Below are 144179 nucleotides of genomic sequence, written 5' to 3'. Positions count from 1 at the left end.
CTTGCATGAATTCACAATTCTTTTCATCTGCCTTGAGTTTATGAGAGAATAGTCATTTTTGAGTTTACGAGCTCTTACAATATATTCTATTCCATATGTAGTGAGTTGATACTTATTTTCAACTCTATAGAAAATGGCTTTCCTATCATACAAGTAAGGACTTCCCAAAACAATACCACATATATCCAAGGGAACCATATCTAACTCAACCTCATCTACAAATGTTGACCCAATAGCAAACCTAAGTTTACATTGTGTTGTTACTTGTAGCTTTGCTTTATCACATACCTAACCTAATGGATATGGCTTCTTGTGAGGTATTGTTAGTAATCCCAACTTCTTTACAATTGTTTCAGAAATCAAGTTTACTTGTGATCCACTATCAAATAAAGTATCAATATTTTTGTGCTTGGAAATGAATATAATATGAAAAATCTCATTTCTTTTCCTCTCATTATCTTCATTATCAATAGATTGTGCATAATTACTTATGGATGCTTCAGAATTTTTACCTTTTATACCTATGGCTGTGACTGTTGTTTCATTGCCTGAGTTTAACCCCAAGTCTTTCTGAATAGCAGCAGCAGTCTTCTTCTTCTTACAACCGAATTTCTTAGGTCTCAGCTCCAGATGTAAAGACCAGCAGTGTGCATCATTGTATCCATCCTTCCTGCAATGAGTGCATGAAGGTTTGTCCTTGTTATAGACAATTTTGTGCCTTACAGCAACAGACATGAATTGTCAATAATCCAAGGGATCCAAAGTTCCCTAAACATGATGTTCCTACCCCTAGAGGAACAAGGTCAGCAAACCAACAACTCTCAGATCAGTTCTCCACCTGAAAATACTCAAAAACAAGCAATCCTGAAATCAAAGCAGGTGCTCCACTAGGTTTCTGCGCTGAAACTCAGTTGCTCCATGGTGTACCTGCGTTGCAAAGCAAGTGGGACAAAGGCCACCTGCGCTGAGCGAGATGGGACAAGTGGCACACTGAGTCATTGCTCTGGAATCTTCCAAAAATGACACTTGGATCAGGTATTTCGCCTTGTGATGAGTCAGAGGCTCTGTTTCTCCAAGTGGAAGCAAGGTTCTCCAAGTGGACTCAAGAACTGAAGATCAACTAAAGATTAACTGAAGAGAGAGAGGACACAAGGCAGCTACACATCAGTTGCAAGCTGACTCATCCTTTCTCAATTCATCTATATATTGAGCTCTCTCCTATGAGCTCAAGAGGCTGGAATTTGGTGCAAAGTAATGATATGCTGTTGGTTTCACTATAGAGCTATTGGGTGATTGTTTGAGAGAGGTGAAGAGGAGAAATTCTTTCTGCTGGGAGGTGTTGCTGGATTGGAGCCTTCAATGGTTGTAATACTCTCAGAACCTTTACTTCTTCATTAATAAAAGCTATTGAGGTTCTTCTATGTGCTCTTGTTTCAATAATATATTGTGATAATGGCATGTTTGGTTTACACTAATCCTTGAACCAGTTATGATTGCATGCTTCTTGTAGTTTCCTTCTTTGTTATTTTGCAGGATCTCATTGTAGCTGGGCCAGAAAAAGAGCAAGGAGCTGGGAGCAAGCAGCCAAAGAGAAGAGTTTGGATTCGACATTAAGCGCAAGGCAACGGTTAGTGCATTTCTCCATTCTCTTTTGCTTTCATAAAGAAGTAAACCTTAAGTATTTTGTTTTACAGTTGTTGCTAAGGTACTATCACCCTTAGAGTGGGATAGGGTCATCCGAGTCGGATACTTTTCCCTACAACAAACTGGCGACTCCGCTGGGGAAAAGTATCCATAAACCACCATGCCAGTTTATTCCTCTATTCATCTTTTTCATATTTTAATGTGAGGGTCATGAAGTGGATGAAGGATAAACTGTGAAAACGCAAGTTTCGTTTTCCAAAGCAGGTAGTACACAGGCTACCTGCTTTGCAACGCAGGTCCCGAAGGGGCTACCTGCGCTGAGAACCAGACTGGCTGTGCAGCACCTGCGTTGGCCCAATTTTGCCTAGTGCTGTTGGGGTTTCCTCCTTTTCTCTTGCCTGTTTTCACTATTGATTTGGCTGCCAGTTACCAGTCTTGCACCTGTTCTGAAACCAATATTACTTGCCATCATTCTGCCTCTGTTATATAACGAAATTGTACTTGTTCTTTGTATTTCTTACTCATTTACAATTTCCCATAACGAAGAGTAAACTAGTCTTGCTTTTGGCCTCTTAGATCTGAACCTGTGTTAGGCATTTTGCTGGTCTAAAGAGTTATTTCACTTAGGAACAGCTGCGAAGAGTGATTTCACTTAGCCATCCTTGTGACACTGCCGTGATTGGAAAATTCCAACCTATACCTGGAATCTGCTGCTATCCCCGTTTATCACTCGTTCCTCAAAAGACGAGTCTTCTTTGAGCTCTTTTCACTGACTCGTAAAATATGAAAAGTTTGCCGAGTTTTGGCCTTCTAGCTCGTTAAAAGGACCGGAAGAGCTATCCCTCCTCCAGATTTTAATCTTTTTGGACCTAAGGGATTATTGCACAAAAAGACCGAGCGCTTGTTTTGTTCGGCTCGTTAAAGAAATCGAAAATTCATCCCTTTTGTATTGTTTTATACTTTTTCGGACTTAAGGGATTAGATGACGAAAAAGGAATTTTGGAGTTAACTTTCTGTACCTTTTCAGACTCTCTAAAAATGAAAAGGACCGAGTTTTCCTTGTCGTTAGACTCGTTAAAATGATTAAATAGCGACAAACTTGTCTTTAGACGAGAACGAGTTTCCCTATCGCTAGACTCGTTAAAACATAGCGATGGGCTTGCCCGAAGGGCAGGTTATAGAACAAGCATATGTTATCCTCCTCAAGCTTGACAAAAATAAAGAGGTACTGGTCAGCAATGACTGGGGAAAAATTAGGAGAACCTCACAGCTTTAATGGTAGCAAGTCGCTCTTGAACATGACACTTTGTCCTCCGTATCACATCGGGTTGGGCTGTTTCATTCACCGGTCTCATAACCATGGTCCTCGCCACACCATCCACAATTGGGGTAATGCTACCAATCCATCACATCAGTGTCGTTATATGTTCAAGAGATGTGGTTCTGCAAAGAGTCAACCATGTCCCATCCACTGCCATACATTATCCTTCATCCACTTCATGACCGCCACCCTGAATCATACATCACAGTTTGTTTTCACCTCATCACAATCACTAGCTCCGTTCCGTGTCACTGATGTGGGATTCATTAAGGCCCTCCTTTGACGGATCGCTCCTTGTCGACATCAGCTCATTATCCAAGGAGTTGATCTAGGAACACCCCCTTCAGTACTTTGAAGCTTGCATGCCTCAATGGCAAGTTTCTCACTTCCGGCGACAGGTATACATCAATGACCTTCGACCAGAAGATTTTGCATGGTGGTCGACGCCAAGTCCTTTATTCCAGCCATGTGAATTGTACTGCCGTACCTTGAGGGTCATCATCCTTATCGGTGATTCCTCTCGCGCTTGTTAACGGTTTACATCATTGACCGGTAATCAAGCGATGTCTTTCCATGTTCGACTTCAAAAAATTCTCACATGGATCGACTTGTACATCGAGTGAAGATCGGAAGAGATTGAAGACCCCGGATCTAGTTTCACCCATCCGGGTTGCGATATATATTCAGGACATAAAGACATTTGATATGTACATCATTACAGCAGATGATCATCCTTCTCAAAGGATGATAATTTCAGCAGAGAATTATCAGTCTACAATCAGACGATCGTCTGTTCTATGTACCAAAATGTATTTATAAAGCTGAGCATGGGAATGCCCACCTCAGCTAGATCATGAAAATGTATGAAAAATAATGTATTGTATTGTATCTTATTACAGGACACTTCTCAGCAGATTGAATGAACTTCAGATCCTCTCAATAAAGCATTTCACCCGATAAACGACCTCATACTTTAGGGGGCATCTGTTATAGACAATTTTGTGCCTTACAGCAACAAACATGAATTGTCAATAATCCAAGGGATCCAAAGTTCCCTAAACATGATGTTCCTACCCCTGGAGGAACAAGGTCAGCAAACCAACAGCTCTCAGATCAGTTCTCCACCTGAAAATACTCAAAAACAAGCAATCCTGAAATCAAAGCAGGTGCTCCACTAGGTTTCTGCGCTGAAACTCAGTTGCTCCATGGTGTACCTGCGTTGCAAAGCAAGTGGGACAAAGGCCACCTGCGCTGAGCGAGATGGGACAAGTGGCACGCTGAGTCATTGCTCTGGAATCTTCCAAAAATGACACTTGGATCAGGTATTTCGCCTTGTGATGAGTCAGAGGCTCTGTTTCTCCAAGTGGAAGCAAGGTTCTCCAAGTGGACTCAAGAACTGAAGATCAACTAAAGATTAACTGAAGAGAGAGAGGACACAAGGCAGCTACACATCAGTTGCAAGCTGACTCATCCTTTCTCAATTCATCTATATATTGAGCTCTCTCCTATGAGCTCAAGAGGCTGGAATTTGGTGCAAAGTAATGATATGCTGTTGGTTTCACTATAGAGCTATTGGGTGATTGTTTGAGAGAGGTGAAGAGGAGAAATTCTTTCTGCTGGGAGGTGTTGCTGGATTGGAGCCTTCAATGGTTGTAATACTCTCAGAACCTTTACTTCTTCATTAATAAAAGCTATTGAGGTTCTTCTATGTGCTCTTGTTTCAATAATATATTGTGATAATGGCATGTTTGGTTTACACTAATCCTTGAACCATTTATGATTGCATGCTTCTTGTAGCTTCCTTCTTTGTTATTTTGCAGGATCTCATTGTAGCTGGGCCAGCAAAAGAGCAAGGAGCTGGGAGCAAGCAGCCAAAGAGAAGAGTTTGGATTCGACATTAAGCGCAAGGCAACGGTTAGTGCATTTCTCCATTCTCTTTTGCTTTCATAAAGAAGTAAACCTTAAGTAGTTTGTTTTACAGTTGTTGCTAAGGTACTATCACCCTTAGAGTGGGATAGGGTCATCCGAGTCGGATACTTTTCCCCAGCGGAGTCGCCAGTTTGTTGTAGGGAAAAGTATCCGACTCGGATGACCCTATCCCACTCTAAGGGTGATAGTACCTTAGCAACAACTGTAAAACAAACTACTTAAGGTTTACTTCTTTATGAAAGCAAAAGAGAATGGAGAAATGCACTAACCGTTGCCTTGCGCTTAATGTCGAATCCAAACTCTTCTCTTTGGCTGCTTGCTCCCAGCTCCTTGCTCTTTTGCTAGCCCAGCTACAATGAGATCCTGCAAAATAACAAAGAAGGGAACTACAAGAAGCTTGCAATCATAACTGGTTCAAGGATTAGTGTAAACCAAACAAGCAATTATCACAATATATTATTGAAACAAGAGCACATAGAAGAACCTCAATAGCTTTTATTAATGAAGAAGTAAAGGTTCTGAGAGTATTACAACCATTGAAGATGACTCATAACTGGTTGCAAGATGACTCATCCTTTCTCAATTCATCTATATATTGAGCTCTCTCCTATGAGCTCTAGAGGCTGGAATTTGGTGCAAAGTAATGATATGCTGTTGGTTTCACTATAGAGCTATTGGGTGATTTCTTGAGGGAGGTGAAGAGGAGAAATTCTTTCTGCTGGGAGGTGTTGCTGGATTAGGACCTTCAATGGTTGTAACACTCTCAGAACCTTTACTTCTTCATTAATAAAAGTTGTTGAGGTTCTTCTATATGCATTTGTTCCAATGATGTTTTGTGATAATTGTATATTTGGTTTATGCTAATCCATGAATCAGTTATGATTGCATGCCTCTTGTAGTCTCCTTCTTTGTCAATTTGCAGGATCTCATTGTAGCTGGGCCGGCAAAAGAGCAAAGAGCTGGGAGCAAGCGGCCATAGAGAAGAGTTTTGGATTCGACATTAAGCGCAAGGCAACGGTTAGTGCATTTATCCACTCTCTTTTGCTTTCATAAAGAAGTAAACCTTAAGTAGTTTTCTTTACAGTTGTTGCTGAGGTACTATCACCCTTAGAGTGGGATAGGGTCATCCGAGTCGGATACTTTTCCCTACAACAAACTGGCGACTCCGCTGGGGATCGTATCTGTTTGATTGTTTGTAGTATTTTGCTATTCATTTCCTGAACAAAAGAGTACCAAATCGAAAAGCTTTTGACTATATCAAAAGCGAAGTAGAGGGCAGCTACTCTAGCTCATTTCTGAGCATGTTCATGATTTGAAGAGCTGATCTACAAGGATACTTGTAAGCTCTTAGTGATAGTTTTTCATCCTCCTTGTCATCCCTTACTGTGTACTTGACTGATAGCTTCTGATTTGACCGAAAACCGTGAATTTTTGAGAAATCTGTGACCCGAAAACTGAGAAAACGTAAGTCTCGTTTTCCAAAGCAGGTTGTACACAGGCTACCTGCTTTGCAACGCAGGTAGCCCCTTCGGGACCTGCGCTGAATGTCAAACAGGCAGTGTACTACCTGCTTTGATCCAGTTTTGCCTAGTGCTACTGGGGTTTCCTCCTGTTTCTTGCCCTGTTTTCACCATTGTTTTGCAGCCAGTTACAAGTCCATGTACCTATCTGAAACCAACTTTACTTGCCATTATTCCGCCTCAGTTATATAAAGAAACTGTACTTGTTCTTTTGTATTTCTTACATCATTTACAGTTTCCCATAACGAAAAGTGAACTAGTCTTGCTGTGGCCTCTTAGATCCAAACCTGTGTTAGGCATTTTGCTGGTCTAAAGAGTTAGCTTGTTTGTTGTCCATAGTTGATTAGTCTTTTTACTTTCGTCATTATGGTTTGATTTCATGTATTTCCAGTGATTAAACAAGTAAATCTTAATGTGTCTTTTGATTTTGGACAAGCTTGTCTGTTTTCGCTTTAAATCGAAATCAAAGTTATATAACAACTTTCTTTTTGTAATACATCAACATTAAGAAAGGGAAAAGAAAATACATGCATTGTGCATTTTGCATTTGACTGCTTGCATGACGATTTAGGAAATTTTGCATTAGTGTATGCTCTATGATCTGTGTGAAAAGATTTGCCTTTCTTCTCCCTCAGTAGTTAAGATTTTCAAAGTTGAAAGATTGAAAAGTTTGCTTCTCATCTTAGACTGCATCAGGAATTTGTCATATACATCTCGTGGTGATCCTTAAAGGCAAACTGCTAAGCAATATCAACATTAAAATAAATTCAATTTACATAACAACGCTTTGAAACATAACGCAAACACATAGAGGTCTAGGTAGAGACGTGTTCCGGCGTCGTTAAACATAGTGACTGTCGATCTCTACGAAGGTGGGTGATTCCTCCTGAGAGTCGGTGGCACTAATACGGACTTGTGCTCCCACGTACCGTCGCGTATATATTGGGAGACCCCTATAGGAACAAAGCCTTTATCCATAGGAAGTCGTGTCGGCCGCCCTACTGATCGCGATGCAGTGAACACAGCATTCACGAAGATCGACCACCCGTACCGTAAAACGTATTCTGTGGTTTCGCGAAAAGTTTGGCACACCCTCTGCCTAGAACTCCAGAGTAGTTTCTTTTGGCCTTTTTCAAACTCTATAACTGAAAAAGTCCATCCGAGCATTTGTCACTTTGGGCTCGTTAAAACATCGAAGGAGACTAGAGTCATCTTTAGCTTTTTCTAGACTCTTTAAAACTGAAAAAGCAAGTTGTGTCTAAAGCGTCGTTATAAAAATTATTTTAAGCGGAATAATCATCACCCTTCCCTCGTTGATCTTCGAAGTTAGTCCACCACAAGTGGAAGTTCCTGTAGAATCGCTAAGAAATCTTTTGGATAGACTAGATATGTCTGAACAACCGTCGACGTCTAGGACTGTGTCGTCTGACACAGCAGCAACAGAACCTCCTGCTGCTACTCCAACGATGTTCGCTGGTATACCATCTGTCCCGGCAAATTGTCAACAACAAGCCGGAGTCCAATCAGGGACAACGACATGGTTAGTTCCTATTTCTTCATCCGGATTATCATCTGGTATTTCTTATGTTGAAACTCGCCAAATTGATCCATTTGGAGGTCAATCTGGGCAATCAATCCCCTTGAGTTCCAGGTTGATACCATATGGGGGGCAGTATGCCCTTTCACTACCTCCTTCGGAAGGATGCCCATACGTGAGTTCACAACAAAGTTCAGGTCAAACTGGAATTACATCCAGCGGTTGGTTACCAATACTGCCTCAACAACCAGGAGTTGTATATTCGATGCAACCAGTACACCCTGTGTCGAATATTCCCACCATACCTGCTATAGTGAATGTGTCGCAAGTACAAGCTCTACCTGTTGTAATACAACAACCTCTTGTCTCAGCGGCTCAATCACAATCTCAGGGTAGTGCCTCCTTATCTGGAGCGACTCAGGCTCAAACAAGTACTGTGACTCCTCATCTTGGTCAATCATCCAGTATTGGTCAACAGCAAATGGTCCAACAACCAGAGCTGGTTCAATCTCAACAACCGCCATTCCAGCAATCATATCAAGGACCTGAGCAACAAGTCTTTGTAAGTAATGGGCAACCATGCTATAATGGTTATGCCCATCAACCTTGTCAAAGTTGTCAGCATTATGCTGGTCTGCAAAGACCCATTGCTCAGGCGATACCATCTTATCCCGGATATGCTTCACCTAACCTGAACCAACAGTTGCCCTTTATAGCAACTCTAGAATTACCAGATCTAAACCGGCTGACTAATGATCCAATTGCTTATGCCTCTTGGTGGCCAGCGATTCCACATAAACTTCCATCGGACATTCCTAAATTCAATGGAAATCCAGGTGAAGATCCGTCGAATCATGTGATGACATTCCACCTATGGTGTTCATCAAACACCCTGAATGATGATTCGATAAGACTTCGCCTCTTCCAGAGGACATTGACAGGTCTAGCGGCTAAATGGTATATTGAATTGCCAAGAGCCTCTTTCGACAATTTCAGCTCCTTAGCCACGACTTTCTTAACCCATTTTCAATTACCGATAAGGTATGAAATGGGAACAGAACTCCTTACCAACTTCAAACAGACAACGGCCACTCACATATCTGATCATATACATGAGTGGCGTCGTCGTCGTAGGATGGTGAAAACTTACGTTCCCGATCAGCTGTTAGCTGAATGGTTTATAAAGTCGTTACTTCCGGCTATAACGGAAGATATGGCCAAGGGGGGAGTCGTAACAGAGGAGCAGGTCATTGCTCGTGCTCAATATCTGGACTTAGTATATACTCAGTCTCGCATGCTCTACGACAAAATACCTGACGCCCCTAGACCTGAATTTTCAATTCCTACCCCTCCTAAATCGAATACTGACTCTCACGCCAGTAATGGCGTGACTGGCAAATGCAAAATTTCTAGTCAAAATGCAAATGAGGAACTTCTTGCCTCAGAAGTAAATGCCATGTCGACCGACAAGGGCAAACAACTGAAGCAACCAGGGGGCAAGAAGAAAAAGAAAAGGAAAGGGAAACCCCTGACAGGGTGTCATATATGCGATGAGGATCATTGGAAGAAAGATTGTCCACATATAGCTGAAGTTAAGAAACTCTTCAAGAGTTCAAAAACCCCAGCAGTATTGACTGATCCGTTTCCTAATCCAGGACAAAATCTGGTTGCTAATCAAAATGCTTCCCGATCCCAGGTGCTTATGTTGTCCACCTCGAAACAACAAAATAATGCTTTGACAAGGAATAAAGATTACCGGAATCCAAAGCAGTTGAACAACAAGGCAAATAAACAACCTAGTAGTTCAACAACAACTTTGACCAAAGTTGTGCCACCCGTCGTCCCTAAACCAATGATAAAGTCGCCAAAGGGAGTAGTACACAAATCGACATTTAATCCTCGTGAAAAATTAACACAGGATTATAATATAATAGAGGACCTGGCTCAATCGTCGTCCGCTATGTCGACACTTGAGGTAGCGCAAAATTGCACCTCCCAAGAGCAAGCTTTACTATCAGCGATAAGTGGGATTGGCACAATGGATTCCAATCTTGTGGCCTTTGATCATAAAGGATATGACCCTCAGTTACCAGCTCAACTAGCTTTCCTTATTCAAGTGAAAGCCCTCAACAAAACTGTTCATCGAACAATTATTGATGAGGGGGCATCTACATGCCTTATGTCGATGAGTTGCTGGAAAAGTTTAGGCTCACCACCCTTGTCAAAATCGTCAACGACATTAAAAGCATTTGATGGACGATCATACGCTCCATACGGGATTTTAAGTAACTTGCAAGTTGAACTGGGGGGAAAAACAGTAGAAGTTGATGTGGAAGTAATCGACGGAAACCTCGATTACAACATCCTACTGGGAAGGCCTTGGATATATGCCATGGCTGCAATTGTGTCGACCTACTTCAGGAGGATTGTATTTCCTTTTCAAGGAAAAATTACAATCGTCGACCAACAAACATTTCTCCCCAATAGTTCTCAAGTTACGGGAAGCAGCACAATGATCCATGAAAGTAATCAATCGCTCCAAAATATTGGAGTAGGTCTCCTAAAAGACCCTGCCTTAATGGGTACTTTTGCCCTATCGCCGGCAAGTAATCTGGTGGAAGTAGCCACAGTGGAAACCTACAATATTAAATCTTCTATATCCAATGGATTCAGAAGATTCCTAAATATTTTGTCAGCATGGATCGTCGCCCTAATGGAAATACTGTAAATACAGTAGGCCCCGAGGACGGTTCTCATCTCGTGTCAACCTCGTTAAAAAATGAAACAAGGAGTCATGAGGATAGTTCTTTTACTATGTCAACCTCAATAAAAAATGAAACAAGTCCCCTTTTCAAAACTCAAAGGTAAACCTTCATTCCAACCACCAAGTTGAATGCAATGAAGCTTGGGGGGCACCCTCCTTTGACATGCGTCATTATGATGCTGGGGGCATGCATAAAAACGAGCAGTTTTGGCATAGTTCATGCTCGTTAAAAAATAAACGCAAAACCGAGCAGTTTTAGCACATAGTTCATGCTCGTTAAAAAATAAACATAAGTTGTGAGCAATCTTTCCCTAGAGTTCAAGCTCACCCAGAAAAAATGAACAGGTAAATAACATTGAGAAAAGTAACCTTTGAAAGCCATATTAAAACCCTTGGTCGTGTTTATATGCCATCACCTCCATCCGTTCATTTGGCCAATCATTCACATCCACTTGATTGTTTACCTATTTTGAGGAACAGCTGCGAAGAGTGATTTCACTTAGCCATCCTTGTGACACTGCCGTGATTGGAATATTCCAACCTGTACCTGGAATCTGCTGCTATCCCTGTTTATCACTCGTTCCTCAAAAGACGAGTCTTCTTTGAGCTCTTTTCTCCTGACTCGTAAAATATGAAAAGTTTTCCGAGTTTTGGCCTTCCAGCTCGTTAAACGACCGGAAGAGCTATCCCTCCTCTAGATTTTAATCTTTTTGGACCTGAGGGATTATTGCACAAAAAGATCGAGCGCTTGTTTTGTTCGGCTCGTTAAAGCAATCGAAAACTCATCCCTTCTGTATTGTTTTATACTTTTTCGGACTTAAGGGATTAAATGACGAAAAAGGAATTTTGGAGTTGACTTTATGTACCTTTTCAGACTCTCTAAAAATGAAAAGGACCGAGTTTTCCTTGTCGTTAGACTCGTTAAAATGATTAAATAGCGACAAACTTGTCTTTAGACGAGAATGAGTTTCCCTATCGCTAGGCTCGTTAAAACATAGCGATGGGCTTGCCCGAAGGGCAGGTTATAGAACAAGCATATGTTATCCTCCTCAAGCTTGACAAAAATAAAGAGGTACTGGTCAGCAATGACTGGGGAAAAATTGGGAGAACCTCACAGCTTTAATGGTAGCAAGTCGCTCTTGAACATGACACTTTGTCCTCCGTATCACATCGGGTTGGGTTGTTTCATTCACCGGTCTCATAACCATGGTCCTCGCCACACCATCCACATTTTGGGGTAATGCTACCAATCCATCACATCAGTGTCGTTATATGTTCAAGAGATGTTGTTCTGCAAAGAGTCAACCGTGTCCCATCCACTGCCATACATTGTCCTTCATCCATTTCATGACCGCCGCCCTGAATCATACATCATAGTTTGTTTTCACCTCATCACAATCACTAGCTCCGTTCCGTGTCACTGATGTGGGATTCATTAAGGCCCTCCTTTGACGGATCGCTCCTTGTCGACATCAGCTCATTATCCAAGGAGTTGATCTAGGAACAACCCCTTCAGTACTTTGAAGCTTGCATGCCTCAATGGCAAGTTTCTCACTTCTGGCGACAGGTATACATCAATGACCTTCGACCAAAAGATTTTGCATGGTGGTCGACGCCAAGTCCTTTATTCCCACCATGTGAATTGTACTGCCGTACCTTGAGGGTCATCATCCTTATCGGTGATTCCTCTCGCGCTTGTTAACGGTTTACGTCATTGACCGGTAATCAAGCGATGTCTTTCCATGTTCGACTTCAAGAAATTCTCACATGGATCGACTTGTACATCGAGTGAAGATCGGAAGAGATTGAAGACCCCGGATCTAGTTTCATCCATCCGGGCTGCGATATATATTCAGGACATAAAGACATTTGATATGTACATCATTACAGCAGATGATCATCCTTCTCAAAGGATGATAATTTTAGCAGAGAATTATCGGTCTACAATCAGACGATCGTCTGTTCTATGTACGAAAATGTATTTATAAAGCTGAGCATGGGAATGCCCGCCTCAGCTAGATCATGAAAATGTATGAAAAATAATGTATTGTATTGTATCTTATTACAGGACACTTCTCAGCAGATTGAATGAACTTCGGATCCTCTCAATAAAGCATTTCACCCGATAAATGACCTCATACTTTAGGGGGCATCTGTTATAGACAATTTTGTGCCTTACAACAACAGGCATGAATTGTCAATAATCCAAGGGATCCAAACTTCCCTAAACATGATGTTCCTACCCCTAGAGGAACAAGGTCAGCAAACCAACAACTCTCAGATCAGTTCTCCACTTGAAAACACTCAAAAACAAGCAATCCTGAAATCAAAGCAGGTGCTCCACTAGGCTTCTACGCTGAAACACAACTCCTCCATGGTGTACCTACGTTGCAAAGCAGGTAGAACAAAGGCCACCTGCGTTGAGCGAGATTGGACAAGTGGCACACTGAGTCATTGCTCTGGAATCTTCCAAAAATGACACTTGGATCAGGGATTTCGCCTTGTGATGAGTCAGAGGCTCTGTTTCTCCAAGTGGAAGCAAGGTTCTCCAAGTGGACTCAAGAATTGAAGATCAACTAAAGATCAACTGAAGAGAGAGAGGACACGAGGCAGCTACACATCAGTTGCAAGATGACTCATCCTTTCTCAATTCATCTATATATTGAGCTCTCTCCTATGAGCTCTAGAGGCTGGAATTTGGTGCAAAGTAATGATATGCTGTTGGTTTCACTATAGAGCTATTGGGTGATTGTTTGAGAGAGGTGAAGAGGAGAAATTCTTTCTGCTGGGAGGTGTTGCTGGATTGGAGCCTTCAATGGTTGTAATACTCTCAGAACCTTTACTTCTTCATTAATAAAAGCTATTGAGGTTCAATTGTGAGCAACAAGCAATCCTGAATTGTGAGGTTCACTTAGCTGGGGAAAAGTATCCGACTCGGATGACCCTATCCCACTCTAAGGGTGATAGTACCTCACCAACAACTGTAAAGAAAACTACTTAAGGTTTACTTCTTTATGAAAGCAAAAGAGAGTGGATAAATGCACTAACCGTTGCCTTGTGCTTAATGTCGAATCCAAAACTCTTCTCTATGGCCGCTTGCTCCCAGCTCTTTGCTCTTTTGCTGGCCCAGCTACAATGAGATCCTGCAAAATGACAAAGAAGGAGACTACAAGAGGCATGCAATCATAACTGATTCACGGATTAGCATAAACCAAATATACAATTATCACAAAACATCATTGGAACAAATGCATATAGAAGAACCTCAACAGCTTTTATTAATGAAGAAGTAAAGGTTCTGAGAGTGTTACAACCATTGAAGGTCCTAATCCAGCAACACCTCCCAGCAGAAAGAATTTCTCCTCTTCACCTCCCTCAAGCAATCACCCAATAGCTCTATAGTGAAACCAACAGCATATCATTACTTTGCACCAAATTCCAGCCTCTGGCGACTCGCCTAAACCAATGATAAAGTCGCCAAAGGGAGTAGTACACAAATCGACATTTAATCCTCGTGAAAAAATAACAGAGGATTACAATATAATAGAGGACCTGACCCAATCGTCGTCCGCTATGTCGACACTTGAGGTAGCGCAAAAATGCACCTCCCAAGAGCAAGCTTTATTATCAGCCATAGGTGGGATTGGCCCAATGGATTCCAATCTTGTGACCTTTGATCATAAAGGATATGACCCTCAGATACCAGCTCAACTAGCTTTCCTTATTCAAGTGAAAGCCCTTAACAAAACTGTTCATCGAACAATTATTGATGAGGGGGCATCTACATGTCTTATGTCGATGAGTTGCTAGAAAAATTTAGGCTCACCACCCTTGTCGAAATCGTCAACGACGTTAAAAGCATTTGATGGACGATCATACACTCCATACGGGATTTTAAGTAACTTGCAAGTTGAACTGGGGGGCAAAACAGTAGAAGTTGATGTGGAAGTAATCGACGAAAACCTCGATTACAACATCCTACTGGGAAGGCCTTGGATATATGCCATGGCTGCAGTTGTGTCGACCCACTACAGGAGAATTGTATTTCCTTTTCAAGGAAAAATTACAATCGTCGACCAACAAACATTTCTCCCCAACAGTTCTCAAGTTACGGGAAGCAGCACAATGATCCATGAAAGTAATCAATCACTCCAAAATATCGGAGTAGGTCTCCTAAAAGACCCTGCCTTAATGGGTACTTTTGCCCTACCGCTGGCAAGTAATCTGGCGGAAGTAGCCACAATGGAAACCTACAATATGAAATCTTCTATATCCAACGGATTCAGAAGATTCCTAAATATTTTGTCAGCATGGATCGTCGCCCTAATGGGAATACTGTAAATACAGTAGGCCCCGAGGACGGTTCTCATCTCGTGTCAACCTCGTTAAAAAATGAAACAAGGAGTCATGAGGATAGTTCTTTTACTATGTCAACCTCAATAAAAAATGAAACAAGTCCCCTTTTCAAAACTCAAAGGTAAACCTTCATTCCAACCACCAAGTTGAATGCAATGAAGCTTGGGGGGCACCCTCCTTTGACATGCGTCATTATGATGCTGGGGGCATGCATAAAAATGAGCAGTTTTGGCATAGTTCATGCTCGTTAAAAAATAAACGCAAAACCGAGCAGTTTTAGCACATAGTTCATGCTCGTTAAAAAATAAACATAAGTTGTGAGCAATCTTTCCCTAGAGTTCAAGCTCACCCAGAAAAAATGAACCGGTAAATAACATTGAGAAAAGTAACCTTTGAAAGCCATATTAAAACCCTTGGTCGTGTTTATATGCCGTCACCTCCATCCGTTCATTTGGCCAATCGTTCATCTCCATATGTTTGTTTACCTATTTTGAGGAACAGCTGTGAAGAGTGATTTCACTTAGCCATCCTTGTGACACTGCCGTGATTGGAAAATTCCAACCTGTACCTGGAATCTGCTGCTATCCCCGTTTATCACTCGTTCCTCAAAAGACGAGTCTTCTTTGAGCTCTTTTCACTGACTCGTAAAATATGAAAAGTTTGCCGATTTTTGGCCTTCCAGCTCGTTAAAAGGACCGGAAGAGCTATCCCTCCTCTAGATTTTAATATTTTTGGACCTGAGGGATTATTGCACAAAAAGACCGAGCGCTTGTTTTGTTCGGCTCGTTAAAGAAATCGAAAATTCATCCCTTTTGTATTGTTTTATACTTTTTCGGACTTAAGGGATTAGATGACGAAAAAGGAATTTTGGAGTTAGCTTTCCGTACCTTTTCAGACTCTCTAAAAATGAAAAGGACCGAGTTTTCCTTGTCGTTAGACTCGTTAAAATGATTAAATAGCGACAAACTTGTCTTTAGACGAGAACGAGTTTCCCTATCGCTAGACTCGTTAAAACATAGCGATGGGCTTGCCCGAAGGGTAGGTTATAGAACAAGCATATGTTATCCTCCTCAAGCTTGACAAAAATAAAGAGGTACTGGTCAGCAATGACTGGGGAAAAATTAGGAGAACCTCACAGCATTAATGGTAGCAAGTCGCTCTTGAACATGACACTTTGTCCTCCGTATCACATCGGGTTGGGTTGTTTCATTCACCGGTCTCATAACCATGGTCCTCGCCACACCATCCACAATTGGGGTAATGCTACCAATCCATCACATCAGTGTCATTATATGTTCAAGAGATGTGGTTCTGCAAAGAGTCAACCGTGTCCCATCCACTGCCATACATTATCCTTCATCCACTTCATGACCGCCACCCTGAATCATACATCACAGTTTGTTTTCACCTCATCACAATCACTAGCTCCGTTCTGTGTCACTGATGTGGGATTCATTAAGGCCCTCCTTTGACGGATCGCTCCTTGTCGACATCAGCTCATTATCCAAGGAGTTGATCTAGGAACACCCCCTTCAGTACTTTGAAGCTTGCATGCCTCAATGGCAAGTTTCTCACTTCCGGCGACAGGTATACATCAATGACCTTCGACCAGAAGATTTTGCATGGTGGTCGACGCCAAGTCCTTTATTCCTGCCATGTGAATTGTACTGCCGTACCTTGAGGGTCATCATCCTTATCGGTGATTCCTCTCGCGCTTGTTAACGGTTTACATCATTGACCGGTAATCAAGCGATGTCTTTCCATGTTCGACTTCAAAAAATTCTCACATGGATCGACTTGTACATCGAGTGAAGATCGAAAGAGATTGAAGACCTCGGATCTAGTTTCATCCATCCGGGCTGCGATATATATTCAGGACATAAAGACATTTGATATGTACATCATTACAGCAGATGATCATCCTTCTCAAAGAATGATAATTTCAGCAGAGAATTATCAGTCTACAATCAGACGATCGTCTGTTCTATGTACCAAAATGTATTTATAAAGCTGAGCATGGGAATGCCCACCTCAGCTAAATCATAAAAATGTATGAAAAATAATGTATTGTATTGTATCTTATTACAGGACACTTCTCAGCAGATTGAATGAACTTCGGATCCTCTCAATAAAGCATTTCACCCGATAAACAACCTCATACTTTAGGGGGCATCTGTTATAGACAATTTTGTGCCTTACAGCAACAGACATGAATTGTCAATAATCCAAGGGATCCAAAGTTCCCTAAACATGATGTTCCTACCCCTAGAGGAACAAGGTCAGCAAACCAACAGCTCTCAGATCAGTTCTCCACCTGAAAATACTCAAAAACAAGCAATCCTGAAATCAAAGCAGGTGCTCCACTAGGTTTCTGCGCTGAAACTCAGTTGCTCCATGGTGTACCTGCGTTGCAAAGCAAGTGGGACAAAGGCCACCTGCGCTGAGCGAGATGGGACAAGTGGCACACTGAGTCATTGCTCTGGAATCTTCCAAAAATGACACTTGGATTAGGTATTTCGCCTTGTGATGAGTCAGAGGCTCTGTTTCTCCAAGTGGAAGCAAGGTTCTCCAAGTGGACTCAAGAACTGAAGATCAACTAAAGATTAACTGAAGAGAGAGAGGACACAAGGCAGCTACACATCAGTTGCAAGCTGACTCATCCTTTCTCAATTCATCTATATATTGAGCTCTCTCCTATGAGCTCAAGAGGCTGGAATTTGGTGCAAAGTAATGATATGCTGTTGGTTTCACTATAGAGCTATTGGGTGATTGTTTGAGAGAGGTGAAGAGGAGAAATTCTTTCTGCTGGGAGGTGTTGCTGGATTGGAGCCTTCAATGGTTGTAATACTCTCAGAACCTTTACTTCTTCATTAATAAAAGCTATTGAGGTTCTTCTATGTGCTCTTGTTTCAATAATATATTGTGATAATGGCATGTTTGGTTTACACTAATCCTTGAACCAGTTATGATTGCATGCTTCTTGTAGTTTCCTTCTTTGTTATTTTGCAGGATCTCATTGTAGCTGGGCCAGCAAAAGAGCAAGGAGTTGGGAGCAAGCAGCCAAAGAGAAGAGTTTGGATTCGACATTAAGCGCAAGGCAACGGTTAGTGCATTTCTCCATTCTCTTTTGCTTTCATAAAGAAGTAAACCTTAAGTAGTTTGTTTTACAGTTGTTGCTAAGGTACTATCACCCTTAGAGTGGGATAGGGTCATCCGAGTCGGATACTTTTCCCTACAATAGTCCTTCTGTACAATGTTTGTCTTCCTCTCCTTCCATTTCAGCTTCCTCTTTTCCTTGTTCTTGCTTGCAGAGTGTTTAGATGATCCCCCAACCTCTGGGTTCACATTCTTGCCTCTAGCTTCTAGATGTGTAGCCTGAACTGATACATCATCTAGGCTAGTGGGATTAAACTTGAGAATGGTGTGCTTCAAATGGCTACTCGGACCACCTATATACTTCAACAAAGTTTCATGTGAGTTTAGAGATATGCCTAGAGTTAAAGCTCTTTTTCTAAATTCCTAGGTATAACTTTGCACACTTTGACCCTTTAATTGGCGAAGAGTTTGCCAACTCATCATTTCTTACTGCATATAAGCTAGAGGATAGAATTGTTTTTTGATGGCAGGAACAAATTCATTCCAGGTAGAAAGGATTTTACCATGTCTCTTCAGATCAGCTTGTGTCTTGCCTTCCCACCACACTAGTGGAGTTCCTCCAAGTCAAAGGCTAGCCAGTTGAATCTTTCTCCTTTCTGAATCAATGTTCTGCATCTTCCAATATACATCAATCTGTCTTATCCAGTTATCTAGCTTCTCTGCATTTAGTTCTCCATCATAAATTGGCAAATCAAATTTCACATATAATTTAATCAAAGAAGTTTTCTTCGTTTTCTTATCAGGGCTAGGAGATGAGGATGATGAAGGTGATGGTGGAGGAGATGAGGGAGGCGGCTTTTCCCCTTTCCCTTTGCCCTCTGGAGGGGAAACTAGAGAATGTTCCTCTGCTCCTTTGTCTTGTTTGGGTGTTGAAGTTCTTTCACCTCGACCCTTCTTAAATTCCCACTACATCTCTTCCAACATGGTTCGCATGGCCATAAAATTTCCATGAACTGAGATTCTGATTCCAATGGAGTTTCTTTTTCCATTCTCCTCCAAGGATAAACTCTTCCAATCTCTGGATTAGTCTCAACAAGTTATCCTTCTCCTAGTTTGAGATTTGACCTAGTTAGCATTCAAAATCCAGCGCAAGCTTGTCTAACCTTAACAAAAACCAAAACCAAAACCAAAAGCTCTGATACCACTTGATCTAAAAATGAGATCTTAGATTAATATTAAGGTATTACAGACTCATGTGCAGGAATGCCTATATTACTTAGTGCAATGGATCAAAATATTGCAAGTAATATAGACAATGAGTAGTTAGAGAAACATAATAGACAAACACACATCAACACAACAAATAATCAAGTTCACCCAAAACTCGTGGGCTATGTCTCCTGGTCTAGCTTTCAGTGGTGACCTCTCTATTATGTCTTCAAGAGCAGAGTTTTTGCAATTGTGAGCTCAAATTGAGTCTCAACACAACAGGAATAAACAATAGGGTTTTACTTGAATCCCTCAAGTCTTTCTTCGTACACACACTCTCCCTCTCGCTCTATGTCTTCTGTTTTCTCTCTACCTCAGCATTGCTTGCCCTTTCTCTGCCACTGACTGGCTTTCAAGCCTATTGGAACTTGTCTGTTCATCTCCCCTTTCGAGCTCTCTGGCTTCCAGCCTCTGTCTATTCAAATCCCCTCTAAGTGTTAAACAATCATTGTGAAACGCCTTCAGGTATGGTGGTCACCTGTTTTTAAATGGAAAGGACCATTAGCGCGGTTGAAATCCCCAGGAACACGTTTCTTTGTTTACACAGAGAAATACACTAAAAACACTGAAAAACCCACAAAAACACTTTCTATCGGACTTAAAAAATCATCGAATCTGCCCTATAATCCTTTCGAGTCCACCTTTGGTCGCTATCGTAAGCCCACTATTGATCTAGGTGATCTCTCATCCAATGTTTGATATTCATTTCAGGCAGCTTATGCGTACAGGGATTACCCACCCAAGAAGGCATTTTTCTCTCTCTCGCGCCAAGCCACGTGTCACCTATGTATGCGATCGGGAAAAGCCCGTCCAATACCACTTACCGCCTAAATCTCGCTCATTACAGAACTCAAATAATATAAGGCTGCATGTATAAACCTTTCGGGTCTGTTTTATCGCTTAGGACACATTTTCTTTGTATTTCGTTTATATACATAGAAAAAACCCTTTTTACCGGAACTCAAAATATATTAAATTGCATCCATATAACCCATCGGGTCTCGCTATCACAAGTCGCATATTGTATCGGCCCCGCTCCTTTGTATCGTTGCGATGTGATATTGTGATGCAATATATCACAATCACATATTGCCTAGCCTTCATGCCGTGGGTTAAGTTCTTCTATGTGAGTATTAGCAATGCGATATTGTGAGTAGATCTGGACTGTTGATCTGCACACTTGATCAACGGCCCTCGTTTAATCGCGCTGATCACTATCATGATTTTCGTAAGGCCGCCTCCGATGGACTCCGCTTGCCACCTCCGATTGTGATATGCCAATTAGATCTGGACCGTAGATCGGTCTCATCTGACGACTCTTGTGCAATGTTGCTTTAGCCTCCGATTAGCTCTGTTTTCACCATTTCTTCATGTTTTTCCCATGCAATAGTGTGATAATTTTTTTCACTTTTGATAATGTTTAAGTATATGAAGACTTAGAGGGTTTTAGGATCCAATTTGGATCACTTAGGCCATTAATAGGTGTGTCGTTTACAGGTTTTCTTGCCAATGCTCTGCATTTTTTTCGGAAGTATCAATTTGACATTTGATGATAATTCTATCATCTAACACATGAGATCAATGGCTCACAATGAGACATAGTGGCATGAAGGGTAGTTCTTCTCAGAGGGAACTCGTTACGACGTAATTGAAAATTTTCTTATATTTTCAGTTTGGAGAGATGTATTATTTATTCCATTCAAAATATGGAGTTGATATATAATGTCTAAAAAATATTAATAACAAAATTTATGTAAGTGTAGGTCACAAATCAAATGAAACAACAAATATTTTGATGAAGATTTTTTAATGTCATATTCTTTCAATGTTTAATATGTAGTTGACATATAATATTTACAAAATATTAATATAAAAAATAATACTGTATATGTATATAAAAAATGTTAATAATTAACAAACATATATATACAAAGAGAGAGATTGTTTTCTATTTTGGAATATGAGGAGGCATGTATCAACATTTTAATGTGGAGAATATGAATCATCAATGAAATATTTCAATGTCAACTATGTATATATTATATAAAATGAGTAGAAATAAAAAAATTCTTATACTTAAAACATTTTAGTAGTGCTTTCCTCAAAATAGCATAGATCCATCTTAATTCTAGATCTATTAGGAGTCAAAAGTAATCAAAGCTCTCGAGGTGCAAATTTTTCCTTAGGTTTTACACTAAAATAAATGTTTGCATCTTGAGAAATTTGATCCCTCTAGACTTTTAGTAGATCCAAAATTAAAATAAATCTTCATAATAAACAATAATATCAAAATTTAATTAAAACAAAACAACAAAAATAAAAAATTTCATAACATAAACCTAATTCATATACCAATTTGATATTATAAAATCTGAAAATATATATATATATATATATATATATATATATATATAATTTAAAAATAACTTAAACTAATTTTATAAACTAAAACATTTCATAGTTTTACATCTAAACGTTTCATAACAAATATTGAAATTTATAATTAAAACAAATATAAATATATTACAAAATTATTAAATTGAACATACACTCACATTTTGAATCAAACAATAATTTATTAACTATTTTTTATAATTAAACCATTTATAAGATCCATATTTAGAATTTAATAAATTTCAATGTGATTCCTATTTTACATTAAAAATATATATATATATATATAGAAATTATGTCATTTCACATATTTACAAGTTAATTCATTTTTATTAAAAATATCTATTAATATACCTTAAGATGTTTTTTATTATATGTATATTATTAATTTAAATTGAGTAAATAAACTAGTAATATAATCATTGATAAATATTAATTTATAGTAAGTATTATTGTACTTATTTATCATTTTAATCAAATTTGCAGTTTATTATTAATATTTTTTTATTTAATTAAAAATAAATAAATAAAATTATAAATACCTTTTAATATATTTTAATAGCTAATGATTAATAATCGTTATATATAAAAAGTAAAAGTTCAGTGAGAGATTCTTAAAATAAATAAAACCTTGGTCATTAATTCAATTAGGAAAATTAAAATATACTACATTAACATGATTGAACATTTGTATTAACAAGGGGGTTTGCGGGGCAGCGATTTCTTGCCTTGAAATGAAATAATGGCGAAGAGGAGACCGTGATTCAAATTATCACTTTTCCTATTGGGATTCATGTGGCCTTGCTTGAATCCAAAGAAAGGAGAATGGACAAGAAGATACCATGAGTGGGTTAAAAGGATTGCTTCCCTTGCCGAAAGAAGCCTAGTTTTCAAATGATCGCATGATCACTAAGCTTGCATCAAGGAAGGGGGCACAAGAAGAAAATAGATAGCCTGGTTCAAATGATGATAGCTTCGATTGTTGGAGCTTAGGGTGTGTTCATAATCTAGCTAAGGTTGATTATATCAAGTGTGAGTACTATAATCTAGCTAAGGTTGATTATATCAAGTGTGAGTACTAGGGAAAACTAGCTAAGCTTATTCTAGTCGGAACTATGCATAGATCTAGGTAAATACAAGAGACATGAAACAGAACATTCATTTACCATTGAGGTGAAAAGCATGCAATTCTTATTAGATATATCAATGATTTGGTTTTATGTGCTCTGGTCCAAAGAGATGCTTATAAAACTATCCTACGTTAGAACAAAGACTCATCACTATGGTGCAGGTATATGAAGATCATCGTGCCTTGCTATGACACAATGAGGCCCTGAAAGTGCACTTCAAGGCTCCAATAAACAAGCCCACCCTCCTGCTCCTCCAAATCATGATTCCATGGGTGAATGAATATTGAAAGGTCAGCATGATGGGTGAATGAATCTATCCACACTGTTGAGAATAAATCAAAGTCTCCTAGTCCTAAGCTATGCTCAGGCAGGTGAGGTCCTCACTGGGATGGGTAGAAATGGTCGTTGAGAAGAGTTTTGTGTTTCTCATTTTTGTGGTGTGGGGAACCAGTATGTAGAGAGTAGCAAGTGAAATTCAATTGATCGAGAGCCCCATATCCATTCGGCGATCCAAAGCGAGGAGTAGAAGAAAATTCTTCGAGACGTTTTTGCTCATACAATTTTATTATGAAAAACTCTTCTCGATTGCACTAGATGCCAACAATATCTAGTAAGATATCAGCTACTATGTTTGTGGGAGCACTACATAAAACTCTTTCTATTCATTAAAACTTGGGGCGAGACAGAGCATAATCTTGTACCACAGTGGCATAACCATACAAATAGGTCCCTAATTGGTGGATCCCACATCTGCACGAATCTTAGCCCCACCCCGAGTGACAATATTAATGCCTATGTATCCACGACTTGCTGAATTGTCAGATAGATAGGGAAACAAAACTGAATTTTTATTATTATCACCAAATGTTGCATCATGCTACGTCTATTCACCAATTTGGGCAGTTGTTAGTGTCGCCCTTGTTTGGAGCATCACTACTATTTAACCTCGCATGAAACAGGTGGTTGGACAATGTAATGAACATAATTTGTTGTTTCAAAATATAATCAGCGTGGATCTTTGTCCTCCTTAGTCTTTTCATTCATCATTAGAAACACAACCACGTATCTCTCATGTGATCAACACCAACCTGCATTCATACCAAATGCCATATTCATTGAGTCAAATCTTGCACATTAAGGGTGGCTAATGTGACAACCACAACACTGTCAAGGAAAAAAAGATGAAATTTTATAGAGAGTAGAGCTCGTGTCCTCCCCTGGGCACAATTAGGAGACTAATAACCTCATATTGTCATTAAGAAGACCAAAAAACTTAGATTGATTGTAGCAGCTTCATAGCGAGTATAGAACTTTGTTGGGGTAGTGTTTTGACAAATCCCTGTGGTAACAATCTTTGTGACACTAGAAATGGTTAGGCCATTTTCGATACTTTTTACCAATCTATGTGACACTAGAAATGTGTAATCCCTTTTCGATACTTTGTGGCTGGTACTCTTAAAATCCCTTGCTTTCTAAAGTATAACTATGAAGTTCATTGACTAAGAGAGCTTGATGCTGCAAAACATGTTGAAGAGGAAGCATTTCAAATGACAAAAATTGGTTGGATGGTATTTGACCGAAGTGGATCTATTTAATGCATCCAGTGGGATATTCACTCTGGATGGCAGTGCGAGTTGAGGGAGGAGCAGTTCATTTGCGGTGAAGGGTCTCCTATCAAAAATAACTTTCATTTTGTGCTGGTAATTCTGAAGGTTTCCACTCAACTGCTGATCCAAGATCTTTTACTTACAGATGCCTCAGAATTACATATAACAGATTTAATTAACCATGGAACTTAAAAGCACATAAAGAATACAAAAATAACAAAAAGAGCTTCAAAACATGAGAAAATTATTTGATTATGGAGTTCGTCCAATTTGGTCTATGTCTTTGGGCCTTGCTCAATAGTTGGGAGGCATTCATTCATTAAATGGCATGGAAAGAAAGAAGTACAAGAAGATTTTTATATAAAACATCCTTATACGTCCAATCTGGAAGATGGACGAAGAATGGAGAGCCTAGCTTTATAAATGGACAGTACTACTAAATTCATAGTGAAGAATCATGAAAAAAAGCCTATCCAAACTCCCAATTTGGATAATCGGGCCTTATACAACTTCTGAGAACATCCTTGCTGCTAAGGCAAGGTCCCGCCTTGCTGCCAAGGTCAGGGTATGCTGCACAATAGATTCTGAATTAATCGGCCAATCCTCTCTACCTTTCTCTGACACGGATGGTCCTTTATATAAGCTGGCAAAAAAATCCCTTAATACTTCGGCAATTCCAAACAAACGTCGAAGTTTAGCAAGTGGGCATTTCCAACATAGGTTCTCGGGGCCCTAAATAGTGTGTGGAAACAACTATTACAAACGTAGAAAAAACCACCATCGAATAGTCCAAACATATTGTTCATTTTAAACCTCAAATCTAGGCACAATACAAAGAATTGGTGCTTCCTTGAACCGAGCGGCATTAGCAAAGAATCAACATTTTTTTCAATCAGCAGACAAAGGTGTGCCTTTTACATTAAGCAATCAACACAAGGTAATAAAGGCAGATCCATCAACAATTATAAACTGCAGTATAATAAATATCGCATCCGAGATCCATTGCAAATTGGAATCGGCGAATAAACCAAAACCCATACATCAGGTGCTCTATGGACCCACTAGGATTATTAACATAATGTATAAAATATCGTGTCCAGAAGCCCCATCGCAAATCGCAATTGGCGAGGTGTTACTTTATGAAATTGCTCCTGTTGCGATCTGTGATTGCGATTCATCACATCACAACCTGAATTGCTACGGGGGATGATTCCTTAATATTTTGCGATGTACGATTGCCATATCACAAATCACAACCCGATTCTGCGATTGTGATATATCACATTGCAACTTGGCTTGCTCCAGGGGCTGATTATTTCACCTTTTCCTATTGCGATGGGCAATCACGATTTGATCGCATCACCACCTTGGGAAGATTTTCCTTAAGCCCTAACGTCTTACTTTTGTGATATGAAATATGTGGGACCAATGGAAACATGCCAGTTGGTGCTTCCCCATTTGCTAAAGAGTCTTGCCACATTATCTTCTCCTGCCACCTGCCCAAGTCAAACCTGACCTTTGACTTGCTCTAACTTCTTCAAATTAACTTGGATTTGAGTGTCATTCACACTGTAGGAATCTGGATTATGAGCACTTCAATCCAATCCTAAGTTTATCTAGATTCTGCCACTATGAGTTTTGATCCTTCTTACCATGCCACTAGTACTTTATGAAGATCCACCTAGATCAATCCTTTCCACTAAGAGATTTTGGACCACCAAAATCCTTCTCAATCAATTATAATGTGAGGAAATTGCTTCATCACCTTTTTCTTCATCCATCGAGCTTTACTTGGATGCATTCCTTTTGAAGCCCACACAAATGTATCCATGACACTCTTTGTGTCCTTGCCAAACCACACTTTCAACCACTTGCATAGAAATTTGGTACATCCTTTGCAATCATATACAAACCATACATTACCTAAACAAACCCTCACTTGCCAATCATTTATAACACATACTCTTTGTTCAAGGATTACATAATAAAAACCAATACCTCAACTATTCATAAGAAAAGGCCGCAAACATCATCGTTGTGTTTTCAAGTGATGGGAAACACATCATCACTTTTATATTTACTTTCCACTCATGATTTACAAATCGTGGCCATAACAAGCCACTATATCTAAAAAAACCATATTTTACTTAATAAAGAAGACCACCATAAATGTGGTGTATTCGTTTGTTGATCATTTTCACCCGTTGGATTTTTAATTGATACCTCCTCGACACGGAACATATTGTGTGAGGCTCCGTTTTGTACCACCTCATTGTAGTGACTTCCATAGTTCTTTCTCCTCCAAACTTTCTGAATCGTCTTGGAGTGCTTTCCTCTGATGTGCCTCTGATGACGGTTTATGGATCCCTCAGTGTCACTGGAATGTATTGAGGTTCCCTCATCATTTGTCATCAGTAGGTCGTTGGATGTTTTGGAGCATTCCCCAACTTCCTTCCTGACATACCCGAGTCATGCATGATGAGGAAATTCCTCCACTTTGATGGGGCTTATGATGTCATGGCCATTAATGCCGAGGCCTTTCGCATGATATCTGTTACTGGGAAAACTAGTGTCTATTCAGAACTGCTAGTCCCACTAAGATGGGTAGCTATCTTAGAAACAAACAAACTAAAGTCACTTGCACTTTCCTTTACGAGAGATAAATGAGAAATAAGTAGAGAGTACCAACCTCAGTCTTTCGCTTGGCTCCTTGCTTGTTTCCTTTCCCCTTCGACAGAATCTCACCACTGCTTCCTTACATGTCCCGCTTCAAAGAGCACCTATAGAGTCACAGTAGCATAATACCATCAAAGCATAGAGATCTATCACTATAAACAATATAGGATCAGATATATATTGACCATACAAATGCATATATTAACACAATATTTAGAGATACGCAAGAATATGGAGGAAAACTCAAATAGCTTTATTGATAAAAGTAGCAGAAGAGAGGATTACAACCACTTGTTCTGACCCAGCACCATCCTCCCAGCTTGAAAGCCCTCTTCACCTCAAACAAAGCAAGATCACCCAACAATGTCTTCAAAGAGAAACTAGCAGCACCTCTTTGCAAATTACCAAATTCCAACCTTTGGATCTCTGGGATGAGGGATCCATATATAGATATTTGCAGGGGGGTGAGTCAACTTCTGGGATTTTGATTAGTGTCATCTCTCTGATAGTTCTTGGTTCCACTTGGAGATTTCATGATCTCTTACTCATCCTTGGGCGAATTCAGGGAGGTAAGTGTCAAATGAGTAGCTTCTAGAAGATTCTCAGGGTCTCTGCCTAGCAAACTGCTTGTGCCATTTGTCTGCTCTCACTCATCGCGCCCTACAGAAGGGCCTTCCAGTATGCATCGCACTTTTTTCATGTGGCAGGTGAGATGCATCGCACCCTTAGCACTAGGTAGTCTGTATGGTCCTGCGTTGACCAGTTCTGAGTAGTTTTTCATGGAAAACTTCTGGGAGATGATGTAATGAGCTGACCTTGCTCCTTTAGGGTATGAAACAAAACTTTTAGGGACTTAGAAGCCCTTGGTTTATGGACATATGTGATTGCGGTTGCAGTGCCCAAATATGTTTATAACAATATCCCATTTTCTTCAATAATTTGGATACGATACCTGTAATATGTTTTTCAAAAATAGCGAAATCATCATCACGAAAGGTAGATGAAGCTCAAGAGTCACTTTTTACATCAAGGTGGTTATGCTGCAACCTTTCCAAGGGTTTATCCTTGGCCTACAACTGGCGTAGCAACCTTTGTTTCCCCCTTTTGACTTCTTGTAGGAGTCTCCTTAGCTCAGTATTTTCTACTTGAACGCTTTGGTTGATCTCATCAAGTTCCTGGAGCCATGCCGCATTAGGTGTCCTTTTCACCTTTGGTAAAATATCTATTGAGACCTTTGTTTCATCGCTTGAGTCAGAACCCAAATCGATGGTAAATCCAATCCAATCCCAAGAGTTAAAGTATTCCTTTCGTCATCGGAATCTGACCCTAGGTCAATTGGTCTACCTCAGGTAAATCTTGCAGTTTTTACCTTCCCGTCTTCCTCTGATTCAGACTTGTGATCCTATTGTAGGGTGGTATTTTTCTTCTGCCTGTCCCTTCTTTAATTCCTCCTAGGCCTCAGCTCAGGGTGCAGTTTCCAACAATTTTCTTTGTTGTGTCCCTCTTTCTCACAATGTGTATAAGATGGCTTTGCTCCTCTTCTCTTGGTTGTTGCAGCTCTTTTTGGGTGGTAATTTTGTTCATGCACCCCCCTTCACTCAAGATGCATGGCCTTCACACTCGCCTCATCGATAGTGGCAGGATCGAACAATAATAATGAATGTCGTATGTAACTATGTAAGGAACCGATATACTTAGTTACAATCTCTGGTGAATCTACTAGAATGCTCAAATTCAATGCGTGTTTCCTAAATTCTTTGGTGAAGTTTTTCACATTTTTACCCTTGCTTTGCCTTAGGTGTTTCCACTCCATTAATGCTTTTTGTTTATATCCCAGATGGTAAAACAGATTCTTCAATGCAGAAACAAAATTTGACCATGAGGAAAAAAGGTTACCCATTTTTTTGCTGCCTTGCAATCTACTATCCCACCAAACGAGAATGGTGCCACTTAGTCGAATCGATGCCAACTGGATCTTTGCCTCATCTTCCTTGATCTGTTGGATCCGACAGTAGAGCTCAATCTACCTAATCCAATTGTTGAGCTTTTCTACATTACACTCTCTAGCACACATAGGCAAGTCAAACTTTACATATAGTTTAAGGAAAGGTTTCTTAGATGTATGTATGGAGTCGCGATTGGAGTGATGAGAACTATCACTAGAAGAAGGAGAGGGAGGGGGATCTTCTCCACCATCAACTTGATCTACCAATCTGCGATCATATGCATCTCTTTTTCTTGTGTTGGAGGGCCTTCTCATACTCTAAAAATAGTTTGTTCACTTTCTCAGCCATATTGTAGAATACCTTGTGGAATTATGTTCTTCTTCCCAATGAGCCTCTTCATTTGCCATGTTTCTTCTTCGTTGTGTATGTCTTGCTTCTGGTTCAGAGGACTTAAGCTTTCCTTATCCTTTCCACAGTTTGTTTTGGGTTAGCATATACTCATGCAATTCGCATCAAAAAAGAACTGTTGTGACACCAAACTTGATCCAAGACTCTTTACTTATAGATGCATTAGAATTTCATATAACATAGCTAATTAACCATGGAGCTTAAGAGCACATAAATAATATGGAAATAACCATAAGAACATGAAACCATGACACAATTATTTGATTACGGAGTTCATCCAATTTGGTCTACGTCTTCGGGGCCTACTCAATAGTGGTGAGGCCTTCATTCATTAAATGGCATGACAAGAGAGAAGTACAAGCATATTTTTACATAAAACACCCTTATACCTCCAATATCGAAGATGGACGAAGAATGGAGATACCAGCTTCAAAAACAAATAGTACGAGTGAACTCCTAGCAAAAAATCATGCAAAAATCCCTATTCAAACACCCAATTTGGATAATCATACCTTCTATAACTTCTCGAAACCTCCTTGCTGCTCAGGTAAGGTCCTAGCTTGCTGCTAGCGTCACAGTCTCATACACAATAGATTTTGAATTAATCAGCCAATCCTCTCTTCCTCTCTCTCACATGAATGGTCCTTTATATAAGTTAGTAGAAAAATCCCTCAATACTCGGGCAGTTCCAAAAAAATGTCAAAGTTTAGCAAGCGGAACTTTCCAACAAAGATTCTCGGGGCCGTGAATAGTATGTCGCAACAACCCTTACAAACATAAAAAAAAACTCCATCGAACAATCCAAATAGACTTCTCATTTTAAACCTCAAATCTGTGGACAATACAAATAATCGGTGCTTCCCCGAACCCTGTGACTTTAACAAAGAATAAGCATTTTTTTCAATCTGCAGATAGAGGTGTGCATGTTACATTAAGCAATGAACATAAGGCAATAAAGGCGTACCCATCAGAAATTATAAACTGCAGTATAACAAATATCGTATCCGAGATCCATCGCAAATCGCAGTCAACGGATAAACCAAAACCCATACATTAGACGCTCTGTGGACTCGGCACGATTATTAACATAATGTATAAAATATCGTGTCTAGAAGCCCCATCGCAAATTGTAATCGGCGGGGTGGTACTCTATGACACTGCTCCTGCTATGATCTGCGATTGTGAATCATCGGATCACAACCTCAATTGTTCCGGCGACTGATTCCTTAACATTCTGTGATGGTGATTGTGATATCGCAAATTGCAACCCGAGTCTACAATTGAGATATATCGCATCGCAACTTGGCTTGCTCCAGGGGGCAATTCTTTCACCTTCTCCTTTTGTGATGGGTGATTGCGATTTGATCGCATCGTCACCTTCGGGCCTATTTTCCTTAAGCCACTTCCTTTGACTTTTGTGATATGCGATATGCGGGTCCAATGGCAACCTACCACTTGGCGCTTCCCCATTTGCTGAAGAGTCTTGCCACGTCGCCTTCTCGTGCCGCCTGCCCAAGTCAAACCTCATCTTTGACTTGCTCTAACTTCTTCATATGAATTCAGATTTGAGTGTCATTCACACCGTAGGAATTAGGATGACGAGCATTTCGATCTGATGCTAAGTTTATCTAGATTTTATGAGTTTGATTTTTGAGCCTTCTTACCATGCCACTAGTATTTTCTAAAGATCCACCTTGATCAACTAGTCACTAGTTTGTTGCATTTCAATAACTTGGTTGACTCTCTTGATAAGATCATTTGGCTTATTCTGCATCATAACTAGCATAGAAAGTTGAACATATATCCCAATTTCTATTTAGGTAGTCTCCTATAACTGCAATATAACTGATACAGAGTCTTTGTGTCTGCGTTAAATGGTGTATTCATCTAAGTGCGAATACCGGCGATTGAATGTATGGATATCTGCGTTGATTGACTTGTTGAATCTGTATTCTAGGTGTTTAAACGTTGGGTCATTGGTTTGTTGAGGCTTCACGGAAATGGAGATCATGCTTTGGGTCATTCCTTATATATGTAAGTGTCAGTCATTCATTATCATTCGATGGGAATTGGACGATATTTGATTGACAATTAAACGTGCCCTTTCATTCTTTGAAAGAAGTAACTATCGGTCATGAATTATATACGTAATAACACTAGATTCAATTTTCTAATTAGAATTCTTTCTCTTATTATATGAGAGAGATTTTATTTCTAATTACACAGGAGAATATGATATAAGCTTTTTGTTATAGCTAATAGAACCTTAAGCGTAGCGTCAAAGAAGCATTAAGATAAGCCTCTCGGAGGGTATCATGTTTTGAAGCTCTTGAGAAGTTGTTAGGTGTTGTGATCTGCTAGAGCTTATCTAGTCTACCGTTCTAATAGTTGTTAGGTGTTGGAATATGCCGAGAATTGTAGAAATTTGTAAACCTTGGGTGTAAATGGTGACTTGCAATCAAACTTCATTGTTCACGAATCATAGGATGCTTTGCGTGATGTGAGAAAACCATCATCTTCATCTTCAGATCCATCAACTTCAAGGCATGGTGGACACGACCCTGTTATTGAATTGTTGTACTCCCCCGTCATGCATCACCCGACTATGCTCACTAAGCATGGATGATAACTCATATGCAGAGGTAAGAAGCTCTAGTCAAGATTCTGTCTTTTTTCTTTTTGGTTTCCATTAGTTTCTTTCATGTTACCAATATCCTAGCTATGTTGTAACCTTTGCTTTTGTTGCCTTTGCTCGTGCTCCTACTAGTCCTGCTACTATCTCTGGAACTCACTCAAATGTTGGTGATGGTTTATAGGGGAAGAGAGCGAGACATAAACAATTTACACAACATCCTCATTTCGGTCTATGCCAATGAGGCCGAACACCAAGTTGAGGAAGAGAATCTCACAACTCATGTTAACTAGTTCATGCAAGATAGAAATTCATAGTTTAGCCAACTAATACCCATGATGACCGCTATTCAAGGATAGATGAATTCGATGAATTTGATGGGGGTGAGTTTAAGGACTCTCACTAATCAGCGTGAAGCTTCCAACCCTCAACAAACACCCGAACGCTTCCAACCCTCAAAAAACACCCGAAAGAATAGACACCACAACAACATGCAGGAGCTCGCACCGCAACATGCATCACGTGGTGTACCACCTCTAAAAGTACTTTAGCTTAGCATTATAACATTTCATAACATTTAATATATGTTAAAGTGTTAAACTAATTCTAGCATTAGTTTACATTAGTGAAACATATTTCCCAAATAAGGACACATAATATATGCTTTTGGCCTCTCCACCTCCGGAAGAGCGCGGAATAAAAAAACCATATAGGCCTAAAAACTTTGGTTATAAGTAATTGAGAGTAATAGCAAAAAGGTAAATAGATAAATTAATGTTTTAACATCGCCATTCTATTACAATAGTCTCGGTAGTGTCTTTGACACACACTAAAAATATATAAAAATAAGGAAAAACACACTTTAATCCATGAAAATATATATGATATATGATTTGTACAATATATTAATACATCCAATTTAAAAAATAAAAGAATGAAAACATTAAAAAGATTATGTTATAAAGAAAAAGATTTACAAAATGATATGGTCTCCTAAAAATCTACATGAAGACACTCTAGTTTGGGCGTTGGCTTGAGGATTGGCTTCAAACCTGGTGTATATTGAGCTTGTAACATACAATAAATTTAAAAAATTAAATTAAAAAGGAAAAATACCAAAACCAAAGTTACATGATGAAATTAAACCAATTATTTTATCGATAAAATGGAAAAATTATTTGTAAAATATGAAAAAACAGTAAAGAACACCATAAAAGTATGGTATGCGTCTAGGCAATCCGGATAGTGAATGTCAACACTGTGTACTCTTTGGGATAATCTCTACATCAAATTCTTGTAGGATTCGAGTCAGAATCTAGCCCTATACTGTCACTGAGTCAGTCAGAATCTCTATATTTATATATGGACGAAGATTGTTATAGTGTTTAATAATTCATCTCTCCGAAAAGGAAACGGTCAAGCAATCAAATCGTGTAGATCTAATGCATGAAAAATTTGTAACTAGATGAGAAAGGAATGCGTTGTGTGATAAAAGTTACACTAAATACTCACGGAAATTGGATTCGGATTCTGCTGAGAAGGACTTTACTTCACATTCGTCAAACTTGGGGGAAGGAATTAGAGCCTCGGATAGACGCGCTTATGAAGCCTAGGTCATGAATTATTTTTTACAATAAAAACAAATAATAAGCAGCCAAGCTACATATTACACTTATTTACTCATTGTAATTATTTAGTTTTTTTTACCTATTGTAATTATTTAGTGTTTTTATACAATTGTCTAATGCAAATTGGTAACAACATCTGACCTGTACTGGCCTCTATGACCTCTAACTAGGTTCGGTGCAAACACCAGCAGCGATGTCGCAGCCAAAGCTACTGTAACAACCACAACTACAACCAAAATTGAACTTAACGACGCTTCCCTCTGCAGGACAGGGACACTGTTAGGCAGTGTAGGATATGTATCTGGTGGTGGCATTATACAATAGTCACCGTTGAAGTACACCATCCGAGGAAATGCCCATCCCTTTTTGAAAGTGAATGTCTGAGAATTCTTCTGGAGGAGCATTTCAGTCGACACTCCCCGTTGGTCCATTTTCCATGAGCAAATCGTTGATATATTTGAGTCCCCAAAATATTCCAGTATCATCTGCAAAAGCATCAGCACAGGCATACAAAAATGACTTGGGAATTTCAGTGCAAAATTGATAGTTGTCATTTAGAAGCAGAAAGAAAAGGATAAAGCTGTAGTGGCAATGGGTTACTTACTCAGAGACAGAGACCCATATGGAATCAGTGCCTTGTATTTGAAACTGAAAACTCCAGTCAAATTGTCAAAATTTGGATGCCTAATAATAATGTTCCAGTTACTGTAATTCATTCTGTAATTAAAATTTATAACAGTGACTTTCACCTTCAAGTACAATTTATAGTTCTCCTTGACGTGCCAATGTATTTGAATTGGGCACATGTGAGTTGTGCACTGTAAAAGAGTTTTGTCTTTCTGGGGTGTGTCTATACCCAGTGTCTTGAGATATGGGGAATCTCCCCTGGAACACACAAAAAAATTCTATGATCTCTCTGTCTGGCCCATAAAAATGAAAACGAAAAGCACTCAGTAAAAGTTTGGTAGAATTGGCATACTTAATACAATTGCCCGGCTGACTGATACTGTTCTGGCAGGCAAAGGAACACACTGAACGGGGGACAACAGTGTCGCTGTAGAAAGATGACAACAGGTAGGAGCATGATGAGCTATAAATTGTGAATATGTGTAGGTCTGGAAGTGTAGGTCAGTTTCCAGGTCACTGCAACAAATTAAACCCAATAATCACGTTAACCCAAATGCATAGAAAATGGTACGTCATGAACTAATATTTATCTCATTTCTATCTCTTAAACTGAAATATTAGCCAAATCTACTAGAGAAAAAAATATATCGATTAAATTGAAATATTTCTAAAATCAACCATCAAAATGTTAAAGATGAATGTGCCTACTTAAAGCTTGAGTGTAACGGTACCCATTTTGACTGATAAACTTGTGTTGAAATCTAATTTCAACGCAGACGCTATCAACCAAAACCGCCAGAAAACGCCAGAAAACGTTCAGCTACCCGCTGGAACTTCTCGGACCAGCGTTCCGGCGAAGGAATAATCCGGGAAGGAGCTCCGATATAATATGGAGCTGACACGTGGTTCACCACTGACGTAACACAACTTAGTTTTCTCGGGCGATAAAGTTAGGTGACAAAGTGCCTTCCGATATAGTTGTCCACCTTCGGATTTACTCCATCGCTCTCCACCGTTGATCCACCAAAGCTGCATACGAGGTGCATTAAAAGCATTGCGTGATGTAAAAATATGTTTGACCGCAGTGATAGTAATTATTTCATAGTTATTGTGATATGTGATAGGTTGGTGTAAGTTTAAATTTTAATGTTTTTTTATATATCGGGGGTATGGGCGCATATCCTCATTAAGTAAATTTTGTATGGGGTATTGGTATTTGGTAATTTTTTTTTATTTCTTTTGGAGTTGACCATTTTTGTAATGAAGTGAAGAACACACGTGCGTGTGATTTTTTTTAATATGAACGAGCCAAAAAAAAATATATGCTCCTGGGTGTAATGGTGGTGTTGGCCTTTTTGTAAAACTGAGGAGTAGCGAAAAACCATGTGTGGTTTTGCACAGCAGTGCATAAAGAAAATGGTGGAGCGTATTTGTATGCATATGTAAATTTTATTACAGCAGTAAAGTGTTTTTCACTGCAGTGAATGTAAAAGGGGATTTACAGCAGTAAACCCAGCTCAGTGAATTCTCAGGTGAAAACACAGTGAATGTTTTTTTTGTTGAATGTTTTTCTTGTGGTGAATCCCTCTCAGTAACAGAGGATGAATATGTATGAGGCAATATATTTTTGAATAGAAATGCTTTGTGTCAGTTTAATGGTGTCATCTGAGTCATTTTGTTTCTAAGAGGTTCTCTGTCAAAAGATCCTGGACAGAGTAAACAGAGCATTGGCTCTGTGGTAAACATATTGTTTGTTTTTGGTATTTTGCATAAAAAATACCCAAAAGTGGTATCAGAGCAGGACCAGGCTCTTTAAAGAAGTTAAAGAAGCTGAAGGGAGAAGGTTTGTAGCTGCAGCAAAACCTCTCAGGCAGACAGAAGACTCAGTCAACAAAGGATTCAGGTATTCTTCATAGCTATCTTGTTTGTTACTGAAGAGACAGTCAGTTTTTAAAATACACAGTCAAGGAATGGCTAGCACAAGCACTGGTATGGGTATGTTTAATACCCAGCTCCCACAGTTTAATGGGAAGAACTATGACTACTGGTCAATAACTATGAAAGCCTTGCTTGCTTCCCAAGACTTATGGGAAATAGTTGAAGATGGTTTTGAAGAACCAACAGATGAAACTGAGTTCAATGCATTAACTCAGGGAGAGAAGGATCTGCTGAAGAGCAATAGGAAGAAGGATTCAAAAGCCCGTGTGTTGTTGTATCTAGCAGTAGATCAGAGTATATTTCCAAGGTTAGCAGCAGCTAAGACAACAAATGAATCATGGGAAACCCTTAAGACAGCCTATCAAGGCATGGAGAGAGTGAAGACATCAAAACTACAATTGCTGAGAAAGGATTTTGAGAACTTGAACATGAAGGAGTCAGATAACATTGACTCATTCTTCACTCATGTGATTGGTGTAATCACACAAATGAGAACTCATGGAGAAACCATTGAAGATAGAAGGATAGTGGAGAAAATATTGAGGGTCTTACCCTCAAGGTTTGATGCCATAGTCACCACCATTGAAGAGACAAAGGATCTCTCAAACTATTCAGTTGATGAGCTACATGCATCACTGATAACACATGAGCAGAGGTTGAGTAGGAATGAAAACTCATCTCTTGAGCAAGCCTTCAAGACCCAGATGTCCTTTGGAAGAGGAAGAGGTCAAAGAAGAGGAAACCGAAGAGGAAGAGGCAGAAGCTAGAACAGAGGTGGAAGGAACAGTCCAGCAAATGCACAAGGAAGAGGCAGCAATCCAAATAAGAACCAAGGCCAAGGCAGCAACCAACAAGGAGGACAACATCATGCTCAAGGACAAAGGTATGAAAAATCTAATGTTCAATGCTATTATTGCAAAATGTATGGACATTATGCTAGTGATTGTAGAAAGAAACAACATGATATGAACAACAGACAAAATGCAAATGTTACAAGAGAAAACAGCAGTCAAGAAAATGTCCTGTTAGCTTGTAACATGGCTGAAACACATAGCGAGGACATATGGTTTTTAGACTCAGGTTGCAGCAACCATATGACCGGAAACATAGCCTTCTTTTCTGCCCTAGATAAAAATGTGAAATCAGAAGTCACACTAGGAACTGATAGTAAAGTGTCTGTTATGGGAAAAGGAGAAGTAAAAATATTTACAAAACAAGGAGAAAGGAAAACCATAGCAGATGTATACTATGTCCCCGGAATGAGATGTAATCTCTTGAGTATTGGACAGCTGGTCCATAAGGGGTACAATGTTCTCTTTAAAAATGATGTGTGCACCATCATGGATATAGCACCCAGCGAAAGATGCATTGCTGAAGTGAAGATGACAAGGAACAGGATGTTCCCTCTCCGGATCAGGGCAGACATGAAGAACAAAAGGGAAATGGCAGCAGTCACCGAAGAGGCTTTCCAAAGTGTGCCAAAGGATGAGAATTAGTTGTGGCACTTGAGATTTGGACATCTAAATTTTGGAGGTCTAAACTTATTGAGCAGAAAAGGAATGGTAAAGGGATTACCATTGATAGAGAAGCCGGACAGCCTTTGTGAAGGTTGTATATTGGGCAAACAACATAGAGAAAGTTTTCCATCAGGGAAAAGCATAAGGGCAAAGACACCCTTAGAGATTATCCACTCAGATTTGTGTGGACCAATGCAAGCTCCATCATTAGCTGGCAGCCTATATTTCTTGACATTCATTGATGATTTTACAAGAAAGACTTGGATATATTTCCTCAAGAACAAAAGTGAAGTCTTTGAGAAATTCCAAAATTTCAAAGCACTTGTGGAGAACCAAAGCGGGCTGCACATAAAAGTATTGAGAACTGATAGAGGAGGTGAGTATATCTCCAATGAATTCCTAAAGTTTTGTAGAGAAAATGGAATTCATAAACAGTTCACAACTCGGAACACTCCACAACAAAATGGAGTTGCTGAAAGAAAAAACAGAACCATCATGGAGATGGCAAGGAGCATGTTGAAGGCAAAGCATTTGCCAAATGAGTATTGGGCTGAAGCTGTACATTATGCAGTTTATATATTGAACAGGTGTCCTACAAAAACAGTCTTGAACAAAGTGCCAGAAGAGGCATGGAGTGGGAGAAAGCAAGGAGTCACCCACATGAGAGTTTTTGGGTGTGTGGCCTATGCACACATACCAGATCAGCTAAGGAGGAAGTTGGACAGCAAAAGGGAGAAATGCATCTTCATTGGATACAGTGATGAATCCAAAGCCTACAGGCTGTACATCCCATCTACCAAGAAGTTCTTTGTAAGCAGAGATGTTCAATTCATTGAGGAAGAAGCTTGGGATGGAAGCATAGAGAAAATAGTGAATGTCAAGAACTGTTTGTCTCATGATGAAGATGAAGAGGAGGTCGCTGAAATGCATCCCCAAACAGCAGCGCTAACACAAGGACAGCAAGGGACACCATTGAGGATAAATGAAAGTGCTTCTCCAAGCACACCACAAGGAGGAAATTCAAGTGCATCTTCAAGCACTTGCACACCAAGTGAAAGAGGTAAGAAGTTTAGAAATCTAAGTGACATTTATGATGAAAGAATGAATTCCTTATTTGCCTTGTATTGTCATGTTGATGATCCTATTCATTTCGAAGATGCAATTAAAGATAGGAAATGGATAGAAGCTATGGATGAGGAGATGAATGCCATAGAGAGAAACAAAACATGGGATTTGGTTGAGCTACCAAAAGACAAAGAAGTCATTGGAGTGAAATGGGTCTACAAGACCAAGAGCAATGCTGAAGGCAAGATAGAAAGGCACAAGGCAAGGCTGGTTGTCAAAGGGTACAAGCAGCAGTATGGAAGAGATTATGAGGAGACTTTCGCCCCGGTTGCAAGAATGGAAACCGTGAGAGCAGTGTTGTCCATAGTAGCACAAAACAAATGGAAAGTCTACCAAATGGATGTGAAATCAGCATTCCTAAATGGAGTGTTAAAGGAAGAGGTTTATGTTGAATAGCCTCTCGGATATGAGAAGAAAGGTGAAGAGCACAAAGTGTGCAAATTGAAGAAAGCTCTTTATGGGCTGAAGCAAGCACCAAGAGCATGGTACAGCAGGATAGATTCATATCTATTAGATAATGAATTTGACAAATGTGAAGGAGAGACCACAGTCTACATCAAGGAAAAGGATGGTAAAATTTTAATTGTTGTCTTGTATGTAGATGATGTTATTTTCACTGGAAATGATATTTATCTTATTGAGAATTTTAAATCAGTCATGAAGGATGAATTTGAAATGACTGACATGGGTTTGTTGAGATACTTCTTAGGCATAAAAGTAGATCAAAATGAAAAAGGAATTTTTATATCTCAAGCAAGATATGTAAATCAAGTTTTGGGCAGATTTAAGATGGAAGAATGCAAGGCAGCAATCACTCCCACAGTGATGGGATTAAAGCTCAACAGAGAGGACAGCAGCAAGGATTTTGATCCTAGCTTGTATAAAAGCATTGTGGGCAGCCTTATGTATTTAACAGCAACTAGGCCTGATTTAATGTATGCTGTTAGTTTGATTTCCAGATTTATGGAGAGGCCAAAGGAGGCACATTGGCAGGCAGCAAAGAGAATTTTGAGGTATGTCAAAGGCACTAAAATGTTTGGAATTCTATATCATGCCTCAGAACATTCAGATTTGGTTGGGTACACAGATAGCGATTGGGCTGGAAGTGTAGATGATCGGAAGAGCACTTCCGGTTATGTTTTTAATATGGGTTCAGGAGCCATCTCATGGGCTTCTAAGAAGCAGTCCATTGTAGCATTGTCTACAGCAGAGGCTGAATATGTGGCAGCTACAGCAGCAACATGTCAAGCAGTGTGGATGAGAAGAATGTTGAGAAGCTTAGGCCAAGAACAGGCAAAAGCGACAGTGATTTTTTGTGACAATAGCTCAGCTATTGCATTGTCAAAGAATTCAGTGTTTCATAAGAGAACGAAACACATTGATACAAGGTTTCACTACATCAGAGAATTGGTGAACAATGGAGAAATTGTCCTAGAACATTGCAGGACTCAAGAACAGGTTGCAGACATCTTGACAAAACCACTGGATCAGAAAAGCTTTGAATTTTTGAGAAAGTGTCTGGGTATGACCGAATGCCCAGCTATTGAAATTAAAGGGGAGTGTTGAAATCTAATTTCAACGCAGACGCTATCAACCAAAACCGCCAGAAAACTTTCAGCTACCTGCCTGGAACTTCTCGGACCAGCTTTCCGGCGAAGGAATAATCCGGGAAGGAGCTCCGATATAATATGGAGTTGACACGTGGTTCACCACTGACGTAACGCAACGTAGTTTTCTCGGGCGATAAAGTTAGGTGACAAAGTGCCTTCCGATATTGTTGTCCACCGTCGGATTTACTCCATCGCTCTCCACCGTTGATCCACCAAAGCTGCATACGAGGTGCATTAAAAGCATTGCGTGGTGTAAAAATATGTTTGACCGCCGTGATAGTAATTATTTCATAGTTATTGTGATATGTGATAGGTTGGTGTAAGTTTAAATTTTAATGTTTTTTTATATATCGGGGGTATGGGCGCATATGCTCATTAAGTAAATTTTGTATGGGGTATTGGTACTTGGTAATTTTTTTTTATTTCTTTTGGAGTTGACCATTTTTGTAATGAAGTGAAGAACACACTTACGTGTGATTTTTTTTAATATGAACGAGCCAAAAAAAAATATATGATCGTGGGTGTAATGGTGGTGTTGGCCTTTTTGTAAAACTGAGGAGTAGCGAAAAACCATGTGTGGTTTTGCACAGCAGTGCATAAAGAAAATGGTGGAGCGTATTTGTATGCATATGTAAATTTTATTACAGCGGTAAAGTGTTTTTCACTGCAGTGAATGTAAAAGGGGATTTACAGCAGTAAACCCAGCTCAGTGAATTTTCAGATGAAAACACAGTGAATATTTTTTTTGTTGAATGTTTTTTCTTGTGGTGAATCCCTCTCAGTAACAGAGGATGAATATGTATGAGGCAATATATTTTTGAATAGAAATGCTTTGTGTCAGTTTAATGGTGTCATCTGAGTCATTTTGTTTCTAAGAGTTTCTCTGTCAAAAGATCCTGGACAGAGTAAACAGAGCATTGGCTCTGTGGTAAACATATTGTTTGTTTTTGGTATTTTGCATCAAAAATACCCAACAACTTGCTGGGTTTAACGACCTTGGCAGGAACACAAGTATTTCCAGGGCCAGGTGTATTGAGAGTGAAATTCTGGGGCAAGCGAACAGTTGCAGCACTCGTCCCACCGCTGCCAACGGTCAGTTGGAAGGCTGCCACTGATGTGGCATAAGTTGATATGACTCCCCCTCTGCAGCAATTTGCAACTTGCTGGTCGTAAGGAGTTTCAGGCGTCAAATCGACAATAGTAGGACTCTTCATGCAACAGAAGGGAACGGTGCCCTGATAACCAGAGCAATTGCCTTGCTCAGTGGCCTCTGCACCAATCATCGACCATATTATTTCTTTCTCTGCCCATGTCCAGCCCAACTGCCACCCGGGACTCTGTATATGTCTGTACTGCTGATAATTCGACAAACTTACCGCTGCCTGCATATATCAAAATCCCCCATAAACACAGGTAGGATTACTCACAAGAGATGATGTCCCATTTGATGGTAATGTTTCCATTTGGGTCTAGAGGATCAAAAGCATCTGCAAAACGCCCATATCATTAGTATACAGGATGATAGGATATCATATTCACCGTGTAAATTTACATGGTTTTGCAGGCATTGACTGTGATTACGGAAAGGTAAAAATTTACGTCACTTTATCTTTTGGCTTCTGTGATTTATATTCATTTTGTATTTTCAGAATTTAGGTAGAAATTATATAAGAGAATTTTTGCCTAAGCTTTTTGAACTATCCAGTGTGGTTGACCTTGTTCTTATGATGAACCACACTAGATGTTTTGATCTTGTCTTACTATCAGCAATACTAGCAAATCACTTTTATCTCTTCTATCAATTAGATTTTGAAATATTTTTTAAAGTTACCATTAAATTAAATTTAAATATTCTCTAAATCTTCAATAAAATTTACTCTCAGCTTAATTCACCATCTGTCTGTATGTTGCTTGGAAGTGTGATATTATCAACAAGTAAACAGTGGAATATGCAGCATTTTGTAATTGTTTCTATTATTTTAAAATCTGCCTTTGAAGGAATAGAGTGCCAAGCTTAACCTAAAAAAATTCAGTGATTTCTTTGAAAAAAAAGTCAACGAACCTGCAAGGATTGCTGAAATAAGTATTAAAGCCAACATGAACCATAGAATACCAGATGATGCACTTAACTGAATACACCATTTCGAGGTGAATGTGAATTTAGAGGCCGAGCGTTTCTCCATGAATACCAACCTGTTAGTCAGCGACCCTTTTTCATTTATGGGAACCGAACTGGAATCATTCTGGTAGCCACCGAATCAATGCTTTTGAAAGATGAGAAGCGGAATTTTTTTTAAAGTTGGGAGAGGGATTGAGAATGGAAATTATTTGAAGTGAATTAAATTTTTTAAAATGAGTTCGGACCGGGATTGAGAATGGAAATTATTTTAAGTCAATTAAATTTTTGAAAATATTAAACTTCATAATTCTGATAAAAAAACATGGCAGGGAAATGTTTGAAGTCAAAAATGACAGGGTAATGTTTGAAGTCTGAGCGCAGTCGAGAGTTCATGGATTCTTAAAGTATTTTGGTTGACTACTGGAGGTGGCAGGTGTTTTTTATCAATCGATTAAATTTGCAGGTGTTACTATTATGCAACGGACAGTAAAGTGTTTCATATTGTATACATTGGGATGTCAATTTCAATACATATCATAAATTTTAGCTCTCTGACATCCAAATAAAACCATATATTTAATTTCAGTACCTAGCTTTCTGATCTGATAGTATATAGCTTTCTGATCATCTAACTAAAACCATACGTTCAGTTTCTAACATGCAACTTGCAACTCACATCTCATTTTCATTGACACAATCACATACTGTAACTTTAGTTATTGAGACATGTCACATTAAAATTTATTTGTAGAATTATCCAGATTTTCATGGACATAATTACATAGTGTAACTTTAGCTATTGAAATATGTCATATTAAAATTTATTTGTTGAATTATCTAGTGTGGTTTATAGTGTAATTTTAGTTATTAAAATTAGTAATTTAAAAAGATAGAAAAAAAAATTAATTTAATTGTTAAATAAATATATATATGATTTCTATTAAAAATCAAAATTTTGTTTACAGGTCACAACGCTTACATTCCATCAGAATCCAACACTCTAAAGCCTATTGTATATGTAACTTATGTTTATGCCTTTTTTTTATGCTTATTGTATATCTTGGAATAGATCCCTAAATACCAAGAAAATTTGCACAACATTAGAAACTAGAATTTCAGTGAGAACTATCCAAAAACTTGTCTCCAATAGGCATCTTCTGAATTATTTTAGTTGGTTTGGAGCTTGATGGGTTTTCCTCTTTTCCTTGCTGGGTTTTCTGCATATCTGGCATCCATTGGAACTAGTTGTAGCCCAGCAAAAACATATCCTCCCATTTTGCAATTAGGGGCTGTGACCTTAGTCCTCAATTCATTCTAAAAGTGATAATTTTTTATTTGCATAAGTTCAAGTTTGGAATTGACTAACAATTGGATATAATTGTGAGCCTTTTCGTCACCTTTTTGTTGCTACATAAGGGAGAGTTGCATGATTTCTATTGCCTCGAGGACCTTATCCAAAATTGCATTGATGTTTAATAGTTTCACAGTCAAGGGAAGAGGAGTTGACATTTGCTATGACAGAATTTTTCTGTGTCAACACCAATTTGCATTGATGTTTAATAGATTCATAGTCAAGGGAAGAGGAGTTGACATTTGCTATGACAGAATTTTTGTGTGTCAACACCAATTTGCTACGAACTTTGTTAACCATTGTTGGGTAGCCTATCTCCCTAGCTTATAATGGTAACATCTAATGAGTATGGAAAAATCTAGTCCTAGGCAACTTATATTAAGAAAGGCAATATCTAAATAATGCATTTAGTTTTTTCTTATTTGAGAGCTCACAACAAAGGAGGCAAGTTCTAAAACATGTATTTGTAATCTCTTTAAAAGGCCATCAAACCTCATGAAAATATAAGTGAATGTTAGTCTTTTATCTTATCTTGTGTGATTATTTTTGATTCATTAATTATGAGGAGAGTTTGTAAGATCCAGCTCACACGTGAGGCTCTCTAATGCTCACCTCAACTCAATTGCATATCAATTGGTATTAGAGCAAGTAGCTTCTAAGCCTCATCTCCACTCAATTGCATATCAATTGGTGTTAGAGCAAGTAGCTACTTGAGGCCTCATCTACTTTTTTTTTTTTTTTTAATGCTTGTTTATTTAATGCACTCTCTTTTCATGCATGCTGCATTTTATGTTCAAAGTTGTTTTTTTTGGTTCAAGGTTTGTTGCTTTAAATTTTCTGTTAGCATCTACCCTATTTTTGAGACACTAGTTGTTCTTTAGTCTCTTTTTCTCTACCTCATCACAACATCAACAACAACCATGGCCACTTTTGTTACAAGTTTGCAACACATTTATAGTTCAATTGTATCTCTCCTATGGCTTGGTTCCACACCCCACCCAGAATCCACTAGTTTTAACATTCAGAGCACGTTCCCTTTGGAGAGGTTCCCTCCCACACCGCTTTAGTAGGCGTCCTCTTCACATTTAGCAGTTTCAGCATAGTAGCATCCCACTTGGATTCCTTTGGAGAAGTGCCCTCCAAACCCAACCTATGTAGGAACCTCCTACTTCATCAAGAGTAAACACAACAACATTTGACTCGGGTTCATTTGGAGATGTGCACTCCCACCCAAAGCTATGTAGGCACCTGCTACTTCATCAACAACTAACATAATATCAACTCAAGCAGCATTCAAAAATCATTTCTGCCATGGTTTCACACTTAAACCCGGAGGCGACAAGCAAGGACATTTTCCATCTAAAACTAGAGGAATTGGGTAGTGAGTCTGGGTGGCTCATAATGGTAACATCTAACGAGTAAAGAAACATCTAGTCCTAGATAACTTATATCAAGAAAGTCAATATATAAATAAGGTATTTAGTTTTTTCCTATTTGACAACTCACAACAAGGGAGGCAAGTTATTAAACTTGTGTTTGTAATCTCTTTAAAAGACCATCAAACCTCATAATAATACAAGTGAATGTTAGTATTTTATCTTATCTTTTGTGATTGTGTTTCATTCATTAATTATGAGCACATTTTGTAATATCGAGCGAAGAGATGAGACTCGCCTCACCTTCACCCTCTTGAAGATCAACTACGATACTAGAGCCAAACTATGCAAAGTTTAGAGTGAGGATATATATATATATATGACGGATGCAATCTTGAGGGAGCCCAATGCCGGAACTATGTAAACCATCATGACCTCTGCAATTCTACTATGTCTCCATTAAGTGTGGGACTAAAATATCTAGAGAAATTAACTCCAAATTCCTTGTAGAGAGAACCACTTGTTATGGAGGATATAGGGAAATCGCCCTAACATGAGTCAAATTAAATGCATATTTCTCGGCCTACTAATTAGATGGAGCCCAACGCTGAACTCAAGATACACCAAGCCGCTAGAGGGTGATTTTGCAAGCCAAGTGTTACTACTGAATGGACAAGAGTATGTCTTGGGAGATGACTCAGGCTTCTCCTAGAATGATTTTTTCCAAAAATTGGAGACCCTCACATTTAATACATTAATTCCCCAGTGATTTGCTTGCTCCATAAAATATTTACCTTTCCTCTTTATTAAATATTCATTAATGAGATTTAATATTCTACCTTTGCTATGTGAAAACATCATGGAAATGAGACGTTTGATTGATGTTCATTGTTCAACTCTGTAGTCCCTTGAGTCATCCTTGTTCCTTTGTTTTCTAATGAATATGTTGTGGAATTTAAATTCCTTAAAACATGGAAGAGATCATCATGCTCAAATTGTTGAAGTTGGAGAAGGATCCTCAACTCCATGGGAGATCGGGTCGATTTAGGACGATGTTTAGCCTCCCATACTTATCGACTCACTATCATTGAATCACCAAATGTCATAATTCTATTAATTTTCTTTTTGATACCTTGCGAAAGAATGAGGAACTCATCTTGGTTATTGGTTTCTATGCCTATTCCCCACCCATATTATAAGTCGATTTTTCCATGGGATCAACAAAAAATTAAAATTGTATATATATATATCTCATGGAAAATTTTAGGGGCTAATATTGGTAGGTGGGCTAATTTTCCATGATTTTTCCAAAAAAAAGATTTTCCGATTTCCATTTTTTCTAAAAATGTTTCGCCCAAATTTTACAATATAAAATTATTTTACGTTAAAAATCACCAACATTATATTGATAATATATATATAATCATTATAAATTTGAATAATTTTACAAATATATCAATAAACATTTTATAGTTTGCATATTAGGGAAAAGTGAGATTCGTCAATGTTTTAAAACTTCAAGATAATTCTCGGTCCTTAAATTTTTCCTTCATATATATATATGTATGTATTGAAAACAAGTATGGTTTGTTATATAAATATCTTATTCTTTTAATTTATTGATAAACAATCTTTGTGATAAGAGGTTTCTCAAGTGTATAGAAGAGATATTGTAATGTCTTGGTATGCCATGTTGTGTAAAGTAGTGTAATATTATGTACTGTGAACTCAATAATTAAAATAAAAATATAATAATAAAATTAATAGTATAATAATTAATTATGATTGTCGGCTCGATAATTGAAATTAAAAATGAATAGAAAAGAGATTTAATCCCTCTCAATGCTTGATAGATCTATAGTTAAGATGGATATATGCTAATTTAAGTATTAATTATTAATTATAAATATAATTATTAATTTTTTTTTTGTTTTTTTTTGTGTGATTTTACCTAGTCAAAATGTTTAATGGGACATTACATTACAACATCTCTACCATACTCGGTAGAGAGGACCTCTCAATGCATTAAAATTAATAAGTATAATTATTAATTTCTAATGTCTACTCAATAATTAAAATTAAAAAATAAAAACAAAATTGGAGAGGTTTGATAAACTTGAGGAAAAGGTTTGCACCTTGATCCCTCTGAGTGCTTGATAGATCCGGGGTTAAGATGGTTCTAGGTTGACTTAATTTCAATCAAAATCAAGGATTAGTTAAGAAATATGATGATTTACTTGGCCCGATATCATGTTAATGGTAAACCATAAGAACATCGACCTATAATTCAATTATAAATTAACATATGTGTTTTTTCTTCATTATGATAGTGAAATCCCAACTCTATAGAATATTATCACTTTAGTCACTCCTTTGGTTGGTAGACTACCAAATCAATAAATATTGAAAAATAGTGTTGTGACCAACTCACAAGTCACTATTTAAAGAATTTGTTTGATAAATGGCACTTCATTAATCAAAAGTCAAAATTTTGTGAAAAATCAACAACAAAATTTTCATGGATGCATTGTGTTTCAAAAAATTATGAGGTTTTGAGCTGAAAAAAAATGTCAAATAACCTCAGACAATGCTTCAACATGGGGAACTTGGATCATTACGGAATTATGATTGTTACCCACCATTTTGTGGGTAATATCCCTAGGAGACTTTTTTTCTCCAAGATGGCCCACATCCGACAGCCAACAACCCCTTGCAGCCACCAACTAGCTCATTGTGCCATTTCTCCGCCAGATGAACCAGCCATGTGGTCCCTCACCCATCTTCCATGATCGTATGTTTGAAGGTTGACCTCCCAAACCTAAAGGTATGCCTTGTCATTTGGAAAATGAGTATTGTAGTTTTCTTATCATGGACACTTTTAGGCATGGATTAATGGGGAAATTCGGCAAAAAGGATAGGTTAGGTCTTTTCTCTTTTCCCCTAGACCCAGTTTAGGTATTAACCTTGGATTCTAGTCCCGTAGGATCTCTTTTACTCACAATTTGGATCTAGAGATGGTATTTCATGGGAAACCCACTTTTGGTTGCGAGGTCCTGCTCCCTTATCCACTTATATTAACCTCTTTCCATTCATTAATATCACATTTATCATTTATCCCACCTCGGTTCACATCCCTCCATTAGGTCCACAAAGGGTTAACATGCCCCTTCCCCTTTCCCACACCTTGGGTCATGGCTTGGAATGAAGCCCAGAGGTTGATACAGCTCAAAGGAAAGATAAAAACATATATGGCCACATTCAATAGGAAAATTCACCACAAAATGCAAAAGATGGTCGGGACAAACACATTTAGCACATGGGCATGAAAATCCAATACATGAGCTCTACCCCGGTCCTCATGGCCATCACCCTGGTTCCTAAAAGTTATATGAACATCCTTCATCATATAGGAATCCATGATTGTCCCAACCCCTGGTCGGAAATGAACTGCCCTACTTTTAAAGGGGGTATTCACTACTATATATTATACATCATGCTCTTATCCCTTGATCCCTTAGCAGTTAATCAAAGAAAATCACAAAAAGGAAAAATGAATATAAAGAAGGGTGGAAAAATCAAGGTTGAGCCACCTCATGTACCACGGTTTCTGACTCCTATGCATTATAAACCGAAGTGTGGGCTTCCCTCTTATTAGCTACCCTTGTACCCGAGCATGTGACCCAGGGTTTCCCCTTCTCATCTTCTACTTCATTCACCTATCTATCACATGACACCACCTTTTGAAGGATGTACCTTGAATATATTATCTCCTTTAGAAGTGGAAACCACCTAATAGAATTCTTGGTTAACCCCATTTGGAGTTTAGGAGACATTGGTACATCCTGAAGCCCATTATGGAAGGGTAGGCCATTATGAAGTCCCCACCCATAGTCCATGATTTATAAGCTCATTTAATCGATTTCTATAATGACTTGTTGTATTGGAAAGAGAGGGGGCGCATTGGATCTTATGCAAGATTGAAAATGGTTACCATCTTGGGTTTTCTCTCCCTATACGAGGTCCTAATCCTCCATAGGGCTACATTGGCGCGTGTAGGGTGTGCGTTGAGAGACATGGGCCTCCAACATAGCAGATAACACTCCATGGATCCCCACATCCATTCAAATATTGTTTGTGGTTCACTTATTGGATGAGGAAGATGCACCTGACCCATCATGCCCACCTGGCTCCAGATTTGCACCATACACTTGGAAGATGATCCAGGACTTGCATGATGATGTGGCATCACCTACACTATCATCCTAGCCCTTTCAGGCGATCTACAAGCATGTTTGATTTGTTTGGAGACCCATGACGACACTTGTGTGCCCCCACATGTCATTTCGAGGACCACGAGTTATTATAAGGGGCCAACCCCTTGTCCACAACTTTTGAGGGTCATATTCTTCATAGTGGCACCCATGTAGCTGATTAAGCCTCTTAGAGGGCCCTATGACATGCATATATTATTATTTGATCTCTTGAGAGGCTTACTCTTTCATTTATGAGCTAGTTTGGTGGGCTTGTCACCAAAAGTTGAATTATTAGAACATTATTTTATTTTTGGGGCTTATGTAGGCCAAGGAGGCTAACTCAAACTCATAAGTTGTGTATGAATACAAATGAGATGAGTTCATTTTATCATCATCACTTTGGTTTGGATCTCTTCTCTCTCTCGAGAATTTCACACTTTTTCTAGAGGATGAATTAGAGTGTTATGGATCAATTTTGATGTGTGTATATTGGTGTATCTTCTCTTGGAGCTTCTCTCTTGTCAATTGTGAATGGTTGGAATTATTTTGTTACATGTAAGTACATCCTTCTAATTTTATTCGTTTTCTACTTTTTGATATACATTATACTGGGATTTTCATTACTCTAGGCCTAATTGATACATGCGTTTACTGATTAAAATTGTGGAATTTTGTCTCTATTCTAGATTTCTCTCAATGTATGGGACATGAAACATGAAAAACAATTCCTAGGGTTAATTCCATCAAATAATTTGACCTTGATAATCCATTCGCTTTGTGCATCGAAGTAGAAACGTTGCAAAATTTCTTCTCCTTGACCTAGAAGGCTAGTGAAGTGGTCTTGAGGCCTCCTTGGCTAGGAACTAAGAAATCCTACTCATATTCATCATAGAATCCATTCTCCCAAATACTAGGGCATTTATATACCAAAGGTTTTCACCAAAAATCACAATCTTTTGCCTTCTTCCAGGTCAAACCAAGTTGGGGCACCTAGGGCGTCAATTTCCCGACAAATTAGCCCTCCAAAACGTTTGATCTCCTAGGGTCTCCTGCGCTAGTATTTCCTTAAGATCTCCTCTAATTTTTAAGCCATTCCGATGGTGGAGTTGGGAGAAAATCCAAGCCCTACCTCTTGGATCAAAATTTTCCTTAGCATCCCCAAGGCTAGTACCTCAAAGGGTCAAATCAACACCTTCAAGTCAAAATTCTTTCTTTGATCCTTTTCCACCTTGTCTAGGGTAAGAACATCATTGGTTTCCAAACTTATTTCCCTATCCTAGACTGGGTCTTCTTGGTCCTGTGTGGTCTCATTTCTCTGAAAGGACAATTCTTCAAGAACCATCCGAGATACCAATTTCAATAAGGATTGTAGGGATTGGGAAACTCCTTCACAAGTTGTATTCTTTAAACCTAACCCTCGAATCCTCCCATCCTTCTCCTAGAATACATTGCACCTTGCTTAGAAAGAAATCATATTCTATCGTTCAACCTCTTTTGGAAGGGGATTATTTGGGTCATTCTATATCCACATGTTGATTTATTCTTCATTTGTGACTCCATATATATCGAGTCTCCTCCCATCGGTGAATGTCTGTAAATAGTAGGGAGCCTTAAAGGAGGTGACAATGGGCTAAGTCTTCATTTGTTTCCCTTGGTCTAGCATTTTCCCCTTTAGGGATCCCCCTTTAGGTCCCGTGCTAGTTTGAGTGGTAACAATGCTATGCATGGATATTTTCACTAGACTTGTTTTATGGAAATTTTGAATAGACGTTGTTTTTGACTTCCATTACTCCTAACCTATTATCAAGCATGGCGAGGAAGGGAAGGAGATTCTATAGTTTTACAAGATACTTCAAGTAAAGGTTACTCTAAGATGTTTTCGTGGAACTATCTAACTTTGTAGCAAACTTCCCTTTATTGTTGAAATCTAGTGACACATGTAGTTAGGGTTGTAATCAATCCACAATGTTAATGAGTTTTTCAAGGCTCTCAGTTGACTCAAAGCTAGAAAAAACTCTTGGAGACATCATTCTATGAAGGAAAAAAATTGGATACTAAGAATCTAATCGTATCTTAAAGTTTTATTAAATTATTTTCAAATTTGTAATTGGAAGAAAAACCATTTTATTACAAAATTAATTAACTAATATTTGATTATTATTATTCGTAGTAGGAAAAAATGTCAAACAAATAACCATAATTACCTATAAACATATTTGAAAAGCTACTTTTTCTCTTAACATTTAAAAATAAAATAACAATTTTCAGAATGAATAAATAAATAAATATATATAACTCTCTTTTATTCCAACTTTAAAATACATTCGATGGAAAAACTCAAATTTTAATATAAATGAACCCAATTTTTATTTATTTTTTTTTTTCAGAAGAAAAAACACAGGGATTATATTATACCAGCCTAGATCCATCTATCTCTAAACCTATCATGCGCCGAGAGGGATTAAATCCCTCAAGGTGCAAACCTTCTTTTTGGAGTGTGGAATTTGAGGAAAGGTTTGCACCTCGAGAGATTTGATCCTGCTCGGCGGATGATAGATATGAAGCTAGATGGATCTAGGTTGGTTCGAGTTGAGGGAAACAATGACATATTTTAGATTATCATCATTATGTATATGTTTGAGATAAGATTCATACTTCGAAATTTACATTATGTTTTATTAGTTTGACATGACGATATCATAATTTCCGTTAATTTTGTTTTTGTTGCTTGCCTTGAATGGTTTTTATGTCTATGCTTGGATGCTTTGCATCATTCGTGTGTTTATGTGTTTGGAATTGTATGGTAATGTTTGTGAATTTTACAATTGTTGTGTTATATTTCTATATGTATATGTAATTGTTTGTTGGTAATTAGTTGGTGATGAAGAAGGGAGACAATCTTGTCAATATTTTGCAAGAGGATTGATACTGCACATATATTTAATTTGATTTTAGGTATCACAACTTTTGATAATTAATAATTCTTAATAGTGTCCCTATAGGAATTATGAAATATATTTTGGGGTGTATTTTTAATAATTTATTGTGTTGTAACATATTTTGACACACTGAAAATTTTGCCATTCCTTCTGAGTTAAACACTGAGGCATATATAAATTTTATTCTTTCGGATGACTTATTTATATAATTTTAATTTTTAAATAAATTATTTTTAATAAAAATACATAAGTTTATATTTTTTATTAAAATAATTTATTTAAAACATTAATTTTATGTTTAAGTGAGCCAAGCCTTAGTTGCCCACCCCACCAAATCCTATTCCATTTAATTACCGAGACCCACAGTTGTCACCTCCGCCTTCGAAATCATGACCCCACCACCATTTCCGCTCATGTGTTAAACACCCATCACCTCACCTCTCATTCCGCACACCCTTCCATCATCTGATGGCCCACAACCCTTTTCGGCCCTCATTCGTCGACCGAACTTTGTCGACAGGGGGGGGGGGGGGTGTCCAAAATAGGTAGTTTCCAAAACCGTGGTCATAAACAACCTTTTCCACATTTTAGTGTTTCGGGACTTCAAATCCCGAAACCATTTACTGCCTTGACTTACTCCTGAACGCGGTTTATATCTATTCCATTACCGCTACTCCTATGTCATCGTCCACCTCCTCTCTCCTATCTATTACGTTCATTCCACTTCATCTGCCACATCATCCATATGTTGCCCTTCATCCAATAAAACTTCAAAATGTCAGTTTCCCATTGCGCCACAATGCTCTCGTTCCATTGCGTGTCTCATGTTCATTGAAACTATGTTTTTCCTATACACCTCATTGATTTAAAACATGGTTTCCAAACCCACGAGAACGTATATTCAGAAACTGAAAGAGGTTTTTTCTGCCAATATCCTTATTAACAAAAAATTCTTCCAGTTTTGTAACAACTCTTGTGGTTTGGGAGATTTTAAAGAAACTTTGAAGACATATGTTCCCAAATTTTTCCTGTTTAGTCATATTTGTGCAGAATAGATTGTGGCCAATAAAATATGACACTTGAGAAACTGAAGGAGGTTTATGTTCCTAAGATGCTAAGGTAAGATAATCTACCTCATATTTTACACAGCTATTACATAATCATAGATACAAGTACATCTTCACAGCCTATTTTTCGGAATGTGTAAATTCCTTTTTAGACTTTGTTTTGCAGAAAGTATTGTGAACAACTGTAGCTGCATTTTGGGAAACTGAGCGAGGTATATCTCAATAACATATTCATCTACAATAACCTCTCAATTTTTGCAGGACTATCTCGGATTGAGATATACAAAGGCATTATTGGACCCTATTCTGCAGGATTTCAAGAGGAGAAATGCTCAAAGACAGTTAGTGACTTGGAGGCCACCTCATCAAATATGAGTTGTAAACAAATTCGAATTGCTCTTCTTAGCAACAAAAATCCTCATGTAGGAATTTACATGGTAAGTTCCTTAGACAAAACACCAAAGGACACCGCTCACAACAGATCACAGATCAATACACCAGTACTTTTGACGTGGTTAAAACCCTCAAAGAGGGAAACAGTCCATGGCCTGAGCCAACGCGACCACTTCAGGAAATTTATTAATAAAAGATTGAAAATTTACATAAGCTTCTCTGATGGACGGTTAACCTACAAATGACCCTCCATGTTCTTTAAATAGAGATCATGGACCAATCGGGTGTTAAGCCACGGATCAAGTGTCGGTAATACTGAGGAGAGAATGAACTGTCGGATCACTACATATCGTGACTGTCGGATTGTAAGTTACAAAATGTACATAGTAAAGAAACACACTTTAACTAACTCTATACTAAACCAAGTTGTACTTAACTATTTCCTATGTGTCGGAATATCCTAACATCCCCCCTTAAGAACAACTTGGGATAGGATTGAAGGATTTACAAATATGACACAATAGGAGAAGGAAGGAGGCACTAAAGCCTATCCCCCCTTAGTGACAACTTCCTGAACTCCAACCATAAATCGAAGTTTAGTGAACTTCGCCTCTGTGAGAGCCTTTGTAAAGATGTCTGCAACTTGATCATCTGTTGAACAATATTGCACTTCAAGAACATGGTCATGAATGAGCTTTCTGATGAAGTGCACGTGCAGTTCAATGTGTTTGCTGCGCTGATGTTGGACTGGATCTTTGCATAGTTGAATGGCACTTTGATTATCACACCAGAGTGTAGTCGGATGTTGCTCCTGAAAGCCAAACTCTGATAGGATCTGACGAAGCCACAAGGCTTTCTTACTAGCTTCTACGGCACCACGATACTCTGCTTCTGCTGAAGAAAGAGAAATGGAACCTTGTTTCTTGCAAGCCCATGTAACAGGTCCTGAACCAAGAGTGAACACATAACCTGCAGTAGACTTCCGATCATCAGGGTCACCAGCCCAATCAGAATCAGTGAAACCAACCAATAGAGGAGATGCTTCGGCACTGTAATGAATCCCAAACTGAACTGTACCTCGAACATAACGAAGTATTCTTTTAGCTTCTTTCCAATGAATTTCACCTGGGTTTTTCATAAACCGAGCAACAAGGCCAACGGCAAAGGAAAGGTCAGGACGAGTATGGGTTAGATACAAAAGTTTTCCTACAAGTTGATGGTATAAGGTAGCATCAACTTCACGAGAAGTACAAGTGACTGAAAGTTTGACTCGAGACTGAAAGGGAGAAGGGGCTGGCTTACAGTCTTCCATGTGAAAATGGCGTAGAATATCACAGGAATACTTGGACTAGGAAAGGGAAATACCTTCCTTGGATTGCAAGACTTGAAGACCAAGAAAATAATGTAAGTGTCTTAAGTCTGTCATTTCAAACTTCCTTTTAAGGCTAGACTTCACATGGTTTATAAGGTTGGGATCACTACGAGTCAGGATAAGATCATCAACATAAAGAACAAGAATGATAAGAGACTTGCCCACTTTCTTGGTGTAGACAATATTGTCAGAATGACACCTAGAAAAGCCATTTTCTAAAAGAAAGTTATCCATTTTGGAATACCAAGCTCGAGGAGCTTGCTTGAGACCATAAAGGGATTTCTTAAGCCGACATACAAGGCTAGAGTCTGTTTGTATAAAGCCAATAGGTTGTTCCATATATATTTCTTCATGCAAGTCCCCATGCAAGAAGGCAGATTTAACATCCATCTGATGGACTTCCAATTTGAAAGAGGCAACAAGGGAAATAACAAGGCGGATAGAGTTCATTCTGGCAACAGGGGATAAGGTTTCAGTGTAGTCAATGCCTTCAACTTGTGAAAAACCCTTAGCAACAAGACGAGCTTTATGTTTATTAACTTTCCCATCTGGTCCATACTTGGTTCTGTAAACCCATTTGCATCTAACAAGTTTTCGTCCCTTTGGTAGAGGAACAAGATCCCATGTATCATTTGCCAATAATTAATGATATTCTTCATTCATAGCTGCTTCCTAATCTGGATGGCCTGAAGCTTCTGCAAAGGTGTCAGGATCATAATTCACTGAAGCTTGAGCCAGTAAAGAAGAGGCTCTATCAAACTGAGAACGTGTTCATCGCTGATTTGTAGGATCACCGGCAAGATCACCTGCTGCATCCCAAGTAGCACAGACCCATTTTGGAAGCTGAGGAGCTGAAGGAGGATCCTGAGAAGGTGGGGGAGGATTTTCATCCTCACTTTCATCATCTGAAGAAGAAATATTTTCAAAAGTAGAAGAGATAGGGAGAGGTGGCACATCTACCAAACTAGGCTCGCAAGCCGATATATTTTCAGCAAACTTTACATCTCTTCTAATGATAACATTTTTGGACTTAAGTGGAATAAGTCTATATCCTTTGACATCTTCAGAATATCCAACAAAAATACATTTTTCACTCTTAGGTTCTAAAGCTTTATGTTTCTCATCTGGAATATGGGCCCATGCCTCACTTCCAAAAACACGAAAGTGGCTTACATCTGGTTTGATTGAGCTCCATGGTTCTTCTGGAGTGATATTCTTTAAAACCTTAGTAGGAGTGCGATTTATTATGTAATTTGCACAGTTAATTGCTTCTGCCCAATAATAAAGACTAAGTCCTTTAGATTGAAGCATACAATTAGCCATTTCCTTTAAGGTGCGATTCTTCCTTTCAGCTACACCATTTTGTTGTGGAGTATATGGAACAATATGTTGCATTTGAATTCCATTCTCAGTGCAAAAGTTGATGAATTTGTTGTTAACATATTCTCCGCCATTATCAGATCTTAGCTTAAGAATTTGATGTCCAGATTGTTTTTCAACAAAGGCCTTAAAGGCCAAGAACATGTTAAATACTTCACTCTTGAGTTTTAAGAAGTATACCCAAGTGCGTCTGGAGAAATCATCAATGAAAGTTAAGAAATACTTGTAGCCAGAGAATGAAACAACTAGAAGTGGACCACATAAATCACTATGCATGAGTTGTAAAGGGGCTGAGGCGTGCCAAGAGGCACATTTTTCAAAACTGTCCCGATGATGTTTTCCGAGTACACATCCGGAACAAACACCATCTCTGCAAGATACCATTGGAAGACCTGTCACCATATTTTCTTTACATAGATTCTGAAGAGAGCGATAGTTTAAGTGACAAAATCGCTCATGCCAAAGTTTGCTCACTTCATCATTATGAGCAACAAATACTGAGGGAATATTTGATGACCCAAAGTTGTGAAACTTATACAACCTTGTAGAATCATCAGCAATGCCAGTAGCTAAAATCTGTCTAGGATCTCTTAGGTCCTTAATTACAACATCGTGAGGTGAAAATTCAACGATTTTACCTTCACCTGAATGAGTTATCTGATATACATATAGAAGGTTGCAGGATAAGGTTGAAACACATAATACATCATTAAACTGACCATTGTCTATATGAACAGTTCCAGTCCCTACAACACTAAGAGATCTATCATCACCAACATATATATTTTTGGTGTTACAATCATTTAAAGAAGAAAACATGGCTTTGTTTTTGGCCACGTGATAAGAAGCTCCAGAATCAATGAGCCACTCATGAGAATGAGAAGAAGAAGATACATTTAGTGCATAGCTAGACCGAGATGCTTGACAACTATTATCACCACAAGAAACTCACCTAGGTTGCATATCGGTGATGCTCGGGAACATTACAAATTCAACAAATATGTTGGATAAATGGTGGATGAATGAAACAAATGCTGCATATTCAAGCCAGATAACCACTTCTACTATGATTGACCCCAGACATGGGTGAACTCCCCCAGACTACAATGCTTTTAACCACCAATTACTCATAGTTTGAGGATAAGGTGATAATGGAGAAGACTGACCACACCAGCAGATGCACAGGACCCTGTGATGGCTGGCTGCAACGAGTTAAAAGGTCTGTAAATCTAGTTTCTAATACACAGACAGGATGACAGCTCTCTATGCATTAAACAACAAAAACCTGCATACATGTTCAATGATACATGCTAAATCCTAACATAGAGGTGGGATGACAGCCCCTCTAATGCTAAACATTAACAGAACATGAATTAATGCAAACAGGCACAGCCTGGAACAAGAAAGAGAAGTGAAAAGTGAGCAATTAACAACAAAAGAAGCTTGTATTAGCTGGAAATGAAGACCAGACGCTGCAAGTTACATAGTAGTTACAGTCTCCAGAAGTTGAACCTTACAACAGAGTCACCTTCATCTAACACTCATCGATCGATTAAATCTATGTTCTGGGTATATATGGTGTTACATTACAAAATATCTCTGCTACCCATGCATGGAGGAGCCCATAAATGGTCACCAACCGCATTTACATTTAGAAATGGGCCTCTGATACAAATCTGGCTGTGTTTAAATGGATTTGACCCTCTTTGGTGCTCTGCGGTCCTGCTTGGGCAGGTGGCGTGAAATACAAATGAAACCATAACCATTGAATGCTCTAAACTCATCGGCGGTGTCCTGTTTCCTTCTTGACCATATTGTGAATTGAAGGCAGCTACCTGCTGCGATGTACTGCTCCATACTTTCTTTAACCAATTCTGCGCCACCGAGAAATCCTGCCCGCTTTGCCACTTTTAAATATCAAAGGTCCATTTATTCAATATTTCCTCTATCAGGTCTGCCTTTTGGGTCGCAATCGCACATGATAGCCGGTCGATCCTTTGTTTTTTTTTATATATGAAAAATGCTACAAAACATGAGAAAACGGCTATAGCGCGGACCTGAAATTTTATAAAAAATCATATATAACGCCATTGGGTCGCACGCATGCCTTATATAAAAGCCCTGCCCCTTTGGTTTTGTCGATAGCGAAAAGCCGATACAATGTGAGCCATTGATCTGGATGTGCGATCGACGGTCCTGATTGAATCGCTATATCGCATCGCTATGCCATCGCCGATACCTCCGATGCTCTGATGCTCCAACCTGCCGATACGCCGACTCGTCGATGCGCCCATCGGCGATCGCTGATCGGCAATGTCCCTCATCGTTGCCACTGCCTGCCTGTGCCAATTGCGAAATGTTGATGCGATCTGGACCATTGATCGGCTAGATCGAACGGTTGTCGCACATTTGGTCCTTTAAGCCTACTATTTGGGTTTTTGCATGGTTTTTTAGTGTTTTTGCCTCCCGATAGTGTTTTTCCGCCCTCCCAAGGGATTTCCTCTTGCGATAGTTCTGATCGGTAGAAGGCCTTAAGAGGATTTTGAACACTTCCATGTATGCTTTGAACCCTTTCTAAGCACCATCAAGCGGATCAAGCCTATTTGTAACCATAGGGAAACCTTGCTGTATAGCAAATCTAACACTGGCTCCTTCTGGGGATGAGATCCTCCCTATGAGGTCTCAAGAATCTGCAGACCAATGCCTTCATACAAAACAAGCTTAAAAAACATTTTGCTAGTGTCCATTGGGCATGGAGTCAACTAAGCATACAACATAAAACTGTAAAAGAACTTAATTACAAACATTAAAGCCTAAAAATGTAAACTTCAAAATTTGCCCATTTGCTGGGCCACCAAAATTGTTTCTCCTGCTCTCAGCCCGGTTCATCATAGATCAGCAGGACATGATTTATTTGATCCCCCACCTCAAATAGTTTAGGACATTTGAGCTTGATAGGTAGATAGGGATCAAATTTCATTTCCCCTCTGCGTATTCTCCTCCTTGGATGTTCTTTATGGGAGCTTTTGTACACCTGATAAATAACAATGGTGGTTGTGTACTTGTCTGTGTCTTCTGTGACCTGCACAATAAATATGAATGGTGTGCCAATATGTTCATGTGTAGGGGACACAAAAACATTATCTGCTCCTGAATCTTTCTCTGAACAATCCTCATCCAAGGAGGAGTCCCATGACTGTGCACCCTCTTCCTTTGTCATCTGATAAGCTGCTGCTTCATGCTGTGTAGAGTCCAACTGAGCAGGTTTCATACTATCAAGACTGAATTAATCAGTTTCAGCCTTGAGCCTTGAATCTTGTTCAGCTTCAGTGTGCAGGGAGCAGCTTAGAGGGCTTTGCACTAGAACAGACAGAGGGACAAAATATTAAGGGGAGCTTTCTTCTCCCTTCTTGATTACTGGGCCGGGGATGATAGCAGGTTGGCTAATTTGCAGATCTGCATAGCCATGTGAAGACGAGCTGGCTTCGAGCTCAGATTCTTGGAGGAAGGGACCTGCTGCTGACTGCTTCTGCTGATAAGCTTGTTGTTCTGCAGGTACAACAAACTGACAGGCAGTGCCTCTAGATAGTGCTTCTTCATAAGCAGCTCGAGTTAAGAAGGGGGCACATTCTAAAACATGGACCTCCTCCTCTTCAAACAACTCTTCTTTCATGACTATATTCTGTAAAAGAGGCCTTACCCCTTCATCTTCATTTGTAACTCTGTTTCTCTGCAAAATCTATGCATGCTCATGTGTTCGTCCACATGGATCTGGAGTTGGAAAAGAACTGGAACAATGAGCTCCTACTTCTTCAAAACACTGCTCAGCTTTCAACTTGGAAACTTCAGAGGACAATAGCTTTATCATCCTGGACAATTTATCTATCTCAGGCTCATAGGATGATGAGGGTTCACCTCCCTGACTTCTGCATTCATCATCACCTTCAAGTCTTTCTACAGCCATAATATCTGCTTCTACTTCAAAGGCTGCAGCTTGCATATCAACCAAAGAAGTACATCTTCGTTCTCTTAATAGTAGGCAGAACCTAGAATCGAAGGCATTAGAATAAGTAATCATGGCAGAAGTACGGGTAGGTTTTATTTCTTCTGGAATTCTGCTGTACAAATGATTGAATCTGATATTGAAATCAGACAGAAGCTCACCATCTTCTCTCTGCAAGTTCCCAAATTCATCATGATAGAAGAGCAGATCTTTATTATTTCCCCAGTGCTTTAAAAATACATCATCTAAAGCATCAATGTCTGCAATGGACCTAGGGGGTAAATCTCTAAACCATTTTCTAGCCTCCCCATCTAGGCTTTGAACAAAAACCCTCATCCAAACATCCTCTTCATCGATATCCAAGTTATCAGCATAAAAATAAAATGACTCAAGGTGCTCTTCAGCTGATACTCCTTCTGCACTAGTAAACTTTGGCATAAATTCTTGATAGTCTCCTGCAGGAATGGCATTTAAAGGTGTAGGAAAGACTAAGGGTCCATACATAGCAACAATTATTCGTTCTATCTTTGAAAGGGCTTGCTGGCCTACCATGACTAAGGTATTCTAAAGGGATACTGGTAAACTAAGTGATATGAATCAATGAAAAGGATAGCAAAGACCGAGGAGAATGATAGACAACATAGAATGCTTTTATGGATAGAGATCCGGAAGGGAAATAAATAAACGGGAGCTGTATGAATCTCCGAAGGTGAACTTCACTAACAGAGACACATAAAATTCTTTAAGGCTTACCTGATCCTGATGCTCCCGTCTGCAAAGTTTTCTTCAATTAACAATCTTCTCAGGATCAGGCACTGGCCAGCTAGTGATTTCTGAAGATTTCTCCGAGCATGCTTCACGAACTGCGCCAGAACTTCAATGTGGAGTTGCCAAAGGATGGCCTTCCTCCAGTGGAGTCGCCAGACAGATGATTACAACCAAAATCTGTGTTCAAACCTTGTCTGTCATCAAAGCTTGAAGCTGTGTCGTCTCCCAGGGAAGCTGAGCTTCGATTCTCTTCTCCCCGACAACGGCGCCATTTAATGTTATCACCCCAAGAAACTCACCTAGGTTGCATATCGGTGATGCTCGAGAACATTACAAATTCAACAAATATGTTGGATAAATGGTGGATGAATGAAACAAATGCTGCATATTCAAGCCAGATAACCACTTCTACTATGATTGACCCCAGACATGGGTGAACACCCCCAGACTACAACGCTTTTAACCACCAATTCCTCACAGTTTGAGGATAAGGTGATAATGGAGAAGACTAACCACACCAGCAGATGCACAGGACCTTGTGATGGCCAGCTGCAACCAGTTAAAAGGTCTGTAAATCTAGTTTCTAATATACAGACAAGATGACAGCTCTCTATGCATTAAACAACAGAAACCTGCATACACGTTCAATGATACATGCTAAATCCTAGCACAGAGGTGGGATGACAGCCCCTCTAATGCTAAACATTAACAGAACATGAATTAATGAAAATAGGGAAAACTTGGAACAAGAAAGAGAAGTGGAAAGTGATCAATTAACAGCAAAAGAAGCTTGTATTAGCTGGAAATGAAGACGAGACGTTGTAGGTTACAAAGTAGTTACATTCTCCAGAAGTTGAACCTTACAACAGAGTCACCTTCATCTAACACTCATCAATCGATTACATCTCTGTTCTAGGTATATATGGTGCTACCCATGCGTGGAGGAGCCCATAAATGGTCACCAACCGCATTTACATTTAGAAATGGGCCTCTGATACAAATATGGCTGTGTTTAAATGGATTTGACCCTCTCTGGTGCTATGCGGTCCTACTTGGGCAGGTGGCGTGAAATACAAATGAAACCATAACCATTGAATGCTCTGAACTGATCGGCGGTGTCATGTTTCCTTCTCGGCCATACTGTGAATTGAAGGCAGCTGCCTGCTGCGCTGTACTGCTCCATACTTGCTTTAACCAGTTCCGTGCCACCGAGAAATCCTGCCCGCTTTGCCACTTTTAAATATCAAAGGTCCATTTATGCAATATTTCCTCTATCGGGTCCGCCTTTTGGGTCGCAATCGCACATGATAGCCGACCGATCCTCTGTTTTTCTTTATATATGAAAATATATGAAAAATGCTACAAAACATGAGAAAACAGCTTTAGCGCGGACCTGAAATTTTATAAAAAATCATTTATAACGCCATCGGGTCGCACACATGCCTTATATAAAAGCCCCGCCCCTTTGGTTTTGCCGATAGCGAAAAGCCAATACAGTGTGAGCCATTGATCTGGATGCACGATCGACGGTCCTGATTGAATCGCTATATCGCATCGCTATGCTACTGCTGATACCTACGATGCTCCGATGCTCCAACCTGCCGATACGCTGACTCGCCGATGCGCCCATCAGCGATCGCTGATCGGCAATGTCCCTCATCGCTGCCACTGCCTGCCTGCGCCGATTGCGAAATGCCGATGCGATCTGGACCATTGATCTGTTTCATTGCTTCTTCAGGAGTATCAAGTTCTGCAATATGGAATCTAAGATCTGGAGAAATAGACATCCCTATCAACCCACGTGTTTTATCTCGCCTATTTTCCCATTTAGCTACCTTATCTTCATCTTTCGGTTTGGTTTCTTGGCCTCACGCTATTCTGTAGAGACCTTTACTTCTAAGTAAATCCACAATGTAGGACCACCATTGGAAGTAGTTGGTGCTGTCAAGAATAACTTGGCATGGAATTTACATTTCAAGAGAAACTGAAGCTATAGATGCTGAAACTAATTGTTTCAATGGAAAGATCTCGAAAAATTAGGCTGTTTCGAAAAAAAGGGTTCTGAAAACGGCTTTCGGATGAAGAAGTTATGGCTTTCTGAAGAAAATTTGATGAAGTCGCCGACGAAGTGCGGGAATGTGCGGAAATGAAAAATTCGCCCCCACAAAAAGGAGACTTGAACTCAAGTCCTCTACTCTCATAAATTAGCTTTGGACCAAGTGAGCTATACAAAAAGTTTGAGAGAGAGAGAGAGAGAGAGGGGGGGGGGGTTCAAGCTTTGGGTTGCGTGCTTGCTTTGAGAAAGCTCTTTTTCCCTATAAAACAAAAAACACAAAACCCAACACGGACATACAAAAAAAAATGAACCTTGTGGCTCGAAGTTAGCTTTAGCAGGAAACCAAATATTTTCCTCTATGTTTCTGATTTTCCGAGATTACACTAAGGCGCAGCGGAAAAGAGCATACGCATGAGAAAAATCCTTCCTTTCTGTTTTTGATTTGCCCAGATCGCACAGAGTCGCGGGGCAAAGAGCATATGCTGAAATGAAAGGTATAGATCGGTAATAAAAAAGGCTAAATAAACCGAAACCGAAATAAACAGAGAGAAAATAACTGTAAACTGCAAATAAACACTGTATACCTCTAGATTTTAAGAATGACGCAGCTAGGGCTACCGGAAACCTTTTCGCGTGAAACGAAAGGGGTTCCTCACTGGAACAGATGCTCCCAACACAACAGAGCAGTCCTCTCGGCCCGAAAGCAGTCAGAAACAGTAGATCTAGGAAATGGTAGTCGGATGCAGTTTTACCGGCTTCAGATTTGGATCACCAACGGACACGGCCCTCAAATAGCTCTGATACCATGTAGGAATTTACATGGTAATTTCCTCAGATAGAACACCAAAGGACACTGCTCACAACAGATCACAGATCAATACACCAGTACTTTTGACGTGGTTAAAACCCTCAAAGAGGGAAACAGTCCACAGCCTGAGCCAACGCGGCCACTTCAGGAAATTTATTAATAAAAGAATGAAAATTTACATAAGCTTCTCTCATGGACGGTTAACCTACAAATGACCCTCCATGCTCTTTAAATAGAGATCATGGACCAATCGGGTGCTAAGCCACGGATCAAGTGTCGGTAATACCGAGGAGAGAATGAACCGTCGGATCACTACATCGTGACCGTCGGATTGTAAGTTACAAAATGTACATAGTAAAGAAACACACTTTACCTAACTCTATACTAGACCAAGTTGTACTTAACTATTTCCTATGTGTCGGAATATCCTAACACCTCAAGGATAGTACCAAAACTCTTCAAATAGTTTTAGTTACCTTTATTTGTGTTCTATTTTTGTAATATAGTTTTCAGATATTTGTAGTAGCCCTTGATATTTTTATCAAGATATTTTGTAATAAACTGTATAAATACTTCATCAATTGAAAAAATAAGTGTGGCCATTTGATGCCAAAACTCTTAAATCTGTAATAAAGCTTTTGTTGTAGTTTTTCTAATGAAAGCCTTACAGCTCTAGTTTTGACATAATTTTGTGCTTCGAGTATGTTATTCCAGTTTTTCATATCTTATTTCTACACATGATAAAGTGTTTATAGGAAGGTCTGCAAAATCATTATCTTTAGAAAGAGATTCATTTATTGGACTGTTTGTTCATCATAAATCCTCTTTAATTGGTTTTTGTTTTGTTCTTTCTGACAACCTTTAAAATAGATTAGCTTGTTAGGCTATTTGTCTGAAATAGCTCCTCTTAGAATTGGTTTCCGTTTGGCCATTCCGTTTCCCTTTAAATATGTTTTGTTGGGCTGTAGAAATCTTCTACACGCATCCAAATCTTCCTAGTGGTCAAGTAATCAGTTTGGAAACTCAATTATTAATAATCTCCTTACATTCTTCTGCCAAATTCTTATACAAATAAAATCGTTCTGTCAAGCTGGAAGCTGATACTTTCAAAAGGAACCTTGTGAGAAAGCCTTTAAATCATGAGTATGGATTATCATTGATTGCCAACCACCCCCAATTAAAACCATAAATCTCGCCATTGTGCTTCAAAGGCTATTGTTCAGTAACACGTGAACAACGTTAAGTAAAGCCTCGTAACAACTAAGGGAGCCCCCTATGGTTCAAGGGCCAGCTTGAACCTAAAGGCTGGTTGAGTTGGTTTCCTGGCATAGTTTTTGCAGCCAAGGATTGCCTACGGGAAACATGTACAACATTTGGCGCCGTTGCCGGGGAGCGAAGTAACAAAGATATTTCTCTGGGGAACAATAAAGTTTAGATCTATTTCTTGCTGGTGAACAAGGAATAGGAATTTGTATTGGTTGCATTATTTTCACCTCGCAACTCCACTTTGTCGAGTGGCAATTCCACTGGATTACCGATCCCACTCTTGTTTTGAAATTTCAGCTACCTTTACTGCTATGCAAGGTTCATTGACACTTGCAATGAGCAGTATATGTATCTCCCTCTCAGCCTTGATCAAAAATCTAAAATGTCTACAAAGGATGTAGCTTCTAAAGGATACATGTGAGTATAGGTTTTCCATTGGAGTTTATGTTCATATTGTATATATTCTTGAGATTTTCAGGTGCTCACAACATGGTTTGTTAATAAATCCACTCTACACTTGGTTACATTGGAAAGCAGATTACACCTAACTGTGTAAAGTTTTTTAGTTTAGTTAGATAGAGGTGTGGGATTGATTAGCTACTTTCAGATTCAGTATGTAGTAGATCTACAATTGTTTCAATTATATTTCAAGATTGCAGCATTAAGTTTGGTTTGGTTGAGTGCAATGACTTCCAAGGGATTAATTGATTAACTCCATAGCCCATGAATTAGGCACTCTTTTGCTTATTTTCACTTACAGTGTCAGTATTTTCACTTCAATAGTTTTCAATCTAGAATTTTTAGTTTTCAGTATGAAAGAGTATCCTAGTGCTGGCATATGGTTTCATTTCGTAGTTGTAGGTTGCAGTCTGCACTAGCAGGCTATTCAAATGATAGGGTTAATCCAGGAGAGTTGATTATGGCAGATGATGGTTGATGATCAGGTTTATAGTATGACTCTATGCCCAACGCTAAAGGCATCTGATCTGCTTATTCTCTGCATCCCATAGGGGGAAGCAGTCCCCATTGGAGCCGATGTTGTAACATATTTTGACACACTAAAAATTTTAAAAATTCAGTGTGAAATTGCCATTCCTTTTGAGTTAAATACTGAGGCATATATAATTTTTTTTCTTTCGGATGACTTATTTATATAATTTTAATTTTTAAATAAGTTATTTTTAATAAAAATATATACATTTATATAAGTTTATATTTTTTATTAAAACAATTTATTTAAAACATTAATTTTATGTTTAAGTGGGCCAAGCCTTAGTTGTTGACCCCACCAAATCCCATTCCATTTAATTACCGGGACCCACAGCTGTCACCTCCGCCTTCGAAATCATGACCCCACCACCATTTTCGCTCATGTGTTAAACACCCATCACCTCACCTCTCATGCCACACACCCTTCCATCATTTGATGGCCCACAACCCTTTTCGGCCCTCATTCGCCTTCCGAACTTTATCGGCGGGGGGGGGGGGCGAAATAGGAAGTTTCCCAAACCACTATCATAAACAACCTTTTCCACATTTTATTTTTTTGGGACTTAAAATCCTAAAACCATTTACCGCCTTGACTTACTCCCGAACGCGGTTTACATCTATTCCATTACCGTCGGTCCTACGTCATCATCCACCTCCGCTCTCCTATTTGTTGTGTTCATTCCACTTCATCCACCACATCATCCATCTGCTGTCCTTCATCCAATAAAACTTCACCATGTCAATTTCCCGTTGCGCCACAACGCTCTCGTTCCATTGCCTGTCTCATGGTCATTGAAACTATGTTTTTCCTATAGACATCATTGATTTAAAACATGGTTTACGAACCCATGAGAATGTATTTTCCTAAAATGAAAGAGGTTGTTTCTTCCAATATCCTTATTAACAACAACCTCTCCTAGTTTTGTAACAACCCTTATGGTTTGGGAGATTTTAAAGAAACTTTGAAGACACATGTTCCTGGATTTTTCCTGTTTAGTCATATTTTTACATAACATATTGTGGCTAATAAAAGATGATTCTTGTGAAACTGAAAGACTTTTATGTTTCTAAGATGCTAAATTCAAATAACCTACTTCATATTTTACACAACTATTACATAATCATAGATACAAGTACATCTTTACAACCTATTTTTCGGATTGTGTAAATTCATTTTTAGACATATTTTTGCATAATGTATTGTGAACAGTGGGAGCCGAATTTGGGGAAATGGAGTGAGTTTTATCTCAATAACATATTCGTCTACAATAACCTCTTTCAAGTTTTGCATAAATATCTCGGATTGAGATATACAAAGGCATGATTGGACCCTATTCTGCAGGATTTCGGGAGGAAAATGCTGAAAGACAGTTAGTGACTTGGAGGCCACCTCATCAAATATGAGTTGTAAACAAATTTGAATTGCTCTTCTTAGCAACATAAATCCTCAAGGATAGTACCAGAACTCTTCAAATAGTTTTAGTTACCTTTATTTGTGTTCTGTTTTTGTAATATAATTTTCAGATATTTGTAGTAGCCCTTGATATTTTTATCAAGATATTTTGTAATAAAGTGTATAAATACTTCATCAATTGAAGTAATATGTGTGGGCTTTTGATGCCAAAAATCTTAACTCTGTAATAAATATTTTGTTGTATTTTTTCTAATGCAAGCCTTACGGCTCTAGTTTTGACATAATTTTGTGCTTCGAGTATGTTATTCTAGTTTTTCATATCTTATTTCTACACATGATAAAAGTGTTTATAGGAAGGTTGGCAAAATAATTATCTTTAGAAAGATATTTGTTTATTGGACTGTTCGTTCATTATAACTCCTCTTTAATTGGTTTTTGTTTTGTGCTCTCTAACAACCATTAAAAGAGATTATCTTATTAGGCTATTTGTCTGAAATAGCTCCTTTTAGAATTGGTTTGAGTTTGGCCATTCTGTTTCCCTTTAAATTTGTTTTGTTGGGCTGTAGAAATATTCTACACGCATCCAAATCTTCCTAGCGGTCAAGTAATTAGTCTAGCTACTCAATTATTAGGAATATCCTTACATTCTTTTGCTAAATCCTTATACAAATCAAATCATTTTGTTAGGCTGGAAGCTGACACTTTCAAAAGGAAGCCTATGAGAGAGCCTTTAAATCATGAGTAGGGATTATCATTGATCACCAACCACCCCCAATTAAAACCATAAATCTGGCCATTGTGCTTCAAATGCTATTGTTCAGTAACAAGTGAACAATGTTAAAGAAAGCCTCGTAACAACCAAGGGAGCCCCCTCTGGTTCAAGGGCTAGCTTGAACCTAAAGGTTGGTTGACTTGGTTTCCTGCCATAGTTTTTGCAGCCAAGCACTGCCTACGGGAAACAGGTAGAACGTATTGCATCACGATTACTCTTGAAATCATTTGTTTCATTGCTAATTTTTGAAATAATGCATTTCGTTCAAAATATTTTGATGATTTTTTTTTTTAATATATAGTTTTCTTTGCAAAAGTTAAGAAATAATGTAATTTTGATTTTTTTTAATGAGTGGTAAGAGTTACAAAATGTTTACATTATTTGTTGGTTTTTCTATCTTTTCATATTGATTATATGAAAATGACATTTGAGATTGTAAACCATTAAATTCTTTAACTCGAAGTGTTGTAGTAAACATCATACCTTGTCTCTCTTACTCTCCAATGTTAATAGGTTCATTGAGGTTGAATATGCAGTCCTCTTACGTTCACTTGACTTGTATTTTTGACATGTAGTGTTTATGTTTGGACCATGTTAAATGTGTTTATAGTTAATCGTAGGAAATAATACATTGTACAAAACAAAATTTTCATTCCAAACACTAGACTCACGACTGGTCTATATAAGAAGAACATGAAGAGCAAGGTAGAAAATGGGAAATTTCTTGACACAGACTTCAAAATTGGTAACAAATTAATGTTAAATCTCGTCTTCTAGTTCTTTCTCCTCCTTTGGATAATCTTCATCATCAATGGTGTCAATGTCCAAGTAGTTGTCAATCGGTATGCAGGTGGGCTTACACCATATTCTCCAATCTAGGGCTTGCTAGGCCCACGAGTAGTAATTCATGGTTCCACAGACAGAGCAATGCAAAAACTCATGCTTTTCTCACATCATGCCTCTTGTAGCCGACATACCAGCAAAGGCACAGTGTGGCACACTAAGGTCACACTTTGAACCACTCCACCATGAACTTGGATTTCATATGTGATTCCAACAATGGGATGTTGCATCTGAAGTTGCTGAAGAGTGGGAAGGCTGAAAGAGATGAGGATGAAAATGCAGGATTCAAGGTGATTGTGGTTATGAAATTTTTCACCGATGTCGGTAGCAAGGCTTGAAGATTCTGTTGTGATTTCGAGTATTCAGGTGGGTAAATGGAAGCTAGTTATCAGGTGTTTTCCTAAACGAAGTGCTGGTGACCTTCTGCAATGTTCTTGGAAATGTTGTAGCCACCCTATAGGAAATGGTCGAGCTCTTATAGGGCGTTTATGTGGCCAAGAAAGGTCGCCCGAACGAATGCGGTTCAATTTTAAAGATTACAATAGTCTTGTCTAACTTCCTTAGTGATCTAAAAATGAGATCTTAGATTAATATTAAGGTATTACAGACTCATGTGCAGGAATGCCTATATTACTTAGTGCAATGGGTCCAAAAGTTTGCGAATAATATAGACAATGAGCAGTTAGAGAAACATAATAGACAAACACACATCAACACAGCAAATAATCAAGGAGATCACCCAAAACTCTTGGGCTATGTCTCCTGGTCCAACTTTCAGTGGTGACCTCTCTATTATGTCTTCAAGAGCAGAGTTTTTACAAGTGTGAGCTCAAATCAAGTCTCAACACAACAGGAATAAACAACAGGGTTTTACTTGAATTCCTCAAGTCTTTCTGAGTACATAGACTCTCCCTCCCGCTCTTTGTCTTATGTTTTCTCTCTGTCTCAGCACTACCTGCCTTCTCACTGCCATTGACTGGCTTTTAAGTGTATCGGTGCTTGTCTGTTCGTCTCCCCTTTTGATCTCTCTAGCTTCCGAACTCTGTCCATTCAAATCCCTTATGAGCGTTAAACAATCATTGTGAAATGCCTTCAGGTATGGTGGCCACCTGTTTTTAAATGGAAAGGACCATTGGTGCAGTTGAAATCCCCGGGAACATGTTTCTTTGTTTACATAGAGAAATACACTAAAAACACTGAAAAACCTACAAAACGCTTTCTATCGGACTTCAAAAATCATTGAATCTACCCTACAATCCTTTTGGATCTGCCTTTGGTCATTATCGCAAGCCAAACATTGATCTGGGTGATCTCTGATCCAACGGTTGTTGTTCATTTCGGGCGGCTTATGCATACGAGGATTACCCACCGAAAAGGCAGTTTTCTCTCTCCAGCGCCAAGCCACGTGTCAGCTCCAGGCGCATTTTCTTTGTATTTCATTTATTTAATGAAAATGCTAAGATACATAGAAAAAACCTTTTTACTGGAACTCAAAATATATTAAATTTTATCCATAAAACCCTTCGGGTCCAACTATTGAAAGTCACATATTGTATCAGCACCGCTCCTTTGTATCGCTACGACGCGATATTGCGATGCAATATATTGCAATCGCATATCGCCTAGCCTTCGGGCCACGGGTTAAGTCCTTCTGTGTGCGTATTAGAGATGCGATATTTCGAGTAGAATTGGATCGTTGATTTGTGCACTTGATCAACGACCCTCGCTTAATTGCGTTGATCGCTATCGCGATTTCCGTAAGGCCGCCTCCGATGGACTCCGCTTGCCACCTCCGATTGCGATATGCCGATTAGATCTGGACTGTTGATCGGTCTGATCCGATGGCTCCTGTGCAATTTTGCTTTAGCCTCCGCTTAACTCTGTTTTTTCCATTTCTTCATGTTTTTCCCCTACGATAGTGTTTTCCGCCATTTGCTAATGTTTTTCCCTTGTGATAGTGTTTAAGTATATGAGGACTTAGAGGGTTTTAAGATCCATTTTGGATCACGCCTTCACACTGAAAAGCTTTTGGACCACCAAAAGTTGGTTTTTAGACATCGATCAAGTTAGGATACAAATTCTCCACTTGCCCAATTTCTATCCATCGTGCACTACTTGGTTTTGAACCTTTGAGATTGATTCTCAGGTACTCAACATCCCCGCTGCGTGTAGTTCTCACCTTCCTATCCAAAACTATGTCTTTCTGCAACTCATTGAGATATTCAGGGGACATACCATCAATAGAAGGCAACTGACTTTGCTCTTCAGGATCTTCAATCAATGACGGTTCATACAGTCTCAAGTTTTCTTAATTAACAACTGAATAGATATGCATATAAGCTGGCAAGTCAAGGCTAAAAGCATTTTCACCAATTTTCTCAAGTATCTTGAAAGGCCCATACCTTATTGGTTTTAGCTTCTTACCTTCACCTTGCATTATTTCTTTACTGTTGTACAGCCAAACTTGATCACCAACATGGAAACTATGCTCAATTCAATGCATTTCATGCCTTGCCTTGTACTTGGCTTGGCTTCTTTCCAGTTGTTCCTGCACTGCTTGGTGAATTTATTGGATCTGTTCAATGAACTTGGTTGCTTTGACCACATCACTATGTCCATCAACTGTTATGTCTTTACCAAAGACAAAATCCAAGGGAGACTTTGGTATAAAACCAAAACAACTCTCAAAAGGATATCTCTGAGTAGAAGAGTGTTTGGCACGGTTGTAAGCATGTTGCACATAACACAAATGCTCATTCCAAAGCTTGGGATGCTTGCTGCAATAACCTCTGAGCAACTGGATCACTGTCCTATTGACCACCTCTATTTGACCATCTGTTTGTAGATGAAATGTTGTGCTCTTCTTCAATCTGGTGTCCATCAACTCCCATAGACTTGACCAAAACTTCCCAACAAATCGGGAATCTCGATCAGATATAATAGAAGTGGATAACCCAAAATGAACCCATACATGCGGAAAGAAAAACTTTGATGTTTTTTCAGCTATAACCTGCTTCTTACAAGGTATCAAAATACACATTTTGCTGAACCTATACACAACAACATACAAATAATCATGACCTTTTCCAGATTTTGGCAATCCCCCAACAAAGTCCATGGAAATACTTTCCCAAGGATGACAAGGAACTAGAAATGGAGTGTACAAGCCTATTTTTCTATTACTAGGCTTGCTTTTAGCACACATAGTACACCCTTTAATATATCTAAAAATTGTTTCATGCATTCTTGGCCAATAACAGAACCTTTGCAACTGTGCAACTATTTTACTTACACCAAAATGACCTGATATGAGAGAAGTATGTGCTTCTCAGATTATGTTAACTCTTTCATTTTGTGGAATGCATAACTCTCCCAAATGATATAAGAGTTGGTCCTTAACATAATAATCTAATTCTTCTACTTGCTTGCCATGACTTAAAGTTGCATATTCATCTTTAAAATCTACATCTTGGGCATATTGTTCAATGTAAATGTCATGCATTACGGAGTTATGCTTAAGTATAGTAGATGCATTTATGATTGGTCTTGATAGCATATCTGCAACCTTAATGTGCATGCCCTTCTTATATCTAATGACAAGATGAAATTGTTGTAGAAAACCCATCCACCTATAATGTCTTGATTGTTGCAATTTAGTTTGTGAGTGCAAATATTGAAGTGGTTGATGATCTATATGTATGCTTGTTTCTTTGCCCATTAGGTAATGTTTCCACCTTTTCAAACTCTGTATTAATGCATACAATTCTTTATCATATGTGGGATAATTAACTACTGCAGAATTAAATGTCTCAGAATGATAGCATATAGGTTTACCGTGTTGCATTAACACTGCTCCCATGGCATAGTCATTGGCATCTATTTCAATCTCAAATGGACATTGAAGATCTGGAAATGCTAGTACTGCTGCTGTACTGATTTTTTCTTTTAAGGTGTCGAAGGCTTTCTGTTGTTTGCCTCCCCACTGAAACACCATTTTGAATCCTATTAAAGCATGTATTGGAGTTGCAATAAAAGAAAAGTTAGCAATAAACTTTCTCCAATATTGTGTTGCTCCCAGGAAACTCCTAACCCTTGTAGAAGATTTGGGTTTAGGCCAGTTCACAATGACTTCAACCTTAGAGGGATCTATCTTCAATTCACCACCCCCTACAATATGACCCAAATAATTTAAATATGTTTTGCCAAATTCACATTTTGACAACTTCACATAGAGATTTTCTTTTCTTAAAACATCTAAAGTCTACTTTACATGCTTCAAATGGTCTTCCCCTGTTTTACTGAAAACAAGAATGTCATCTAAATATACAATTACAAATCATCAATAAAAGGTCTGAGTGCATCATTCATAACTCTCATGAAAGTGGCAAGAGAATTAGTTAAGCCAAAAGGCATAACGAGCCATTCATACAACCCTTGATTTGTCTTGAAAGCAATCTTCCATGCATCTTGTTCTACAACTCTGAACTGATGATAGCCACTACGCAAGTCTAACTTGGAAAAGTAAACTGCTTCTTTCAACTGACCTAATAGATCATCAATATGAGGAAGAGGATAACGATTCTTCATCGTTATTTTATTCAATGCTTTATAATCAATGCACATCCTCCACAAACCATATTTCTTTCTCACGAGTATGATGGGAGATCCACATGGTGATGTGCTTGGCCTTATGAACCCTTTATCGAGCAGCTCTTGTACTTGCTGCTTTATCTTTGCATTCTCTAAAGCGGATAACCTATACATTCTGATGTTAGGTAAGGGAGCATCTTGCTGCAAATGAATATCATGTACTATTTCCCTTTTGGGTGGCAGACCTTTAGGTTCTTGAAATAGGATATCATATTCTAAAACAACTTTAACTAAATCAGCTTTCTGTTTAGCATCACAGCCTTCAAATAGATTGGTTTTATCAGGGTTCTTTTCCTTTACAACCATTAGGAAAAATTGCTTGCATGAATTCACAATTCTTTTCATCTGCCTTGAGTTTATGAGAGAATAGTCATTTTTGAGTTTACGAGCTCTTACAATATATTCTATTCCATATGTAGTGAGTTGATACTTATTTTCAACTCTATAGAAAATGGCTTTCCTATCATACAAGTAAGGACTTCCCAAAACAATACCACATATATCCAAGGGAACCATATCTAACTCAACCTCATCTACAAATGTTGACCCAATAGCAAACGTAAGTTTACATTGTGTTGTTACTTGTAGCTTTGCTTTATCACATACCTAACCTAATGGATATGGCTTCTTGTGAGGTATTGTTAGTAATCCCAACTTCTTTACAATTGTTTCAGAAATCAAGTTTACTTGTGATCCACTATCAAATAAAGTATCAATATTTTTGTGCTTGGAAATGAATATAATATGAAAAATCTCATTTCTTTTCCTCTCATTATCTTCATTATCAATAGATTGTGCATAATTACTTGTGGATGCTTCAAAATTTTTACCTTTTATACCTGTGGCTGTGACTGTTGTTTCATCGCCTGAGTTTAACCCCAAGTCTTTCTGAATAGCAGCAGCACTCTTCTTCTTCTTACAACCGAAATTCTTAGGTCTCAGCTCCAAATGTAAAGACCAGCAGTGTGCATCATTGTATCCATCCTTCCTACAATGAGTGCATGAAGGTTTGTCCTTCTGTACAATGTTTGTCTTCCTCTCCTTCCATTTCAGCTTCCTCCTTTCCTTGTTCTTGCTTGCAGAGTGTTTAGATGATCCCCCAACCTCTGGGTTCACATTCTTTCCTCTAGCTTCTAGATGTGTAGCCTGAACTGATACATCATCTAGGCTAGTGGGATTAAACTTGAGAATGGTGTGCTTCAAATGGCTACGCAGACCAGCTATATACTTCAACAAAGTTTCAGGTGAGTTTAGAGATATGCCTAGAGTTAAAGCTATTTTTCTAAATTCCTAGGTATAACTTTGTACACTTTGACCCTTTAATTGGCGAAGAGTTTGCCAACTCATCATTTCTTACTGCATATAAGCTAGAGGATAGAATTGTTTTTTGATGGCAGGAACAAATTCATTCCAGGTAGAAAGGATTTTACCATGTCTCTTCAGATCAACTTGTGTCTTGCCTTCCCACCACACTAGTGGAGTTCCTCCAAGTTGAAGGCTAGGCAGTTGAATATTTCTCCTTTCTGAATCAATGTTCTGCATCTTCCAATATACATCAAACTGTCTTATCCAGTTATCTAGCTTCTCTGCATTTAGTTCTCCATCATAAATTGGCAAATCAAATTTCACATATAATTTAATCAAATAAGTTTTCTTCGTTTTCTTATGAGGGCTAGGAGATGAGGATGATGAAGGTGATCGTGGAGGAGATGAGGGAGGAGGATTTTCCCCTTTCCCTTTGCCCTCTGGAGGGGCAACTAGAGAAGGTTCCTCTGCTCCTTTGTCTTGTTTGGGTGTTGAAGTTCTTTCACCTCGACCCTTCTTAAATTCCCACTACATCTCTTCCAACATGGTTCACATCGCCATAAAATTTCCATGAACTGAAATTCTGATTCCAATGGAGTTTCTTTTGCCATTCTCCTCCAAGGATAAACTCTTCCAATCTCTGGATTAGTCTCAACAAGTTATCCTTCTCCTAGTTTGAGATTTGACCTAGTTAGCATTCAAAATCCAGCGCAAGCTTGTCTAACCTTAACAAAAACCAAAACCAAAACCAAAAGCTCTGATACCACTTGATCTAAAAATGAGATCTTAGATTAATATTAAGGTATTATAGACTCATGTGCAGGAATGCCTATATTACTTAGTGCAACGGATCAAAAGATTGCAAGTAATATAGACAATGAGTAGTTAGAGAAACGTAATAGACAAACACATATCAACACAACAAGTAATCGAGTTCACCCAAAACTCTTGGGCTATGTCTCCTGGTCTAGCTTTCAGTGGTGACCTCTCTATTATGTCTTCAAGAGCAGAGTTTTTGCAATTGTGAGCTCAAATCGAGTCTCAACACAACAGGAATAAACAATAGGGTTTTACTTGAATCCCTCAAGTCTTTCTTCGTACACACACTCTCCCTCTCGCTCTATGTCTTATGTTTTCTCTCTGCCTCAGCATTGCTTGCCCTTTCTCTGCCACTGATTGGCTTTCAAGCCTATTGGAACTTGTCTGTTCATCTCCCCTTTCGAGCTCTCTGGCTTCCAGCCTCTGTCTATTCAAATCCCCTCTAAGCGTTAAAAAATCATTGTGAAACGCCTTCAGGTATGGTGGTCACCTGTTTTTAAATGGAAAGGACCATTAGCGTGGTTGAAATCCCCAGGAACACGTTTCTTTGTTTACACAGAGAAATACACTAAAAGCACTGAAAAACCCACAAAAACACTTTCTATCGGACTTAAAAAATCATCGAATCTGCCCTATAATCCTTTCGAGTCCACCTTTGGTCGCTATCGCAAGCCCACTATTGATCTAGGTGATCTCTCATCCAAAGTTTGATATTCATTTCAGGCAGCTTATGTGTACGGGGATTACCCACCCAAGAAGGCATTTTTCTCTCTCTCGCGCCAAGCCACGTGTCACCCGTGTATGGGATCGGGCAAAGCCCGTCCAATACCACTTACCGCCTAAATCTCGCTCATTACAGAACTCAAATAATATAAGGCTGCATGTATAAACCTTCGGGTTCGTTTTATTGCTTAGGGCACATTTTCTTTGTATTTCGTTTATATACATAGAAAAAAACCTTTTTACCGGAACTCAAAATATATTAAATTGCATCCATATAACCCATCGGGTCTGGCTATCCCAAGTCGCATATTGTATCGGCCCCGCTCCTTTGTATCGCTGCGATGTGATATTGTGATGCAATATATCGCAATCACATATTGCCTAGCCTTCATGCCGTGGGTTAAGTTCTTCTATGTGAGTATTAGCAATGCGATATTGTGAGTAGATCTGGACTGTTGATCTGCACACTTGATCAATGGCCCTCGTTTAATCGCGCTGATCACTATCATGATTTTCGTAAGGCCGCCTCCGATGGACTCCGCTTGCCACCTCCGATTGTGATATGCCAATTACATCTGGACCGTAGATCGGTCTCATCTGACGGCTCTTGCGCAATGTTGCTTTAGCCTCCGACTAGCTCTGTTTTCAACATTTCTTCATGTTTTTCCCATGCAATAGTGTGATAATTTTTTTCAATTGTGATAATGTTTAAGTATATGAAGACTTAGAGGGTTTTAGGATCCATTTTGGATCACTTAGGCCATTAATAGGTGTGTCGTTTACAGGTTTTCTTACCAATGCTCTGCATTTTTTTCGGAAGTATCAATTTGACATTTGATGATAATTCTATCATCTAACACATGAGATCAATGGCTCATAATGAGACATAGTGGCATGGAGGGTAGTTCTTCTCAGAGGGAACTCGTTACGACGTAATTGAAAATTTTCTTATATTTTCAGTTTGGAGAGATGTATTATTTATTCCATTCAAAATATGGAGTTGATATATAATGTCTAAAAAATATTAATAACAAAATTTATGTAAGTGTGGGTCACAAATCAAATGAAACAACAAATATTTTGATGAAGATTTTTTAATGTCATATTCTTTCAATGTTTATTATGTAGTTGACATATAATATTTACAAAATATTAATATAAAAAATAATACTGTATATGTATATAAAAAATGTTAATAATTAACAAACATATATATACAAAGAGAGAGATTTTTTTCTATTTTGGAATATGAGGAGGCATGTATCAACATTTTAATGTGGAGAATATGAATCATCAATGAAATATTTCAATGTCAACTATGTATATATTATATAAAATGAGTAGAAATAAAAAAATTCTTATACTTAAAACATTTTAGTAGTGCTTTTCTCAAAATAGCATAGATCCATCTTAATTCTAGATCTATTAGGAGTCAAAAGTAATCAAAGCTCTCGAGGTGCAAATTTTTCCTTAGGTTTTACATTAAAATAAATGTTTGCATCTTGAGAAATTTGATCCCTTAGACTTTTAGTAGATCCAAAATTAAAATGAATCTTCATAATAAACAATAATATCAAAATTTAATTAAAACAAAACAACAAAAATAAAAAATTCCATAACATAAACATAATTCATACACCAATTTGATATTATAAAATCTGAATATATATCTATATATATATATATATATAATTTAAAAATAACTTAAACTAATTTTATAAACTAAAACATTTCATAGTTTTACATCTAAACGTTTCATAACAAATATTGAAATTTATACTTAAAACAAATATAAATATATTACAAAATTATTAAATTGAACATACACTCACATTTTGAATCAAACAATAATTTATTAACTATTTTTTATAATTAAACCATTTATAAGATCCATATTTAGAATTTAATAAATTTCAATGTGATTCCTATTTTACATTAAAAATATATATATATGGAAATTATGTCATTTCACATATTTACAAGTTAATTCATTTTTATTAAAAATATCTATTAATATACGTTAAGATGTTTTTTATTATATGTATATTATTAATTTAAATTGAGTAAATAAACTAGTAATATAATCATTGATAAAATTTGATAAATATTAATTTATAGTAAGTATTACTGTACTTATTTATCATTTTAATCAAATTTGCAGTTTATTCATAATATTTTTTTATTTAATTAAAAATAAATAAATAAAATTATAAATACCTTTTAACATATTTCAATAGCTAATGATTAATAATCGTTATATATAAAAAATAAAAGTTCAGTGAGAGATTCTTAAAATAAATAAAACCTTGGTCATTAATTCAATTAGGAAAATTAAAATATACTACATTAACATGATTGAACATTTGTATTAACAAGGGGGTTTGTGGGGCAGCGATTTCTTGCCTTGAAATGAAATAATGGCGAAGAGGAGACCGTGATTCAAATGATCACTTTTCCTATTGGGATTCATGTGGCCTTGCTTGAATCCAAAGAAAGGAGAATGGACAAGAAGATACCATGAGTGGGTTAAAAGGATTGCTTCCCTTGCCGAAAGAAGCCTAGTTTTCAAATGATCGCATGATCACTAAGCTTGCCTCAAGGAAGGGGGCACAAGAAGAAAATAGATAGCCTGGTTCAAATGATGATAGCTTCGATTGTTGGAGCTTAGGGTGTGTTCATAATCTAGCTAAGGTTGATTATATCAAGTGTGAGTACTATAATCTAGCTAAGGTTGATTATATCAAGTGTGAGTACTAGGGAAAACTAGCTAAGCTTATTCTAGTCGGAACTATGCATAGATCTAGGTAAATACAAGAGACATGAAACAAAGCATTCATTTACCATTGAGGTGAAAAGCATGCAATTCTTATTAGATATATCGATGATTTGGTTTTATGTGCTCTGGTCCAAAGAGATGCTTATAAAACTATCCTACGTTAGAACAAAGACTCATCACTATGGTGCAGGTATATGAAGATCATCGTGCCTTGCTATGACACAATGAGGCCCTGAAAATGCACTTCAAGGCTCCAATAAACAAGCCCACCCTCATGCTCCTCCAAATCATGATTCCATGGGTGAATGAATATTGAAAGGTCAGCATGATGGGTGAATGAATCTATCCACACTGTTGAGAATAAATCGAAGTCTCCTAGTCCTAAGCTATGCTCAGGCAGGTAAGGTCCTCACTGGGATGGGTAGAAATGGTCGTTGAGAAGAGTTTTGTGTTTCTCATTTTTGTGGTGTGGGGAACCAGTATGTAGCGAGTAGCAAGTGAAATTCGATTGATCGAGAGCCCCATATCCATTCAGCGATCCAAAGCGAGGAGTAGAAGAAAATTATTCGAGACATTTTTGCTCATACAATTTTATTATGAAAAACTCTTCTCGATTGCACTAGATGCCAACAATATCTAGTAAGATATCAGCTACTATGTTTGTGGGAGCACTACATAAAACTCTTTCTATTCATTAAAACTTGGGGCGAGACAGAGCATAATCTTGTACCACAGTGGCATAGCCATACAAATAGGTCCCTAATTGGTGGATCCCACATCTGCACCAATCTTAGCCCCACCCCGAGTGACAATATTAATGCCTATGTATCCACGACTTGCTGAATCGTCAGATAGATAGGGAAACAAAACTGAATTTTTATTATTATCACCAAATGTTGCATCATGCTACATCTATTCACCAATTTGGGCAGTTGTTAGTGTCGCCCTTGTTTGGAGCATCACTACTATTTAACCTCGCATGAAACAGGTGGTTGGACAATGTAATGAACATAATTTGTTGTTTCATAATATAATCAGCGTGGATCTTTGTCCTCCTTAGTCTTTTCATTCATCATTAGAAACACAACCACGTATCTCTCATGTGATCAACACCAACCTGCATTCATACCAAATGCCATATTCATTGAGTGAAATCTTGCACATTAAGGGTGGCTAATGTGACAACCACATCACTGTCAAGGCAAAAAAGATGAAATTTTATAGAGAGTAGAGCTCGTGTCCTCCCCTGGGCACAATTAGGAGACTAGTAACCTCATATTGTCATTAAGAAGACCAAAAAACTTAGATTGATTGTAGCAGCTTCATAGCGAGTATAGAACTTTGTTGGGGTAGTGTTTTGACAAATCCCTGTGGTAACAATCTTTGTGACACTAGAAATGGTTAGGCCATTTTCGATACTTTTTACCAATCTATGTGACACTAGAAACGTGTAGTCCCTTTTCGATACTTTGTGGCTGGTACTCTTAAAATCCCTTGCTTTCTAAAGTATAACTATGAAGTTCATTGACTAAGAGAGCTTGATGCTGCAAAACATGTTGAAGAGGAAGCATTTCAAATGACAAAAATTGGTTGGATGGTATTTGACCGAAGTGGATCTATTTAATGCATCCGGTGGGATATTCACTCAGGATGGCAGTGCGAGTTGAGGGAGGAGCAGTTCATTTGCGGTGAAGGGTCTCCTATCAAAAATAACTTTCATTTTGTGCTGGTAATTCTGAAGGTTTCCACTCAACTGTTGATCCAAGATCTTTTACTTACAGATGCCTCAGAATTACATATAACAGATTTAATTAACCATGGAACTTAAAAGCACATAAAGAATACAAAAATAACAAGAAGAGCTTCAAAACATGAGAAAATTATTTGATTACGGAGTTCGTCCAATTTGGTCTATGTCTTTGGGCCTTGCTCAATAGTTGGGAGGCATTCATTCATTAAATGGCATGGAAAGAAAGAAGTACAAGAAGATTTTTATATAAAACATCCTTATACGTCCAATCTGGAAGATGGACGAAGAATGGAGAGCCTAGCTTTATAAATGGACAGTACTACTAAATTCATAGTGAAGAATCATGAAAAAAAGCCTATCCAAACTCCCAATTTGGATAATCGGGCCTTATACAACTTCTGAGAACATCCTTGCTGCTAAGGCAAGGTCCCGGCTTGCTGCCAAGGTCAGGGTCTGCTGCACAATAGATTCTGAATTAATCGGCCAATCCTCTCTACCTTTCTCTGACACGGATGGTCCTTTATATAAGCTGGCAAAAAAATCCCTTAATACTTCGGCAATTCCAAACAAACGTCGAAGTTTAGCAAGTGGGCAATTCCAACATAGGTTCTCGGGGCCCTAAATAGTGTGTGGAAACAACTATTACAAACGTAGAAAAAACCACCATCGAATAGTCCAAACATATCGTTCATTTTAAACCTCAAATCTAGGGACAATACAAACAATTGGTGCTTCCTTGAACCGAGCGGCATTAGCAGAGAATGAACATTTTTTTCAATCAGCAGACAAAGGTGTGCCTTTTACATTAAGCAATCAACACAAGGTAATAAAGGCAGATCCATCAACAATTATAAACTGCAGTATAATAAATATCGCATCCGAGATCCATTGCAAATTGGAATCGGCGAATAAACCAAAACCCATACATCAGGCGCTCTATGGACCCACTAGGATTATTAACATAATGTATAAAATATCGTGTCCAGAAGCCCCATCGCAAATCGCAATTGGCGAGGTGTTACTTTATGAAATTGCTCCTGTTGCGATCTGTGATTGCGATTCATCACATCACAACCTGAATTGCTACGGGGGATGATTCCTTAATCTTTTGCGATGTACGATTGCCATATCACAAATCACAACCCGATTCTGCGATTTTGATATATCACATTGCAACTTGGCTTGCTCCAGGGGCTGATTATTTCACCTTTTCCTATTGCGATGGGCAATCACGATTTGATCGCATCACCACCTTGGGAAGATTTTCCTTAAGCCCTAACGTCTTACTTTTGTGATATGAAATATGTGGGACCAATGGAAACATGCCAGTTGGTGCTTCCCCATTCGCTAAAGAGTCTTGCCACATTATCTTCTCCTGCCACCTGCCCAAGTCAAACCTGACCTTTGACTTGCTCTAACTTCTTCAAATTAACTTGGATTTGAGTGTCATTCACACTGTAGGAATCCGGATTACGAGCACTTCAATCCAATCCTAAGTTTATCTAGATTCTGCCACTTTGAGTTTTGATCCTTCTTACCATGCCACTAGTACTTTATGAAGATCCACCTAGATCAATCCTCTCCACTAAGAGATTTTGGACCACCAAAATCCTTCTCAATCAATTATAATGTGAGGAAATTGCTTCATCACCTTTTTCTTCATCCATCGAGCTTTACTTGGATGCATTCCTTTTGAAGCCCACACAAATGTATCCATGACACTCTTTGTGTCCTTGCCAAACCACACTTTCAACCACCTGCATAGAAATTTGGTACATCCTTTGCAATCATATACAAACCATACATTACCTAAACAAACCCTCACTTGCCAATCATTTATAACACATACTCTTTGTTCAAGGATTACATAATAAAAACCAATACCTCAACTATTCATAAGAAAAGGCCGCAAACATCATCGTTGTGTTTTCAAGTGATGGGAAACACATCATCACTTTTATATTTACTTTCCACTCATGATTTACAAATCGTGGCCATAACAAGCCACTATATCTAAAAAAACCATATTTTACTTAATAAAGAAGACCACCATAAATGTGGTGTATTCGTTTGTTGATCATTTTCACCCGTTGGATTTTTAATTGCTACCTCCTCAGCACGAAACATATTGTGTGAGGCTCCGTTTTGTACCACCTCATCGTAGTGACTTCCATAGTTCTTTCTCCTCCAAACTTTCTGAATCGTCTTGGAGTGCTTTCCTCTGATGTGCCTCCGATGATGGTTTATGGATCCCTCAGTGTCACTGAAATGTATTGAGGTTCCCTCATCATTTGTCATCAGTAGGTCGCTGGATGTTTTGGAGCATTCCCTAACTTCCTTCCTGACATACCCGAGTCGTGCATGATGAGGAAATTCCTCCACTTTGATGGGGCTTATGATGTCGTGGCCATTAATGCCGAGGCCTTTCCCATGATATCTGTTACTGGGAAAACTAGTGTCTATTCAGAACTGCTAGTCCCACTAAGATGGGTAGCTATCTTAGAAACAAACAAACTAAAGTCACTTGCACTTTCCTTTACGAGAGATAAATGAGAAATAAGTAGAGAGTACCAACCTCAGTCTTTCGCTTGGCTCCTTGCTTGTTTCCTTTCCCCTTCGACAGAATCTCGCCACTGCTTCCTTACATGTCCCGCTTCAAAGAGCACCTATAGAGTCACAGTAGCATAATACCATCAAAGCATAGAGATCTATCACTATAAACAATATAGGATCAGATATATATTGACCATACAAATGCATATATTAACACAATATTTAGAGATACACAAGAATATGGAGGAAAACTCAAATAGCTTTATTGATAAAAGTAGCAGAAGAGAGGATTACAACCACTTGGTCTGACCCAGCGCCATCCTCCCAGCTTGAAAGCCCTCTTCACCTCAAACAAAGCAAGATCACCCAACAATGTCTTCAAAGAGAAACTAGCAGCACCTCTTTGCAAATTACCAAATTCCAACCTTTGGATCTCTGGGATGAGGGATCCATATATAGATATTTGCAGGGGGGTGAGTTAGCTTCTGGGATTTTGATTAGTGTCATGTCTCTGATAGTTCTTGGTTCCACTTGGAGATTTCATGATCTCTTACTCATCCTTGGGCGAATTCAGGGAGGCAAGTGTCAAATGAGTAGCTTCTAGAAGATTCTCAGGGTCTCTGCCTAGCAAACTGCTTGTGCCATTTGTCTTCTCTCACTCATCGCACCCTACAGAAGGGCCTTCCAGTATGCATCGCACTTTTTGCATGTGGCAGGTGAGATGCATCGCACCCTTAGCACTAGGCAGTCTGTATGGTCCTGCGTTGACCAGTTCTGAGTAGTTTTTCATGGAAAACTTCTGGGAGATGATGTAATCAGCTGACCTTGCTCCTTTAGGGTATGAAACAAAATGTTTAGGGACTTAGAAGCCCTTGGTTTATGGACATATGTTATTGCGGTTGCAGTGCCCAAATATGTTTATAACAATATCCCATTTTCTTCAATAATTTGGATACGATACCTGTAATATGTTTTTCAAAAATAGCGAAATCATCATTACGGAAGGTAGATGAAGCTCAAGAGTCACTTTTTACATCAAGGTGGTTATGTTGCAACCTTTACAAGGGTTTATCCTTGGCCTACAACTGGTGTAGCAACCTCTGTTTCCCCCTTTTGACTTCTTGTAGGAGTCTCCTTAGCTCAGTATTTTCTACTTGAACGCTTTGGTTGATCTCATCAAGTTCCTGGAGCCATGCCGCATTAGGTGTCCTTTTCACCTTTGGTAAAATATCTATTGAGACCTTTGTTTCATCGCTTGAGTCAGAACCCAAATCGATGGTGCATCCACTCCAATCCCAAGAGTTAAAATATTCCTTTCGTCATCGGAATCTGACCCTAGGTCAATTGGTCTACCTCAGGTAAATCTTGCAGTTTTGACCTTCCCGTCTTCCTCTGATTCAGACTCGTGATCCTGTTGTAGGGTGGTAGTTTTCTTCTGCCTGTCCCTTCTTTCATTCCTCCTAGGCCTAAGCTCAGGGTGCAGTTTCCAACAATTTTCTTTGTTGTGTCCCTCTTTCTCACAATGTGTATAAGATGGCTTTGCTCCTCTTCTCTTGGTTGTTGCAGCTCTTTTTGGGTGGTCATTTTGTTCATGCACCCCCCTTCACTCAAGATGCATGGCCTTCACACTCGCCTCATCGATAGTGGCAGGATCGAACAATAATAATGAATGTCGTATGTAACTATGTAAGGAACCGATATACTTAGTTACAATCTCTGGTGAATCTACTAGAATGCTCAAATTCAATGCGTGTTTCCTAAATTCTTTGGTGAATTTTTTCACATTTTTACCCTTGCTTTGCCTTAGGTTTTTCCACTCCATTAATGCTTTTTGTTTATATCCCAGATGGTAAAACAGATTCTTCAATGCAGAAACAAAATTTGACCATGAGGAAAAAAGGTTACCCATTTTTTTGCTGCCTTGCAATCTACTATCCCACCAAACGAGAATGGTGCCACTTAGTCGAATCGATGCCAACTGGATCTTTGCCTCATCTTCCTTGATCTGTTGGATCCGGCAGTAGACCTCAATCTGCCTAATCCAATTGTTGAGCTTTTCTACATTACACTCTCCAGCACACATAGGCAAGTCAAACTTTACATATAGTTTAAGGAAAGGTTTCTTAGATGTATGTCTGGAATCGCGATTGGAGTGATGAGAACTATCACTTGAAGAAGGAGAGGGAGGGGGATCTTCTCCACCATCAACTTGATCTACCAATCTGCGATCATATGCATCTCTTTTTCTTGTGTTGGAGGGCCTTCTCATACTCTAAAAACAGTTTGTCCACTTTCTCAGCCATATTGTAGAATACCTTGTGGAATTATGTTCTTCTTCCCAATGAGCCTCTTCATTTGCCATGTTTCTTCTTCGTTGTGTATGTCTTGCTTCTGGTTCATAGGACTTAAGCTTTCCTTATCCTTTCCACAGTTTGTTTTGGGTTAGCATATACTCATGCAATTCACATCAAAAAAGAATTATTGTGACACCAAACTTGATCCAAGACTCTTTACTTATAGATGCATTAGAATTTCATATAACATAGCTAATTAACCATGGAGCTTAAAAGCACATAAATAATATGGAAATAACCATAAGAACATGAAACCATGACACAATTATTTGATTACGGAGTTCATCCAATTTGGTCTACGTCTTCGGGGCCTACTCAATAGTGGTGAGGCCTTCATTCATTAAATGGCATGACAAGAGAGAAGTACAAGCATATTTTTACATAAAACACCCTTATACCTCCAATATCGAAGATGGACGAAGAATGGAGATACCAGCTTCAAAAACAAATAGTACGAGTGAACTCCTAGCAAAAAATCATGCAAAAATCCCTATTGAAACACCCAATTTGGATAATCATACCTTCTATAACTTCTCGAAACCTCCTTGCTGCTCAGGTAAGGTCCTAGCTTGCTGCCAGCGTCACAGTCTGATACACAATAGATTTTGAATTAATCAGCCAATCCTCTCTTCCTCTCTCTGACATGAATGGTCCTTTATATAAGCTGGTAGAAAAATCCCTCAATACTCAGGCAGTTCCAAACAAATGTCAAAGTTTAGCAAGCGGAACTTTCCAACAGAGGTTCTCGGGGCTGTGAGTAGTATGTCGCAACAACCCTTACAAACATAAAAAAAAAACTCCATCGAACAATCCAAACAGACTGCTCATTTTAAACCTCAAATCTGTGGACAATACAAATAATCGGTGCTTCCCCGAACCCTGTGACTTTAACAAAGAATAAGCGTTTTTTTCAATCTGCAGATAGAGGTGTGCATGTTACATTAAGCAATGAACATAAGGCAATAAAGGTGTACCCATCAGAAATTATAAACTGCAGTATAACAAATATCGTATTCGAGATCCATCGCAAATTGCAGTCAACGGATAAACCAAAACCCATACATTAGACGCTCTGTGGACCCGGCACGATTATTAACATAATGTATAAAATATCGTGTCCAGAAGCCCCATCGCAAATTGTAATCGGCGGGTTGGTACTCTATGACACTTCTCCTGCTACGATCTGCGATTGTGAATCATCGGATCACAACCTCAATTGTTCCGGCGACTGATTCCTTAACATTCTGTGATGGTGATTGTGATATCGCAAATTGCAACCCGAGTCTACAATTGAGATATATCTCATCGCAACTTGGCTTGCTCCACGGGGCAATTCTTTCACCTTCAACTTTTGTGATGGGTGATTGCGATTTGATCGCATCGTCACCTTCGGGCCTATTTTCCTTAAGCCACTACCTTTTACTTTTGTGATATGCGATATGCGGGTCCAATGGCAACCTACCACTTGGCACTTCCCCATTTGCTGAAGAGTCTTGCCACATCGCCTTCTCCTGCCGCCTGCCCAAGTCAAACCTCATCTTTGACTTGCTCTAACTTCTTCATATGAATTCAGATTTGAGTTTCGTTCACACCGTAGGAATTAGGATGACGAGCATTTCGATCTGATGCTAAGTTTATCTAGATTTTATGAGTTTGATTTTTGAGCCTTCTTACCATGCCACTAGTATTTTCTAAAGATCCACCTTGATCAACTAGTCACTAGTTTGTTGCATTTCAATAACTTGGTTGACTCTCTTGATAAGATCATTTGGCTTATTCTGCATCATAACTAGCATAGAAAGTTGAACATATATCCCAATTTCTATTTAGGTAGTCTCCTATAACTGCAATATAACTGATACAGAGTCTTTGTGTCTGCGTTAAATGGTGTATTCATCTAAGTGCGAATACCTGCGATTGAATGTACGGATATCTGCGTTGATTGACTTGTTGAATCTGTATTCTATGTGTTTAAATGTTGGTTCATTGGTTTGTTGAGGCTTCACGGAAATGGAGATCATGCTTTGGGTCATTCCTTATATATGTAAGTGTCAGTCATTCATTATCATTCGATGGGAATTGGACGATATTTGATTGACAATTAAACGTGCCCTTTCATTCTTTGAAAGAAGTAACTATCGGTCATGAATTATATACGTAATAACACTAGATTCAATTTTCTAATTAGAATTCTTTCTCTTATTATATGAGAGAGATTTTATTTCTAATTACACAGGAGAATATGATATAAGCTTTTTGTTATAGCTAATAGAACCTTAAGCGTAGCGTCAAAGAAGCATTAAGATAAGCCTCTCGGAGGGTATCATGTTTTGAAGCTCTTGAGAAGTTGTTAGGTGTTGTGATCTGCTAGAGCTTATCTAGTCTACCGTTCTAATAGTTGTTAGGTGTTGGAATATGCCGAGAATTGTAGAAATTTGTAAACCTTGGGTGTAAATGGTGACTTGCAATCAAACTTCATTGTTCACGAATCATAGGATGCTTTGCGTGATGTGAGAAAACCATCATCTTCATCTTTAGATCCATCAACTTCAAGGCATGGTGGACACGACCCTGTTATTGAATTGTTGTACTCCCCCTTCATGCATCACCCGACTATGCTCACTAAGCATGGATGATAACTCATATGGAGAGGTAAGAAGCTCTAGTCAAGATTCTGTCTTTTTTCTTTTTCGTTTCCATTAGTTTCTTTCATGTTACCAATATCCTAGCTATGTTGTAACCTTTGCTTTTGTTGCCTTTGCTCGTGCTCCTACTAGTCCTACTACTATCTCTGGAACTCACTCAAATGTTGGTGATGGTTTATAGGGGAAGAGAGCGAGACAGAAACAATTTACACAACATCCTCATTTCGGTCTATGCCACTGAGGCCGAACACCAAGTTGAGGAAGAGAATCTCACATCTCATGTTAACTAGTTCATGCAAGATAGAAATTCACAGTTTAGCCAACTAACACCCATGATGACCGCTATTCAAGGACAGATGAATTGGATGAATTTGATGGGGGTGAGTTTAAGGACTCTCACTAATCAGCGTGAAGCTTCCAACCCTCAACAAACACCCGAACGCTTCCAACCCTCAACAAACACCCGAAAGAATAGACACCACAACAACATGCAGGAGCTCGCACCGCAACATGCATCACGTGCTGTACCACCTCGAAAAGTACTTTAGCTTAGCATTATAACATTTCATAACATTTAATATATGTTAAAGTGTTAAACTAATTCTAGCATTAGTTTACATTAGTGAAACATATTTCCCAAATAAGGACACATAATATATGCTTTTGGCCTCTCCACCTCCGGAAGAGCGCGGAATAAAACGGCGAAACCATATGGGCCTAAAAACTTTGGTTATAAGTAATTGAGAGTAATAGCAAACATGTAAATAGATAAATTAATGTTTTAACATCGCCATTCTATTACAATAGTCTCGGTAGTGTCTTTGACAAAGACTAAAAATATATAAAGATAAGAAAAAACACACTTTAATCCATGAAAATATATATGATATATGATTTGTACAATATATTAATACATCCAATTTAAAAAGTAAAAGAATGAAAACATTAAAAAGATTATCTTATAAAGAAAAGATTTACAAAATGATATAGTCTCCTAAAAATCTACATGAAGACACTCTAGTTTTGGCGTTGGCTTGATGATTGGCTCCAAACCTGGTGTATATTGAGCTTGTAACATACAATAAATTTAAAAAAATTAAATTAAAAAGGAAAAATACCAAAACCAAAGTTACATGATGAAATTAAACCAATTATTTTATCGATAAAATGGAAAAATTATTTGTAAAATATGAAAAAACAGTAAAGAACACATAAAAGTATGGTATGCGTCTAGGCAATCGGGATAGTGAATGTCAGCACTGTGTATTCTTTGGGATAATCTCTAGATCAAATTCTTGTAGGATTCGAGTCAAAATCTAGCCCTATACTGTCACTGAGTCAGTCAGAATCTCTATATTTATATATGGACGAAGATTGTTATAGTGTTTAATAATTCATCTCTCCGAAAAGGAAACGGTCAAGCAATCAAATCGTGTAGATCTCACGCATGAAAAATTTGTAACTCAATGAGAAAGGAATGCGTTGTGTGATAAAAGTCACAGAAATTGGATTCGGATTCTGCTGAGAAGGACTCTACTTCACATTCGTCAAACTTAGGGGAAGGAATTAGAGCCTCCACTAGAAGGATAGACGCGCTTATGAAGCCTAGGTCATGAATTATTTTTTACAATAAAAACAAATAATAAGCGGCCAAGCTACATATTAAACTTATTTACTTATTGTAATTATTTAGTTTTTTTTTAACTATTGTAATTATTTAGTTTTTTTATACAATTGTCTAATGCAAATTGGTAATAACATCTGACCTGTACTGGCCTCTATAACCTCTAACTAGGTTCGGTGCAAACACCAGCAGCGATATGGCAGCCAAAGCTACTGTAACAACCACAACTACAACCAAAATTGAACTTAACGACGCTTCCCTCTGCAGGACAGGGACACTGTTAGGCAGTGTAGGATATGTATCTGGTGGTGGCATTATACAATAATCACCGTTGAAGTACACCATCCGAGGAAATGCCAATCTCTGTTTGAAAGTGAATGTCTGAGAATTGTTCTGGAGGAGCGTTTCAGTCGACACTCCCCGTTGGTCCATTTTCCATGAGCAAATCGTTGATATATTCTAGTCCCCAAAATAATGCAGTATCATCTGCAAAAGCATCAGCACAGGCATAGAAAAATGACTTGGGAATTTCAGTGCAAAATTGATAGTTGTCATTTAGAAGCAGAAAGGAAAGGATAAAGCTGTAGTGGCAATGGGTTACTTAGAGACAGAGACCCATATAGAATCAGTGGGTTGTATTTGAAACTGAAAACTCCAGTCAAATTGTCAAAATTTGGATGCCTAATAATAATGTTCCAGTTACTGTAATTCATTCTGTAATTAAAATTTATAACAGTGACTTTCACCTTCCAGTACAATTTATAGTTCTCCTTGACGTGCCAATGTATTTGAATTGGGCACATGTGAGTTGTGCACTGCAAAAGGGTTTTGTTGTTCTGGGGTGTGTCTATACCCGGTGTCTTGAGATATGGGGAATCTCCCCTGGAACACACAAAAAAATTCTATGATCTCTCTGTCTGGCCCATAAAATTGAAAACGAAAAGCACTCAGTAAAAGTTTGGTAGAATTGGCATACTTAATACAATTGCCCGGCTGACTGATACTGTTCTGGCAGGCACAGGAACACACTGAACGGGGGACAACAGTGTCGCTGTAGAAAGATGACAAGGCTACACAACAGGTAGCAGCATGATGAGCTATAAATTGTGAATATGTGTAGGTCAGTTTCCAGGTCACTGCAACAAATTAAACCCAATAATCACATTAACCCAAATGCATAGAAAATGGTACGTCATGAACATTGGCATTGGCCGTATAAATCAACTAATATTTATCTCATTTCTATCTGTTAAACTGAAATATTAGCCAAATCTACTAGAGAAAAAAATATATCGATTAAATTGAAATATTTCTAAAATCAACCATCAAAATGTTAAAGATGAATGTGCCTACTTAAAGCTTGAGTGTAACGGTGCCCAGTTTGACTGATAAACTTGCTGGGTTTAACGAGCTTGGCAGGACCACAAGTATATCCAGGGCCAGGTGTATTGAGAGTGAAATTCTGGGGCAAGCCAACAGTTGCAGCACTAGTCCCACCGCTGCCAACGGTCAGTTGGAAGGCTGCCACTGATGTCGCAGGATACTGGGCATAAGTTGATATGACTCCCCCTCTGCAGCAATTTGCAACTTGCTGGTCGTAAGGAGTTTCAGGGATCAAATCGACAATAGTAGGACTCTGAAAATTGTTGGAAATTTCTGGTAATTTCAAACAATTATTGAAGAGAGAAAATGCTCTGTTTTTGCCACAGGACCTTTAACACATGGAAGCAAATAAAATTTCTGACCAAAGCAGAGTTTCTGAACCAAAATAAACTTGTATTAATTCATAAAGTGCATGATACAAATTTCTTCATCTCTCTCAGAGAGATTCACCAAGAACTTTCACAAAAAAAATTACTGTGCCTCTTTTACAAATAATTTTACACTGCTGTGTAAAATTTTCATTCACTCCTATGTGAAAAACTTTTACATTTACTGCTATAAACTGAGAAATTCTTACATTGGTTTACTGCCAAAAAAAATCTTTCACAGGAATTTTTCATTACATTCAAGCTGCTGGGTTTTCACATTGCATATTCAATAATAAAAAAAAATTACATTACTCTTTTTCACTGCTGTGTATTTTTACATTGCTGAGTAAAAATCCTCCATTCGTTTTGTGCTGCTGAACATTACATTTCCCTTTTCAAAATTATTCCCTGTTTTTCTTCTTGGATGGGGCGAGCCCTTTCTCTTTTCATACTGTGTGCAATACAAAAAGTCAACACCAACAAAATATATCGCATACATTTGATATGTGTTAACAAAAAATATAATATTATATGTCGAAAAAACTTAAAGTCTTTATCTACGACTATGACAGATTCATTAAATGCATTAATGTTAAAACCGGCGGTCAAACCAAAAAAGTTCAGGCAGGTTGAAAATGATCCTGGTCCGTTGATTTAATCAGACGTATATCGCTTGCTTAAGTCGCACGAACCAAACGAAGTTTACCGGCCGGGGGATTGGCAGTTTTGGAATCGTACAGAGGACGCGTGTCATTTGGTCGGGGTGATCGGAGGCCCTCTGACAAATACAACTTATGCATAAAAGCGGTGCGGGAAGAGACAGACGGTTTTGCTGGAACAGCGCTGCAATAAATGCGCGCACGCGAAATTACGGTTTCAACACTCCCCTTTAATTTCAACTGCTGGGTTATCAGTCATACCCAAACATTTCCTCAAAAATTCAAAGCTTTTCTGGTCTAATGGCTTTGTCAAAATGTTTGCAACCTATTCCTGAGTCCTACAATGTTGTAAAACAATTTCTCCATTGTTCACCAATTCCGTGATGTAATGAAACCTTGTGTCAATGTGTTTCGTTCTCTTATGAAACACAGAATTCTTGGATAATGCAATAGCTGAGCTATTGTCACAAAAAATCACCGTTGCTTTTGTCTGCTCTTGGCCTAAGCTCCTTAACATTCTTCTCATCCAAACTGCTTGACACGCTGCTGCTGTAGCTGCCACATATTCTGCTTCTGTTGTAGACAATGCTACAATAGGTTGTTTCTTAGAAGCCCATGAAATGGCTCCTGAACCCATGTGAAAAGCATAACCGGATGTGCTTTTCCGATCATTTACACTTCCAGCCCAATCACTATCAGTGTATCCAACTAAATCTGAACATTCTCAGACACTATATAAAATGCCAAATCTTTTAGTACCTTTAACATACCTCAGAATTCTTTTTGCTGCCTACCAATGTGCTTCTTTTGGCCTCTCCATGAATCTGAAAATTAAACTAACAACAAACATAATATCCGGCCTAGTTGCATTTAAATACATAAGGCTCCCAACTATACTCTTGTACAAACTAGGATCAAAATCCTTGCTGCTGTCCTCTTTACTGAGTTTTAATCCCATTACTGTGGGAGTGATTGTTGCCTTGCACTCTTGCATATTAAATCTGCCCAACACTTCATTTACATATTTTGCTTGTGAGATAAAAATTCCATTTTCATTTTGATCTATTTCTATTCCTAAGAAGTATCTCAGCAAACCCATGTCAGTCATTTCAAATTCCTCTTTCATGACTGCTTTGAAATTTTTAATGAGGTAGTCATCATTACCTGCAAAAATAACATCATCAACATATAACACAACAATTAAAATTTTACCATCATTTTCTTTGATATAGACGGTGGTTTCTCCTTTACATTTGTCAAATCCATTTTCGAGTAGATAGGAATCTATCCTACTGTACCATGCTCTTGGTGCTTGCTTCAGCCCATAAAGAGCTTTATTCAATCTGCACTCTTTGTGCTCTTAGCCTTTCTTTTCGTAGCCTCGAGGTTGTTCAATGTAGACCTCTTCCTTTAACACTCCATTTAGGAATGCTGACTTCACATCCATTTGATAAACTTTCCGCTTGTTTTGAGCTACTATGGACAACACTCCTCTCACGGTTTCCATTCTTGCAACCGGTGCGAAAGTCTCCTCATAGTCTCTCCCATACTGCTGCTTGTATCCTTTGACAACTAGCCTTGCCTTGTGTCTTTCTATTTTGCCTTCAGCATTACTCTTGGTCTTGTAGACCCATTTGACTCCAATGACCTCTTTACCTTTTGGTAGTTCAATCAAATCCCATGTCTTGTTTTTTTCTTTGGCATTGATCTCCTCATCCATAGCTTCTATCCATTTCTTATCTTTAATTGCATCTTCGAAATGAATAGGTCATCAACATGACAATACAAAGGAAACAAGGAATTCATTCCTTCATCATAAATATCACTTAAATTTCTGAATTTCTTACCTCTTTCATTTGGTGTGCAAGTGCTTGAAGACGCACTTGAATTTCCTCCTTGTGGTGTGCTTGGAGAAGCACTTTCATTTATCCTCAAGGGTGTCTCTTGTTGTCCTTGTGTTGGTGCTGCTGTTTGGGGATGTATTTCAGTGATCTCTTCATCATTTTCATCATGAGACAAACAGTTTTTAACATTCACTGTTTTCTCTATGCTTCCATCCCAAGCTTCCTCCTCAATGAACTGAACATCTCTGCTCACAAAAAACTTCTTGGTAGATGGGATATACAACCTGTAAGCTTTGGATTCCTCACTGTATCTAATGAAAATACATTTCTCCCCTTTGTTGTCCAACTTCCTCTTTAGCTGATCTCGAATGTGTGCATAGGCCACACATCCAAAAACTTTCATGTGGGTGACTCCTTGCTTCCTCCCACTCCATGCTTCTTCCGGCACTTTGTTCATGACTGCTTTTGTAGGACACCTATTCAAAATATATACTGCACAGTGTACAGCTTCAGCCCAATAATCATTTGGCAAATGCTTTGCCTTTAACATGCTCCTTGCCATATCCATGATTGTCCTGTTCTTCTTTTTAGCAACTCCATTTTGTTGCGGGGTGTACCTAGCTGTAAACTGCTTATGAATTCCATTTTCTCTACAAAACCGTAGAAATTCCTTGGAGATATACTCACCTCCTCTGTCAGTTCTCAAAACTTTGATGCACAACCCACTTTGATTTTCCACAAGTGCTTTGAAATTTCGAAATTTTTCAAACACTTTACTTTTGTTCTTCAAGAAATAAACCCAAGTCTTTCTGGTGAAATCATCAATGAATGTTAGAATTTATTGGCTGCCTGCTAAAGATGGGGTTTGCATTGGTCCACATAAGTCTGAGTGGACAATCTCTAAGGGTGCTTTTGCCCTTATGCTTTTCCCTAATGGAAAACTTTCTCTGTGTTGTTTCCCCACGATACAACCTTCACAAACGCTGTCCGGCTTGTCTATCAATGGTAATACTCTTACCATTCCTTTTCTACTCAACAAATTAAGACCTCCAAAGTTGAGATGTCCAAATCTTAAGTGCCACAACCAATTTTCATCATTTGGTAAGCTTTGGAAAGCCTCTTGGGTAACTGCTGCAATTACTCCTTTGTTTTTCAAATCTGCCCTTATTCTGAGAGGGAACATCCTGTTCCTTGTCATCTTCACTTCAACAATACATCTTTTGCTGGGTTTTCTATCCATGATGGTGCATACATCATTCTCAAAGAAAACATTATAACCCTTTTGAACAAGTTGTCCAATACTCAAGAGGTTACACTTCATTCCAGGACATAATAGACATCTGCTATGGTTTTCGTTTCACCTTTCTTTGTAAATATTTTTACTTCTCCTTTTCCCATAACAAAAATTTTACTATCATTCCCAAGTGTGACTTGTGATTTCACATTTTGATCTAAAGCAGAAAACAGGGTTATGTTTCCTGTCATATGGTTACTACAACCGGAATCTAGAAACCATATATCTTCACTGTTTGTTTCAACCATGTTACAAGCTAACAACACATTATCTTGGCTGATATTTTCTCTAGTAATATTTGCACTAGATCTATTATTCATATCATGCTACTTCTTCCTACATTCATTTGCATAATGCCCATATTTTTTACAGTAATAACATTGTACATTGGATTTTTCATACCTTTGTCCATGAGCATGATGTTGTCCACTTTGTTGACTACTGCCTTGGCCTTGGTTCTGATTTGGATTTCTGTCTCTTCCTTGAGCATTTTCTAGGTTGTTTCTTCCACCTCTGTTTTGACTTCTGCCTCTTCCTCTCTTGTTTCCTCTGCCTTGACCTCTTCCTCTTCCAAAGGACATCTCAGTATTGAAGGCTTGCTCTAGAGATGAGTTTACATTTCTACTCAACCTCTGCTCATGTGTTATCAGTGATGCATGAAGTTCATCAACTCAAAAGTTTGAGAGATCTTTGTCTCTTCCATGGTGGTGACAATCACATCAAACTTTGAGGGTAGGACCCTCAATATTTTTTCCACAATCCTCCTTTCTTCAAGAGTTTCTCCATGAGTCCTTATTTGTGTGACCAGACCAATCACATGTGTGAAGAATGAGTCAACATTGTCCGACTCCTTCATGCACAAGTTCTCAAAATCTTTCCTCAGCAACTGTAGTTTTGCTGTCTTCACTTTCTCCATGCCTTGATAGGCTGTCTTGAGAGTTTTCCATGCTTCTTTGGATGTCTTGGCTGCTACTATCCTTGAAAACACACTCTCATGCACTCACTGATACAAAAATACAAGGGCTTTTGAATCCTTCTTCCTATTACTCTTCAACACATCTTTCCCTGCCTGAGTTAACCTATTAAACTCATTTTCATCTGCTGGTTCTTCAAAACCATCTTCAACTAATTCCCATAAATCTTGTGAGGCAAACAGGGCTCTCATGGTTATTGCCCAATAGTCATAGTTTTTCCCATTAAACTGTGGGAACTGAGTATTAAAAATATCCATACTAGTGCTGGTGCTAGCCATTCCTTGCACTCTAAACTATGCTTCAAATATTTGACTGTGTATTTAAAAACACTGACTGTTTCTTCAGCAGTAACACAAAAAACTAATCTGAGAAATACCTGGATCCTTTTGCCTAAGACTTCACTCTGCTAGAGAAGTTGTTGCAGCAAAAAACTCCTTCCTTCAGCTTCTTTGACACCTTTAAAAATCCTGGATCTGCAATGATACCATGTTGGAAATTTCTGGTAATTTCAAACAATTATTGAAGAGAGAAAATGCTCTGTTTTTGCCATAGGATCTTTAACACAAGGAAGCAAATAAAATTTCTGAGCAAAGCAGAGTTTCTCAACCAAAATAAACTTGTATTAATTCATAAACTGCCTGATACAAATTTCTTCCTCTCTCAGAGGGATTCACCAAGAACTTTCACAAAAAAAATTACTCTGCCTCTTTTAGAAATAATTTTACACTGCTGTGTAAAATTTTCATTCACTGCTATGTGAAAAACTTTTACATTTACTGTTGTAAACTGAGAAATTCTTACATTGGTTTACTGCCAAAAAAATCTTTCACATTCACTCCTGTGTGAAATTTTTCATTACATTCAAGCTGCTGGGTTTTCACATTGCATATTCAATAATAAAAAAAATTTACATTACTCTTTTTCATTGCTGTGTATTTTTACATTGCTTAGTAAAAATCCTCCATTCGTTTTGTGCTGCTGCACATTACATTTCTCTTTTCAAAATTATCCCCTGTTTTTCTTCTTCGCTGACGCGAGCCCTTTCTCTTTTCATCCCGTGTGCAATACAAAAAGTCAACACCAACAAAATATATCGCATACATTTCATATGTGTTAACAAAAAATATAATATTACATGCCGTAAAAAACTTAAAGTCTTTACCTACGACTATGACAGATTCATTAAATGCATTAATGTTAAAACCGGCGGTCAAACCAAAAAAGTTCAGGCAGGTTGAAAATGATCCTGGTCCGTTGATTTAATCGGACGTATATCGCTTGCTTAAGTTGCACGAACCAAACAAATTTTACCGGCTAGGAGATTGGTAGTTTTGGAATCGTACAGAGGACGTGTGTCATTTGGTCGGGGTGATCGGAGGCTCTCTGACAAATACAGCTTATGCGTGAAAGCGGTGCGGGAAGAGACAGGGGGTTTCGCTAGAACAACGCTACAATAAATGCGCGCAAGTGAAATTACGGTTTCAACAAAAACCAGAGCAATTGCCTTGCTCAGTGGCCTCTGCACCAATCATCGACCATATTATTTCTTTCTCTGCCCATGTCCAGCTCAACTGCCACCCGGGACTATGTATATATCTGTACTGCTGATAATTCGACAAACTTACCGCTGCCTGCATATCATCAAAATCCCCCATAAACACCACCATATCAATATGTTTGATTACTATAAAGCATATGTAATATCCATTTTAATACAGGTAGGATTACTCACAACATAGCCATTGATGGTCCAAGAGATGATGTCCCATTTGATGGTAATGTTTCCATTTGGGTCTAGAGGATCAAAAGCATCTGCAAAACGCCCATATCATTAGTCTACAGGATGATAGGATATCATATTCACCGTGTAAATTTACATGGTTTTGCAGGCATTGAACTGTGATTACGGGAAGGTAAAAATTTACGTCACTTGTATCTTTTGGCTTCTGTGATTTATATTCATCTTGTATTTTCAGAATTCAGGTTTTTGTGATCTATATTGATTTAAGAGCAAAGTTATTTTTGTAGAAATTATATAAGAGAATTTTTGCCTAAGCTTTTTGAACCATCCCGTGTGGTTGACTATGATGAACCACAATGGATGTTTTGATCTTGTCAAGCAATCAAATCGTGTAGAAAGGAATGCGTTGTGTGATAAAAGTTACACTAAACACTCACGGAAATTGGATTCGGATTCAAGATGAAGGGGAAAATCAAACTTGGGGGAGGGCTGATTGGGGAATTAGAGCCTCCACTACAAGGATAGACACGTTTATGACGCCTAGGTCATGAATTTGATTAGGTTTGGACTATGTGAAGACATATTGGAAAATGAGGCATTGAAAAGCAATCTTTTCCTCTCAGAAATGTGAAGACATACTGGAAAATGAGGCATTGACAAGCAATCTTTTCCTCTCAGAAACTTCGACAGATGATACACAACTTGAATATTGCTATAGAATTGACTTCTAGCCAAATCCCCTAGGGATTTTAAGAAAATGTTTCTGATCAAGAAAACGTTCATTTGAAAGACATTGAAGAGGGCAGAATTGAAAGCCATGTTGCTGGATGAATTGTTTAGGGTTCATGCATGCCATCTCTTACATTTCTTAGGTAAGTAAGATTCTAAATGGGTGTATTTTCTGTGGTGATATTTTCGAGTTTCACCTCTTTTTTTTCGTTTTTCTTAAAAAAAATAAAAAATTAACTATAATGAATTGATAATTTCAAAAGATTAATTACTATTACATTTATAACTTTTCACAAATATCTTATAGATACAAATTGTTAGTCAAATTACTAGAGCTAAAATCTTTCAACCTTTTTCATGTTTTCCTTGTTAAAATGTAAGCCTAACCCTTTTCATGTTTTCCCTGTTAAAATGTAAGCGTAACCCCTTTTCTCTTTAAATCTCTGCCATCCAAAAGGAAATTATATAAGTTGGGTTATATATAAAATGAAATTATGTTGCGTTTTCCATAGGATCAAAAATGACTATTGCACTAGATTTAGAATTGAATTAAATAGTGGCATTTAAAGGTGGAAGAACTTTCGATCTTCTAACATTGGTTGTGAGGGTGCAAAAGAGTGTTGATTGGAAACTAGGGGAGTTCTAGAGTTGTTTTGAGAGGAAATGCAATTTGAAAGAAGTAAGAAATGTTTGAAATATTTCATAATTATTTAATTTTAAAAAATATTAAAACATAAATTTGAAGATCTAATAAATTTTTAATAACGAATTAAAAATATTAACTGAAAAGTTTAATAACTAATTAAAAATATTAGCTGAAAGTTAAGTTTTTAGGAATACTAATAACATATAAAAGAGAATATATACTAACAATCAAATAATATTAAAAATATTAGTTGAAAGTTAAGTTTTTAGGAATACTAATAACATATAAAAGAGAATATATACTAACAATCAATTAAGGGTTTTTCAATGTAAGTATGTATTAGCCAAAAATTTGTTGGAAGTTTCTGGTAATTTCAAACAAAAGACTAAACAGAGAAAATGCTCTCTTTTTGCCACAGGATCTTTAACACAGGGAAGCTAAATTGTTTTCTCAGAACAGAGATTTTTCACACCCATAAAAACTTTATATTCATTGATAAATACTTCCTGTTACATATTTCATCCTCTCTCTCAGAGGGATTCACCAAGAACTTCCACAAAAAAAAAAATTACTCTACCTCCATAAAAAAAAAATTACACTGTTGTGTAAACTTCTCATTCACTGCTATGTGAAAAACTTTTACATTCACTGCTGTAAAATAAAAATTTTCTTACATACAACCTGATTACATTCGCACTGCATTTCAATGCATTTCATTTTGCCAACAAAACAAAATTTACATAACTCTTTTTGACTGCTGTGTGAAAAAATACAATTTACTTTTACTGCTGTAAAAGTCTTCTGGTTTCATTTACTATGCTCAGGGTGCTGCATTCTTCACTTGCTTCACATTACTTGCATATCTTCACCAACAAAATTTCATATGCACTGCTGCACATTTCAAAATGGCTGCACAAAAAAATTAACCCCTGCTCTTTTCTTTTTCGCACTGCTGTGCCCTTTTTTTTCCTTGCATTACATTTTCAAATGAACACAAAAAACATTACATATACCAAAAACCAAAAAAAACTTAATGATGCGTTGACTTACCCATACCTATCTTTAAATTTGCCATACTTCCGTGCAAAAAAAATATATTAAAACTGAAAACATCTCACCTACAATCTACAAAACAACATAAATCACATTAACTCCTTCACGTGGGCGGTCAAACAAAAAACATTCAGGCAGGTTGAAATGATCCTGGTCTGTTGATTTAATCGGACGTATATCGCTTGCCTAAGTCACACGAACTTTACATTCCGGGAGATGGGCGGTTTTGGAGACGTACACTGGACGCGTGTCGCTTGGTCGGGGTGATCGGAGGCCCTCTGACAAATACTGCTTTGTGTGAAAGGTGGTGCGATATGAAACAGGTGGTTTTCCGGATTAAATGCCACGGGACTGTTCAGCTGTTACGGCAGTTGAAATTACGATTTCAACACTCCCCTTTAATTTCAACTGCTGGGTTATCAGTCATACCCAGACATTTCCTCAAAAATTCAAAACTTTTCTGGTCCAATGGCTTTGTCAAAATGTCTGCAACCTGTTCCTGAGTCCTGCAATGTTGTAAAACAATTTCTCCATTGTTCACCAATTCCCTGATCTAATGAAACCTCGTGTCAATGTGTTTCGTTCTCTTATGAAACACGAAATTTTTGGATAGTGCAATCGTTGAGCTATTTTCGCAAAAAATCACTGTTCCATTTTCCTGTTCTTGGCCTAAGCTCCTTAACATTCTTCTCATCCATACTAATTGACATATTGCTGCTGTAGCTGCCACATATTCAGCCTTTGTTGTAGACAACGCTACAATAGGCTGTTTCTTAGAAGCCCATGAAATGGCTCCTGAACCCATGTGAAAAACATAACCGGATGTGCTTTTCCAATCATTTACACTTCCAGCCCCATCACTATCACTGTATCCAACTAAATCTGAACATTCTGAAGTAGTATATAAAATCCCAAACTTTTTGCACCTTTAACATACCTTAGAATTCTTTTTGCTGCCTGCCAATGTGCTTCTTTTGGCCTCTCCATGAATCTGGAAATTAAACTAATAGCAAACATTATATCTGGCCTAGTTACAGTCAAATACATGAGGTTTCCAACTATGCTCTTGTACAAACTAGGATCAAAATCCTTGCTGCTGTCCTCTTTGTTGAGTTTTAATCCCATCACTGTGGGAGTGATTGCTCCCTTGCTGTCCTCGATGTTAAATCTTTCTAACACTTCATTTACATATTTTGCTTGTGAGATAAAAATTCCATTTTCATTTTGATCTACTTCTATTCCTAAGAAGTATCTCAGTGAACCCATGTCAGTCATCTCAAATTCTTCTTTTATGACTGATTTGAAATTTTCAATGAGGTAGTCATCATTACCTGTAAAAATAACATCATCAACATATAACACAACAATTAAAATTTTACCATCATTTTCTTTGATATAGACGGTGGGTTCTCCCTCACACTTCTCAAATCCATTTTCCAGTAGATAGGAATCTATCCTACTGTACCATGCTCTTGGCGCTTGCTTCAGCCCATAAAGAGCTTTCTTCAATCTGCACACTTTGTGCTCATGGCCTTTCTTCTCATAGCCTAGAGGTTGCTCAATATAAACCTCTTCCATTAACACTCCATTCAGGAATGTTGACTTCACGTCTATTTGGTAAACTTTCCACTTGTTTTGTGCTGCTATGGGCAGCACTGCTCTCACGGTTTCCATTCTTGCAACCGGTGCGAAAGTCTCCTCATAATCTCTCCCATGCTGCTGCTTGTATCATTTGACAACCAGCCTTGCCTTGTGTCTTTCTATTTTTCCTTCAGCATTACTCTTGGTCTTATAGACCCATTTAACTCTAATGACTTCTTTACCTTTTGGTAGCTCAACCAAATCTCATGTCTTGTTTCTTTTTATGGCATTAATCTCCTCATCCATAGCTTCTATCCATTTCCTATCCTTAATTGCATCTTCGAAATGAATAGGGTCATCAACATGAAAATACAAAGCAAACAAGGAATTCATACCTTCATCATAAATGTCACTTAAATTTCTGAACTTCTTACCTCTTTCATTTGGTGTACAAGTGCTTGAAGATGCACTTGAATGTCCTCCTTGTGGTGTGCTTGGAGAAGCACTTTCATTTCTCCTCAAGGGTGTCTCTTGCTATCCTTGTGTTGGCGCTGCTATTTGGCGATGTATTTCAGCCATCTCTTTATCATCTTCATCATGAGACAAACAGTTTTTAACATTCACTGTTTTCTCTATGCTTCCATCCCAAGCTTCCTCTTCAATGAACTGAACATCTCTATTCACAAAAAATTTCTTGGTGGATGAGATATACAGCCTGTAAGCCTTGGATTCCTCACTGTATCCAATTAAAATACATTTCTCCCCTTTGCTGTCCAACTTCTTCCTTCGCTGATCTGGAATGTGTGCATAAGCCACACGTCCAAAAACTTTCATGTGGGTGACTCCTTGCTCTCTCCCACTCCATGCTTCTTCCGGCACTTTGTTAATGACTGCTTTTGTGGGGCACCTATTCAAAATGTATACTGCACAGTGTACAGCTTCAGCCCAATAATCATTTGGCAAATGCTTTGCCTTTAACATGTTCCTCGCCATATCCTTGATGGTCCTATTCTTCCTCTCAGCAACTCCATTTTGCTGTGGGGTGTACCTAGTTGTAAACTGCTTATGAATTCCATTTTCTCTACAAAACCGTAGGAATTCCTTGGAGATATATTCACCTCCTCTATCAGTTCTTAGGAATTTGATATGCAACCCACTTTGGTTTTCCACAAGTGCTTTGAAATTCCGAAAATTTTCAAACACTTCACTTTTGTTCTTTACAAAATAAGCCCAAGTATTTCTGGTGAAATCATCAGTGAATGTTAGAAAATATTGGCTGCCTGCTAGTAATGGAGTTTGCATCGGTCCACATAAGTCTGAGTGGACAATCTCTAAGGGTGCCTTTGCCCTTATGCTTTTCCCTGATGGAAAACTTTTTCTGTGTTGTTTCCCTAATATACAACCTTCATAAAGACTGTCTCGTTTCTCTATCAGTGGTAATCCTATTACCATTCCTTTTCTACTCAACAAATTAAGGCCTCCAAAGTTGAGATGTCCAAATCTCAAGTGCCACAACCAATTTTCATCTTTTGGTACGCTTTGGAAAGCCTCTTGGGTAGCTGCTGCAATTACTTCTTTGCTTTTCAAATCTGCCCTTATTCTGAGAGGGAACATCATGTTCCTCGTCATCTTCACTTCAGCAATACATCGTTTGCTAGGTGCCATATCCATGATGGTGCATACATCATTCACAAAGAAAACATTGTACCCCTTTTGAACAAGCTATCCAATACTTAAGATGTTACATCTCATTCCAGGAACATAATAGACATCTGCTATGGTTTTCTTTTCACCTTTCTTTGTAAATATTTGTACTTATCCTTTTCCCATAACAGAAATTTTACTATCAGTCCCAAGTGTGACTTGTGATTTCACATTTTGATCTAAAGCAGAAAACAGGGCTATGTTTCCTGTCATATGGTTGTTGCAACCGGAGTCTAGAAACCATATATCATCACTGTTTGTTTCAGCCATATTACAAGCTAACAACACATTATCTTGGCTCATATTTTCTCTAGTGATATTTGCACTAGATTTATTATTCATATCATGCTGCTTCTTCCTACATTCATTTGCATAATTCCCATATTGGACATTGGATTTTTCATACCTTTGTCCTTGAGCATGATGTTGTCCACTTTGTTGGCTGCTGCCTTGACCTTGGTTCTGATTTGGATTGCTGCCTCTACCTTGAGCATTTGATGGACTGTTTCTTCCACCTCTGTTTTGGCTTCTGCCTCTTCCTCTCTTGTTTCCTCTGCCTTGACCTCTTCCTCTTCCAAAGGACATCTGGGTCTTGAAGGCTTGCTCTAGAGATGAGTTTACATTTCTACTCAACCTCTGCTCATGTGTTATCAGTGATGCATGAAGTTCATCAACTGAAAAGTTTGAGAGATCCTTTGTCTCTTCTATGGTGGCGACAATCACATCAAAATTTGAGGGTAAGACCCTCAATATTTTCTCCACAATCCTCCTTTCTTCAAGAACTTCTCCATGAGTCCTTATTTGTGTGACCAGACCAATCACATGTGTGAAGAATGAGTCAATATTGTCTGACTCCTTCATGCACAGATTCTCAAAATCTTTCCTCAGCAATTGTAGTTTCGCTGTCTTCACTTTCTCCATGCCTTGATAGGTTGTCTTGAGAGTTTGCCATGCTTCTTTGGATGTCTTGGCTGCTGCTATCCTTGGAAACACACTCTGGTCCACTGCTTGATACAAAAATACAAGGGCTTTTGAATCCTTCTTCCTATTGCTCTTCAACAGATCCTTCTCTACCTGAGTTAATCTATTAAACTCATTTTCATCTGCTGGTTCTTCAAAACCATCCTCAACTAATTCCCATAAATCTTGTGAGGCAAACAGGGCTCTCATGGTTATTGCCCAATAGTCATAGTTTTTCCCATTAAACTGTGGGAGCTGAGTATTAAAAATACCCATACTAGTGTTGGTGCTGGCCATTCCTTGCATTCTCAGCTATGCTTCAAATATTTGACTGTGTTTTTGAGAAGAACACTGACTGTCTTCAACAGCTACACAAAAAACTTTGAGAAATACCTCGATTCTTTTGCCTGAGACTTCACTCTGCTGGAGAAGTTGCTGAAGCAAAAAGAACCTTCCATCACTTTCTTTGACACCTTCGAAGAGCCTGGATCTGCTCTGATACCATGCTGGAAATTTCTGGTAATTTCAAACAAAAGACTGAAGAGAGAAAATGCTCTGTTTCTACCACAGGATCTTTAACACAGGGAAGCTAAATTGTTTTCTCAGAACAGAGATTTTTCACACCCATAAAAACCTTATATTCAATGATAAATACTGCCTGTTACATATTTCTTCCTCTCTCTCATAGGCATTCACCAAGAACTTCCACAAAAAAAATAAAATTAATGTGCCTCCATAAAAAAAAATTTACACTGTTGTGTAAAATTCTCATTCACTACTATGTGAAAAACTTTTACATTCACTACTGCAAAATAAAAATTTTCTTACATACAACCTGATTACATTCGCACTGCATTTTAATGCATTTCAATTTCCCAACAAAACAAAATTTACATAACTCTTTTTCAATGCTGTGTGAAAAAATACAATTTACTTTACTGATGTAAAAGTCTTCTGGTTTCATTTACTCTGCTCACGATGCTGCGTTCTTCGCTTGCTTCACATTACTTGCATATCTTCACCAACAAAATTTCATATGCGCTGCTGCACATTTCAAAATGCCTGCACAGAGAAAAATTAATCCCTGCTCTTTTTCTTTTTCGCACTGCTGTGCCCTTTTTTTCTTTGCATTACATTTTCAAATGAACACAAAAAACATTACATATACCAAAAACCAAAAAAAAACTTAACGATGCGTTGACTTACCCATACCTATCTTTAAATTCGCCATACTTCCGTGCAAAAAAAAATATTAAAACTGAAAACATCTCACCTACAATCTACGAAACAACATAAATCACATTAACTCCTTCACGTGGGCGGTCAAACAAAAAAAGTTCAGGCAGGTTGAAATGATCCTGGTCCGTTGATTTGAGATGGGCAGTTTTGGAGACGTACACTGGACGTGTGTCGCTCGGTCGGGGTGATCGGAGGCCCTCTGACAAATACTGCTTTGTACGAAAGGTGGTGTGATATGAAAAAGGTGGTTTTCGGGATTAAATGCCGCTGGATTGTTCAGCTGTTACCGCAGTTGAAATTATGATTTCAACAAAATTTATTCAATATTTTTTTTTTAAATCAATTAAAAATATTAGTTTAAAGTTCAATTTTTACAAACATTAATAAAATATAAAAGAGAATATATACTAACAATCATACCTAACTTCATTTCTTTAATTATATATTTGTCAAAAAATTGTTGTTTTTATTTAAGAAAAGAATTTATTCATTTTTATTTAAAAAAAATACTAATATATTTATGATTTGAATCTTATATTATGAATATAGACTTGGATTTTTTCTAACTACCTAATCTAAATTAATTGTAATGTGAAAAAACTTACACTCACAATGAAATTGAATACTTATAAAATGTGAAATATGAAGGATACCATATCTATGTTCTTCCACCCTTATTTCAATGTAGATGTTCAATAATGGAAATCACACCATATTTCTCAAATCATATTTTTTATATCCTTCATTTCTACTTCAATTTAATTTATTTTTAATCTATAAATTTTAACATTTTATTTACCAAAACAACTTCATTTACCATAATAATTCTATGCATAATATCAGTATAAAAATTGTTTTGATTCTCCCCATAGCTTCTACTATCAATTATTTTTTACAATAAAAACAAGTAATAAGCAGCCAAGCTACATATTACACTTATTTACTTATTGTAATTAATTAGTTTTTTTACCTATTGTAATTATTTAGTTTTTTTGATACAAGTGTGTAATGCAAATTGGTAACAACATCCGACCTATACTGGCCTCGATAACCTCTAACTAGGTTCGGTGCAAACACCAGCAGCGATATGGCAGCCAAAGCTACTGTAACAACCACAACTACAACCAAAATTGAACTTAACGACGCTTCCCTCTGCAGGACAGGGACACTGTTAGGCAGTGTAGGATATGTATCTGGTGGTGGCATTATACAATAATCACCGTTGAAGTACACCATCCGAGGAAATGCCCATCCCTGTTTGAAAGTGAATGTCTGAGAATTCTTCTGAAGGAGCATTTCAGTCTGGACCCTGCCCGTTGGTCCATTTTCCATGAGCAAATCGTTGATATATTTGAGTCCCCAAAATAATGCAGTATCATCTGCAAAAGCATCAGCACAGGCATAAAAAAATGACTTGGGAATTTCAGTGCAAAATTGATAGTTGTCATTTAGAAGCAGAAAGAAAAGGATAAAGCTGTAGTGGCAATGGGTTGCTTACTCGGAGACAGAGACCCATATGGAATCAGTGGCTTGTATTTGAAACTGAAACCTCCAGTCAAATTGTCAAAATTTGGATGCCTAATAATAATGTTCCAGTTACTGTAATTCATTCTGTAATTAAAATTTATAATAGTGACTTTCACCTTCCAGTACAATTTATAGTTCTCCTTGACGTGCCAATGTATTTGAGTTGGGCACATGTGAGTTGTGCACTGCAAAAGAGTTTTGTTGTTCTGGGGTGTGTCTATACCCGGTGTCTTGAGACATGGGGAATCTCCCCTGGAACACACAAAAAAATTCTATGATCTCTGTGTCCTGCCCATAAAATTGAAATCGAAAAGAACTCAGTAAAAGTTTAGTAGAGTTGGCATACTTAATACAATTGCCCGGCTGACTGATACTGTTCTGGCAGGCACAGGAACACACTGAACAGGGAACAACAGTGTCGCTGTAGAAAGATGACAAGGCTACACAACAGGTAGGAGCATGATGAGCTATAAATTGTGAATATGTGCAGGTCAGTTTCCAGGTCACTGCAACAAATTAAACCCAATAATCACATTAACCCAAATGGATAGAAAATGGTACGTCATGAACATTGGCATTGGCCGTATAAATCAATTGAATTTAATTTGATTGTAGATTTCAGAAATATTTTGAAATTGGATACATATAAACTAATTCAAATATTTATCTCATTTCTATCTGTTAAACTGAAATATTAGCAAAATCTACTAGAGAAAAAGAAAAATCTACTGGAGAAAAAGAAAAAAATATAACGATTAAATTGAAATATTTCTAAAATCAACCATCAAAATGTTAAAGATGAATGTGCCTACTTAAAGCTTGAGTGTAACGGTGCCCAGTTTGACTGATAAACTTGCTGGGTTTACGACCTTGGCAGGACCATAAGTATATCCAGGGCCAGGTGTATTGAGAGTGAAATTCTGGGGCAAGCGAACAGTTGCAGCAGTCGTCCCACCGCTGCCAACGGTCAGTTGGAAGGCTGCCACTGATGTGGCAGGATCCTGGGCATAAGCTGATATGACTCCCCCTCTGCAGCAATTTCCAAGTTGCTGGTCGTAAGGAGTTTGAGGCGTCAAATCGACAATAGTAGGACTCTTCATGCAACAGAAGGGAACGGTGCCCTGATAACCAGCGCAATTGCCTTGGTCAGTGGCCTCTGCACCAATCATCGACCATATTATTTCTTTGTCTGCCCATATCCAGCCCAACTGCCACCCGGGACTCTGTATATGTCTGTACTGCTGATAATTCGATAAACTTACCGCTGCCTGCATATCATCAAAATCCCCCATAAACACCACCATATCAATATGTTTGATTACTATAAAGCATATGTAATATCCATTTTAATACAGGTAGGATTACTCACAACATAGCCATTAATGGTCCAAGAGATGATGTCCCATTTGATGGTAATGTTTCCAGTTGTGTCTAGAGGATCAAAAGCATCTGCAAAACGCCCATATCATTAGTCTACAGGATGATAGGATATCATATTCACCGTGTAAATTTACATGGTTTTGTAGGCATTAACTGTGATTACGGGAAGGTAAAAATTTACGTCACTTGTATCTTTTGGCTTCTGTGATTTGTGATTTATATTCATCTTTGTATTTTCAGAATTTAGGTTTTTGTGATTTATATTGATTTATATTCATATTCATCTTGTATTCTTAGTTTTTTGAACCATCCAGTGTGTTTGACCTTGTCCTTATGATGAACCACACTGAATATTTTGATCTTGTCTTGAATATCAGTCATAGTAGATAGTTAAAAAAACTTACGAAAACCTCTAGCAAATCACTTTTATCTCTTCTATCAATTAGATTTTGAAATATTTTTTAAATTTACAATTAAATTAAATCCAAATATTCTCTAAATCTTCAATAAAATTTACTCTCATCTTAATTCCCCATCTTTCTGTATGTTGCTTGGAAGTGTGATATTATCAACAAGTAAACAGTGGAATATGCAGCATTTTGTAGTAGTTTCTGTTATTTTTAAATCTGCCTTTGAAGGAATAGAGTTCCAAGCTTAACCTAAAAAAATTCAGTGATTTCTTTGAAAAAAAAAGTCAACGAACCATAGAATACCAGATGATTTCAGTGATTTCTTTGAAATAAGTATTAATGCCAACATGAACCATAGAATACCAGTTGATGCACTTGACTGAATACCCCATTTCCAGGTGAATGTGAATTTAGAGGCTGAGCGTTTCTCCATGAATACCAACCCTTTTCTCAGCGACCCTTTTTCTCTATTTCTATGTTATAAAATAAATAAACACCACGAGAGAGGCTCTGGTTCATTTATGGGAACCGAACTGGAATCATTCTGGTAGCCAATATAGAAGAACGGAATCAATGTCTATTTCTATGTTATAAAATAAATAAACACCACGAGAGAGGTTCTGGTTCATTTATGGGAACCGAACTGGAATCATTCTGGTAGCCAATATAGAAGAACGGAATCAATGTTTTTAAAAGATGAGAAGCGGATTTTTAAGTGAATTAAAATTTTTATCCCTTGATCCTCGAGCAGTTAATCAAAGAAAATCATAAAAAGGAAAAATGAATATAAAGAAGGGTGGAAAAATTAAGGTTGAGCCACTTCATGTACCAAGATTTCTCACTCCTATACATTATAATAAAAGGGAAAAATGAATATAAAGAAGGGTGGAAAAATCAAGTTTGAGCCACCTCATGTACCACGATTTCTCACTCCTATACATTATAAACAGAATTGTGGGCTTCCCTCTTATTAGCTACCCTTGTACTCGAGCATGTGACCGAGGGTTGCCCCATCTCATCTTCTACTTCATTCACCTATCTATCACATGCCACCACCTTTTGAAGGATGTACCTTGAATATATTATCTCTTTTAGAAGTGGAAACCACCTAATAGGATTCTTGGTTAACCCCATTTGGAGTTTAGGGGACATTGGTATAGCCTGAAGCCCATTATGGAAGGGTAGACCATTATGAAATCCCCACCCATAGTCCATGATTTATAAGCTCATTTAATCGATTTCTCTAATGACTTGTTGTACTAGAAAGCTAGGGGGCGTATTGGATCTTATGCAAGATTGCATATAGTCACCATCTTGGGTTTTGTCTCCCTATATGAGGTCCTAATCCTCCATAGGGCTACATTGGCGCGTGTAAGGTGTGCGTTGAGAGACATGGGCCTCCAAAATAGTAGATAACACTCCATGGATCCCCACATCCATTCAAATATTGTTCATGGTTCACTTATTGGATGAGGAAGCTGCACCTGACCCATCATGCCCACCTGGCCCAGATTTGCACCATACACTTGGAAGATGATCCAGGTTTTGCATGATGATGTGGCATCACCTACACCATCATCCTAGCCCTTTTAGGTGATCTACAAGCATGTTTGATTTGTTTGGAGACCCATGAGGACACTTGTGTGCCCCCACATGTCATTTGGAGGACCACAGGTTATTATAAGGGGCCAACCCCTTGTCCACAACTTTTGAGGGTCCCATTCTTCATAGTAGCACCCATGTCGCTGATTAAGCCTCTTAGAGGGCCCTATGACATGCATATATTATTATTTGATCTCTTGAGAGGCTTACTCTTTCATTTATGAGCTAGTTTGGTGGGCTTGTCACCAAAAGTTGAATTATTAGAACATTATTTTATTTTCGGGGTTTATGTAGGCCAAGGAGGCTAACTCGAACACATAAGTTGTGTATGAATACATATGAGATGAGTTCATTTTATCATCATCACTTTGGTTTGGATCTCTTCTCTCTCTCGAGAATTTCACACTTTTTCTAGAGGATGAATTAGAGTGTTATGGATCAATTTTGATGTGTGGATATTGGTGTATCTTCTCTTGGAGCTTCTCTCTTGTCAATTGTGAATGGTTGGAAAGATTTTGTTACATGTAAGTACATCCTTCTAATTTTATTCTTGTTCTACTTTTTAATATACATTATACTGGGATTTTCATTGCTCTAGGCCTAATTGCTACATGAATTTACTGATTAAAATTGTGGAATTTTGTCTCTATTCTAGATTTCTCTCAATGTATGGGCCATGAAACATGAAAAAAAATTCCTAGGGGTAATTCTATCAAATAATTTGACCTTGATAATCCATTCCCTTTGTGAATTGAAGTATAAATGTTGCAAAATTGCTTCTCCTTGACCTAGAAGGCTAGTGGTCTTGAGGCCTCCTTGACTAGGAACTAAGAAATCCTACTCATATTCATCATAGACTCCATTCTCCCAAATACTAAGGCATTTATATACCAAAGGTTTTCACCAAAAATCACAATATTTTGCCTTCTCCCAGGTCTAGCCAAGTTGGGGCACCTAGGGCATCAATTTCCCAACAAACTAGCCCTCCAAAACGTTTGATCTGATAGGGTCTCCTGCGCTATTATTTCCTCAAGATCTCCTCTAATTTTTAAGCCATTTCGATGGTGGAGTTGGGAGAAAATCCAAGCCCTACCTCTCGGATCAAAATTTTCCTTAGCATCCCCAAGGCTAGTACCTCAAAGGGTCAAATCAACACCTTAAAGTCAAAATTCTTCCTTTAATCCTTTTCCACCTTGTCTAGGGTAAGAACATCATTGGTTTCCATACTTATTTCCCTATCCTAGACCGGGTCTTCTTGGTCCTGTGTGGTCTCATTTCTCTGAAAGGACAATTCTTCAAGAACCATCCGAGATACCAATTTCAATAAGGATTGTATGGATTGGGAAACTCCTTCACAAGTCGTATTCCTTAAACCTAACCCTCGAATCCTCCCATCCTTCTCCTAGAATACATTGCACCTTGCTTAGAAAGAAAGCATATTCTATCATTCAACCTCTTCTGGAAGGGGATTATTTGGGTCATTCTATATCCACCTGTTGATTTATTCTTCATTTGTGACTCCATATATATCGAGTCTCCTCCCATCGGTGAATGTCTGTAAATAGTAGGGAGCCTTAACAGAGGTGACAATGGGCTAAGTCTTCATTTGTTTCCTTTGATCTAGCATTTTCCCCTTTAGGGATCCCCCTTTAGGTCCCATGCTAGTATGAGTGATAACAATGCTATGCATGGATATTTTCACTAGACTTGTTTTATGGAAATTTTGAATAGACGTTGTTTTTGAGTGCCATTACTCCTAACCTATTATCAAGCATGGCGAGGAAGGGAAGGAGATTCTATAGTTTTACAAGATACTTCAATTAAAAGTTGTTCTAAGATGTTTTCATGGAACTATCTAACTTTGTAGCAAACTTCCCTTTATTGTTGAAATCTAGTGACACATGTAGTTAGGGTTGTAATCAATCCACAATGTTAATGATTTTTTCAAGGCTCTCAATTGATTCAAAGCTGGAAAACACTCTTGGAGACATCATTCTATGAAGGACACAATTTGGATATTATTAAATTATTTTCAAATTTGTAATTGGAAGAAAAACCATTTTATTACAAAATTAATTAACTAATATTTGATTATTATTATTTGTAGTAGGAAAAAATGTCAAACAAATAACCATAATTACCTATAAACATATTTGAAAAGCTACTTTTTCTCTTAACATTTAAAAATAAAATAAAAATTTCAGAATAACTAAATATATATAACTCTCTTTTATTCGAACTTTAAAATACATTCGATGGAAAAACTCAAATTTTAATATAAATGAACCCAATTTTTATTTATTTATTTTTTCGTAAGAAAAAAACATAGGGATTATATTATACCAGCCTAGATCCATCTATCTCCGAACCTATCATGTGTTGAGAGGGATTAAATCTCTCGAGGTGCAAACCTTCTTTTTGGAGTGTGGAATTTGAGGAAAGGTTTGCACCTCGAGAGATTTGATCCCGCTCGGCGCATGATAGATATGAAGTTAGATGGATCTAGGTTGGTTCTAGTTGAGGGAAATAATGACACATTTTAGATTATCATCATTATGTATATGTTTGAGATAAGCTTCATACTTCGAAATTTACATTATGTTTTTTTGGTTTGACATCACGATATTTCCTTTAATTTTGTTTTTGTTGCTTGCCTTGAATGGTTTTTATGTCTATGCTTGGATGCTTTGCATCATTTGTGTGTTTATGTGTTTGGAATTGTATGGTAATGTTTGTGAATTTTACAATTGTTGTGTTATATTTCTATATGTATATGTAATTGTTTGTTAGTAATTAGTTGGTGATGAAGAAAGGAGACAATCTTGTCAATAATTTGCAAGAGGATTGATATTGCACATATATTTAATTTGATTTTAGGTATCACAACTTTTGACAATTAATAATTCTTAATAGTGTCCCTCTAGGAATTACGAAATATATTTTAGGGTGTATTTTTAATAATTTATTGTGTTGTGACATATTTTGACACACTGAAAATTTTAAAATTTTCAGTGTGAAATTGCCATTCCTTCTGAGTTAAATACTGAGGCATATATAAATTTTATTCTGTTGGATGACTTATTTATATAATTTTAATTTTTAAATAAATTATTTTTAATAAAAATATATAAGTTTATATTTTTTTATTAAAACAATTTATTTAAAACATTAATTTTATGTTTAAGTGAGCCAAGCCTTAGTTGCCCACCCCACCAAATCCCGTTCCATTTAATTACCGAGACGCACAACTATCACCTCCGCCTTTGAAATCATGACCCCACCACCATTTTCGCTCATTTGTTAAACACCCATCACCTCACCTCTCATCCCGCACACCCTTCCATCATCTGATGGCCCACGACCCTTTTCGGCCCTCATTCGTCGACCGAACTTTATTGGTGGAGGCGGGGGGGGGGGGGTGTCCAAAATAGGTAGTTTCCAAAACCGCAATCATAAACAACCTTTTCCACATTTTAGTGTTTCGGGACTTCAAATTCCGAAACCATTTACTCGCTGGACTTACTCCTGAACGCGGTTTAGATCTATTCCATTACCGCTACTCCTATGTCATCTTCCACCTCCTCTCTCATATCTATTAGGTTCATTCCACTTCATCTGCCACATCATCCATATGTTGCCCTTCATCCAATAAAACTTGACCATGTCAGTTGCCCGTTGCGCCACAATGCTCTCGTTCCATTGCGTGTCTCATGGTCATTGAAACTATCTTTCTCCTATACACCTCATTGATTTAAAACATGGTTTCCGAACCCACGACAACGTATATTCAAAAATTGAAAGAGGTTTTTTCTGCCAATATCCTTATTAACAAAAAATTCTCCCAGTTTTGTAACAACTCTTGTGGTTTGGGAGATTTTAAAGAAACTTTGAAGACATATGTTCCCTGATTTTTCCTGTTTAGTCATATTTGTGCAGAACAGATTATGGCCAATAAAAGATGACACTTGAGAAACTGAAGCAGGTTTATGTTCCTAAGATGCTAAGGTAAAATAATCTACCTCATATTTTACACAGCTATTACATAATCATAGATACAAGTACATCTTCACAGCCTATTTTTCGGATTGTGTAAATTCCTTTTTAGACATTGTTTTGCATAAAGTGTTGTGAACAACTGTAGCTGCATTTTGGGAAACTGAGCGAGGTATATCTCAATAACATATTCATATACAATAGCCTCTCAACTTTTGCACGACTATATCGGATTGAGATATACAAAGGCATTAGTGGAACCTATTCTGCAGGATTCCAGGAGGAAAAATGCTCAAAGACAGTTAGTGACTTGGAGGCCACCTCATCAAATATGAGTTGTAAACAAATTTGAATTTCTCTTCTTAGCAACAAAAATCCTCAAGGATAGTACCAGAACTCTTCAAATAGTTTTAGTTACCTTTATTTGTTTTTTATTTTTGTAATACAGTTTTCAGATATTTGTAGTAGCCCTTGATATTTTTATCAAGATATTTTGTAATAAATTGTATAAATACTTCATCAATTGAAAAAATAAGTGTGGGCATTTGAAGCCAAAACTCTTAACTCTTTGTTGGTCAGGTAAATCCCCTTTGCGGACAGAGGCGATCCCACTAGCCTATAACAGAACTGGCCACAATCAAACCACGCTGCTACGCAAGTTCCTAGTTATGCATCAAAGGTGAATCAAGAAGACCAACCTGGAGTCCAACGCTATGATTGAAGCAAAGTTGATATCCCCGCTCCCTCGCTCCAACAGATCATAAACGATCACCTGCACATGCAAAGGAAGAAACAGATACCAACATAAAAACTACCAAGGCACAACTATATTTCAGTCAGAAAGGAAATAAATCAACACATCACCATAATAGACAATGAGATTGGAACTATAATAGCAGTCGCTCATCCATTAATAATAAACAGGAAAAGTTACAACCATTGTTATAACGTTGACCCTTCTCCTGGCTGGGCGAGTAACTATATGTGTCTATGCATCTCCTCTCCGGCAGCATAACCTCTCTAGCACTCACTAGCATTCCTCCAAGAACTCAAGAACTCAACATCTAACACTCCATGACTAACGATTATCACTACTATCACTAGCTTGTCCAATGCATAATGACAAGCTTATATAGATGAAGAAAGGAGGAGGATACGATGAACCGGGACACCTTTTGTGGATTAACATTATCCCCAAAAGCCATTAAAGATGGAGATAGGATAGAGCTCGACATAAAGCTGATTTTTTATCCTCAGAAAAGCTCCGTGTAATGAAGGAAACAACAGTCGGACGTGCGTTAAGGCAAAAAGCATGACTAAACTTGGTTGGCAGGACTATTTCTCTAAGACATAACGCCAATGGTCGCGCCCTCTTTTGAGGATCTCCATGATTGGTGCGGGTAAGACACTGTGGACTTGCGCCAATGGAAAAAGAGCACTTTTCAGGGGTAATCTGCAGAAGGTGTCTTCAGGGAACATGAAGTACATACTCAGGGGAACATAATGCAAGTGTTTTTAGACTTTGTCACTTCTTATAACTCCCGGGATGAGTCCTCCAAGGTACGACAAGAGGAGTAACAGGGATGGTGACAAATTACTGTGTAACAGATGCCCCCTAAAGCATGAAGTCCAAGAGGTGGAGAGGGGTGAAATGCTTTACAAGAACACACATAAGAACACATAAGAGCACATATAGTTACTGCCGCCGAGGATCTGTATTAAGAGACATGACTGATAGTTCAATTACATGATGTACGTGGTATGGTCGCAGCCATCCATAAGAGAGTACATAAATAATCTGGATCCATAGTATGGACGCAGCCATCTGGTTAGGATCAATGAATTGACTCAGGTATGGTCACAGCCATCCAGCGAATGAGTCAAGTATCAAGAATCACGCCTGGATTACAACAGACACAATCCAGGGTCTTGCGCTCCATCTCGACCCGAACAAGAGTACAATTTCAAGCATGTGAATATATGAGCTGAAGTCGAACATGCATGAACATCGTCTGATTACCAGTCAATAGTGGAAACTGTTAACAGACGTGAGAGGTACCACCAATAATGACAATGGCCCTCAAGGTACTATAGGTACAATCTACGGCGTGTGAATCAATGATCTGAAGTCGAACACCCGTAGAATCATTCGATCGGAGGCCAATGATGAAAACCTCACGTCGAACACGAAGAACCTGCCATTGAGGCATGCAGGGTCCAAGGCACCGGAAAGGAGTCTCTAGATCAACTTCCTGGATAATGAGTTGAAGTCGATAGGAAGTGACCTTGATCGAAGGTGGGCCATAATGTTTCCCACATCATCGACACGAGACGGAGAGATAATGTTGTGAATCAAGATTGTGTGAACTATCAGAGGGAGGTTGTTTCTTTGCAGAGGTCAACTTCTCTTGAACATATCGGCGACACATTAACGGAATTGGCAGTATTTGACATCAATGTATCAAAGGTCATGATGACGAGGCAATGAGTGGATGAGAGGTCAAATAGGGTACCCAAGTCCATGGAAGCAAGTGAAAGATATGAAATGAAATATCCCCACCCCGGACACGAAAGCAAAAAGTGCCATGTTCAAGAGCGACATACTGCCGTTACGGTAATAATTATGGTTCAAAAATTTTCTTTTCCCCCCGCCATTTCTGGCGAGTACCCCAGTTATTTTTAACAAGCTTGATGGGGATAGCATATGCTTGTGTTGTGACAAAATCCGATGTCATTAAGTTTTAACGAGTCTGACAAAGGAAGAACTCGGCGTCTTTTCATGTTTAGAGAGTTTGAAAAGACAGTAGAAAAGGAAACTCTAGGGATGTCCTTTTTCGTAAAGTTCTATCTCTCGGGCCCGAAAAAGTATAAAATAATACCCAAAAGAACCGCCCGATCTTTTACGATCGAGGAGTACTTTTCATAATTAGTGATTTCGACCCGAAAAAGTAAAAAAGTGGTCAAAACCACGTCGTTTCGTAACCATTAACGAGTTTGAAACGACAAAAACCCGGTAATCTTTTTATGTTTTAACGGTCGTCAAAAAGAACTTAAAATGACCGCCCCTTATTACCATTTAACGAGTCAAGAGGAGCGACTCGGCAATCTTTTCTTCTTTAAATGGTCAGAAAAGAGCTGAAAGCGGACCCCCTATTTATTCTCTTTAACGAGTCAAAAAGGAAAAATACTCGGCAATCTTTTCATATTTTACGAGTCAGAAAAGAGCGTAAAGGCGACTCGTCCTGAAGGAACGAGTGGTATAAAGGATAGAAACTGGTTCCGGTAATGGTGGAACTTACTCGAAACATGTAAAGGTTAAGAGGCTGGCTAATAAAACCACTCATCACTGCGGTTCCTCAGGAAAGGAAAAACAACCAAGTGAAAGCATATGATCGGCCAAAAAGATGGTGGCGATGGAATGAAACAACCAAGGCTCATCTAGCAGAATTTAGCGGATAAAAGGCAATCACGGGATGTAAATCAGGTATAGGTTCATTTTTACACAAGCTTGAACCATGGAGAACTTTGCTTGTTAAAATTTTTTTTGTTGCATGCCCCCAGCATGATCATACAAATCGAGGTACATGCCCCCCAAGCTTCATGGCATTCACGGAGTGGATGGAATGAAGGTTTACTTGGAAAGACTCGATTTTGAAGGAGGATGCATGCCCCCCGGGCTTCAGTCACGCGCCCAGGTGAGCTGCCGTCATCAGAATGACGGGGTGGGTGCTGGGGCATTTCCTGTGGAAATAAGACCATTTAGGAATGGTAGATGACTATATGTGAAGTGTGAACCGGGGAAGGAAAGTTGATCTACGACTTTGATCATTCTTCCTTCATGCGGAAAACACATCACTCTGAAGAGTGAGGACACAACAGCACGTATGCGATAAATATAGTCTCGTCCAAGGAGTAAATTGTAATCTAACGGACCTTGGACTACCATGACACCCATTTGAATAGTCTTCCCTTCTAATGTAATAGGTACATTGGGAAGAATTCCTAAAGGTCGAGTGGTTTCTCGATGGAAACCTGTAAGGTTTCTCATCTCAGGCAGAAGCAGTGGGGAACCAAGTGCTTCCCAAGCTGTTGAAGAAAGGATACTCACAGGAGATCCCTCATCAATAATGGTGCCGGCCATAACCATGCGGTATACTTGGACTATAATTCGAAATGGTATGGAGGCTGGTAACCGAGGATTGACTAGTTGATCCAAATTGAAGGAAACAACTAGGTTGCTTGGAGGTGGGACTGGATAGACAGCCGGATACGATTCTGATGGACTTTCTTCCTAGTGCGAAGGAATGAGAGGGATGCTCACTTGATCATCTACGTTAATAAATAGAATTTGGGCGGTGGAATCTTCATTCTTTGCAGTGATAACATCATCTGAGGAGGTAACTTATGAAGGCAAAACTGGGTCACTTGTAATCTGGACCGTTTGACTTTTGTCTAGTTTGGATTCAGGTGTAAGATCATCTAAAGCTGGAATTTATGAAAGCAAGACTGGGTCACTTGTAATCTGGACCTCTTGACTTTGGTCTGGTTTGGATTCAGGTGTAAGATCATCTAAAGAGGGAACCTCTGTAGGCAAAACCGGGCCACTTGTAATCTGGACCTTTTGAAAGACCGGGTCAACTGTAATCTGGAACTATGGACTTTCATTTGGTTTGGACTCAGATGGTTCATCTTTGATGGTAGAGTGGTGTGTAGATGATGAATGTAAATCAACACTCGTTCCGACCAGGGACTGGTCTGGAACAGGCGAAGGACAGGTAGGTTCAGGAAGAGAAGGCTAGACTAAAGAGGAATCATGTTTGATCACTTGGTTAGTGGAGAGATGATCTGCAGTTGCAAAAAGACGCTGATATCCAGTGGGTAGTTTGGGTAAGGGAGCTGACAGGCTTGCCAAAAGACGAGAGGCTTCATCCATAAGCGGACAAAGGTGAAGGAAATGATTACCTTCACAAAGTCGACAAGGGAAACGAACCTTCCCTTTTCTCTTACCAACTGACAAGGTATCGTCGATTGGCGACGACAAGGAGCGAGTCGGGTCATGGGACCACATATCGAGGATCCTGGGAATACCAGGACAATCAGAAAGAAAGTGGTCTCCCTTGCATAATCGACAAGGAGACTTAACCTTCCGCGGAGGAGCAGAAGGCGGTTCCACTTCAGATATTTTCGTGGTAGATGCGACCTTTCCCTTAGGAGACTTCCTCTTGTTGGTCTTCTTCTTCTTTTTCTTAGCCACCTGGTTAGTGAAATCCACGGTTTCACCAGGCGAAATAGAAGATGAGGACGCAGCAATGGGCGAAGAAGGAAAGGGGTCCACCTTAGAATCAACATGGTGTTGTTCGGGTGGAGGAGGCGGTGGCGGAACAGGAGTCACCACACTTGAGACCATCGAGTTTGAAAACAACCACACGGGTAAACCAATGGTCAACCCAGGCAAAGACAATGTTGCGATATACTGAACACCGACATTTCCAACAGAAGGAAATGGACGAGGGTTCCCATCAGGAGGAACACCTTGGCCGATGGGCGCCGGGAAGGCTGCCATTGAACGAGAAATAATCCTACTCAAGCTAACGCAAACAAAATCTAATTGGGTAGATGTTATCGTGGCCAATAAATTTTAAGACACTGAACTTAACCTTTTCATTTTTTAAGAGTCGAGAAAAGGATAAAAGATGACTCTAGTCTCCTTCGAATATTTAATGAGCACGAAGTGACAAGACGCTCACAGGCACCTTTTCGTTTAGGGAGTCCGAAAAGGATCAAAAGTGACTGCTCTGGAATTCTAGGTAGAAGGTGTGCCAAACTTTTCGCAAAACCACATAATACTTTTTAGGGTACGGGTGGTCAATCTTCGTGAATGCTGTGTTCACTGCATTGCGAATCGTAGGGCGGCTGACACGGCTTCCTATGGATAAAGGCTTTATTCCTATAGGGGTCTCCCAATATATACTCGACGGTACGTGGGAGCACAGTCCGTATTGGCACCTATCGTTTCACCGTGGAGGAATCACCCAACCACTCGACGATAAACTACTAGGTTTAAAGACGCCGGAACACGTCTCTAACCTAGACCTCTAGAGTATTTGCGTTATGTTCCAATGCGTTGTTATGTTCATTGAGTTCATTTTAAAGTTTATCTTCGATTATGTTTCAGTTTTTGGTCCTACCGTATGTGATATCTCAAAAACTTCTTAAATGCAAACTACATGCCAAATTTAAATCATTTGATTCGATGAATTCTATCTACAGGAGGGTTGAGATTTTTACACAAACGAAGTGATCACTCAACAAACAACAAAGATCCTAATGCAGCTAATAACAAGAAACGAAATTTTTTCTTTTTCCTTTTAATAGCAACAAATAACAATAAATGCTAACTACTATGATGCAAAAGATTTTTTGTTTTTCTCTCCTTTAAGATGGCATGATGCATGTAAACAAATTTTAAGAGATATGCACAATCCAAATTCACTCAATGTAATAGAACCAATTCTGAAACACCAAAATGAACCATGCAAGCAAGGAAAAACACAAAAGACTTTCACTGAACCATGTAATCTTAGTTCGAATGAAATCGAGTGAAATCCAAAGAGGCTAGAAGTGAAGCACTCAGAGTATAGAAGATCAAGCTTTAACAAATCACTGGATAGGTGCAGAACACAACCAACAAGCTGACTGGATAATCAAGAGACCGAAACTTGCCACAGAAGGCTAGACATGCAAAGTCACTAGATATCCTAGGGCTGAGACGAAAATCAATAGAAATAAGCAAACAGCTGAGGGATAAAGGATAAGACCAGTCAAGCAGAGGTTCAACACAGTTCCAGAGGCTGTAAGAGATATAAAAAGAGACTGAAAGAGCTTTCCACACACACACAGGAAAAATTTACAGAGCTGGCGCGACTGTCAGCCTGCAACTTGCGCTACCACAGGATTGGCGCGAGTTGTTTTTGAGCAACATGCGCCAATTGGCGCGACTGTCAGAGAAATAACCGTGCCAATTAAGCTTGTCAACTAGAAAAATAAATGATACGACCTCAGGTCGGGTTGACAGTGCTCAGATGGGTCAAACAGTAAAGAATAAACTCAAAACTGACTCAGGAAGCTCATTCACTCAAGCAAGCAGAAGAAAATTAACATGCAAGACAAAAATCAACTAGCTTATCCCCAGTGGAGTCGCCAAATTGTTGGTCAGGTAAATCCCCTCTGTGGACAGAGGTGATCCCACTAGCCTATAACAGAACTAGCCACAATCAAACCACGCTGCTACGCAAGTTACTAGTTATGCATCAAAGGTGAATCAAGAAGACCAACCTGGAGTCCAACGCTATGATTGAAGCAAAGTTGATATCCCCGCTCCCTCGCTCCAACATATCATAAACGATCACCTGCACATGCAAAGGAAGAAACAGATACCAACATAAAAACTACCAAGGAACAACTATATTTCAGTCAGAACGGAAATAAATCAACACATCACCATAATAGACAATGAGATTGGAACTATAATAGCAGTCGCTCATCCATTAATAATAAACAGGAAAAGTTACAACCATTGTTCTAACGTTGACCCTTCTCCTGGCTGGGCGAGTAACTATATGTGTCTTGCAATGCATCTCCTCTCCGGCAGCATAACCTCTCTAGCACTCACTAGCATTCCTCCAAGAACTCAAGAACTCAACATCTAACACTCCATGACTAACGATTATCACTACTATCACTAGCTTGTCCAATGCATAATGACAAGCTTATATAGATGAAGAAAGGAGGAGGATACGATGAACTGGGACACCTTTTGTGGATTAACATTATCCCCAAAAGCCATTAAAGATGGAGATAGGATAGAGCTCGACATAAAGCTGATTTTTTATCCTCAGAAAAGCTCCGTGTAATGAAGGAAACAACAGTCGGACGTGCGTTAAGGCAAAAAGCATGACTAAACTTGGTTGGCGCGACTGTTACTCTAAGACAGAGCGCCAATTGTCGCGCCCTCTTTTGAGGATCTCCATGATTGGCGCGGGTAAGACACTGTGGACTTGCGCCAATGGAAGAAGAGCACTTTTCAGGGGCAATCTGCAGAAGGTGTCTTCAGGGAACATGAAGTACATACTCAGGGGAACATAATGCAAGTGTTTTTAGACTTTGTCACTTCTTATAACTCCCGGGATGAGTCCTCCAAGGTACGACAAGAGGAGTAACAGGGATGGTGACAAATTACTGTGTAACACTCTTTAATAAAGCTTCTGTTGTAGTTTTTCTAATGAAAGCCTTACAGCTCTAGTTTTGACATAATTTTGTGCTTCGAGTATGTTATTCCAGTTTTTCATATCTTATTTCTACACATGATAAAAGTGTTTATAGGAAGGTCTGCAAAATCATTATCTTTAGAAAGAGATTCATTTATTGGACTGTTTGTTCATCATAACTCCTATTTAACTGGTTTTTGTTTTGTGCTTTCTGACAACCATTAAAATAGATTAGCTTATTAGGTTATTTGTCTGAAATAGCTCCTCTTAGAATTGGTTTCAGTCTCGCCATTCCGTTTCCCTTTAATTATGTTTTGTTGGGTTGTAGAAATCTTCTACATGCATCCAAATCGTCCTAGTGGTCAAGTAATCAGTTTGGCTACTCAATTATTAGGAATCTCCTTACATTCTTCTGCCAAATTCTTATACAAATCAAATCGTTCTGTCAAGCTGGAAGCTGATACTTTCAAAAGGAACCCTGTGAGAGAGCCTTTAAATCATGAGTAGGGATTATCATTGATCGCCAACCACCCCCAATTAAAACCATAAATCTGGCCATTGTGCTTCAAAGGCTATTGTTCAGTAACATGTGAACAACGTTAAATAAAGCCTCGTAACAACTAAGGGAGCCCCCTATCGTTCAAGGGCCAGCTTGAACCTAAAGGCTAGTTGAGTTGGTTTCCTGGTGTAGTTTTGCAGCCAAGGATTTCCTACGGGAAACATGTACAACATTTGGTGCCATTGCCAGGGAGCAAAGTAACAAAGATATTTCTGTGCGAACAATAAAGTTTAGATCTATTTCTTGCTGGTGAACAAGGAATACTCATTTTTATTGGTTGCATTATTTTCGCCTTGCAACTCCACTTTGTCGGATGGCAATTCCACTGGATTACCGATCCCACTCTTGTTATGAAATTTCAGCTGCCTGTACTGCTATGCAAGGTTCATTGACACTTGCAATGAGCAGTATATGTATCTCCCTCTCAGCCTTGATCAGAAATCTAAAATGTCTACAAAGGATGTAGCTTCTAAACGATACATGTGAGTATAGGTTTTCCATTGGAGTTTATGTTCATATTGTATATGTTCTTTAGATTTTCAGGTGCTCACAACATGGTTTGTTAATAAATCCACTCTGCACTTGGTTACATTGGAAAGTAGATTACACCTAACAGTGTAAAGTTTTTCAGTTCAGTTAGATATAGGTGTGGGATTGATTAGCTACTTTTAGATTCAGTATGTAGTAGATCTACAATTGTTTCAGTTATATTTCAAGATTGCAGCATTAAGTTTGGTTTGGTTGAGTGCAATGACTTCCAAGGGATTAATTGATTAACTCCATAGCCCATGAATTAGGCACTCTTTCACTTATTTTCACTTACACTGTCAGTAGTTTCACTTCAACAGTTTTCAATCTAGACTTTTCAGTTTTCAGTATGAAAGAGTATCCGAGTTAGTGCTGGCATATGGTTTCATTTCGTAGTTTCAGGTTGTAGTATGCACTAGCAGGCTATTCAAATGACAGGGTTAATCCGGGATAGTTGATTATCGCAGATGATGGTTGATGATCAGGTTTACAGTATGACTCCATGCCCAACGCTAAAGGCATCTGATCTGCTTGTTCTCTACATCCCATAGGGGGGAGTGGTACCCATTGGATCTGATGTTGTAACATATTTTGACACACTGAAAATTTTAAAAATTTCAGTGTGAAATTGCCATTCCTTCTGAGTTAAATACTGAGGCATATATAAATTTTATGCTTTCGGATGACTTATTTATATAATTTTAATTTTTAAATAAGTTATTTTTAATAAAAATATATACGTTTATATAAGTTTATATTTTTTATTGAAACAATTTATTTAAAACATTAATTTTATGTTTAAGTGGGCCAGACCTTAGTTGTTGACCCCACCAAATCCTGTTCCATTTAATTACCGGGACCCACAGCTGTCACCTCCGCCTTCGAAATAATGACCCCACCACCATTTCCGCTCATGTGTTAAACACCCATCACCTCACCTCTCATCCCACACACCCTTCCATCATCTGACGACCCACAACCCTTTTGTTATGAAACCAGCTCAAGAAAAGATAGAAAAGATAGATCAACGCCTTAGAATTCAGCCTCTTCGAGGGGGAAACCTCCTTTACATTACATAAATGAACAATTCTTGGATGATACAAATGAAAAGACCTCCTTTCTGTATATAGGAGTCTAAGGGGTCATAACATAATCAGAGCCGACATAACAATAATAATGTAAGGGCACAATAATAACAATAGTTGGCTTCTATGGGGCACAATAGTAACAATATGTGCACTACATGGGTACATCAATATAATAAGTGGTTTGTACTAATAACAATAAGGGGTTACACTAGTAGTATAGGGGCCTAACATGCCCCTCTCCTTCAAAAAGCATTGTCCTCAACACTTTAGTAGTTCTTGATGCTTCTGTATAAAATTCTTGTCCTCCCATGTGGAATCTTCAGCGGGTAACTTCTTCCACTTGATGAGATACTCTGAAATTGATCAATTTCGTAGCTATCGGTTCTTGTTTTTGTGACTGATATAGGTTCCAATATGATTTTTCCTTCCTCTTCAATTTCTAGCAATATTGTTTGAATTGGGATCTTTTGCAACTTTTGAATAAGTGGCCATACTTCTTCGTCCTTCTTCCATTCATCCCTTGCTTCGTTTATCCAATCTGGTTGGATAATAGAAATAGTACAAAACACTTCTTCCACATCCTCATCGTTGAAGAGTCTTCTCATTCGGTAAGGTTGCCATTTTTTAAGTGCATGTAGTATTGCCAACATTTCCTTCTCATAAATAACTTGCTTGAGATGTAGCAATAAAAATACCCAATCACCTACATCAAAACATTTTTCACTACGATGTTGATCTACCTGTTGTTTCGTTTGATTTTTCACCGAAGTGGCATTATCCTTTAAAAGTTGGAGAACTTGTTGTTGATGCTCGATGTGATCTTTCACTGCTTGAACCTTTTTATTCGTGATATGTCCTTCTATCTCTAGAGTTTGAGGAGTGGCAATTTCTTCCAATCCTTTACAAGATATGGTCAGATTCATTTCTTAATGCTCGATGTGATCTTTCACTTCTTGGACATTTTTCTTCTTGATATGTCCTTCTATCTTGATAGTTTGAGGAGTGGTAATTTTGACCAATGAATTACAAGATATGGTTGGATTTATTTCTTCTTTCTCGATGTGATCTTTCACTTCTTGCACCTTTTTCTTCTTGATATGTCCTTCTATCTTGAGAGTTTGAGGAGTGGTAATTCTTGCCAATGCTTTACAAGATATGGTTTGATTCATTTCTTCTTTCTCTGGGGTGGGGTTCTGGAGTATATCCTCTTATTTTGATGTTTCTTGATCCTTTTCTTCCTCCTCTTCATATTCTATGTAAAATAATTTCTTCTCAGCACACTTATGACCTTTAGTGCATTTGCTATCACAATTGTAACAAAGCCTTTTTTCTCTTTTTTCTTCCAATTGTTGTGGTGTAACCCTTATAGGTTGTGGAAGGCTAGGAGAAACAAAACTTCCATCTTTATAATTGTGAGGGGTATGCTTCCTAGTTTCCATGTCACAAAGACCTTTTACTCTTTCCAATTATTGTGGTGTTGCTCTAAAGAAGGTGTTTCTCTTTGTATCCTCATAATGTGCTATCATTTCCTCCATGAAAATTGACCACGTAACAAGTTGTTTACGAGAACAAAGCCCTTCGTACAATAAAAATTGTTCTGGTTCTAAATATGAAGATGCAATAAATACCTTTTGTAACAGTGGTACACCATGTAGATCAAAATATTGCTCCATCTGAAGTATCCAATTTACCGGATCCTTGCCATTAAAATTCCTCATCTTGCTTTTTCTTGATTTTAGGAGCTTGATCCTGAAACGACTGTAACTCTATACTTTCGGATCTTTAAGTTCTGAAATTGCAACCTCTAGTAGCCCTCTGTGTCATCTTTCTAATGCCACTAGTATGATCCAAATTGGATTCTCCAAGAAAGAGTTATGCACAATCTCCCAAGATGACTTGATTATAGACCTTTCGAGAAGAGTGAACTTGTATGAAGAGTAGCGTGTCACTATTTCAACCTTTGGATCTGAAAAAGATATACAAGAAACTACATTCTGTTCTCTTTCTATACCTTCTTACGAAATTTCAATCCGATGCTCAAAGAGAAAGTTATGACGATTTTCCCCGGGTCACCTATTTGGAATGTAATTTAGGAGTCTGCAAAAAGACCAACTTCCTTAGATCATATCTCCGCAAATATAGCGCGAAAAGCTTTGAAATTCGGATCCATGATTCAGCGCAATTGCTTCTCAAATCTGTTTTTTTTTAGCTTCTGAAACGTCACAGAAAAAAAGTTATAGCGAAAATGCCACAATGACCTGTTTGGAGCAGCGAAACCCTAGAATAGGGGCCTAACACCTTTTTGGCCCTCATTCGCCGTCCGAACATTATCAACCAGGGGGGGAGTGAAATAGGAAATTTCCCAAACCACTGTCATAAACAACCTTTTTCACATTTTATTGTTTCAGGACTTAAAATCCCGAATCCATTTACCTGCTTGACTTACTCCCGAACGCGGTTTACATCTATTCCATTACCGTCGGTCCTACGTCATCCTCCACCTTTGCTCTCCTATTCGTTGTGTTCACTCCACTTCATCCACCACATCATCCATTTGCTTTCCTTCATCCAATAAAACTTCACCATGTCAATTGCCCGTTGCGCCACAACGCTCATGTTCCATTGCCTGTCTCATGGTCATTGAAACTATGTTTTTCCTATACACATCATTGATTTAAAACATGGCTTCCGAACCCATGAGAACGTATTTTCCTAAACTGAAAGAGGTTGTTTCTTCCAATATCCTTATTAACAACAACTTCTCCCAGTTTTGTAACAACCCTTATGGTTTGGGAGATTTTAAAGAAACTTTGAAGCCATATGTTCCCGGATTTTTCTTGTTTAGTCATATTTTTACAGAACATATTGTGGCCAATAAAAGATGATTCTTGTGAAACTGAAGAATTTTTATGTTTCTAAGATGCTAAAGTCAAATAACCTACTTCATATTTTACACAGCTATTACATAATTAGAGATACAAGTACATCTTTACAACCTATTTTTCGGATTGTGTAAATTCATTTTTAGACATCTTTTGGCATAATGTATTGTGAACAGTGGGAGCCAAATTTGGGGAAACGGAGTGAGGTTTATCTCAATAACATATTCGTCTATAATAACCTCTTTCAAGTTTTACATAAATATCTTGGATTGAGATATACAAAGGCATGATTGGACCCTATTCTGCAGGATTTCAGGAGGAAAATGCTTAAAGACAGTTAGTGACTTGGAGGCCACCTCATCAAATATGAGTTGTAAACAAATTTGAATTGCTCTTCTTAGCAACATAAATCCTCAAGGATAGTACCAGAACTCTTCAAATATTTTTAGTTACCTTTATTTGCATTCTATTTTTGTAATACAACTTTTAGATATTTGTAGTAGCCCTTGATATTTTTATCAAAATATTTTGTAATAAACTGTATAAATACTTCATCAATTGAAGTAATACATGTGGGCTTTTGATGCCAAAAATCTTAACTTTGTAATAAATATTCTGTTGTAGTTTTTCTAATGCAAGTCTTACGGCTCTAGTTTTGACAGAATTTTGTGCTTCGAGTATGTTATTCTAGTTTTTCATATCTTATTTCTACACATGATAAAAGTGTTTATAGGAAGGTCGACAAAATCATTATCTTTAGAAAGATATTTGTTTATTGGACTGTTTGTTCATTATAACTCCTCTTTAATTGCTTTGTTTTGTGCTCTCTGACAACCATTAAAAGAGATTAGCTTATTAGGCTATTTGTCTGAAATAGCTCCTCTTAGAATTGGTTTGAGTCTAGCCATTCTGTTTCCCTTTAAATCTATTTTGTTGGGCTGTAGAAATATTCTACATGCATCCAAATCTTCCTAGTGGTCAAGTAATTAGTCTAGCTACTCAATTATTAGGAATCTCCTTACATTCTTTTGCTAAATTCTTATACAAATCAAATCGTTTTGTCAGGCTCGAAGCTGACACTTTCAAAAGGAAGCCTATGAGAGAGCCTTTAAATCATGAGTAGGGATTATCATTGATCACCAACCACCCCCAATTAAAACCATAAATCTGGCCATTGTTATTCAAATGCTATTGTTCAGTAATAGGTGAACAACGTTAAAGAAAGCCTCGTAACAACTGAGGGAGCCCCCTCTGGTTCAAGGGCTAGTTTGAACCTAAAGGTTGGTTGAGTCGGTTTCTTGGCGTAGTTTTTGCAGCCAAGCACTGCCTATGGGAAACACATACAACATATTGCATCACGATTACTCTTGAAATCGTTTATTTCATTGCTAATGTTTGAAATAATGTATTTCGTTCAAAATATTTTGATGATTTTTTTTTTTAATATATAGTTTTCTTTGCAAAAGTTAAGAAATAATGTAATTTTGATTTTTTTTAATGAGTGGTCTGAGTTACAAAATATTTACATTATTTGTTAGTTTTTCTATCTTTTCATATTGATTATATGAAAATGACATTTGAGATTGTAAACCATTCAATTCTTTAACTCGAAGTATTGTAGTAAACATCATACCTTGTCTCTCTTACTCTCCAATATTAATAGGTTCACTGAGGTTGAATATGCAGTCCTCTTACGTTCACTTGACTTGTATTTTTGACATTTAGTGTTTATGTTTGGACCGTGTTAAATTTGTTTGCAGTTAATCGTAGGAAATAATACATTTTACAAAACAAAATTTTCATTCCAAACACTAGACTCACGACTGGTCTGTATAAGAAGAACATGAAGAGCAAGGTAGAAAATGGGAAATTTCTTGACACAGACTTCAAAATTGGTAACAAATTACTGTTAAATCTCGTCTTCTGGTTCTTTCTCCTCCTTTGGATAATCTTCATCATCAATGGTGTCAATGTCCAAGTAGTTGTCAATCGGTATGCAGGTGGGCTTACACCATATTCTCCAATCTAGGGCTTGGTAGGCCCACGAGTAGTAATTCATGGTTCCACAGATAGAGCAATGCAAAAACTCATGCTTTTCTCACATTATGCCTCTTGTAGCTGACATACCAGTAAAGGCGCAGTGTGGCACACTAAGGTCACACTTTGAACCACTCCACCATGATCTCGGATTTCATATGTGATTCCAACAATGGGATGTTGCATCTGAAGTTGCTGAAGAGTGGGAATACTCAAAAAGATGAGGATGAAAATGCAAGATTCAAGGTGATTGTGGTTATGAAATTTTTCACCGATGTTAGTAGTAAGGCTTGAAGATTCTGTTGTGATTTCGAGTATTCAGGTGGGTAAATGGAAGCTAGTTCTCGGGTGTTTTCCTAAACCAAGTACTGGTGACCTTCTGCAATGTTCTTGGAAATGTTGTAGCCACCCTGTAGGAAATGGTCGAGCTCTCATAGGGTGTTTATGTGGCCAAGAAAGGTCACCCGAACGAATGCGGTCCAATTTTAAAGATTACAATAGTCTTGTCTAACTTCCTTATTGATCTGAAAATAAGATCTTAGATTAATATTAAGGCATTATAGACTCATGTGCAGGAATGCCTATATTACTTAGTGCAATGGGTACAAAAGATTGCGAATAATATAGACAATGAGTAGCTAGAGAAACATAATAGACAAACACACATCAACACAGCAAATAATCAAGGAGTTCACCCAAAACTCTTAGGCTACGTCTCCTAGTCCAACTTTTAGTGGTGACCTCTCTATTATGTCTCAAGAGCAGAGTTTTTACAAGTGTGAGCTCAAATCGAGTCTCAACACAACATGAATAAACAACAGGGTTTTACTTGAATCCCTCAAGTCTTTTTGAGTACAGAGACTCTCCCTCTCGCTCTCTGTCTTCTGGTTTCTCTCTGTCTCTGCACTACCTGCCCTCTCGCTGCCACTGATTGGCTTTTAAGCCTATCGGCACTTGTCCGTTCATCTCCCATTTTGGGCTCTCTGGCTTCCGACCTCTGTCCATTCAAATCCCCTCTAAGCATTAAACAATCATTGTGAAATGCCTTCAGGTATGGTGGCCACCTGTTTTTAAATGGAAAGGACCATTGGCACAGTTGAAATCCCCGGGAACATGTTTCTTTGTTTACACAGAGAAATACACTAAAAACACTGAAAAACCCACAAAACGCTTTCTATCGGACTTCAAAAATTATTGAATCCGCCCTACAATCCTTTCGGATCTGCCTTTGGTCACTATCGCAAGCCCACCATTGATCTAGGTGATCTCTGATCCAACGGTTGATATTCATTTCGGGCGGCTTATGCATACGAGGATTACCCACCCGAAAAGGTAGTTTTCTCTCTCCGACACCAAGCCACGTGTCGACTCGTGTATGGCATTGGGTGGAGCCCATCCAATACCACTTACCACCTGAGGCCCAACAAAAATCCCGCTCATTACGGAACTCAAGTAATATAAGGCTGCATGTATAAAACTTTCGGGTCTGTTTTATCGCTCCGGGCGCATTTTCTTTGTATTTTGTTTATTTAACGAAAATGCCAAGATACATAGAAAAACCTTTTTACTGGAACTCAAAATATATTAAATTTCATCCATAAAACGCTTCAGGTCTAGCTATCGCAAGTCACATATTGTATCTACCCCACTCCTTTGTATCGCTACGATGCGATATTGCGATGCAATATATCGCAATCGCATATTGCCTAGCCTTCGGGCCACGGGTTAAGTCCTTCTGTGTGCATATTGGAGATGTGATATTGCGAGTAGATCTGGACCATTGATCTGTGCACATGATCAATGGCCCTCGTTTAATTGCGTTGATCGCTATCACGATTTCCGTAAGGACGCCTCCGATGGGCTTCGCTTGCTACCTCCGATTGCGATATGCTGATTAGATCTGGACTGTTGATGGGTCTAATCTGATGGCTCTTGTGCAATTTTGCTTTAGCCTCCACTTAACTCAGTTTTCACCATTTCTTCATGTTTTTCCCCTGCGATAGTGCTTTCCGCCATTTGCTAATGTTTTTCCCTTGTGATAGTGTTTAAGTATATGAGGACTTAGAGGGTTTTAGGATCCATTTTGGATCAGGCCTTCCCACTGAAAAGCTTTTGGACCACCAAAATTTGGTTTTTAGACATCGATCAAGTGAGGATACAACTTCTTCACTTGCCCAATTTCTATCCATCGTGCACTCTTGGTTTTGAACCTTTGAGTCTAATCCTCAGGTACTCAACATCCCCTCTGTGCGTAGTTCTCACCTTCCTATCCAGAGCTATGTCTTCCTACAACTCATTGAGATATTCAGGCAACAAATCATCAATAGAAGGCAACTAATTTTGCTCTTCGGGATCTTCAATCAATGAAGGTTCATACAGTCTCAAGTTTTCTTCATTAACGATTGAATAGATATGCATATAAGCTGGAAAATCAAGGCTAAAAGAATTTTCACCAATTTTCTCAAGTATCTTGAAAGGCACATACCTTATTGGTTTCAGCTTCTTACCTTCACCTTGCATTCTCTCTTTGCTGATGTACAGCCAGACTTGATCACCAACTTGGAAACTATTCTCAATTCAATGCGTTTCATGCCTTGCCTTGTACTTGGCCTAGCTTCTTTCCAGCTGTTCCTGCACTGCTTGGTGAATTTCTTGGATCTGTTCAATGAACTTGGTTGCTTTGTCCACATCACTATGTCCATCAATTGTTATGTCTTTACCAAAGACAAAATCCAAGGGAGACTTTGGTATAAAACCAAAACAAGTCTCAAAAGGAGATCTCTGAGTAGAAGAGTGCTTGGCACGGTTGTAAGCATGTTGCACATAACACAAATGCTCATCCCAAAGCTTGGGATGCTTGCTGCAATAGCCTCTGAGCAATTGGATCACTGTCCTATTGACCACCTTTGTTTGACCATCTGTTTGTGGATGAAATGTTGTGCTCTTCTTCAATTTGGTGTCCATCAACTCCCATAGACTTGACCAAAACTTCCCAACAAATCGGGAATCTCGATCAGATATAATAGAAGTGGGTAACCCAAAATGAACCCATACATGCTGAAAGAACAACTTTGATGTTTGTTCAGCTGTAACCTGCTTGTTACAAGGTATCAAAATACACATTTTGCTGAACCTATCCACAACAACATACAAATAATCATGACCTTTTCTAGATTTTGGCAATTCCCCAACAAAGTCCATGGAAATGCTTTCCCAAGGACGAGAAGGAATTGGAAATGGAGTGTACAAGCTTATTTTTCTATTACTGGGCTTGCTTTTAGCACACATAGTACACCCTTTAATATATCTAGAAACTGTTTCATGCATTCTTGGCCAATAACAGAACATTTGCAACTGTGCAACTGTTTTACTTACACCAAAATGACCTGATATGAGAGAAGTATGTGCTTCTCGGATTATGTTAACTCTTTCATTTTTTGGAATGCATAATTTTCCCAAATGATATAAGAGTTGGTCCTTAACATAATAATCCAATTCTTCTACTTGCTTGCCATGACTTAAAGTTGCATATTCATCTTTGAAAGCTACATCTTGGGCATATGTAAATTTCATGCATTACTGAGTTATGCTTTAGTATAGTAGATGCATTTATGATTGGTCTTGATAGCATATTTGCAACCTTATTGTGTATGCCCTTATTATATCTAATGACAGGATGAAATTGTTGTAGAAAACCCATCCACCTATAATGTCTTGATTGTTGCAATTTAGTTTGTGAGTGCAAATATTGAAGTGGTTGATGATCTATATGTATGATTGTTTCTTTTCCCATTAGGTAATGTTTCCACTTTTTCACACTCTGTACTAATGCATACAATTCTTTATCATATGTGGGATAATTAACTACTGCAAAATTAAATGTCTCAGAATGATAGCATATGGGTTTACCGTGTTGCATTAACATTGCTCCCATGGCATAGTCACTCGCATTTGTTTCAATCTCAAATGCACGTTGAAGATCTGGAAATGCTAGTACTGTTGCTGTACCGATTTTTTCTTTTAAGGCGTCGAAGGCTTTCTGTTGTTTGCCTTCCCATTGAAACACCATTTTCAATCCTATTAAAGCATTTAATGGAGTTGCAATCAATGAAAACTTAGCAATAAACTTTCTCCAATATTTTGCTGCTCCTAGGAAACTCCTAACCTCTGTAGCAGATTTGGGTTTAGGCCAATTAACAAAGACTTCAACCTTAGAGGGATCTATCTTCAATTCACCACCCCCTACAATATGACCCAAATAATTTAAATATGTTTTGCCAAATTCACATTTTGACAACTTCACATAGAGATTTTCTTTTCTTAAAACATCTAAAGTATACTTTACATGCTTCAAATGGTCTTCCCCTGTTTTACTGAAAACAAGAATGTCATCTAAATATAAAATTACAAAATCATCAATAAAAGGTCTGAGTACATCATTCATAACTCTCATGAAAGTGGCAAGAGCATTAGTTAAGCCAAAAGGCATAACTAGCCATTCATACAAACCTTGCTTTGTCTTGAAAGCAGTCTTCCATGCATCTTGTTCTGCAACTCTGAACTGATGATAGCCACTACGCAAGTCTAACTTGGAAAAGCAAACTGCTTCTTTCAACTGACCTAATAGATCATCAATATGAGGAAGAGGATAAGGATTCTTAATCGCTATTTTATTCAATGCTCTATAATCAATGCACATCCTCCACAAACCATATTTCTTTCTCACCAGTACAATTGGAGATCCACATGGTGATGTGCTTGGCCTTATGAACCCTTTATTGAGTAGCTCCTGTACTTGCTTCTCTATCTTTGCATTCTCTAAAGTGGATAACATGTACATTCTGATGTTAGGTAATGGAGCATCTTGTTGTAAATGAATATCATGTACTATTACCCTTTTGGGTGGCGGACCTTTAGGTTCTTGAAATAGGATATCATATTCTGAAACAACTTTAACTAAATCAGCTTTCTGTTTAGCATCACAGCCTTCAAATAGATTGGTTTTATCAGGGTTCTTTTCCTTTACAACCATTAGTAAAAATTGCTTGCATGAATTCACAATTCTTTTCATGTGCCTTGAGTTTATGAGAGAATAGTTATTTTTGAGTTTATGAGCTCTTACAATATATTCTATTCCATATTTAGTGAGTTGATACTTATTTTCAACTCTATAGAAAATGGCTTTCCTATCATACAAGTAAGGACTTCCCAAAACAATACCACATATATCCAAGGGAACTATATCGAACTCAACCTCATCTACAAATGTTGACCCAATAGCAAACCTAAGTTTACATTGTCTTGTTACTTGTAGCTTTGCTTTATCACATACCCAACCTAATGGATATGGCTTCTTGTGAGGTATTGTTAGTAATCCCAACTTCTTTACAATTGTTTCAGAAATCAAGTTTACTTGTGATCCACTATCAAATAAAGTATCAATCTTTTGGTGCTTGGAAATGACTCTAATATGAAAAAGCTCATTTCTTTTCCTCTCATTATCTTCATTATCAATGGATTGTGCATAATTACTTGTGGATGCTTCAGAATTCTTACCTTTTATACCTGTGGCTGTGACTGTTGTTTCATCGCGTGAGTCTGACCCCAAGTCTTTATGAATAGCAGCAGCAGTCTTCTTCTTCTTACCACCGAAATCCTTAGGTCTCAGCTCTAGATGCAAAGACCAGCAGTGTGCATCATCGTGTCCATCCTTCTTGCGATGAGTGCATGAAGGTTTGTCCTCCTATACAATGTTTGTCTTCCTCTCCTTCAATTTCAGCTTCCTCTTTTCCTTGTTCTTGCTTGCAGAGTGTTTAGATGATCCACCAACCTCTAGGTTCACATTCTTGCCTCTAGCTTCTAGATGTGTAGCCTGAACTGATTCATCATCTAGGCTAGTGGGATTAAACATGAGAATGGTGTGCTTCAGATGGCTATGCAAACCACCTATATACTTCAACAAAGTTTCAGGTGAGTTTAGAGATATGCCTAGAGTTAAAGCTGTTTTTCTAAATTCCTAGGTATAACTTTGTACACGTTGACCCTTTAATTCGCGAAGAGTTTGCTAGCTCATCATTGCTTACTGCATATAAGCTAGAGGATAGAATTTTTTTTTGATGGTAGGAACAAATTCATTCCAGGTAGAAAGGATTTTACAATGTCTCTTCAGATCAGCTTGTGTCTTACCTTCCCACCACACTAGTGGAGTTCCTCCAAGTCGAAGGCTAGCCAGCTGAATCTTTCTCCTTTCTAAATCAATGTTCTGCATCTTGCAATATACATCAATCTATCTTATCCAGTTATCTAGCTTCTTTGCATTTAGTTCTCCATCATAAATTGGCAAATCAAATTTTACATCTAATTTAATCAAAGAAGTTTTCTTATTTTTCTTATTAGGGCTAGGAGATGAGGATGTTGAAGGTGATGGTGGAGGAGATGAGGGAGGAGGCTTTTCCCCTTTCCATTTGCCCTCTGGAGGGGCAACTAGAGAAGGTTCCTCTACTCCATTGTCTTTTTTGGGTGTTGAAGTGCTTTCACCTTGACCCTTCTTAAATTCCCACTACATCTCTTCCAACATGGTTCGCTTGGCCATAACACTTTCCATGAACTGAGATTCTGATTCCAATGGAGTTTCTTTTTCCATTCTCCTCCAAGGATAGACTCTTCCAATCTCTGGATTAGTCTCAAAAAGTTATCCTTCTCCTAGTTTGAGCTTTGACCTAGTTAGCATTCAAAATCCAGCACAAGCTTGTCTAACCTTAACAAAAACCAAAACCAAAACCAAAATCTCTGATATCACTTGATCTGAAAATGAGATATCAGATTAATATTAAGGTATTACAGACTCATGTGCAGGAATGCCTGTATTACTTAGTGCAACGGATCGAAAAGATTGAAAATAATGTAGACAATGAGCAGTTAGAGAAACATAATAGACAAACACACATCAACACAACAAATAATTGAGTTCACCCAAAACTCTTGGGCTATGTCTCCCGGTCCACCTTTTAGTGGTGACCTCTCTATTATGTCTTCAAGAGAAGAGTTTTTACAAGTGTGAGCTCAAATAGAGTCTCAACACAACAGGAATAAACAATAGGGTTTTACTTGAATCCCTCAAGTCTTTTTGAGTACACACACTCTCCCTCTCGCTCTCTGTCTTCTGTTTTCTCTTTGTCTCAGCATTGCTTGCCCTCTCTCTACCACTGACTAGCTTTTAAGCCTATCGACACTTGTCTGTTCGTCTCCCCTTTCGAGCTCTCTGGCTTCCGGCCTCTTTCCATTCAAATCCCCTCTAGATGTTAAACAATCATTGTGAAATGCCTTCAGGTATGGTGGTCACCTGTTTTTAAATGGAAAGGACCATTGGCACTGTTGAAATCCTCAGGAACACGTTTCTTTTTTTACACAGATAAATGCACTAAAAACATTGAAAAACCCATAAAAACGCTTTTGATCGGACTTAAAAAATCATCGAATCTGCCCTATAATCCTTTCGGGTCCACCTTTGGTCGCTATCACAAGCCCACCATTGATCTAGGTGATCTCTCATCCAAAGGTTGATATTCATTTCAGGCGGCTTATGCATACGGGGATTACCCACCCGAGAAGGCAGATTCTCTCTCTCTCGCCAAGCCACATGTCAGCCCGTGTATGGGATCGGGCAAAGCCCGTCTAATAGCACTTACCGCCTAAGGCCCTTTTGAAATCCCGCTCATTACAGAACTCAAATAATATAAGGCTGCATGTGTAAACCTTTCGGGTCCATTTTATCGCTCAGGGCACATTTTCTTTGTATTTAGTTTATTTAACGAAAATGCGAAAATACATAGAAAAACCCTTTTCACTGGAACTCAAAATATATTAAATTGCATCCATATAACCCATTGGGTCTGGCTATCGCAAGTCGCATATTGTATCGACCCCACTCCTTTTTATCGTTGTGATCTGATATTGTGATGCAATATATCGCAATCACATATTGCCTAGCCTTCGGGCCGTGGGTTAAGTTCTTCTATGTGCGTATTAGCGATATGATATTGCGAGTAGATCTGGATTGTTGATCTGCATGCTTGATCAACGACCCTCGTTTAATCGCACTGATCGCTATCACGATTTCTGTAAGGCTGCCTCTGATGGACTCCGCTTGCCACCTCCGATTGTGATATGCCGATTAGATCTGGACTGTAGATCGGTCCGATCCGACGGCTCTTGTGCAATGTTGCTTTAGCCTCCGCTTAACTTTGTTTTCGCCATTTCTTCATGTTTTTCCCATGCGATAGTGTGCTAATGTTTTTCCCTTGCGATAACGTTTAAGTATATGAAGACTTAGAGGGTTTTAGGATCCATTTTGGATCACTTAGGCCATTAATAGGTGTGCCGTTTACACGTTTTCTTGCCAATGCTCTGCATTTTTTTCGAAAGTATCAATCTAACGTTTGATGATAATTCTATCATCTCACACATGAGATCAATGGCTCACAATGAGACACAGTGGCATGGAGGGCAGTTCTTCTCAGAGGGAACTCGTTACGACGTAATTGAAAATTTTCTTATATGCTGAGTTTGGAGAGATGTATTATTTATTCCATTCAAAATATGGAGTTGATATATAATGTCTAAAAAATATTAATAACAAAATTTATGTAAGTGTGGGTCACAAATCAAATAAAACAACAAATATTTTGACGAAAATTTTTTAATGTCATATTCTTTCAATGTTTAATATGTAGTTGACATATACTATTTACAAAATATTAATATAAAAAATAATACTGTATATGTATGTCATACTTTAAAAAATGTTAATAATTAACAAACATATATATACAAAGAGAGAGAGATTGTTTTCTATTTTGGAATATGAGGAGGCATGTATTAACATTTTAATGTGGAGAATATGAATCATCAATGAAATACTTCAATGTCAATTGTGTATATATTATATAAAATGAGAAGAAATAAAAAAATTCTTATACTTAAAACATTTTAGTGGTGCTTTTCTCAAAAATAGCATAGATCTATCTTAATTCTAGATCTATTAGGAGTCAAAAGTAATCAAAGCTCTCGAGGCGCAAACTTTTCCTTAGGTTTTACACTAAAATAAATGTTTGCATCTTGAGAAATTTGATCCCTCTAGACTTTTAGTAGATCCAAAATTAAAATGAAACTTCGTAATAAACAATAATATCAAAATTTGATTAAAAAAATAAAAACAAAAATAAAAAATTCCATAACATAAACATAATTCATACACCAATTTGATATTATAAAATCTTAAAATATCTCTCTCTATATATATAATTTAAAAATAACTTAAACTAATTTTATAAACTAAAACATTTCACAGTTTAACATCTAGACGTTTCATAACAAATATTGAAATTTATACTTAAAAAAAATATAATATATTACAAAATTATTAAATTCAGCATACACTCACATTTTGAATCAAACAATAATTTATTAACTATTTTTTTATAATTAAACCATTTATAAGATGCATATTTAGAATTTAATAAATTTTAATGTGATTCCTATTTTACATTAAAAATATATATATGTGGAAATTATGTCATTTCACATATTTACAAGTTAATTCATTTTTATTAAAAATATCTATTAATATACCTTAATATGTTTTTTATTATATGTATATTATTAATTTAAATTGAGTAAATAAGCTAGTAATATAATCATTGATAAAATTTGATAAGTATTACTGTACTTATTTATCATTTTAATCAAATTTGCAATTTATTATTAATATTTTTTATCTAATTAAAAATAAATAAATAAAATTATAAATACCTTTTAACATATTTTAATAACTAATGATTAATAATCGTTATATATAAAAAATAAAAGTTCAGTGAGAGATTCTTAAAATAAATAAAACCTTGGTCATTAATTCAATTAGGAAAATTGAAATATACTACACTAACATGATCGAACATTTGTATTAAAAAGGGGGTTTGTGGGGCAGCGATTTTGTGCCTTGAAATGAAATAATGGTGAAGCTATTTTGTGCCTTGAAATGAAATAATGGCGAAGAGGAGACCGTGGTTCAAATGATCGCTTTTCCTATTGGGATTCATGTGTCCCTGCTTGAATCCAAAGAAAGGAGAATGGACAAGAAGATACCATGAGTGGGTTAAAAGGATTGCTTCCCTTGCCGAAAGAAGCCTAGTTTTCAAATGATCGCATGATCACTAAGCTTGCCTCAAGGAAGGGGGCACAAGAAGAAAATATATAGCCTAGTTCAAATGATGATAGCTTCGATTGTCGGAGCTTAGGGTGTGTTCATAATCTAGCTAAGATTGATTATATCAAGTGTGAGTACTAGGGAAAACTAGCTAAGCTTATTCTAGTCGGAACTATGCATAGATCTAGGTAAATACAAGAGACATGAAACAAAGCATTCATTTACCATTGAGGTGAAAAGCATGCAATTATTATTAGATATATCGATGATTTGGTTTTTTGTGCTCCGGTCCAAAGAGATGCTTATAAAACTATCCTACGTTAGAACAAAGACTCATCACTATGGTGCAGGTATATGAAGATCATCGTGCCTTGCTATGACACAATGAGGCCTTGAAAATGCACTTCAAGGCTCCGATAAACAAGCCCACCCTCCCTGCTCCTCCAAATCATGATTCCATGGGTAAATGAATATTGAAAGGCCAGCATGATGGGTGAATGAATCTATCCACACTGTTGAGAATAAATCGAAGTCTCCTAGTCCTAAGCTATGCTCAGGCAGGTGAGGTCCTCACTGGGATGGGTAGAAATGGTCGTTGAGAAGAGTTTTGTGTTTCTCGTTTTTGGGGTGTGGGGAACCAGTATGTAGCGAGTAGCAAGTGAAATTCAATTGATCGAGAGCCCCATATCCATTCGGAGATCCAAAGCGAGTAGTAGAAGAAAATTCTTCAAGACGTTTTCGCTCATACAATTTTATTATGAAAAACGCTTCTCGATTGCACTAGATGCCAACAATATCTAGTAAGATTTCAGCTGCTATCTTTGTGGGAGCACTACATAAAATTCTTTCTATTCATTAAAACTTGGGGCGAGACAGAGCATAATCTTGTACCACAGTGGCATAGCCATACAAATAGGTCCCTAATTGGTGGATCCCACATCTGCGCCAATCTTAGCCCCACCCCGAGTGACGATATTAATGCCTATGTATCCACGACTTGTTGAATCGTCATATAGATAGGGAAACAAAACTGAATTTTTATTATTATCACCAAATGTTGCATCATGCTACATCTATTCACCAATTTGGGCAGTTGTTAGTGTCACCCTTGTTTTGAGCATCACTACTATTTAACCTCACATGAAACAAGTGGTTGGACAATGTAATGAACATAATTTGTTGTTTCATAATATAATCAGCGTGGACCTTTGTCCTCCTTAGTCTTTTCATTCATCATTAGAAACACAACCACGTATCTCTCATGTGATCAATACCAACCTGCATTCATAGCACATGCCATATTCATTGAGTGAACTCTTGCACATTTAGGGTGGCTAATGTGACAACCACATCACTGTCAAGGCACAAAAGATGAAATTTTATAGAGAGTAGAGCTCATGTCCTCCCCTGGGAACAGTTAGGAGACTAGTAACCTCATATTGTCTTTAAGAAGACCAAAAAACTTAGATTGATTGTAGTAGCTTCATAGCGAGTATAGAACTTTGTTGGGGTAGTGTTTTGACAAATCCCTGTGGTAACAATCTTTGTGACACTATAAATGGTTAGGCCATTTTCGATACTTTTTACCAATCTATGTGACACTAGAAATGCGTAGTCCCTTTTCAATACTTTGTGGCTAGTACTCTTAAAATCCCTTTCTTTCTAAAGTACAACTATGAAGTTCATCGACTAGCAGAGCTTGATGCTGCAAAACATGTTGAAGAGGAAGCGTTTCAAATGACAGAAATTGGTTGGATGGTATTGCCCGAAGTGGACCTATTCAATGCATCCGGTGGCATATTCACTCAGGATGGCAGTGCGAGTTGAGGGATGAGTAGCTCATTTGCGGTGCAGGGTCTCCTATCAAAAATAACTTTCATTTTGTGCTGGTAATTCTGAAGGTTTCCACTCAACTGCTAATCCAAGATCTTTTAGTTACAGATGCATCAGAACTACATATAACAGAGCTAATTAACCATGGAACTTAAAAGAACATAAAGAATACAGAAATAATGAGAAGAGCTTCAAACCATGAGAAAATTATTTGATTACGGAGTTAGTCAATTTGGTCTATGTCTTCGGGCCTTGTGCAATAGTTGGGAGGCCTTCATTCATTAAATGGCATGGAAAGAAAGAAGTACAAGTAGATTTTTATATAAAACATCTTATACCTCCAATCTGGAAGTAGGATGAAGAATGGAGAGCTAGCTTTAGAAATAGACAGTACTACTAAACTCCTAGCGAAGAATCATGCAAAAACACCTATCCAAACACCCAATTTGGATAATCAGGCGTTATACAACTTCTGAGAATGTCCTTGCTGCTAAGGCGAGGTCTCAGCCTGCTGCCAAGGTTAGGGTCTATTGCACAATAGATTCTGAATTAATCAGCCAATCCTCTTTACGTTTCTCTCACACGGATGGTCCTTTATATAAGTTGGCAAAAAAATCCCTTAATACCCAAGCAATTCCAAACAAATGTCAA

General features: G+C 38.1%; 3 pseudogenes; all 3 read right to left on the bottom strand.

Annotated features, from left to right (window-relative positions):
• Positions 1 to 33970: 33970 nt before the first annotated feature.
• LOC149256672 (COBRA-like protein 1) lies at positions 33971 to 59302 on the bottom strand (annotated as a pseudogene).
• Positions 59303 to 60663: 1361 nt separating this feature from the next.
• On the bottom strand, positions 60664 to 107210 carry LOC149256671 (COBRA-like protein 1; annotated as a pseudogene).
• A 974-nt stretch (positions 107211 to 108184) lies between these two features.
• Positions 108185 to 110214, bottom strand: LOC149256670 (COBRA-like protein 2; annotated as a pseudogene).
• Between the last annotated feature and the right edge of the window lie 33965 nt (positions 110215 to 144179).

The sequence above is a fragment of the Pinus tabuliformis genome, chromosome 7, assembly GCF_031772625.1.
Source record: "Pinus tabuliformis cultivar Carrire ecotype Pingquan chromosome 7, CPIR1, whole genome shotgun sequence".
In the NCBI taxonomy this organism is placed as follows: Eukaryota; Viridiplantae; Streptophyta; class Pinopsida; order Pinales; family Pinaceae; genus Pinus; species Pinus tabuliformis.
The sequence above is the reverse complement of the archived record's forward strand: the minus strand, read 5'-3'. Positions and strand labels throughout refer to the sequence as shown.